The sequence below is a fragment of the Prunus mume genome, linkage group LG6, assembly GCF_029339155.1.
Source record: "Prunus mume cultivar Tortuosa linkage group LG6, ASM2933915v1, whole genome shotgun sequence".
NCBI classification, from domain to species: domain Eukaryota; kingdom Viridiplantae; phylum Streptophyta; class Magnoliopsida; order Rosales; family Rosaceae; genus Prunus; species Prunus mume.
This window is the reverse complement of record NC_142703.1, coordinates 19,656,834-19,796,191: the sequence shown is the minus strand read 5'-3', so window position 1 is coordinate 19,796,191 and position 139,358 is coordinate 19,656,834. Positions and strand designations below refer to the sequence as shown.

The 139,358-nt window shown below is 36.6% G+C and overlaps 15 protein-coding genes, 4 long non-coding RNA genes and 3 pseudogenes across 34 annotated transcripts; 13 read left to right on the top strand and 9 right to left on the bottom strand.

Moving 5' to 3' along the window:
* The first annotated feature begins 4,990 nt into the window (after positions 1-4,990).
* LOC103335801 (mitotic-spindle organizing protein 1A-like) lies at positions 4,991-7,652 on the top strand. Of its 3 annotated transcripts, none has more exons than XM_008238827.3 (3): positions 4,991-5,153; positions 5,351-5,582; positions 7,320-7,652. In XM_008238827.3, exon 2 carries the CDS (start codon positions 5,360-5,362, stop codon positions 5,576-5,578), a length of 219 nt encoding a protein of 72 aa, XP_008237049.1. In that variant the 5' UTR covers positions 4,991-5,153; positions 5,351-5,359; the 3' UTR covers positions 5,579-5,582; positions 7,320-7,652. The 3 variants fall into 3 exon arrangements, with proteins under 3 accessions (XP_008237049.1, XP_088910443.1, XP_008237048.1); XM_089054317.1 differs by lacking the exon at positions 7,320-7,652 and adding an exon at positions 5,959-6,297; XM_008238826.3 differs by having other exon boundaries at positions 5,010-5,260.
* Positions 7,653-7,851: 199 nt separating this feature from the next.
* Positions 7,852-9,252, bottom strand: LOC103335802 (uncharacterized). The gene is made up of 3 exons (XR_514353.3): positions 9,010-9,252; positions 8,273-8,363; positions 7,852-8,110 (listed from the first exon to the last, which is right to left on the bottom strand). It is a non-coding gene; the product is annotated as an uncharacterized LOC103335802 (long non-coding RNA).
* Positions 9,253-10,139: 887 nt separating this feature from the next.
* NFD3 (Ribosomal L18p/L5e family protein) lies at positions 10,140-11,596 on the top strand. Of its 2 annotated transcripts, none has more exons than XM_008238828.3 (3): positions 10,140-10,285; positions 10,403-10,526; positions 10,850-11,596. In XM_008238828.3, exons 2-3 carry the CDS (start codon positions 10,418-10,420, stop codon positions 11,368-11,370), a joined length of 630 nt encoding a protein of 209 aa, XP_008237050.1. In that variant the 5' UTR covers positions 10,140-10,285; positions 10,403-10,417; the 3' UTR covers positions 11,371-11,596. The 2 variants fall into 2 exon arrangements, with proteins under 2 accessions (XP_008237050.1, XP_008237051.1); XM_008238829.2 differs by having other exon boundaries at positions 10,178-10,285; positions 10,391-10,526.
* A 147-nt stretch (positions 11,597-11,743) lies between these two features.
* LOC103335804 (UPF0481 protein At3g47200-like) lies at positions 11,744-14,567 on the top strand (annotated as a pseudogene).
* Positions 14,568-17,610: 3,043 nt separating this feature from the next.
* Positions 17,611-19,673, top strand: LOC103335864 (UPF0481 protein At3g47200-like). Its single transcript, XM_008238898.3, has one exon. The coding sequence runs from the start codon at positions 17,937-17,939 to the stop codon at positions 19,362-19,364; it is 1,428 nt and encodes a 475-aa protein (XP_008237120.2). The 5' UTR covers positions 17,611-17,936; the 3' UTR covers positions 19,365-19,673.
* Positions 19,674-27,474: 7,801 nt separating this feature from the next.
* LOC103335863 (bidirectional sugar transporter SWEET5-like) lies at positions 27,475-29,037 on the bottom strand. Its single transcript, XM_008238897.2, has 6 exons — positions 28,995-29,037; positions 28,795-28,831; positions 28,475-28,691; positions 28,223-28,384; positions 27,872-27,991; positions 27,475-27,763 (listed from the first exon to the last, which is right to left on the bottom strand). Exons 1-6 carry the CDS (start codon positions 29,035-29,037, stop codon positions 27,635-27,637), a joined length of 708 nt encoding a protein of 235 aa, XP_008237119.1. The 3' UTR covers positions 27,475-27,634.
* Positions 29,038-31,051: 2,014 nt separating this feature from the next.
* On the bottom strand, positions 31,052-32,867 carry LOC103335862 (Octicosapeptide/Phox/Bem1p family protein). The gene has a single exon (XM_008238896.2). It carries the CDS (start codon positions 32,743-32,745, stop codon positions 31,264-31,266), a length of 1,482 nt encoding a protein of 493 aa, XP_008237118.2. The 5' UTR covers positions 32,746-32,867; the 3' UTR covers positions 31,052-31,263.
* Positions 32,868-39,717: 6,850 nt separating this feature from the next.
* Positions 39,718-49,343, top strand: FAAH (fatty acid amide hydrolase). Of its 3 annotated transcripts, XM_089053770.1 has the most exons (20): positions 39,720-40,153; positions 40,253-40,362; positions 40,500-40,560; positions 40,696-40,886; positions 40,982-41,111; positions 41,208-41,285; positions 41,364-41,511; positions 42,586-42,698; positions 42,790-42,865; positions 43,615-43,686; positions 44,761-44,812; positions 45,324-45,404; positions 45,484-45,567; positions 45,700-45,803; positions 46,512-46,604; positions 46,900-46,968; positions 47,663-47,727; positions 48,137-48,198; positions 48,953-49,048; positions 49,188-49,343. In XM_089053770.1, exons 1-20 carry the CDS (start codon positions 40,075-40,077, stop codon positions 49,248-49,250), a joined length of 1,827 nt encoding a protein of 608 aa, XP_088909896.1. In that variant the 5' UTR covers positions 39,720-40,074; the 3' UTR covers positions 49,251-49,343. The 3 variants fall into 3 exon arrangements, with proteins under 3 accessions (XP_088909897.1, XP_088909898.1, XP_088909896.1); XM_089053771.1 differs by lacking the exon at positions 45,324-45,404 and having other exon boundaries at positions 39,718-40,153; XM_089053772.1 differs by lacking the exons at positions 45,324-45,404; positions 45,484-45,567 and having other exon boundaries at positions 39,719-40,153.
* A 1,120-nt stretch (positions 49,344-50,463) lies between these two features.
* LOC103335808 (Phosphoglycerate mutase family protein) lies at positions 50,464-55,018 on the bottom strand. Its single transcript, XM_089053773.1, is given in 11 exon segments — positions 50,464-50,928; positions 50,931-50,989; positions 51,073-51,117; positions 51,279-51,398; positions 51,944-52,028; positions 52,181-52,259; positions 52,741-52,903; positions 53,879-53,958; positions 54,120-54,227; positions 54,382-54,443; positions 54,994-55,018. Coding segments are annotated over 10 exon segments (855 nt in total). The 5' UTR covers positions 54,442-54,443; positions 54,994-55,018; the 3' UTR covers positions 50,464-50,872.
* Positions 55,019-62,481: 7,463 nt separating this feature from the next.
* Positions 62,482-64,668, top strand: LOC148916373 (uncharacterized). The gene is made up of 3 exons (XR_016127952.1): positions 62,482-62,617; positions 64,248-64,503; positions 64,600-64,668. It is a non-coding gene; the product is annotated as an uncharacterized LOC148916373 (long non-coding RNA).
* A 10-nt stretch (positions 64,669-64,678) lies between these two features.
* On the top strand, positions 64,679-65,764 carry LOC107881459 (uncharacterized). Its single transcript, XR_001678087.2, has 4 exons — positions 64,679-64,766; positions 64,849-64,962; positions 65,078-65,158; positions 65,329-65,764. It is a non-coding gene; the product is annotated as an uncharacterized LOC107881459 (long non-coding RNA).
* A 2,665-nt stretch (positions 65,765-68,429) lies between these two features.
* On the bottom strand, positions 68,430-70,363 carry LOC148916372 (protein FAR1-RELATED SEQUENCE 5-like). Its single transcript, XM_089055113.1, has 2 exons — positions 70,049-70,363; positions 68,430-69,377 (listed from the first exon to the last, which is right to left on the bottom strand). The coding sequence occupies exons 1-2, from the start codon at positions 70,361-70,363 to the stop codon at positions 68,430-68,432; spliced, it is 1,263 nt and encodes a 420-aa protein (XP_088911239.1).
* Positions 70,364-75,177: 4,814 nt separating this feature from the next.
* LOC148916371 (uncharacterized) lies at positions 75,178-81,437 on the bottom strand (annotated as a pseudogene).
* Positions 81,438-81,936: 499 nt separating this feature from the next.
* On the top strand, positions 81,937-85,018 carry TBL12 (trichome birefringence-like protein (DUF828)). 2 transcript variants are annotated; one of them, XM_008238837.2, is made up of 4 exons: positions 81,937-82,555; positions 83,107-83,244; positions 83,751-84,000; positions 84,293-85,018. In XM_008238837.2, exons 1-4 carry the CDS (start codon positions 82,023-82,025, stop codon positions 84,572-84,574), a joined length of 1,203 nt encoding a protein of 400 aa, XP_008237059.2. In that variant the 5' UTR covers positions 81,937-82,022; the 3' UTR covers positions 84,575-85,018. The 2 variants fall into 2 exon arrangements, with proteins under 2 accessions (XP_008237059.2, XP_088911375.1); XM_089055249.1 differs by lacking the exon at positions 83,107-83,244 and having other exon boundaries at positions 81,946-82,555.
* Positions 85,019-86,546: 1,528 nt separating this feature from the next.
* On the bottom strand, positions 86,547-88,030 carry LOC148916370 (uncharacterized). The gene is made up of 3 exons (XR_016128093.1): positions 87,030-88,030; positions 86,852-86,938; positions 86,547-86,766 (listed from the first exon to the last, which is right to left on the bottom strand). It is a non-coding gene; the product is annotated as an uncharacterized LOC148916370 (long non-coding RNA).
* Positions 88,031-89,114: 1,084 nt separating this feature from the next.
* On the top strand, positions 89,115-89,833 carry LOC103335810 (uncharacterized). The gene has a single exon (XM_008238838.2). It carries the CDS (start codon positions 89,174-89,176, stop codon positions 89,663-89,665), a length of 492 nt encoding a protein of 163 aa, XP_008237060.1. The 5' UTR covers positions 89,115-89,173; the 3' UTR covers positions 89,666-89,833.
* A 400-nt stretch (positions 89,834-90,233) lies between these two features.
* LOC103335811 (protein RMD5 homolog pseudogene) lies at positions 90,234-93,764 on the bottom strand (annotated as a pseudogene). Of its 6 annotated transcripts, none has more exons than XR_016128079.1 (3): positions 93,660-93,764; positions 93,063-93,108; positions 90,234-91,630 (listed from the first exon to the last, which is right to left on the bottom strand). The product of XR_016128079.1 is annotated as a protein RMD5 homolog pseudogene, transcript variant X2 (transcript). The 6 variants fall into 6 exon arrangements; XR_016128078.1 differs by having other exon boundaries at positions 93,063-93,107; positions 93,648-93,763; XR_016128080.1 differs by having other exon boundaries at positions 90,234-91,652; positions 93,063-93,107; positions 93,648-93,742.
* A 3,336-nt stretch (positions 93,765-97,100) lies between these two features.
* LOC103335812 (glutamyl-tRNA reductase 2, chloroplastic-like) lies at positions 97,101-100,163 on the bottom strand. Its single transcript, XM_008238845.3, has 2 exons — positions 99,694-100,163; positions 97,101-98,989 (listed from the first exon to the last, which is right to left on the bottom strand). Exons 1-2 carry the CDS (start codon positions 99,938-99,940, stop codon positions 97,620-97,622), a joined length of 1,617 nt encoding a protein of 538 aa, XP_008237067.2. The 5' UTR covers positions 99,941-100,163; the 3' UTR covers positions 97,101-97,619.
* Positions 100,164-101,752: 1,589 nt separating this feature from the next.
* LOC103335815 (peptide methionine sulfoxide reductase B5) lies at positions 101,753-104,549 on the top strand. The gene is made up of 3 exons (XM_008238846.2): positions 101,753-102,179; positions 103,695-103,851; positions 103,962-104,549. Exons 1-3 carry the CDS (start codon positions 101,839-101,841, stop codon positions 104,124-104,126), a joined length of 663 nt encoding a protein of 220 aa, XP_008237068.2. The 5' UTR covers positions 101,753-101,838; the 3' UTR covers positions 104,127-104,549.
* A 1,654-nt stretch (positions 104,550-106,203) lies between these two features.
* On the top strand, positions 106,204-120,614 carry KEA3 (K+ efflux antiporter 3). 3 transcript variants are annotated; one of them, XM_008238848.3, is made up of 20 exons: positions 106,204-106,339; positions 106,519-106,612; positions 107,417-107,800; positions 108,111-108,212; positions 109,251-109,331; positions 110,631-110,732; positions 112,668-112,745; positions 113,486-113,554; positions 113,768-113,818; positions 114,325-114,438; positions 114,527-114,628; positions 114,716-114,850; positions 115,316-115,497; positions 115,608-115,743; positions 116,066-116,137; positions 116,232-116,333; positions 117,613-117,774; positions 119,175-119,264; positions 119,363-119,524; positions 120,118-120,614. In XM_008238848.3, the coding sequence occupies exons 2-20, from the start codon at positions 106,577-106,579 to the stop codon at positions 120,394-120,396; spliced, it is 2,439 nt and encodes an 812-aa protein (XP_008237070.2). In that variant the 5' UTR covers positions 106,204-106,339; positions 106,519-106,576; the 3' UTR covers positions 120,397-120,614. The 3 variants fall into 3 exon arrangements, with proteins under 3 accessions (XP_008237070.2, XP_088910880.1, XP_088910879.1); XM_089054753.1 differs by lacking the exon at positions 106,204-106,339 and having other exon boundaries at positions 106,506-106,612; positions 107,388-107,800; XM_089054754.1 differs by lacking the exon at positions 110,631-110,732 and having other exon boundaries at positions 106,239-106,612.
* Positions 120,615-122,374: 1,760 nt separating this feature from the next.
* On the top strand, positions 122,375-126,289 carry LOC103335857 (disease resistance protein RGA2-like). Its single transcript, XM_008238892.3, has one exon. It carries the CDS (start codon positions 122,545-122,547, stop codon positions 126,073-126,075), a length of 3,531 nt encoding a protein of 1,176 aa, XP_008237114.3. The 5' UTR covers positions 122,375-122,544; the 3' UTR covers positions 126,076-126,289.
* Positions 126,290-129,299: 3,010 nt separating this feature from the next.
* On the top strand, positions 129,300-134,756 carry LOC103335817 (putative disease resistance protein RGA1). Of its 2 annotated transcripts, XM_089054752.1 has the most exons (3): positions 129,300-129,622; positions 129,778-133,727; positions 134,438-134,756. In XM_089054752.1, the coding sequence occupies exon 2, from the start codon at positions 130,516-130,518 to the stop codon at positions 133,699-133,701; it is 3,186 nt and encodes a 1,061-aa protein (XP_088910878.1). In that variant the 5' UTR covers positions 129,300-129,622; positions 129,778-130,515; the 3' UTR covers positions 133,702-133,727; positions 134,438-134,756. The 2 variants fall into 2 exon arrangements, with proteins under 2 accessions (XP_088910878.1, XP_008237072.3); XM_008238850.3 differs by having other exon boundaries at positions 129,300-133,727.
* Positions 134,757-139,358: the final 4,602 nt, after the last annotated feature.

Sequence of the window (139,358 nt, the reverse complement as noted above, 5' to 3'; positions counted from 1 at the left end):
GCACTTAAATATATGCACCAATTGCGGTATACAAAAAAAAGTAAGTTCCAACAGATTAAATACGTTCCAGGGCAATGTCAGAGCAACTATACAGATTTATTTACAAAGGAGGTAACCACTTGTGAACCAAGGAACCCTACATCAAAATGGGGAAAAGCGGGAAGCAGGAATTTCCTGTGGTGGCTCTCGGATGCACGTCTACAGCCTAGGGGCGCAAAACATTAAAAAGGTGAGTGGACCAAAAAACAAAGTTTAGAAAATACAAATGAACATATTAACCCCACTGTAAAAGCAGTTATAAAAACTAAATCATTCTCTTATGTATATACGTACTGAAACCAATGCACTCATATATACATATATAAATATACCAATCATGCTCATGGTCAACATCAATCTCTTAAAAGCATTGAAATCAGTTTAAAACTACCACCTAGGTGTACCCCTTTTTATCCGTCAATTCCTGATATGCCGTCAATTCCCCTCGCATCACCATTGGTGATACGTCCTCGCGGTCTCGGTGACACAAAGTCAATTCGAGCCGCAACCTAGCAGGATTCAGGGAACCTTAGTCAACCTGATCCTCGTCCTCGCTCCACACGAGTCCGGGTACCATAGAACTCGTGGGGCAAGCTATCAAGCATCTTGACTAAGCAAGGCAATCGATAAAATCCAAGGCAACCTGGATATCCGTGGACATCATTATATCCGAAGGCAACATCGGTATATCTGGGTACCTAGGGTGGCTTAGAAAGTAACAATAATAATAATAAGCAATGTTTTTGAAAGATCTTATAAATAACTGAATTTCTGTTAAGGTTGGACTCTGCTGCCATTTATCTGGTGTTTAACTAAAATTCTCTTTCTCTATATCCCTAAAGGATATTCCACTCGGCAGCATGCAAATCATAATATTTAAAAGCATGTCTCATTAATAAAACACTAGTCTTTGAATAAAACTTATTCAAGATCAAATACTGAAACTAAATTGCATAAATTCATTTATGAAAACAAAAGTCCACTCACGGTTGGTCCGAGCTCTGGACTTTTGGAACGTCCCTCCTGCAGTCAACTGGTGCCCGAGTGCCTGATTCAAATACCATAATAAAATATATTAATAAAACTGCTTGGTATAAATATTTAAATAAAACCCTGACCCCCGGCTTCTAGAAGTGCGTGCATCAATTTAAAGTTATTCATATGCCCACATTACGTTCCTTTAATCCTAGGACATTCGTCCCGTGAATCTGGTTTCGATCGGATGGTTAGATTCGTCACGATCACACAATCGACGATTCTAAACCCTTAACCCTAGGGTTCACTATTTCGGAGTATCCGGGACTCCGATTCACGATCCGTCGAATCGTACACAATCCTGGCAAGGTCTAGATTAACATATCTGAAAGTGATCACGACCCAACGGTTCAAAACTAGTGAACCCGGATAACGCACACTATGTAAAAGTCCGCTTAACACTCAAAGCGACGTCCGAATTGAGATCCGCGAATTTCTACACGCTCGTGAGAATACGAGGATCATTCTGGAGAGTGGCCCCTCTAAACTGCCCACGCACCGCCACGCGCTAGCGGCAGGTGGCTTGAGAGATTTCGGTGGCGAAAAACTCCAAACCACCAGCCCAAACTCCTAACTTAGGTAAAACACCAATTTAGAATCACTTTTGTTCTTGGACCTACCCCAAAAAGTGGCCGGAAGTGGCCGGAATCCTACCCTCAAAATCGGCTGAAACTTAAGTTGAGAATCGAACAATCTACGCTTTAAATTTCTGAAATCCTACCCAACCAGGCTAAGTTCTGAAAAATAGCTGAAAAACCATACCTCACTCATCCGATTTGGTGGAGAATCGAGGGAAACGGGCGATGAGAAAATCTGTCAAAACCCGCGCGATTCTCTGCGTTTTCCGGTGGCTGTGGCGGTGGTGAAGGTGAGCTTGGTCGGACTTGGAAGAGAAGCGGCGTTGGTTCGATTGGGTCGGTGGAGTGGAGGGCGGCGGTGGTTATGGAGCTTTGAAGGAGACGGCTAGAGAAGGGACGCATGAGAGAAGAAGAAATTGGGGGAGAAGAGAGAGAAGTGAGTTTTAAAAATCGGCTTGGAAAGTTACCATTTTGCCCCTTGAAGTATTTTGACCGTAATTTCTTCGTTACAACTCCGCTTCGAGTCTACTCCGTGTCTACGGACTCGTTTCATCCCGCTCTACGCAACGGTGCAAGTGGATTGGTCAAATTCTTCTCCGGTCAAAAGTCAACTTTCCCTTAATAACTTAGTCCAAGGGCAAAATTGTCCTTTCTCCTTAATAAACTAATAGTTAAATATTATTAAGGTTTGGGTTATTACAGAAAGATAGATAGATAGATAGAAGAGGAAGAGGGAGAGAAGATGAGAGAGAGAGAGAGAGAGAGAGAGAGAGAAGAAGCTGAGATAAAGAGGAAAGAAAAAAATAGTTTTAATAACCAAAACAGTAAGGCTGAGATATGTAGACTAGTTTTTTTCTCAACCTTAGATTAGATCCAATGGTAGGTACCCACAACTTCCTTGGACTATAGGGTCCAGCAGTGGCGGAGCCAGGAGTTTATGTGTTGAGGGGCCAACATATAAATCAAATAAGACATTAAAAAAATTCAAATTTTCAACCTTAACAATGTTTGTAAAAATAAAAGGCAAAAAATAATTGTTTATTCAATTAAGTATCAAAATAACACTCGTCGTTCTTTCATATCTCGAAAACCATTAGGAACAAAAATTTAGTGAATGCTAAAACCATTTGTAATTGAGTCAATGCTAAACTTTGCTTCATATAGGAACAAAAATTTAAATCCCCATCTTTTTTTATTTGGATAAAAGTGTACTTCTTATTTGATAAAGGAGATTTTTTGAAACTTTATTCGATTGGCTACTTTTAATTTTTATTAATATATTGGTGGGCCCAAAATTACTTAGTCTTTCTATTTGAAATTACTTACTCTTTTACTTGCAAAGAGAGAGAAACGTATCTTTTCTTTTGTGAGGGGGCCACAAATAGTTTATTATTACATAGACTTCCTAAATATGTAGGAAAGCAAGAGCAAAAATTAAATTGAGTAAAAAATTTGGGGGGGGCCAAGCCCCTTTAGGCCTTAACAAGGCTCCGCCACTAGGGTCCAGGAGAACAGGATTGAATTCTTGAATCCATAAGCAATACTTTTATTATATTGACACACCCACCCACCCAACCTCTAGTATGTTCCCCCTGAAAGCAATTCCACCCATTTGCCATGGCAAATGGTAAGAGCAATAAGGGCGGTTCTTGTTCACTTGAATAGTATATGCCATAATAATTTTTTTTTGTGCTTGTCGACCCATTAGAGCACCTCCACCCCAAAGGGCAAGGGCAAAGCAAAGGCAATGCAAGGTTTGTCACTATTCACTTTAATTTATATTCTATTTTTTATACTTAAACCATTAATTTTGATAAAATTTTCGGATAAAATTTTCAATTGCCACGTGTCACTATTTATTATAAAATTCTCATATCAAATTTCATATAAAATTTTCGGATAAGATTTTTGAATAAAATGTTAGGATTAAATTTTCGAATAAGATTTTTCGGTTGCCATGTATCCATATTTATTATAAAATTCACATGAAATTTTCGGGTAAGATTTTCAATTGCCACGTGTCCATATTTATTATAAAATTCATATCTCACTCATCATACAATTGAAATACTTATTCACTCATCATACAATTGAAATACTCCCGGTCCTCATAGTCTAACACAGTTGCGTACAAGGATGACTTAATTATTAGAGGAGGCGGTTCCACCTGATCACGACGTGGGGGAGTATTTTCCTTCGAGGGACGTAATAGTACCATTATTTTCGACACGAAAATCGACTGCGAGCATTGTTCACTTAAGGAGCCATGTGTAATGGTTTTCCTCTTTTTTGTTTTGCCTTCAATAATCTATTAAAAAAATGAAATTGGAAATGCAAGAAATATATTTAAAAAAAATGACAATAAATTGAATAAAAAGGTAATTAATATTTTTTTTACCTCGTCGCCAAGATTTTGACTACTTCGAACGTTTATCCATAACTCTCCGGCTTCGATGGAAGAGGTCATTTGTATTTTTACATAAATGAAATTTTTTAATAGAAAATTTAGTGTGGAAAGTGAAAAATATTGGAAGGAGATGAATTTGTATGAAGATTTGGTGTGGAAAGTGAAAAATATTGGTAGGTATTTATAGAAAAAAATTCTAGAATTTTTTGATATTTTTTTCAATTTTTTAGCCAAAAATTGGAGAGCCGTTGGATTGAATAAGATTTTTGGATCGAAGGCTCCAAGAGAAGCCACGTTAGCATGAAATTCAAATTTTTAACGTCACCGACATCGACCTTGGGCAACAACGCAAGCAATTCTAACCCTTGGGCTTGCCTTGGCTAGTGGGTCCTACCCTTGCCGAGTTGGACTTTGCGTGTTGGAGGGGTTTTGGGCCTGCCTTTTTGCCTTTGCCCTTGCGTTGGGTGTCCTTACCATGGCAAATCAAAGGCAATTACTATTCACATGTGATTAATTTTAATTTAAGTAAATTTAGGTTTTAGCCACAAATTTTTTTTCATTTTTGGAAAAAGCCAAAGCTTTTTCAAAAAAGAAAAACTCAACTTTCAAACCAAAGGCATACAAATGTAAAGGATTTTAGAAATAAAAATAAATAATGCCAATTTTGTCAATTTTGGCTTCTTTTAAAAAATTTCTCTCTTCTTTGATTTTTTCCAAAGTCTCCCTTTTATTTATATGTATGATATGAATAAATATCCATGTATGTATAATTTTTTGGTAATTTTTCCGAATTTGTTTCGATTTTTTTCTTGGTTGACGTCAGCGCCTGTCTTGCCTTGGGCCCTGTCCGGGCTGGACGTCACCGCTGGAGCTGCTTATGCCTGGGCTGGGCTGTCTACTGGAATTGCTCTTACGCCTATCCATTTATCACCCATCCCACCTCTTGGAATCTATTCGTCCAAAAAAATCCTCTCCGAACCCAATATCTTCCAAGAGACCAAGAATCAAACGTGGGCTCAGCAGCTATAGCACTCGATTTCTCGTCTGCTATCGGCGGTCAGGTGCTGTTGTGTAGCAGCGACGTCGTCTATCAGGTAGTGTTCTCTCCCCTGGAACTGAGTCGTTAAATCTTTCGTTCCAGATCCAGATCGATACCGTACCGCGATTGGGTACGGTCGATCCAGATCGAAATTCGTAGGGGGTGAGCGGATCAGGCAACTATGGTTTGATCTATTATTTTCAGTGAGGTTTGAATGTGTATGTTTCTCATTTCTATTTGTTTTTTCTTCAGCTTCTTAATATGGACGCGGTCGCTGCAAAAACTGCCCGGGAATCTCTAGACCTAGCATTTCAGATGTCCAACATTCTTGACACAGGGCTTGATCGTCACACGCTCTCCATCCTCATTGCGCTATGTGATTTGGGTCTCAACCCTGAGGCTTTGGCTGCTGTTGTCAAGGAACTCCGAACAGAACTGGTTCCCCTTCCGCCATCAGATGCTGCTCATGCTATTCCTTAAACTGGTTTGTGTATTTGGATCCCCATTCTGCTTACTCATTTTGTTAATTTTCTTTGGAACATAAATACTTTGCTTCACTTGGAGATGAATCCCATTTTCTTAGTTCGGAAGAGTACTGGAATGATAGTAGGAAGCTAGAAATTACAAAGCACTTTTAAGCAGCCAAATTTTTTGTATTTTTTGTTTAGTTGCTAATTAGTAGAAAAACTTCCGAGAGTAATGTATTGCCACCTAACATACTGAGTGGCATGACAAAGTCGCTAACAACTTGACACTGGTTCAACTTTCATTGTAACCTCTTATTGTGATATAAGTTTTGAAGTGTCCACTCTAAGTTTCAATCTAAAATAATATCCACTAAGATTTATCAAATGGTTCAGATTTCCCGGCCAAAGCGCTGCCGCCATAAATCCCCCAGCACCACCGCTGGATTTGGAGCTGCTTTCCTTCAAGACCTCTCAATACTACACCTTTCACTCATCAATACTTTGCGTATAATCAGTTGTTGAACGAGATAGGGAACTTTGTTTTATAAGACTGAGATGTACTAAAGAGAAATGTTATCCTCTTTACTAGAATCCATTTAAGTGTACAATAGGTAAGTATTTAGGAATTCAAAATATTGATGGTCTGATTCTACAAATTCTAAGGACCCCATTAGTAAAACACAGAAAAAATTGGCTGGTTGGAAGTCCGGCTCACTTTCTAGAGCTGGTAAACTAATTTTTTCTTGGCCCAAAAATGTGGTACATAAGATCTCTAACATTTTCAGGAAGTTTTTCTAGGGACCAGATACTTCTAAGCAGCCTCCAATTGCTTGGAACTCTATTTCTAAATTAAAGAAGAATGGTGGTTTAGGACTCTGAAATCTAGAAGATTTTAATTTGGCCCCTTTAGCTAAATTAGGTTTGAAAATTTTGATTCAACTTGATAATTGGTGGGTCCATTAGTTTCTCAAAAATATTTGAGGCATGATTCTTTCTTTCAAGTGAAAGCTAGAGATACTGATTCTACTTCTTGGAAATGAATTTTACAAGCTAGGGAAATTTTACTCGAAGGCATACGATGGATTGTTGGAGATGGAAATGATATTAAATTATGGACTTGAGTTTATGCTTTTCCTTTAATTATTAGTCATTCTTCTTCTATAAGTAATCTTAAGGAATCAGTTGCAGATTATATTTCTTTTGGTAATTGGAATGTGGAAAGATTATGTACAATGCTCCCTTCAAATGTAGTTAATTCTATTAGAGGCATAAACTTTGCCTCTTGTTCCTACGTCAGATAAGTTTGTGTAGGGGATATTAACCCCATGGTACATTTTCCATAAAGTATGGTACTAGCAAGAAAGGATAGGTATGCAGATAATTTCCTTAAACATATTCGGAAACTGAGCGTGACCCTATTCAAATCTTTGTTTGGCTTCTTTTACTAAAGAGACTAACTCTAGGGAAAAACTTTTGAGACTTACTGCTATGGATTCTTCTTGTCCTCTTGGTAATAAAGATGTTGAACATTTTAATCATCTGTTTATTGATTGTACTTTTGCTAGGCAATTTTGGCATATTTATACCTTTGCTTCTGGTAATTAATATTGTGGATTGGTTGCATTTGAATTGGAACAAATTAGCTTTGCTTTATGTGGAAAAATATTATAACTATTTGTTGGCAAATTTGGTTCCAAAGGAGTAAACTTGTGTTTTTGTTATTAGAAATTCAAAGGGAAATGCTAATTTTGCAGGACCTATCCAAGTTGGTTTAACTTAAGTCGTTGAAGCGGAAGCAATAGTTCTGAAGAATGGACTTATTTGAGCTAAAAAGTCAAGATTATCTTGCTTATGGGTTAAGGGCATTCTCAAAGTTTAATCAATTTGTTAAAGGACGATCAACATTCGCCGTGACGCTTGTTTTCGCTTGTTATGGATTGACAGACTTTCAAGTCATTCAAACTCGTCATGTGTTTCGTAATGCAAATTGACTAATTTGAGTCATCAGCTTGATGATCTTTGTATCTCGTTTGGTAATCTTCCAAATATTGAGGCAATAAAGTTGTTGTATGATATATTAGGGGATCCACAGGGTGTCCTCTTTCTAATTTTACTCAAGTCATTAAAAAGGAACAAAACAAAACAAGAATGGAAGTCACTAAATAGGATTGTGAAAGTATTCCTGCACCCGAGTTCCCTAAGTTCGATTACTCGTTCCCCCAATATCGCTTGTATCCAAAATAATAATAATAATAATAATAAATTTGCACACCACATTGTGATCAATAGTCCTACAACATTGTACTGTCATTCCAATTCCATCATAGACAAATATAACTATATAGATATGCGGTGGTATATATGTGTTTTGTTGAAGTGGTATTTGGTACTTTTACAAATTTGTGTATACTTGATAACATCAAACACAAAGAACATCTCCTCCTTTAATTTGTACAAAAGGTCATGGTATTATCAGGTAACAAATAAAATGGAGGGGTCGCAGCAACACTCATCCAGGAGACAGCAGCAACATAATGCTGCAAAGCTGCACAATTAGGCAAAGAAGAAATTAATTAATAACTGTATGAGAATTTTTTTGATAAAAGAAAATACCAACAAATACCATTTAATTTGCTAAAAGTAATAATTAAGGGGAAAAGGAAAGACACTTGGGAAGAGAAAGTATGGAATAAAGAAGAACAATTACCATCCTTCAAGGAAACCTGGTTCTCTTTTTGGTGGTGGAGCAGCAGCATAATATTGAGGAGGAGCCATCACAGGAGGTCCTTGATAAGGCCCTGGTTTAAATTAAAATTAAGTTAATATTCAAATAAAACTATTTCCTCAAACTAGTTCCTAAATTACAATATAAAAAAACTCCTCAAACTTCAATCATGCGGATTTTTTTTTCTTCAGAAGTTGAGGGTGAGGGGTTTTTTTCACCCACACTGCCAAGTGTCATGGGGTTTGAACTTTAAATCACTGGTCTACAAGTCAATGTCTTTTCCACTAGGCTAGATCCCGTTGGCACAATCTTGTAGTAAATACTATTCCCACTAATTACATCAAGATCCCTCATAGTGAATTTGTAATTAAGATCATATGTGTGTATAGAAGTCTAGAGCTAGCATTCCTAGAACCAAAAGAACACACACATACATTTTTTATTATAGAAAATTAAGCCATAAAGGCACCAAAGTAATTACTTACATATATATGTATCAATAAATAAATATAATTTAAACCTATAATATTCTCTAAATTCTACACAAACACAGGAGAATTATATATGATCATGACGAGCAAGGGAAGAATCATATAATCTAACCCTACAGATTAAAGAACAGATTCAGGATTCAAAGACAAAGAAAAAACATGCATACAATTTTATACAGGTTGAAAACTAGAAAGCAAAAAAAAAAGGAGTAATATATATGTATATACCTTGAGGTGGATAAGCGTAACCATACTTGGGATCACTCATCTCCAACACAACCCAATATCTGAAAACACCAGAAGAATATGAAATGGGATTTGTGGTTTTAGGTTCTGGCACTCAGATATATATATGCATGAAAAGAAGATTGGAGAATATAATGTGTGTGAAAGAAAGAAGTCCAGAAACAATTTTAGAGCTGAAAAATTAGACTTATTTTTTAACTCTCTCTCTCTCTCTCTCTCTCTCTCTCTCTCTCTCTCTCTCTTATAGACACAAGTGGAATGATGAAGAGGGAACAATAACTTTTCCTCTTGTTTGCAACTTTCATATCTTTGCATGATTCCTTGAGAGATGGGTTAGATCAAAGCTTATGTGTTAAGCTCACAATAAGAATATTATGGAAAGTTATTTGATAGTTGGTGATGCCTATATTTGGTGCATATGTAGAAGCTTCCCCACACTACTTTTGTGTTGCTCCATATATTCCATTCCCTTCACATTGTAAAGTACCAAATTGATATTATATTTGTTAATAAGACTCTACAAAAGTAGTTAATGTTATGTACATGTTGAGCATGTACAATAATAAGACGCTTAGAGCCTTTCATTTTTTCTACAAAGGAGGACTCAAAAAGAGGATTAAAAAGTTGGGTTTATCATGACAAAAAAAAAAAAAAAAAAAAAATTTACCCTTGAGGTGGTTCAAATTTGGCATGTTGGCATGGAAAAACCTTCGAAATGAACAGTTCGTGTTAAAGAGCAACATCGAAGTGAGACGCTTAAAGCTGCACAACAATGGATATCAGTAATGAGATTATTGATTTTGTGTGGGTCCTATCTTACTATTATTTATGAAGTTTTAGTAAATATTAGAGTAAGGTGGAATGGAAATCATTCACACACACTACGCAGATCCTAACTTTCTAACTTAAATATAAAACTTGAATTGAGTCTAGTCTACTACTGATTTTGGTACGATACTCGTCAATACGTATGCAATATGGAAAATATAATGTTGTTGACCGGCGGAATACGGAACCAATACGCGTGGGATACGACTGTGGTTTAGTTTAAAAATATTTGGAAATTATGGTGGTCGTTTTCAAAATTATAAAACACATGGGGCCAAAGGTGTAAATTCGAAGACTTGATTTAATCACACACTCCCAGCCTCTAGGCTAGGTTTTCCTTCGTAAAAGAAATGGCTGCACCAATTTAAAGAACCAGAGGTCCAGATCCAGAAGGAAGAAGAAGAAGAAAGTTCTGCTCCACCTCCACCAGGTCCAGCCTCTTCTTCTCGATTTTGACAAATTTTATCAAACAATAAAGGAAGAAATTTTCCATTTATTTGTTAAATTCGTTGTTCATTTTTGACTGAGATTACAGTATATTGTACAGAAGTTAAAGTGAGCCATGTATTCGTCTCTCTCTCGGCTGTCTTCGTCTCTGGTTCATCGCCTTGCTAGATGCCAGAGCCAGCTCATTGCGTCGAGGTCTTTCTCTGTCTCTGGAACGCCACCAGGCAAGTTCTTCTTCCTGCCCTTTCTTTTTGGCCAATATTTCTGTCGTACTATTGGATATTGCACCTTTTGGTTTTGTTGGTTCTTGAGTTTATTCTGTGTTAAATGAGTTTCTTTTAACATCTCTGCAATTGGGTTCAAATCAATTTGCAATTGTTCTACTGTTTTGAGTGTACTTGAATTTCATTTTTGGTATACTGCGATGTGACTTGTGAAATTAGTTTGATAAAATATATGATGGTGAATCAAGAAGCTTTGCTGGGAAACTAATCTTTAATTGGTGTCACTTTCTTGCAAATGATTGATAATATATTGGACTTTACAGGTCCAATAGAGAATTTTCAACAAGGTTTCAATTCTTCTGAGATTGTTTCAAGGAATTCCAGGTCTATGAACTTTGTGAGGGGGATTCTAGAGGAGGATGGAAAGGACAACTTTGGTTTTTCTCAGTTTCCTCGATATAATATGGAGCAAAATGCTGATATTGTCCATCTAAAGCTGATGAAAAACAATACCTTTGTTACTGTGACGGACTCAAAGGGGAACAAGAAACTTGGGGCCTCAGCCGGGTCGTTACCAGGAATGAAAGGAGGACCAAAATTGTCTAAGTATGCTGCTGAAACAACTGCGGAACACGTTGGACGGATGGCTAGAAATTTCGGGTTAAAATCAGTTGTAGTGAAGGTGAAAGGGTTTACTTATTTTAAGAAGAAAAGGCAAGCCATTGTGAGCTGGAAAGAGGGCTTTACCAATTCCAAAGTGGGTTTGAATCCGATTGTATATATTGAAGATACAACCCGAAAACCCCATAATGGCTGTCGCCTCCCAAAGAAACGTCGCGTGTAAACACAGTGCACTGTAGGCCTAATGAGTATTATCTTTTACTTGGCTAGAGTATCTTGTCCAATAACGAGATGTAGAGTCCAAACTCAGCGGTGGCAGAACTTTTCGAAGAAGAGTGCGTTTTTTCTTTTAATCCCTTTAATTTCAATGCCGTTGTGATGCTACTGTGATCTATTTGAAGATGGTTGTTTCTTATGAGAATATATTTGCTTAGAAATTTCACTTACAATATCAGTCTGGAAAATCTGTGCTTTTTCTTAGCAGTGTTCAGCTGTAGTGATAATGGTTGGAATTGACTGTACATTGACTTCAATTCATGGAATCTTTTATGAAATAGAACCAGAGATACAGATTGTTTGAAGTAATTCCGGCAACGTTGCAACTTCAAGTAACAAAGTAATTACAGGCAACTAGGGGCATCATGCACCTTACCTAAGCAGCTTCTATGTCATGAAGACTGTTGATAATACAGAGCAATTTAGAAATAGCATTACAGAAACACAAGTGATACTAGGTGTCACAGAACTAAGATTATATTTAAGCTTTTGTTTCGATCTCCTGACGTATGCCAAGTTATTTCCTGAATTGTGAACTGTAAATTTGCGAACGGTGAGCCATCTTCTGCCATTCTCCATCTCTCTTCGGCTTCTATTTTTTTCTCCAGCGTAGGGCACGCTTGAATAGAGAGATGGCTGCACTGTACTGATATCTTGCAGTCCTGGAGGTGAAGTCAAACTAGGACAGTCGGAGATGGCCAACGATCTAACCGAAGGACAATTCTTATATGTTAAGGAAAATTCCTCAAATCTGGACAGCTACGAATTTCCAAAGTTTGGAGTGTGATAATGGTCGAATAGTTGGCCATCTTTAGAGGGATTCCGAACCTCTACATTTAGTATCCGTGCATTTATCCACATTTCGTAAAATTTAAGCCACTTAACTAATCTAATGTATTCATAAATATTTAAGTTAAAAGTGTTTATTTTTCCAGACTGATGTTAACGTAGTTAACATGCTTGGAATTTTTTTTTCCTTCATCTGATGAAAAGATATCATCATTTGCAGAGTACTGAGTGCTCTTCACAAACACCACTGCTTCCACGGTTTTCTTCACTGCTTGTTCCTCCAGCATCTTCGTCCATTCTTGAAGATGCTTCACGTACTTCACAAGTCAATCTGCAAACCTTTGAACTTCCAAAATTCACAAACATCTTTAACACCAAGAAACACTAAAATTCACAACACAATCAGAGAAAGCAAAAGAGCAAGCTTTTCTCAACTAAGAATATTTATGCCAAGGCAATCAGGCATTTTATTTTCTCTGTTGGAGATAAAAAGCTTCTTCCTCATAAAATATATACCAATCTTCAGATTCATATAAAGTCATCAAGTGTACTTCCTTCACTATATTAATCTTAATATTGTGTGACTCACTGTCATCTACATCTAAACATCAATCAAGCATCTCTCTTCCAAATTAAGCTTCTATTTTCTTTTCTTGAAGCTCAACTCAAGTAGTGAATTTTTGTGGCCTGTTGTACTAACTATATATAGATATGCATGTAAAAACTAGAATCACCATCTATAACCACAGATCATTCAGTCCAAACCCCCCTCCCAAAAAAAGAATAGCCACATATCTTCACAATTTGAAATTAAATGGCCCAAAAAGATGAAAAAGTGAGGCAAGTTACCAAAAGAGGAGGTGGACAAGGAAGCAGAGGAGACCAAGACCAACGTGCAGAAATTGAGGTGAGTATTACAATCCATGAGGAGGCAAGTCCCAGGGAGGAGAGACTCAACAAATTAAGGGAAGAAGCACCACCAATTCAGGCTGAAAAGGTGAAACCAAAGATCCAAAGAGTTCCCTTCATGCTCCGACAAGACACAAAATTCGACAAGTACTACGAGCCAATTGTTGCAGCACTTGGTCCTTTCCACCATGCTCGTAAGCCACAGTACAAGTATGCAGAGAAAATCAAGCTTAAATTAGCTGCAAACTTTGTCAAAGACAGTAAGGCAGAATGATGCAGATCTGCTCAAGAAGGTTGAGGACAATATCAATGCACTAAGGAACTGCTATGATGAGGAAGCAACAAAGGACTATGGCGACGAATTACTCGCGTGGATGTTGTTCGTTGATGGGTGCTCCACACTGGAATTCATATACAAATATGATGAATTAGAAAATTTTCAGATCAAGAGAGACCAGGTGGCCTTTGTAGAACATGACATGTTCTTGCTAGAGAACCAACTTCCTTATCAACTCCTCCAGCTGTTGATGAGCTCGAGCCAAATACACAAGGAATTGAAGAAATCAATCGATGACTTTGTTCGGGGAAACAGCCTTGCTCAGAACCAACAAAATCCAGAAGCAGAGCCAACTCACCTGCTTGAGCTTCTTCGGACAACAATGCTAGGAACTTCATCTAGTGAGAAAACAAAAGGTACTAAACTTCCCCACTCTTTTCGCAACGTGCAAGAGCTTCAGGCAGCCGGGATCCAGTTTAGGCCTAGTGATAGCAACTCATTGAGGAGCATATCTTTTAAATCTTCCCTATGCCATGGAATCCTTTATCTTCCTAAAATAAAAGTAGACGACTCGACCAGACCCAAGTTCATGAACTTGATAGCCTACGAAATGTGTCCCGATTTCCACAATGATTTCGGGGTCACCTCTTACATAAGCTTCCTCGATTCGCTCATCGATCATCCTGATGATGTAAAGCATCTGAGGAAGAAGCTGATACTTCGAAACCTCCTTGGGAATGACGAGGAGGTGGCTCAGCTCTTCAATGAGATAGGCACTGACTTGGTGCCTAACAATGACATTTACTACTCTGTTAAAGGCAAAATAGAAAAGCACTACAGTAACTGGGGTAACAGAGTGATGGCTCAATTCTTTCATGAGCATTTCAGCAGCCCATGGACTGTTGTTGCTTTCCTTGGTGCTCTCCTAGCTCTTGGGTCGAGCATCGTTCAGACTGTTTACTCAGTCCTCGGTTATCATAATAATAAATAGGATTCTATATAAGCAGAGATTCACAACTCCAATCCTCCACACCCTCTCCCTGCAATAAGAGATGAGCTATAGGCACTGAAAATGCCTAGGCTTACACCCATTTCTGTTTTCTGGTTTGCTCCAATAACTGTACGCAAGAGTGTGACTAAATAAATAAAGTTGAACATGTATTGGTTTATCTGTTTTCTTAACGTGGTTGAAGTTTTTCTCATGAGTATAACGTATTTGGTATCTTCCACTTGTTCCGAACTGGTTCGTGTGGCTGAATTCAACTTAAGAACTTGTTAGGCCATCTCCAGTAATGGGTTATACCCTCACATTTAGCTCTTTCACACCCAAAAGTCATATCTAGAAAATAGACTAAATGTGTCATGTCATTGGGCCAAACCGAGTCAGCAGGTCAAAGAGGCCGAATGGTGGGCCAAATGTTGCCTGATTGTTGGGTGGGCTATATATTTTTTTTTTCAAAAGCTAGCAATTGCTTCAATTAAGAGGCTTGAACTTCAAAAATTCACAAATATCTTAAACACCAAGAAACACTAAAATTCACAACACAATCAGAGAAAGCAAAAGAGCAAGCTTTTCTCAATTATAGAATAGAATTAATTAATTCAATATGAAGATCAGCTACGAACATAAATAACTCAACAATCCACGAATGTTATTGCATCTCCAAAGGACTGAAGCCTTGATCTATAGTGAGGAGTAACTACGGAAAAAAAAAACTCAAGCAAGTTAACTTTAACGTTAACATCAGTTCTGGGGAAAAAAAACATAAAACATAAAATTAATGATGTGTCATATGTTAAATGGTTAGATTATTTGAGTGGCTTAGATTTCACAAAATGCCGGTAAATGCACGGATCCTAAATATAGAGGCTCGGGATCCTGAGCCTCTACATTTAGGATCCGTGCATTTACCCGCATTTCACAATATCTAAACCATTCAAATAATCTAACAGTTTAAGATATGACACATGGCATGTGAGTAAACTTTTAAAATTAATTACCAAAATTAAGGTTCAATTCAAAATTAAAAGAATATAAAATCACAAAATTCAGATTGAAAACCAACTCCCCCTCCCGCCACTACCCACACACACCACACCCCCAGTGGGTGTGGTTTTTTTAGTATATGTTTTAATTTTTTTTTTTAAACAAGAAAACATTTGTTAATTTTAAACAATTTTTCTAATAATTTTTTATTATAAATAATTACATTGGTGATGTGTCATGTCTTAAACGGTTAGATTATTTAAATGGTCTAGATATTGTGAAATGTAGGTAAATGGACAAGAGAGCTAAATATAGAGGCTGGGGATCCTCCTTAGAGAAGTTAGAAAGTTTTTTTTTTTCAAAAGCTCTCTTGATACGGACACCATACTCGGAAAATTTGTGATTCTCACTTTAATCTTTAAATTTTTTAAAAAATAAATAAATTCATTTTCAACTAGCCCTTTTCAAATACTCAAATTCCCCCCTCTTTCTCTCATCACAAAATCGTCTTTGTTTCTCTCATTACTGTACCATTGAATGCATCTGATGTCTCAATTTTAAAATCCGCTTATAAGAAAATCCAGTCATCATGATGTGAGAAAAACTGTATATGATGTGAGTTAGGCCACTTGGCAAAAGTAGTGAGCTGACCCAAGTTCAAACCATCATTCCTATAAATTAGTAGTTTAGACTAATATATATATATATATATATATATCATTTCTATTGTTGGCCAGATACCCTAATTTCTATAATTTGGTTTTGATATTTTACACTGCATGTCATGAGCACATTACAATACCTTTGTCTAGTATGAATCTAAAAAGTGTAGGCATATTAAAATTCCCTTTGGATGGAGTGATTTTAAATTAGGAATTTGAATGATATTATAAGGTTAAAGTGTTTGTTTAGACTACTACTCTAGTCCATGTATGCGCATCTGTCTCTAACCCTAGCACCCCTCCCCTCCTCCCCTCCCCTCTTCCTCCTTGAATCTCACTTCTCACCTTCTCCTCCTTTTTCCAATCTGGTGGGATGAAGACCTTAGGCATGATTTCCCCTTTCATCACCATATTTACCCTGCAAGTCCTGCTCCATACTGTCCCAAAATCCATGGCTCACCTGGATTCCTTCACCTTCCCTTTGATATGGGTTGTAGCTGCAAATTTTAAATGCGTTTTGATGCGTATTTATTGGAAGGTGTGTAGAGCTCTAGCTTGGGTGCTTGCACCACCTCCTTCCAGGTTCTTGGTTCTTTTCCTCCTGGCTATGGAATGAGTTTTCTCATTCTTTTTTTGTTGGCTGTTGTCTTTTGGATGTATTGGTTGGGTTGATTCTGGATCTGTTTGTGAATCTTGGGTGTGCTATGTTCTAAGTGATTTTTGGCTTGGTTTGCTGACCTACGGGTGTTTGGGTCTTCATAGTAGTGACTGGCGGTGTGTCCATCTACAATCGGGGAGTTTCTCTTTGCTAGTGGTGGCGGCTTGGAGTTTCTTTTTGGTTGTGGCGGCTAGGTTTTATATGATTTATTTTATGTGTTCTATGTTTATTGTGGGCTTTTTGCTTAATGTGGGTGTAATGCCTCTTTGTGGGCTATATGCCTTTATGTGGACTAAATGCCTTTTTGTTGGCTTTTGACGTTTTAGGTTCGGCTCAAGAACATAATCTTTATGTTATACTGTACTGGTTTTAGCTAGATTTGTTCTTGTTTGTTTTCTAGTTTTTTGGCCAGTGTTTTTGCTCGGCTTTGTTTGTACTGTTCTCTACCTTTTGAGGGTTTGCAATGAATTGCAATTTCGACCAAAAAATAAGAAAAGTCCATGTACGCCAAGAGTTGAATAAGAAGGAAATGACTAAAATAAGTGGATTCCAAATAACTCATTGCATATATATAGTCATTTGAAATTCATTCCAAATGTTCAAGCTAATGTTTTAACTAGTAGTTTCTAGAAAATTCAACTTTGTTCTCAAATCCAAATCCTCTCTTTAAATACCTCCATCCAAACAGAGCCCTATTGAATTACGTGACTCACGTTGTTGATGATTTTATATGAAAATTTCTCTTCAAGGACTGAAATTCTACTTTAATGATTCTTACCGTACGTAGGACACTAGCCTTTAAATGCTTTTGTGTAGGAAACAATCCCAACTAGGAATATTTATGCCAAGGCAATCAGACTTTTTAATTTCTCTGTTGGAGATAAAAAGCTTCTTCCTCATATGATTAGTGTACCTTACTACTTAAATATATACCAATCTTCCGATTCATATGAAGTCGTCAAGTGTACTTGTTCCTTCACTATCAATATTCATATTAATATTGTGTGACTCACTGTCATATACATCTAAACATCAATCAAACATCATCCTTCCAAATTAAGCTTCTACTTTCTTTTCTTGAAGCTCAAGTAAGAATTTTTGTGGCCTGTTGTACTAACTATATATAGATATGCATGTGAAACCTAGAATCACCATCTATAGCCACAGATCATTCAGTCAAACCTCCCTCCCAAAAAAAGAATAGCCACATATCTTCACACTTTGAAATTAAATGGCCCAAAAAGATGAAAATGTGAGGCAAGTTACCAAAAGAGGAGGTGGACAAGGAAGCAGAGGAGACCAAGACCAACGTGCAGAAACTGAGGTGAGTATTACAATCCATGAGGAGGCAAGTACCAGGGAGGAGAGACTCAACAAATTAAGGGAAGAAGCACCTGTTCAGGCTGAAAAGGTGAAACCAAAGATCCAAAAGGTTCCCTTCATGCTCCGAGTCCGACAAGACACAAAATTCGACAAGTACTACGAGCCAATTGTTGCAGCACTTGGTCCTTTCCACCATGCTCGTAAGCCACAGTACGAGTATGCAGAGAAAATCAAGCTTAAATTAGCTGCAAACTTTGTCAAGGACAGTAAGCAGAATGATGCAGATCTGCTCAAGAAGGTTGAGGACAATATCAATGAACTAAGGAAGTGCTATGATGAGGAAGCAACAAAGGAATATGATGACGAATTCCTCGCGTGGATGTTGTTCGTTGATGGGTGCTCCACACTGGAATTCATATACAAATATGATGAATTAGAAAATTTTCAGATCAAGAGAGACCAGGTGGCCTTTGTAGAACATGACATATTCTTGCTGGAGAACCAACTTCCTTATCAACTCCTAAAGCTGTTGATGAGCACGAGCCAAATACATAAGGAATTGAAGGAATCAATCGATGAGTTCGTTGGGAGAAACAGCCCTGCAGCAGCACCAGCAGATCAGAAGCGGCAAAATTCAGAAGAAGAAGAACAGAGGTCACAACCAGGACAAGACGTAGAAGCAGAGCCAACTCATCTGCTCGAGCTTCTTCGGACAACAATGCTACGTTCACCTGACAACAAAAGTGAGATAAAAGAAGGTACTCAACGTTCCCACTCTTTTCGCAACGTGCAAGAGCTTCAGGCATCTGGGATCCATTTTAAACCTAGTGAGGGCAACTCATTGAGGAGCATATATTTTGGGTCTTATCATCGATTCCATGGAATCCTTCATCTTCCTCAAATAAAAGTCGACGACTCGACCAGACCCAAGTTCATGAACTTGATAGCCTACGAAATGTGTCCCGATTTCCACAATGATTTCGGGGTCACCTCTTACATATGCTTCCTCGATTCGCTCATCGATCAGCCCGATGATGTAAAGCATCTGAGGAAGAAGCTGATACTTCAAAACTTCCTTGGGAATGACGAGGAGGTGGCTCTGCTCTTCAATGAGATAGGCACTGACTTGGTGCCTAACAATAACATTTACTCCTCTGTTAAAGACAAAATAGAAGATCACTACGACAACTGGGGTAACAGAGTGATGGCTCAATTCTTTCACGAGCATTTCAGCAGCCCCTGGACTGGTATTGCTTTCCTTGCTGCTCTCGTAGCTCTTGGGTCGAGCATCGTTCAGACTGTTTACTCAGTCCTCGGTTATCATAATAATAAATAGGATTCTCTATGAGCAGAGATTCACAACTCCAATCCTCCACACCCTCTCTCTGCAATAAGAGATGAGCTACAGGCACTGAAAATGCCTAGGCTTACACTCATTTCTGTTTTCTGGTTTGCTCCAATAACTGTACGCAAGAGTGTGACTAAATAAGTCAAATTGAACATGTATTGGTTTATCTGTTTTCTTAAAGGGGTTGAAGTTTTTCTCATGAGTATAATGTTGTACAATTTCTTCAGTGGACAAGGGTATTTGTAGGTTCTTATTTAATAAATAAGGTTAAATTTCACTCCATTAGCCGGAAGTTTCTAGAAAGAGAGAGAAATACTTTTTTTTTTTATATTTAAGTTTGTTCTTTTTTGAATTTTTATTAATTAATAAATTATTTAAATTTATATAAATTATTTAATTTGTATGTCCACGTGGCGCGAATTTAGTGGGCCAAATTTCTAACACGTCATTAATTGCAGGCCCATTCGTTGCCACATCATGAGTTAACAGAACATTTGACGAAAGTACTAACAGAAGTATGAAATTGATAGGAAAACAAAACTTTGGGTATGAAGTTGATACGAAAAAAACTTTAAGTAGCAAAGTCAGAATTTTGAGAAACTTCCGGTAGTAAAGTGAAATTTACCCAATAAATAATGTAATTCTGTATGTTGCCTATTCATTTTATGAGTTGCTGCAGATTTACTTGCAGCTTACTCGGTGTAGGCAACTCTTCCTCAAAAAAATGCTGAAATCTTAATTTCACGAAAAGAGATTATTACAAGTCTCTAAGGATTATTCTTTCTAGAGATGCAAATGGTTTTTGGGTGCCCTCACATTTCTCTGGATGTATTCTTGACAATTTCCTTTCCCTGCAACTAGAGCCTTGAGAATTGGCAGGTGAACCTAATCTGGAAGCTTGAGGATCAAGGCATTCAAGAACTACTTTCCCACATCCAGAATCACCATCATGTCCAGGCGATGATGATGGTGTGTTGAATGAAGATGTTTGGTATCTTCCACTTGTTCTGAACTGATTCCTGTGGCTAAATTCAACTTGAGGACTTGTTAGGCCATCTCTTGCAGTGGACTAAATGTATTATGTTATTGAGCCAAACCGAGTCAGCTTGTCAAAAAGGTTGAATGTTGGGCCAAATGTGGCATGATTCTTAGGTGGGCTATATGTTTTTTCTTCTCAAAAGCCAGCAACAACTTTTTTTCTTTGGACAAAACCTACAACGATTCCTTGCAAAGTCCAATGTCTCTCTCTGGCTGTCGTTAAATATATATATATATATATATATTCAGAAATCCTAATTATTGGTTTTTTTTAATATATAAAAAACTCTAAAAAATTCATAATTTTTTTCTATAATACCAACTTCATTTTTACATAATTTCCCACATTCTTTTCCTCCTACATAAATTCCTACATTTTTTTTTCATCCTTTACATATTTTAAAAAAAATTCCCCTAATTGTTAGAAAAAAATGGCCGGCACTTCGTAGAAAACATAAATTGGACTCGAAAGGAAGATGAAGCTCTTTGCAAAGCTTTCTTTAAAGTCACCGAAGATAATGTACATGGTACTAGCCAAACCTCAGAGGGTTTTTGGACTCGTGTTTCTCACAAATATTACGAGCTTTACGAAGGCATCATTGAAGTGACCCCGAGAAACCACAAAAGTTGTGGAAGTCAGTGGAAGAAGCACATCTATCTAAGCTTGAACAAATGGAATCAAGCATTGAAAAAAGATGAGAGGAGACATGTTTTAGTTATTGTTTTTCGATTAATGTCTATTTGTCAATTTTATTACAAATTCAAAAAATAAGCCACAAAACACCATACATCAGTTGGCCAGTTGGCGTCTCCTCTCCTCCGAGCATCATCTTCTTCATGCTCCTCCATTAGTTGGCGTCTCCGCTCCTCCCATTGGTCATCTAATTCGGAATTAGAAGAGGAACCCCAATTGGTATCCATTGCAGAATTGAATTGGAATGACAAATTATACAAAATGAAAGAGAGAAACTGGAGAGGAATCAGATGAAGGTATGAGATATGAAACCCAAGACATCTCTTTCATTGACATTTGAAGTTGAAGATAAGATGTGTCATGAGAACATAAATCAAATAAGAAATATAGAGGGCTAATCATGTACAGACACGTGGCACTCGAAAATTATATATGAATTCTTTTGAGATTACATCATAATAAGATGTGTCATGTGGGCAAAAAATCTAATCATAAATATGGGGGCCTAATCACATGCCGTGTCGACACATGTATGTCACAAGTCCTATATGAAAATATTTTTCTCTTCTAAAATAAATTTTAAATAGGGTATAAAGTAGTACTTTACTAAAATTATCCAATATATTTAAAGAATATTCTAAAAATTAATATAATATTGAGGGGGCTATGATTTAGCCCCGCAATGCTGGAGATTGTAAATATATAGCCCATCACTATTCCATAAATAAAAAAACTATAAATAGTGGGCTAAATTTTATGGGTGGGGCTATGTTTAGCCCTCCAATGCTGGAGATCACCTTATATCCCCAAGACAATCCCAAAGTGTGAAGGTCCTTCTTTTCTTTTATGTTAGTATCTTTTGCTTCTTTTGCATCTATCGAACTCTCCAAGCATTTGATGTTCAACTCAGCCCTTAAGTTCAATTTCTGCAGATTAAAGAGGTTGCAGACTGTCTCCAGGAGTGCTTGAATAGAGGGTTTGGAAAGGTACCTCAAGCATACAAGTTCGCCTGCGGGATAGGTTCGATTTGGTAGAGAGCTCAACCCGTTAACCCTTAAAAGTATATGAAGTTAGTAGGCAATAGACAAGGAAGCTCAGTAGAGCTGACTTCAGATGACTTCAACAGTAAGGTTCAAAGATGTGTTCCTTGGAGTGCCAAGGCTGATGGAATCTTAAGATGACTGCAAATTGCATAGTATTGACACTTGGTCCAAATGGATGTTGCCAAACCTTAGTATATTTTCAGTGGCAGCTGCCCCTTCTAGATAAACTTGACGATGACCTTGAGTATTTGATTGTTCTCAAGTTGATTTGGACGAATCACATAAACACACGATTTTTTAGTGTGATTATAATTATGTTGATTTATTTTTAGACATCGACTGCTCTCTTATTGCATGACAAAGATAATTATTGACATTTCCAAACTTGTTTTCCTTGTGTGAAGAGGGCAATTTTGCTAAAGTGACAGGATGGGAAACTTATGTTAAAGAATTGCTTATTATATATTTTTGTTGTGCTCTGTCGATGAATTATTGGGTCCTAGATTTAACAAAAGCAAATCTGATGTGACGTGATGTTACGTTGCCTTCTTAGTTTACGTTAGGCTCAGGATATGCTGTCAATATAAATCTTCAATACTTAACGTATTAGTACTCCATGTATTACTATATATTGTACATTTATTCTGCGAATGAAATCAAGCAAAACACATTTCTCTACACATGGCCTTTCTTTTGACCTTTTTTCTTTTTTATCGTCATCAATTATGTTCATTTAAAACCCATAAATGAGGAGGAAACAAACAGAGAATATAAAGACCAAAAAGGCCAGCTAAAGAAACAAATTACCACAAATACAGAGAACATTAAACTAAAACCAGTATAATCTAGTATAATAGTCTTCCCCATCACAAAATCAAACCAAATTACAATACAAAGCCACCGTCTTCCGCAAAGGGGACGAAGACCGCACCATAATGGCCACAAAGGAGGGTATACACCACCACACAGGTCAGCATTGCTGCACATAGAGACCTACTGATCTTCCAACAAAAACATATATTCCCCAAAAATTGGAAACACATCAACCCTCGAACGTTCCTCCAAAAGTCACCTTCTCCATCACACCTAAATCTGCCAATGCACCTAAGAGAAAACAACTAATCACAACACCAAGGTATATACCAAAAGAGCGACACCAAGAGAATGGAGAGTATTGGTGCAAGCACCAGAGCAAGAACCGTAGCAAAAGCTCTAAATACAATCCTAGAAATGAGAGACAAAGCGCTTATAGATATGGTTGTTGTATCCCAAAGGAGATTCCAGATCCAGAAAGAGGATGAGAAGTTGAGGAAGAAATAAATCTGGTTGAAGGGGTTGTTTGGTGGAGAACGAAGGACACAAAATTTAATCTCAGCATAGAGCATGAGGCACAAGCAGACACCACGGAGGGAGAAGCACCTAACTCTCAAAGAGAGCCACATGCACAGCCAAACATGCTCAAACCGAAAGAAGACCAGCTCCACCAAAGCCCAAGACAGGGAAAAGGGAGGTAGACCAAGAGAAAGAAAACAAAAACCAAAAACCAAAAACCAAAAATCTGAAAATGGCTCAAAACAAGAGCAGCTCCTAAGAGGTGGAAGATGAATGAAAAGGCAGGAGAAAGGGGACAAAGCAACCCAAAAGAAAGAGAGAGGAAGAGGAAATAAAAGAAAAAAACTAGAAAAGGTGGAGGGAGAGAACAGAAAAAAAAATAGAGCGAGAGAGGGGGAGGGGAGTGGGGGAGGGTTCAATGACCACATCCCCCCTTGAGCGGCAGAAGAAAGGAGGCTAGGGTTGGGGGAAAAAATCTCTTCTGTTTAGAGAGAGAGAGCTTAGGTTCATGTGCTAGATTAACAAAGCTTATTTCAATAATGTTTTGAGCGGCCTTAAACCTTTCAGCTGGAACATGGACATGATCATTCTCTACTCCGTTTTTACCTCTCTCTCAAAACCCATACCCAAAAATTGAACACCCCATTGTCTATTCCTGCCTTTCTTTTGACTTCTTCAACCTGAAAATACCAATTCAGTTCATGTTTGACATTGCTTATTTGGAGCCATAAGTGATTATTTGACATTTTTGAAACCCCAATTCATTTGGTAAATGGTTTAAAAATCACTTTTGTGGAATAATTGATCCAAATAAACTGGAGATAGAAGAAAAGCACAATGAATCAAGGAAAGGAAAAAAAAAAAAATCTTATGACCACGGTTGAAAATTATAATTCCTTTAAAGATACAACTGAAAATTTGAAAATTTACTTGGCTTTAGTCTATAGCTCAAGTAGTCTTGATGTGGGTTGTAAAAAAGAAAAAAAGAAAAAATCTCAATAATTGAAGTAGCTCTTTCAGGTCTCTAAACATCTGAGAGTTGAACCTCAAATTTTGGTTTTTCATCATCCTCATTCTCGAGTGTCTCCTTGGGACTTGCGCTTGGCACTATTCTTGTTTGAATCGTGATCTCTCGATATGGTTGGTTGGTCGGCTTGCCTAGTAGAATTCTTTGCAGTGATTTAGTTGTCATTCCAAAGCGCGTAGCATTCCACGGTCATGAGGACCTCTGCAGTCCGCTAGGAGTGATAGTCACCTGGCAGTATAAGTCGTGCTCAACCGCCAAGCCCTTCTTGAAGGCCGAGGACGTGATTCACCATCGCACCCCACCATGTTTGCCTTTTCTACCTTGAATCCCTTAACGCAGTCTTGAAGGGATTCATCAGACTTTTTGTAGATTGAATAGGTGTTCAGGGTTCTTCTTGATCGTCCGATAAGAAGTGTATTCCTTGGTGAAGACGTAGGCTACCTCCTTGAAGCGGCTGATTAACCTAGATGGTAGGGTGTGGAACTAATCATGAGCTGCCCCTCGCAAAGTCATGACAAACACTTTGCACATCAAGTGTCGTCGACCTTGTAGAGAAGCATAACCTTTTTGAAGTGTTTCAAATGGCTCTCGGGATTGGAATCCCCTTTGAAGTAAGTGAATGAATGTATTGAGAATTGCATCGAGGAAGTAGGCTGCTCGATTTCGGTGGTGAATGGTGTGGAGTTTGCTTGGTCCACTTTTCTCCGCAAAGCATCTTTGAAATCTCTAATAATCTTTAGGTCTCGAAGTTGGTTATTCACAAGCTTTTAGACGTCCTCTACTCATATGGCATGTGGGTCAAGCTGGTGACCTTCATGATTTAGGCGGCGCTAATCGACATCCTCATTGGCTCGCAAAGGTCAACCTTCTCGATTGTCCTGCCTGTGTGGGGTGTTGGTGGACTGCGCTTGCAAGGGATTCCCTGCGGTTTGTCGACGGAATTAGTTCTTTAGGAATGAGCTGCAGAACGCCTTTCCTCACGAACCTCATTGCGAGAGTCATTAGGTTGGCCTCCCTTAGGGCCTAACCTATCATGAATATTTCCCAGGCCCAGACAGTGCGAATGTAGGGTCGCGGGCCAAGCCTTTCGTGCATGTTGGTCCTTGAACTCAATCTAGATTGGAGACTTCATCTACTTTGAGCATGGCTCGCGGATGCTTGTGATATGTTAACATGCTGGTCATGTTGTTGTCCATTACTTGTCTTCTTTCTTCTGCTCGACCTGCTAAGGACCTCTCATACTGCCTATCGGTGCTTAGCAAGGAAAATATTGGTAGTCCAAAAGCAAGGAAATTTCGATGGAAATATCGGGATATTATCAATATCGATAAAAATTGAATAAAAACCGCGAAAATTGTAAGAAAAACTTGGAAATTTTTATTAAAACTTTGGAGGAAGTTTATTTAGCAATTATCTATTAGTTTATCACAAAAAATTGGAAGAAAATGCATTGCATGATGGATTTAATTGATTTAAGTTGATTATATAGTGAGCTGACAAACACTGTGAGTGTAGGTAATATGTAGTAATTAATGAAAGAAGATTAAACGCACCATAATCATTTATATATAATGATTTACTATAATATTTTACGCTTTGTACATTGCATGGTAAAATACATGAGTGACATAAGTACGACATATAATTCCCCTTTGCGTATTATCACAAAAACATAAGTAACATGGTGGTTAAATGTGTTGAAGGAGTTGAAATGGTAGCTGTTCGAATCCCCTTTGAATGTGTGCTTTGTTTTTTTTTTTTTCATTTTTTTATTACATCGATATTTTCGATATTATAGCTATATTTTGACAAAATATTGCTGAAATGTGAGTGAAATTATCGACATCGATATTTTCCGATATTATCGATATTTATTCGATATGTGTATGGATACATTCCGAAATATCCATGACTTGAAAAAACAATAATATCCTTGATATTTCATCAATATTATCCTCTAGATATTTAGTCGATATTATCGATATTTTAAACTATAGTATGCAATAGACAAGGAAGTTTAGTAGAGCTGACTTCATCTGATTTCAACAGTAAGGTTCAAAGATGTGTTCCTTGGAGTGCAAGGCTGATGGTATCTTAAGATGACTCCAAATTGCATAGTATTGATGCTTTGTACAAATGGATGTTGCCAAATCCTAGTATATTTTCAGTTGCAGCCGCCCCTTCTAGATAGACTTGACGATGACCTTGAGTATTTGATTGGTCTCAAATTGATTTGAGTGAATCACATAAACACATGTTGATCTAATTTTAGACATTAACCACTCTCTTATTGCATGACAAAGATAATTATTGGCACTTTCAAACTTGTTTTACCTGATATAAATATGGAAATTTTGCTACAGTGATATGATATGAAACTTATGCTAAAAAATTGTTTATTATTTTTTTGATGTGCCCTGTGGATGAATTATTGGGGATTTAAAAAGGCAAATTTGATGTGACATGGTGTTAGCAAACATGTGTTGGGTCCGGCCTAACGTGTTCCCCTTACCTTCTTAGTTTACATTAGGCTCAAGATATGCAATCAATGGATGGTGAGAGTCTCATAGTGCTATATATAGACCATAAACGTAAGACCTTTATATTAAGCCACAAGTTTCATTTGAATAGTAATTTCACTTAAGTTTAAAAAAACGACATGTAGCTAATATGAAGACTCACATGAGAGTGCATATATGTCACCCTCACTATAGAATTTCACGTAAATATGCAATACTTATCATTTCTCTACACACATTTCTCTACACATGGCCTTTCTTTTGACTTCTTCAACCGGAAAATACCAACTCAGTATCGTTTAGATTTGCTTATTTTGGGCATAAGTGATTATTTTGACATTTTTGAAATCCCAACTCGTTTGGTAAAGGGTTTAAAAATCACTTTTGTGGAATAACTTATCCAAATGAACCGGAGACAAATGAAAAGCACAATGAATCGGGGAAAAAAAAAAATTTCTTATGACCACGGTTGAAAATTATAATTCCCTCAAAATTTGAGAATTTACTTGGCTTTAGTCGGTATAGCTCAAGTAGTATTGATGTGGGTTGTAAAAAGGAAAAATGAATAAATCTCAAAAATTGAAGCAAGAATCTCTTTCACGTCTCTAAACATCTAAGAGTTGAACCTCAGATTTTTGTATTTCATCATCCTCATCCCAGTTGGTGCTCTTGTAGTAGGTGGCATATAGGATGAGCTGCACCAACCCAGAAATTGATCCCAAACCATTGGGAACCTACCAAAAATTTTCAAAGAAAATGGTTATGCACTCTTCTTATTGAAAATAAATATAATTTAATAAACGTGTACGTACTTGAAACAACAAAAATGTATAGAGAATTACCAAAATGTAGGGATCAAATTTGATGAGTGCATAGATGAGCCAGACAATTCCATTGCAGAAGTTAGCAAGAGAGAGGGTAAACGGCATATATTTCACACTTTTTGTTTTTATGACCATTTTCTGCCACCCAAAAAGTAAGATATTAAAGCCGTGGTGAATGATTTTCTACCCTTAGACGATGATTCATCCAATGATTTTCAACCTTTAGACGATGATTCATCCAAAGGTTAAAAATATGTGTCAATTTATGTGGATTTTTGTGAGTCCCCTGATCCCGACTCGAAAATATTTAAGACACGTGCAATATCTATGCAACATAATGATATATGAAAATGACTTATTTCTACATACCATGATTGTCAAGGGTGAGGCGTACATAATGATATTGAAGACAATGCACAAGATGCCAATTATCATAGACCGGCCTTTAGTGGTATGGAGAAAGTGCAGGGTGACGAAAACCACAACAGCAAAGAAGATAACTTCAACCAGAAGAGCAATAAGAATCCATCGCTGCAAAGGAAATAAGGATATATAGAAGTTTTAAAAAGGAATTGGCATTCCATAGCTCATGATATTTCACTTCTTAGTAGTATTACGTACGCGTTTTGCGTTAGAAGAGTATGTTAAGAAGATGGCAATGTAGATGAGTTCGATAACGAATCCACAACCGTTGATTGTAACGACAAGAACGCTATCAGGATGGACGAAGGGCATGCCATAGAAAGACCACATAGCACAATTGAGCAATGTTGCTACATAAGGATCTGCCTTGAATTCTCCTACTGATTTTTGCTTGATTATTTTCAAAAATGTTGTGCTGCAGTATTTTCATAATTCATCACATAACATAAGATCTTTGTAAATGCATAGATTAGAGATCAGAAAAAGATAAAGACAAAGAGAAAGGAGCTAGAGCTTACAATGGGGAGGTAAACAAAAAGAAAGAGATGACATTCCCTATGAGAAAAAGGGAACAAGAAAAAACAGTATAGGTAAGATAAATGTGAGAAGAAATAACCGTATCTTTCTCACTGGTGTAGTGTCACCAAAATAGTAATGCCAGAGAGCTAGATTGAAAATAGAGGAAAATAAACGGAAGCGCGCTAAACAAATAACTGACCGATAATGCCTACAATGATTCTGATCGCTTCTAGATTCACCATTTTTACGTTTAGCGGAGAATCAAAATTTGGCGAATGTTTTCTTGATCGTTACACAAAACGAAGAGGATTTTTTATATCGTAAGAACGGAGATGATATGAACACTACTTGGGGTTTTGATGAGGTTTAGATTGAAAACTTAGAATTATTTAAAGGGCCATTCTGAATTAGAAATTTATTTTTAGCCATGTCCACAACAAAATGTGACACATATGGGTGTAAGTGACCTGCCTCAAAGTGTTGTATTGTTAGATCAGGTGCGGTTGTAAACTGCCTACACTCGCAAAAGATTGTTCACAGAGATGTAAAAGACATGGTGCTGGACAAGACACCGATTTTGGGTGAATCTCCTGATCCTTTTTGTTATAACAAATAGATAATTTTGTTTTAAAAGTCTTGCTATTTTTTTCCCACGGAGTTTTGTTTCCAATGTTAATATAATTTGTATACTTTTGCTTATATTTTCTGGCCCCCCAAACTTCAAATATTAGCTCCATCGGTGCTTTACAAATCGAGATTGATTCCTCTTTTCGTACATTAAAAGTTTAGAATATCATTTTTGACATTAAAAAAAAAAGGGTAACAACCTAATACAACATGTAGCTGCAGCCAATTGGTCACAACCATAAAAATTTCCTGCCCTTGTTAAATTATGTCAACCAACAGTGACAACTTCCTACTGTGGGGAAGATGATGAAGTTCCCTTTTTTTTTTTTTTTTTTTTTGGGCGAAAGATGATGACGAAGTTGCTAGGAAACTAAGATAAGAAAAGGACCGTCCATGCTTGTGCTTGAATTCAAAGAAAGAGGGTGGCAAGTGGGGCTGATCATTGCTGTTTGTTTCCCGGGAAAATTCACACCTGTCTGTGGAAATTCGAGCTGTTACATATTTATAGAGGGAGGTCTCTTTCAGTGTTGCCAACAGCTAACTAAACCTCCACACGTCGACACATACACAAACAGAGATAGAAAGATGCAACTCAAATGATACTAAAATTTCCTAACTTTGATGGTTACACATTTTGCTTTTGCTTTTCTTTTTGGTTGTTGTTTTCTTCTTCTTTTTTCGAGTAGGACAAATGCACATTATTGCAAATGAACGAAAGTCGTTTTGTGGTATTTGTTTTCAAGTAATTAATTTTTTTGAAGGCAAATGGAAAAAGGGTTCATTTAGCCTCTTGTTTTTCATTCAAATCCCATTTAAACAAGCTTTCAAAGATTCAGGGCTCTCATGGAATTTTTATTTATTTATACCTGAAGAAGCACTTTTACTAGAATGTCGAAATTTTTATAAAAAATTCAAGTATTTCTTGAAGAGTATTAACATTTTAAAAAATTTCGGCCAAATGCAACTACAAACGTATTTTGTGAAAAAGAGTATTGACTGACAACCTCAACGAAAAAAATAAAATCATGAGAAAAATTTGAAAATTACTAACCCCCTCCGTGTTCATGAATGCACGGAAGCACACGACAAACCAAATTTTATGTCAAAAAATGAATCCAAAAGGAGATATATGTAAGAAGATTCATTATTATACATAATATAGGAGCCCAAATTTTTTTTTAAAAAAAATCTACATAAAATAAACTTTAGAGACACACCAAAAACTCATTTACAACATAACAAAAAGAACTTCTTTTAAATTACAAAACTACCACTGATTTCTTAAAACAAACACAATCTCAAAACATCATAAAAAAAACTTAAAACACTCAATAAGACATCAAAGTAATTTAATAATCAAAATTTGATACAATAAAGTCAGCTGTCATTTTTTGGATTTTTTTGTGTTTGTTTATAAAAATGAAATATATATGATGTATTTATAGTTTTAGTGCTAAGAATGAATATATGACTAAATATCTCTTATTAAGATATGCGTTCAATATTCAAAAGATAAATCGTCCCTGTACGTAGAGAAACTCACTTAATCCCCGACAACATGACTCGATTTTTTTGGTACTGTTACTTATTCCTCTATCAATAATACTATGGCTCTTTTCTCAAAAAAGATAAATAGCAAGACACAGCACAAAAGCCATTAATATCTTTCTCTCGAACAAAGCATACAAAATGAAAAGCAAAAACTAATAATAATACTTCCACCATATGTTATCAAACACGAGACCAGCAGAAACATAACTAACTTTCAAATTTATCTCATCTATTTATATTATATAATATATATATATATTTATGTTGTAATTTTTATTAAAAATTAAATATCACACCGAAGTCTGTGGAAGCTTTGAACCCACCACCTTACCCTCTTGACTCAACCCGCTGGCCACTCGCAATTCACCACCACCTGCCGGGGGACCCACAGCTTGGTACGCCTGCTGCTGCGGTGGCTGCATAATCCCACCTCCTGGCGCAGTATAGTACACCTGCCTCCCCGTCACGCTATCGTACGCCATCTGAGTATACGGCGACGCCTCGGCGTACGTCGCCACATATTTTGGGGGCTGCGGAGGCAGAGAACTTGGCTGAGGCTGCGGAGGCAGAGAACTTGGCTGAGGCTGCGGTGGCAGATTACTTGGCTGCTGCTGCGGCGGCAGAGTACTTGGCTGCTGCTGCGGCTGTGGTACCACATTGTACACCGGCTGTTCCCGGTAAACTTCAGACCCCATCCGCTGCTGCATGTGGTAGTACCCTTGACCGGGCGGGCCGGTTACCGGTCGCACCATTGGCGGCGGCGCGTGATACATAGCGCCGCCTCCGGTGGTGGCTGTGATCATGTACATCGGCTGTTCAGGTGCGGCCGTCCCTGGAAACCCCACACTCGGGACCTGCTTCTCCGCCCAGTACCCCGCCGGCGGCCCCACCGTCACCGGAGGCGGAGGCGCCTTCTCTGGAAGTTTCTGTACGTAATAATCTCCGGCACCGCCGCCGTACCCTCCGACGAGATTCTCGTCAACCTGTCTCCGATACATGGCTTGCTGATGATCTTGCTCTGCAATTTGTAGCCTCTGCAAATGCCTCTGGAACTCCACCGGATCCGACCCGATCACCCTGTCACCGTGACCCGACCTGACCTGGAATTCTGGTGGCGGCGCCACGTGTTCCGGTACCACAGGCACCGCGGGCGGAGGAGGCGGCACGACGGCAGCGACGCCTCCCTTTTCCAAACCGAAGAGAAAGTCGACGTTATTTTGGACAGGAGGCTTGGAATTCGAGTCAGGTCCCTGGGCGGGACTGGAATTTAGAGCTTCAACGAACCGATCCCTATCGGATCTTCCACCATCCGACCCGAATCCGCCGTCGGGGCCGGCGTTAAAGAGGAACAATCTCATGCGGACGGGCCTAGCGGAAGTCCGGTAGACGCGATCGTACTCGTGCATCATGTGCTCCAAGTCGTCGTCGTTGGTGACAGAGATCAGGGCATCGAGGTCTTCGCCGGGGAGCTGGTACTTGAACGACACGTCGGTTTCGGAGAGGGAGGAGAGCTTGGAGACGAGAGCGGCGAACTTGGTGCTGCGATCGACGGCGAGGATCTTTGTCTCGCCGCCGACGTAGCAGAGCTGGTTGTCGTGCGGGCGGGGGAGGATCTTGCCGCCATAGCTGCACATGAACTTGACTTTGTAGTTCTGGGACTGCGAATTAGCTTGGTCGACGTCCCATGGCGGAGGGTTCTCGAAATCGATCTCGCGGGAGCGAGGGGACGAGTCACCGGATTCCGGGTAGGAGCTGTAGGAGTAGTTCTCCATGGCTATGACGACGAGAGCTTGAGAGAGAGAGTGGTTTACTGGATTTGTGAGTCCATGATGAGGAGGAGGAGGAGAAAGAGGGAGGGTTGGAGAAGACTTGGCCGATCTTTTATTTTTGTTTGTTTTGGCGTTCAATAGGATGACTGGGACAGGTGGCGTTGTTAGATTGGGTAGTGGATGGTGATGTGAGTGGGGGATGGACTTTTGGGGCTGGGGTGGGGGTCACCTAGCCTGCATTCAGGGGAGGGAGGGAGGAGAGAGAGAGAGGAGATAAGAGAGTGATGTGTTGACTGGGATTGGACTAATAATAAGGGGAGTCTCTCTTTGCAAGTGCCAGTGAGTGCTAATTGAATGTATTTCAAGAAAGATGAAAGTTACATATTCAACAAATGAAATAGTAAAAAGTGAAAGAGAATGGAGACATTTGATAGTTACCCTAAATTTTAAATTCTAAACTCTAAACTTTAATGCCGCGTTTGATACGGAGAGAATTAGATTGGAGTAGTTTGGATTAGGAAAATGACTTAAATCTCGTTTTAAATGAAGGAAGAATATGGATGTTGTCTTCTGACTTGAATGATTAAGATAGACTATTCATAAGAGATAAGTTTTTAGTCATCAACAACCTCTTATGAATAATCAACATTAATTCTTCAAGTAAGAAGAAAACACCTATATTCTTCTTTTACGTTAGGAATAAAGATTTATGAGTGTTTTTTTGCGGTAAATTAATAATTTAGTAATAAAATATGACAGCCATTCAATGTATGTTCATGTTTGAACTTCAATGAATGCCTTACCATGCCCCAAATTAAAGTCCTAACTGTTTCCGGAATTTGAGAAGAAAAAAAAAATCCTGAAATTCTCATTTCAAAATATGGTGTATATTAATTGACAATGGCAATGTCACATTTTCTACCCTCTCCTGCATGTTGGCTCTTCAATTGTACCTAAAAGTGGCATTCTCTTAATAAAATTATGAAAATAATTATGTGGCTAGACAATAAAGTTTGCATACTTCTCTACATACTCTCTTAGAATTGCTCTGACCAACTGCTTCTGCAAGAGAAAAAATGCTGCCATGGGTGCCTTTTCAGCACAAACACCGCGAACGTCTGCGAAAGTGACTGGGAGGAGAAGACAAGCAATTCCATCATCAACAAGAAGCAGCTTGTTGCTTGCAAGAGAGGCAATGTAGTTGCGCCAAGATTTTTAGCAAGTGTAAAGTTATCATGTAGGGACTTACACGTGAAAAGCCCTCGTATCAATCTTAGTTTATGTTTATAAAAATACGAGAAGCGTAACATTTACATTATTCTTTTTCTTCAATAGATTCTTTAAAATTAATTAAATTTAGCCAAGTGGGTTTTGATCAGATCCATAAAACAGTAGAAGATATTAGATGCAATCATGAGTTGTCTAATCCAAATTGATTAATATATCATTTTCTGGTGTCATTAGACATGAATTACGGCAAGAGCTATGATTCTTTGGGCATGGTGGAGGCATGGTGGAAGCATGGACTTCTATAATAATGAATGCTCATTTCTCGTACATTCAATTCATTAAAAATCCTGCGCTGTTCATTTCTATATTATTTGTGTCCATGTCAAAATAATCTCATCAAAATATATTGAACATGATGTGGCTTCGGGCTTTGCCCCCCTACTTAATAATAAATAAAAAATGATGTGGCTTCTAGTTTACTGGCTAAAGGGTACATTTAGTAGCAAAAATACTTTCTTGTAACGAGAATAGCATTGTTTTATTATTTTGGACCAATAATGCAGTGATATGTAGAAAAATTATCTCGCATATCATTGCGCTATGAGTCGGAAATAGCAAAAAATGTTATCCCCTTTGCATGAAAATCTCTCTCATTTAGTAAAGTAATTATAGTGTAGTAATATTATGATCATAATGTATAACTCGGGTATGTGTTGTAATAATGTAAGTGGATATTAATTGATATTATAACTTAAAAAGTGGAAAATCTTAACCCAGTCATTTATCTATATTATAACACGCGAACAAGTTATATTACGTAATCATATTTCAGTACCATAAAATAATTTATTCATTTAAATATCAGCTAGTTGATTCTTGATTTACTATTTATACACCCATACCTAGAATGTTGGCCATCAAAACCAAGAATCTGTTAGCTATATACTATTTTTGTCTATTTATGTTCATACATAGCTAGAATAGGGAGGGGTTTAATTTAATGTTTCACTAGGTAAGATTAATACAATAATGGGTTGCATGATGAGCTTAGAAAAATATTAAGAATAATATCTGTTAACAGCAGGAACAATAGTGTTATTATTTGTAATTGACAGGAAGACAACTAGATTTTGTAGTTGCATCTGCAGTTTCTTTTTTCAACTGCTTGTTTTCAAGTTTATTACTCCCAGCCCAGATTCTTAATTGTTTGACTAAGTTAACTTCAGAAGGGAGGAACCAATAATGAAATGTTTTGACTATTAATAGTGCCAGGCCTCATGGGACGTTTCCAAGTAACCCTATTCAAGTTTTAAGTTAAGTGAGTTGATTGTCAATGTGAGTTCGTTCTCTTGTACCTAAAATTATAAGAGGGATTCACTATTATACTCAATTTAAGGGCCCAAATTATAAAAATACCCTATGAAATGGACTTTAGAAATATATTCAAAGCTCATTTACAACATAACAAAGAGGCTTCGAACTTTCTATAAATTACAAAACTGTCATCGATTTCTTAAAATAAGCCCAACTCCAAAACCTCATAAAAACCTCAAAACACTCAATATGACATTAAAATAATTTAATAATCAAAATTAAATTCAATAGGGTCAGCTATCCCTTTTTGGATTTTTTTTTGTTTGTTTATAAAAATTATATGATGTTGGGTTTATCCATAGAATAATACTAGTCTCACCACATTTTTATACCATAATTTTATACCACATGATGTGGCAGCTAGTTTGTACACACCACATCATGTAAAATAATAGTTTCTGTTTTTCTAATTTTATTTATTAAACTACACTTCATTCATTTAATTGATGTGACATATGATATGGACATGCCACATCATGTGGTATAGAAATGTGGGATAAAAATGTGGTAAATATAGCATTACTCTTATCCATATCACTATTACTAAGAATATGTATATAACTAAATACATCAAATTATAATACAGCTTTTAAGATAGAAAAATGAAACGATTTCATTATATATATATATATGTGATTTTTAGTCTTAGAAAAATACAATTCTTATCCATAATCATAAGGTCATAAACTTTTTCCATAAATAATATTATCTTTTTGTTTCAAATTCAATGTGTGGAAAGTGTTTTCCAACACTTATAGAAGTATCATGCTATTCAAATTTAACTCCCCATCCCCTTCAACGACGAACTCAGAATTTTTTTTCTATGTAAAAAAGATAAAATACAACGTATAACTGCAAAAATTCCAGCCTTAAATAATTAATAATGTTGATGCTCCTTTTGGGAGGTCAACTTATATAGAAGTATAATGGTGAATGATGGGTGAAGGTGAGGACCTTCAGCATATGTATGTGAAGACTTGGGCAAACAATAAATGTAAAAAAGACAAGATATACGTGGTTCACCCTTTATGAATGGGTTACGTCCACGAAGAAGTATGTTCTCATTATAATGGTGTATGATTACATTTGTACATGGGGTTGGACCCGAATATAAAGATGACAAGTGAGATGCCCAGGCCAGGGATCTAGAAGAGAGTCCTCGGCCCTAGAGTCTAGCTCTGAGACCCGGATCCTCTTCTAGGTGGAGAGAAGTCCCCCTTTCACATGGATACTATTCCCTATTTATAGGGAGGTGAAAGTGGGAGGTTTGTGTAGATTTCGATGTGGGACTTTGTGCAAGTCGCTTTGAGGCTGGACATGCTCGGTTGATTATGGTATAAACAAATAACATGGGAAGACGAAAACCCTAGTCTTTTTCACTTTAAAAGAAGGGAGGAGGGGGGCGGGGGGAGCCACTGTTCTTCTTCCCCTTTCTCCTTCTCCCTTCCTCCCTTCTCCTATTTTCCCCAATTTTCAGAGACAGAAGGTTGTCTTCGTTTTATAATGATTTTCCTCCACTCATCACAGGTGGGTGTGTCTCGATGTCGGATCTCCACATTTGTTTTGGTTTTAGATCTCTACCATCATCCTTTTTGTGATTTTTTCATGCTTGGAATAAGTCACAGAGACTCTTTGTATTTTCTCTGTAGTTTTCACCTTTCCTTTTGTGAGAGTTTTTCACCTCTCTTTTGTGAGAGTTTTATTTGTATTGTTATATCTTGGTTTTTTCAAGATTGATCTATTTTTGGTTGTTCTGAGTTTGCACTCTTAGTTGGGATGCCTATACAAGAATTTCTTCAATCCTACGTGATTGTTAGTGGAGGAGCTCTCCAGATTGTTTTAATTTTGATGTTAGATCGCTCCGTTATTGTAATGGTCCTTTGTGGTTATTGGCTTTTTTGGCTGAATTATGAATGCAATCCCATAATTTCTATAAATAAATAAAAACAGTAAATACATTTACATTTGTCCTCTACGAGTTTTCATGTTTTGAAAAAGTTGGACTATAAAGTCATTATCAATGCCATTGAAAATGTCTTTCTCAATATATACAACTAAGCTATCATTCATCCATTGATGTCTCATTCAATTGCGCCACCGACTCTTATTAAAGTTCATACCAGAGAATGCCCTTTCTACAGGAGTTGTAGCAATTGGAAGTACTAATACTAATGTTATGAGCAAATAAACTAATGGATATACTTTTAGTTTTCCTGCCTCAACTAATTTTTTTGCCAAGATCAAAAATTCCATTTGCCTTACTTCTCATTCACTCTTCCTTCTATGTTCTAAACCTACGCCAACGGTCGGGATGCGGACGTTTCGCTTTCCTGTACCATGGATCACTGAATCCGGTCATCTTACTTCCCACGAATTAAGATCTAGTGAAACCTCGCCAATGTCGCGACTTTAATGACAAAACCGAGGGCAACTTGGTTTGGTTCAGATGTTGCGATTGTTTTTCTCCATAACTGAGCCGATCAAACCGATGGTTGGAGGTAGTTCGATCGGCAGTTGATGGATGAAGATGAGCTGAATCGAATTGTATCCACCCCAACTATTGTTTGGTTTGCTTTTGGGTTATTGGGTTAAGAGAGATGTAAAAAGGGAAATTAAAATACAAGGGGCTTATAGCTCAAGTAGTTGAAGAATTTACCCTACACCTGAGGTCTTAAATTCGATTCTCCCTCCCCCAATATTGCTTGTATTAAAAAAAAAAAGGAAATTAGAATAACAAATTACCGTTAGCAGCACTAGTGTAGTGTGTGTGAAAAAACCCTCCTTCCTCCTTCCTAACTTTGGCAACAACGAAAAAAAAAAAAAACAAATATACCATAACGAAAATAAAAAGAATATTAAAGCATATCGTACTCACAAAACACAGAAGTAAAGCCAACGACAAAGAAATTGAAGGTTTTTTTTTTATTTTTTGTGGGAAACAAAAATTGAAGTTAATCCTCTCTCACCTGAACAAAGGCACCTCCTGACTGGTCAAAGAAATATTCAAAAGAGTAACGTATTTAATTTGATTCATTCTCTCTTTCTTTCATGTGCATTTGAAAGTAAAATATTGCTGACCACGTGAGATCAAACAAGGTCCAACATTGGCAGACTGGCAGTATTCATAATAATAATTATGAATTAGAGCAACATGATCGATCAACAATTTTTATTTTCTTCCAAGAAAAATATATATATTTTTATAATACTTCTGACCCACTTAAATAATTTTCAACTGGTAAATAATTTAATTAGTGGCCACTAGAATTGGTTTCTCAGCTACAAATTAGTACTTCATTATTGGCGTTATTTGCTGAAATGAACATGCCAACCGGTGGATTTGTACCTAAAATATCAGTGGGTAGTGGCTATATTTCTAGTAGTGACTCTACCATCATGTTCTTCCCATGAGTTTGAGAGACACTTTGTTATCTGAAGATGAAACTGAGGAGATTTTATGAGATCTCTCTGGGGAAAATAAGTCTGAGGTTTGGATTAGACATCTTCAGAGGAAGTTAGATTGTCTGAGGGTTGTGGCAACTAGAAGAAGGAGCCAACCTAAGTTGGGAATATGCTGGGAAAAACTTAGCGGAAAATAAATCAAGAGCATTTTGATTTGACCGTGGCTGAGTGCATAGAGAGGTTCGTCCACTTAGGAAAATAAATCAAAATCGTGTTTGACAATGAGATAAGGACCGCGAAACACACACACACGCACACCAAAAACACGATGATATATTGTGATTCACCCTAATGGGCTCCATCTATGTTGAGTTGTATGGTTGTTTTCACTATAGTCAAATGTTGTTACATTGTACATAGGCTTAAGAGCCTTTGAGAGTAAAATGAGAGTGAAATACAACTTAGGTTGGTTACAAATGAAAGGAGTGTTCCCTTAAATAGGCACGGCTTGAGCCATCCATTGTGGACTTCCTTGGGGGCTTCATCATGTGAGCTTAGTGAGGCCCAAACCATGGTATCAATAGTAGTCCTCCAAGTCAATGGCCTCTTAGCTGGGGACGTGAAATGTAATGATTGTAATCCATACGCTTGCCGAACTGAGCAGTCTTCGTCCTATATCTTTAGGTCTTGTTGACCGGAGGGTTGTGTGGACTTGAGGGTCGTGGATTGGGTTGACTTATGAATCATGAATCGGGTTGACTGAATAATCGTGGATAAGGCCGATCAAAGAATCACAGATCAGTTCGACCGTGGGACCGTAGTAAGGGCCATTATAATATTGCTGTCACTTTTAAAAAAAAGTTGCTCGCTTTGAAAATTTCTTCTTAAAAAACCGCTTATAGCAAGAGTGCTTATTGGCAGATTCACTTCCAAACAGACCGAAATAAACGAGACTCAAAGCTTTGGAATGTTCATAAGTCGGTACATAATTTCATAATATTTCTTCTTCATATTTTGTTCACTCATATCTGTTACTGAATTCATGGAGCCACCGTCTTTAAGTTTCTTGTCAGCTTTTACGTACAATTTAACGCAGCGTTAAAAAAGAGAGAAAACATCGTCATCATTGAGATCACCGCCAAGGCTCGAAGGCATCCCAAATTGAAGTGGTCATAGCTCATCAAGGACGCCAGCGTAATTGAAAGCGACAAGTGGCTCTCTCTTTCACCCACCTCCCACCATCTCTGCGAGACTATAAACACACTGATACTGACATCCTGTTCCCAAATTTGGTCGATTTTCTGCTGAATTTTGTTGCTGGTGAAAATGGCGAAGAAGCGTGTGATGGTGGCTGCTCAGAACATCGACTTATCCGCCGTCCAATACGAGCAAGAAGAAATCAAAGGTCAGGCAGTTACAAGTTCACAAACACAAATATAACACTCGTACGAATATGGAAAGTAATTGTCATTGACTTTGATGAATTGGGTTTTTGGATTTGTAGCTCCCCATTTGACTGGCTTAGCTTTTAAGCTGTTTGTGTGGATTGTTGAAGCACCGATCATAGGTTCTTTGATAATCTCATTATTGAAGAAGCAGAACAAGATGACTCAGGTCTGCAAGCTTTTTAAAATTTGTGTTTCTTTATTTTAAATAATTCAATTCCTTATTGAAATGTATCACTATGTGTGAGAATTTAGATTGTAATTAGAAGTGATTGAAAGGGAATTATCTGTTATTACAATTTACAGTTGTTGCGGAATACTGTGATACCAGAGACACCCATGTTCAAACCTGAATATCCTCCCCAAGGTTCTCCATTTTTATTCTTTCAATTGTCTTTTTTATTTATTTTTGGGTATGAAATGTTTGTTCTTTTCTACTCTTCTTTTATATTGAAAATGGTTGTGAGGATTACTGACCCAGTGAATGTTATGTGAAAATTAGAACCAGAACCTGGTGTTGTTTCCCTTGATGAAGATGGAAAACCAGAAGACAGAGTTGAAGTGGCCTTGAAATGCCTTCCACAGTATGATCCTGCTAGCTGCTGGAATGGGGATTCAACTCCATCTTTCCGGTACTGGAAGATACGCGATTATGCTTATGCTTACCGTTCCAAGATTGCAACCCCATCTGTGGTAAGTTCATCATTTCCTGTGACTCTGCATTTTTAACTGAATTACTTTATATGAATTTATTTTCTTATTTTTTTGTTGAGCTATGAAATTCACAGGTAGCGGAGCATATAATTTCAGTTGTCGAGGAATTCAGCAATAAGAAACCCCCACAACCTTTGTTGATTTCTTTCAACCCTGAAGAAGTCAGGAGCCAAGCTGCAGCTTCAACAAAGAGGTTTGAGGAAGGTATTAAAAGAAGAATAATGGCATTTACTGATTGTGTTGACTATGGTAGACTATTCAAGTGGTCAACTGTGATGTTCGTTTGTTTTGGTTGTGTAGGGAATCCATTATCTATCTTAGATGGGATTTTTGTGGCAATCAAGGATGATATAGACTGCTTTCCCCATCCATCTAAGGGTAAATAATTATCACCATTATCTTTAGCAGATAAGTTAAAGAGATTAGCATACTTAGGTTCCCATTCTATGATGGCAGGTGGAACAACATGGATGCATGAGGTGCGCACTGTCAAGAAGGATGCAGTAAGTGTTTCGAGATTGCGTAGTTGTGGTGTGATTTTCATTGGGAAGGCAAATATGCATGAGCTTGGCATGGGTACAACCGGAAACAATTCAAACTATGGGTAAACAATTTTTTTTATAGCAACCATGTTATGGATTTGAACGTGGAGCAGTAAGCATGGACACAATGTGTCTAATATGCCAAACTTGTCTGTATACCTGTACCTTGATGGTGGACACTGGCTATGTATGCTGATGCATGCATGGAAAGCACATGCATTGTTGTGTTAGATGCAGCAGGACCTTAAATAGATTAGTGTTTAGTTGTAGCTTCATTGAAATTAAGAAGAAATGTACATCTTTGTGCTGCACTTCAGTGAACTTCAATATATTATTTGGTCAATCAAACTTATCAAAAGCCTCAAGGTACTGAATTTATAACTCTATATATCAAGAAGATGTGGTTATCCTTGTTGGGTTTACAATTCCATTTAGCACCTGTGGTTAACACATTGATCTTAGTTGACCTTAATATAAAATTTCTTCTGCTCAATATTTATGTATGTATTTATACCTACTTGTTTGTGTAAACCTTCGTACAATGATGCACATGTTGTACAGTGACTTAGCAACTCAGGCTTTTAACATCAGTATATGTTACTTCAAATGGCTTCCCAAGATACAGGGTTTGTAATGCAATTCATCTCGAACCTGGCTGGTTTAAAGTAATGATAAGTGTATTAAACGATTTTGGAGTTATTTTCTTCTTTCTGGATAAATGTAGATTTCTGACAGACTATAGGTCTTTCTATTGTATACCTGAACGGTCAATCTGTAATATCACTATTTTTTTAATCTCTTGTTTACACTTAATTCCCTAATTCTTTTCCAGTATGGACATCTTTCGATTTTGAATATGATGTATTTGTCCCGTGTGCTTATCTTTGAACTTTGAACTGTGAACTGATAAAGTTTGTTGGTTTACCACTATTCCCAAAAAGCTTAAGTTTTTACGATATGGGCCAACTATTACCGGTTTTTTCTAAGGAAAACTTTAGGCACTATTTGCTTCTGCAAAAGAGATAAATACGAATAGCTTTGTTTTTTTTTTCTTTTTTCCTGGTTTCACAATTAGCTTGATTTTCTTACTTGAGTTTTATAGTACTGATTTATTTTCCTCAATTTTGCTTCCTTAGAACTGCGAGAAATCCCCATGCACCAGAAAGGTATACAGGTGGATCTTCTTCAGGCCCTGCAGCAATTGTAGCTTCTGGGCTATGCTCTGCAGCCCTTGGAACTGACGGTGGAGGTTGTGCAAAAGGATTCCTTGAAAGGCTTAATATTGTTTCTTATTTCACTTTCTACAAATTCTGTATGCTTAACTCAATGTAAAAAGGCAGGTTCAATCCGTATTCCTTCTTCGCTGTGTGGTGTAGTGGGCTTGAAGACAACATATGGACGAACAGATATAGGAGGGTGAGTTCTTTCACTTTTAGATTGAGGTTGAACATTATTTCTGCACTTTATGCTGCAGTTTCCCCTATTATGGCCCTCCACAAGTTTAATGTTGAATGAATTCCTACTCTAGTTTATCTTTTAAGACAGCATCTTGAGCCAAAACGCATACACCAAGTAATACCATTTTGAATGGATCTACTATGCTAAGCTCATCAATTGCCAATGCAAAAAGATAGAGCTTAATGCCACCACTTGTTCTCGGACTAGCAACCGGGGCCTCATACATATATTTGGTACCATTGGCATTTTGAAAAGGGCTGTTTTCCGTTCTAGGACTTACCACATTATTCCCAAGGGAACTCTATCACAATGTCTTTATAAGTCGGACTGTATAAAGATTTGTTTTTCTCTGTTTCCCATTAACAATCTGATTAGGAAAAATAGGTTTCAGTGTAGATCTTCCTCATGTGACACCAAATTGAACCATGGGCAAGTTTGTTTCATGTTTTGATATATGCTTAATCTCTCTCTCTCTCTCTCTCTCTCTCTCTCTCTCTCTCTCTCTCTCTCTCTCCCTCTCTAACTTTTATAGTGAAGCTTATAAGTTTTATCCTATGAAATTAATATGTTAACTCATTAAAATTTCGATAATTCCAATTCAATAGACAAGAAACAAGGCATCACACTTGATGTGATTATGGGATATTGTGACATCTATGTCGTACCAAATATTGATTTATTGATTGTCCACTTCTTTTTCGGCACAGGTCATTATGTGATGCAGGGACTGTGGAAATTATTGGACCAATTGCATCTACAGTGGAGGATGTCATGCTAGTGTAAGCAACTCATCCTTGTGAACAGGTTCTCCATTACTCTGGCTGGTGTTTGATTCCAGCCTTCTCATGATGTGTGATAAACTTCCCATATTTGCATGTATTTCTTTTCATTCATAATTGCAGTAGACCAAAAGTTTGCTGAATTATTATTCAAGGTTCACAAATTTCAAATTGAAAATGGACTCCTAGAAGTTTATGTTTGTAAGCTGGACTGAAATTGCCAAAGTACTATTCAGATGTCCTGGTTATATTTAACGGTTTAGATTTCATCTGTGATCTATAGAAATGTGAATTGGATAGCAATGTTAGATTGCATAACATGTGATGATGAGCTGATTTGCGTATATAAGGTTGGAGTTCCACTGAAAAACTGAGTAAAATGTTTCGTCTTCAAATTAAGCAAGTAATTTCTGTTGCGGTCTTTAAATAAAGAGTCATATAAGGATAGCCAACAGCTGTTTGTTACAAAAACAAAGCCTACCACTATTTTATTTCCAGAAAAAATAATAGCCGCAGCTCTTCATTCCGAGCACAGTCCATCTCGTGCTTGTGCTGTACCTGGCTGTCCTACCAGCAGTCGAATGATCTTCATGTAAAAATTACTTGTTCATTTCCTCGAACTGATCTGAGAATCCACAGTAAACATGTTGTTGGTGGAGATTCAAAGTCTTTACCATGTTCTGTGCGCCAAGAATGATGAATGCTGGTCTGTGTAGGGGTCCAAATCTGTAAACATGAGGTCTTGTGATCCTTCATGAAATTAACCAATAAATTTATCCAATTTCTAGTGATCGGACTGGCAATAATTTATGTACTTGTTATTTGTTAGTAAACTTCAAGTTCCTGTTATGGATTTTCATAGTTTTCAGTTTTGACTCCTTCATGCCCTCATTTCTTTATTTCAAGCTGTGGAAGGACGTCACTTGTATTGTTTTTGGGGTGTTGGAAATCAACACATGGCATGCATTACTTAAAGACCCAATTATTGTTATTCTCATCTTTGGTGCATTAGCCAAAGGCAGTAGCCACCTTTGTATGTTACTAATTTTTCTGACTAAAACAATAACTTATCAGGTACTCGGCAATTTTGGGCACCTCTCTTGCAGATAGAATTAGTTTGAATCCGGTAACTTTTGTAAGCCTAATTATTTATTATTTGCGTAAACAATGCACCAAAATAGCTGCATAATTTCCCTTCTATTTTTGTACAATTTTGCTTCTTAAGTCACTTGAATAGAGACCTCATTCTTGACCAATAAATGAAAGTCTATTTACTGGTTGAAAGAAAGCTTGCTGCGTTTAAAAATTCAGGTTTGATAGAGGATTTAAAAGTGTATTGTCAATAATCAATCCATATTTAAATCTAGTCATGAATGGAAATTCACTGCTGAGATAATTTGTTCAATGGTTGAACTATGGTATTTGGTAAGACAGGTTTTGGCTTGTTTGATTCAATTTTTATTAGCCGTTTTACGTATTTATTTGCACGTGTGAATTCTCTTAATGTCTTTCAGTACTTGCAATCTTTACAAACTTTCATTCTTGTTCAAGAGTTGGTTAGGCTTCACTTTTCTTTCCATATCTGACACCAGTTTCCATTCACTATTTTTTTTTTTTTAATTTTTTTTTTTTTGTAGTCCCCACCTTCTGTGCCAAATTTGTCATTTAATGATAGTTTGAATAGTCTGGGATCCTTGCGACTGGGGAAGTATACAGCGGTATTACCCTTTCTATGGTCGATTCAATTGCTTTAGATATTACATGACATCTTATGAATACACAAACACTCTTCTGCAGTGGTTTAATGATGTATATTCAACTGATATCTCCGATAAGTGTGAGGATACTCTTAATCTTCTTTCAAAAACTCATGGTTGTGAAGTAAGTCATCATCATTGTCATTTACTTGATATTTCTCTTGCAATTCATTCTTGCTTCCTAATTTTGGAAATAATTTCTATGTGATCATCTTTTATTGTGATTGAGCTCAGACTGCATTTCCATTTATGATAGATGGTAGAAATTGTTGTACCCGAGCTCCATGAAATGCGTACTGCTCATGTTGTTTCAATTGGATCTGAGTGTCTCAGTTCGCTAAATCCGTATTGTGAGGATGGGTATGTTTCTTTTTGGAAGTGGCAGGGCCAAGAATTTACTTCAGGGGAGGCAAACTTAGATAATATAAAAAATAAAAGGAAATTAACTCATTATATACACAAAAGCTTTAATATTGATGGAGACATTTTCTGGTCATTATAAGTATAAATGTCAATTATGTGTTTCAAATTTTAAAGTATCACATAATAACTTTAGTCTTAATACAATCAAAATTTCTGTAAGATCTTTAATTTCTTTCATTATTAAAACGTCACTACTAACCACATATCAACAGTAGAAGTTTTAAGTTGATCAAGAATCTACTTCAAAAATTTCGTTTCGAATAAACTTGAATAAGTGAATAATCTTTATTTTTGGAAAACATGCATCAAATGAAATCATTTAAAATTAAATATGTCACATAAGAAGCAATTCAATTCTAATTCGAGTGAAAATTTGTTCAGCCTTTGAAATTGATAGAAAAATCATGTGAAAAAGTAGTATAAATATACATATAAAAGGAGGCAAAATTACATTTTTAAGAGAGAAAAATTGATGATATAAAAAATATACATTAGATATAGAAAGTATAAAAGTTCAAGAAATGGTGTGAGATTCACATACGAAATGGGTACTGGAAATGGAATGGTCCTTTTCTATCAGTATTTATTTCTGTCTGCTCTTTCTTGTATTTGTTTTTCTTTTTTCCTTACATTTTTTATCTGTAGAAATGGTGCGAGATTGTCATATGATACACGTACAAGTATGGCCCTATTCCGATCATTTTCTGCATCAGACTATGTTGCTGCCCAGTGTCTTCGGTGAGGCAAAATGATTACCTGAAAACAATTATATGGCTTGTCTTCAGTACATGTAGATGCACAAGGGAGTCTGTTTTATTTATTTATTTATTTGTGATGTTTAGTTATTTCATAAATGTAAATATACATATATTTATGTACACATGTGCAATACCAAGGTAGGGTTAGCAGCACATTGATGTTTGATAAAAATGTTTAGTGGGAAAGTGAAATATTAAAAATATATTACCCTGGTGAATCTGTGATCTTATAATTTTCCTTATCTACACTCTAATTTTCATCTAATTTATTTCAGGAGAAGGATTATGTACTATCATATGGAGATTTTCAAGAAGGTTGATGTCATAGTTACCCCCACAACTGGGTATGTAATGGTTACTGATTACAGCACTAATGCATGCACCTGTGAAAGGATTTTTCCCTGATCTACAACCAATTCATTTAATGGACCAAATTCAGATGAATTACTATATTTAAATTAAAATTTGGTCCAAATAGGTAATTGATTTATATCGAGTTATTTTGACACTTTCAGATATTACAGGTCTGGATCAGCATATCTGATCCTGTCTTGCCCTTATATTCTTATATAGAAAGCTAAAAATTGATGGTGTAGCATTCTAAATACCTAAATGATTCTCTTGTTTGTATAAACTATAAAGGCACGTTGATGAGAAAGACCTATTATTCATTACTGATATGCATTGTGGAGACAGAATACAGTGCAAAAACATATCAGAGGAATTGTCAAAATGATGTTTTCTGTACTTTTCAGTCGGAAGAAAAAAATTATTGAAAACAATAATGCATTTTCCTATTTTACTGTGAAAGGTATTCTTTTGAAAACTCTACCGAACAGGTCTTAAACTTCTACAGATATTTTAAGATAGATGTCATCACTAGTCAGTGTTTTTACTCATTTTCTGCCTCTATAGTTAGCTTAGCATTGTTTTTCCCTGAGTACAGGTAGTACTTTTTCCATGAAAAGTTTGAGCTTATGTCATGCATGTTTCCTTTATTACAACTGAAATGATATTCTTTTCTTTTGTTGTTAACAGCATGACAGCACCCATAATTCCATTGAGTGCTCTTAAAGATGGGGAGACAGACATGCGGGTTACAGGTCTGCTTTTCTACAATCTGAGTTGCAGCTTGAGAGATAATTTTAATTCTTTAATTTCTCTACATGAAGAGTTGTATGGCAATTGCCTGATGAGTATCAAAATGAATGAATTTAAATTGGTTTTCAGCCACACTGATTGGTTGTCATGGCCTCTATCTGCCTCCACGATTTTGTATCCCTGCTATTTGATGTGGTCTTGTTGACCTTTTGTCTTCTACACTCAAAAAAAGTCTTGTCATCAATTAACCAAAAATAAAAATAAAAATTGAAGTCTTGTCGCCTATGATTACTATTTTCTTTTGGTTCGTTTTCTAGGTAAGAATGACACTAGGGAAAGGAAAAAAAGAGATGTGATACACTTTTTGCAATTTTTCAAACTTGCATTGATGCACAGCTTCCTTTGTTTCAGGTTATCTCATGCGGTTTGTCATTGCGGGAAATCTTCTCGGACTTCCTGCCATTTCTATACCTGTGAGTAATTTATTTTTTCGTGTGTTTATATCTCAAGCGCCTTAATTTAGTTATGGTTACTTTGGTGTAACTCTTGGTGTACACAAGTTGAGCAAATGGGCTTCCACCTTCCTTCCGCTTTATCCTGTTGTTCTGTCATATGGGGGAGAGAGAGAGAGAGAGAGAGAGAGAGAGAGAGAGAGAGAGAGATCTTTCTTGAAATCCCCTATTGATTGAGTAGACATCAGTGCCTAAATTTTCAACTTTTACGGCCTTCTAATCAGACTCTCTAGAAGCCCTACTTCTCTAGTTGAAATTGTGGGTAATTATCACTAATTGTTATAGTATTATATGAAATCCTATCCCAGGAAGTTAACCTTTCATAACCATTTGGCCTTTGATTACTCCTACTCTTGCACACCTATATTCAATTGTCATTCCATATCGAAAAGCCATTTCATGTTAGCCAGTGTTCATTTGAAATTACCAAGATTTCACAGGCAGCATACATACACTAGGAGCATACACACTAGGATAGGATTCTTTTAACTGATCTCATTAGTTGGGACCTTCTTGGTTTTTGAGTTTATCCATAAGAGAAAGGTATCTTCGGTCCCTTGTGGTAATTTGACCTAGTCATTCATTGTGTCTTGTTGTTATACTCAAGCCTTGACGAAACAAGAATTTCAAATGTTACAATGACCTTCCTCTTTCGTCTACTGTTTTTTCTTTTGGGCTGATTTTCTACTTTTCTGTACTTGTGTGATATCTGCAGGTTGGCTATGATAAACAAGGATTTCCAATAGGTTTGCAACTGATTGGCCGCCCATGGGGTGAAGCATCAATTCTGCGTTTGGCTTTGGCAATAGAGGTATCAAATTTTCTGAAGTCTTTGAGGGAATGAAGGAAAGAAAATTCTGCAATAGACCTTCAAATGTTTAGGCATTCTGCAAACCGTCTGTAGAAGAAAAGAACAATTTTAATCTGAAGCTTCTTCTCATGTTTTTCAGGAACTCTGTGCGAAGTCCAAGAAGAGGCCTGCATCATTCTTTGATGTCCTAAAATCTAACTAAATAGATGCTTTCACTCTCAAACAGTTTCATGTTTGGAAGACTAAATTATGATATCCTATAATAATTGCCCCCTAGCAGTTTCTTTCAATATAATGCCTTGCCGGACTTTTTTATTTATTTTTATTTTTAAATATTTATTTTGGTAGAAAGGAGGGAGTTGCCTTCCCTGAAATTATGATAAAGGGGGCACACCCCCTTGGCTAGGAGAAGTTTGAAGCTAGCAATAAGGCTGAATAAAGAATGAAGAGGCTCATAACTGGTAGCTTTCAGATCAACAGCAATTACCGAACCACGAAAAATAGCAGTTCCTTAATAAAAGGTGTGTTAACCGAAAAAAAAAGGAAGAATTACCTCCACGTAGTCCCATGAGAACTGAGTGTTCATTTGTCAAGATCTTGCCATGTGAGAGGGTCCAGAAAAAGGTTCCAATCTTGGGAGACGAGCTTAAATCTTCCACCCAATTGCTTAGGTTGTCTTCAAGGCCTCGATTAGGTATTGCAAGTGCTTTGGAGCCCTCATGATACTACCAAGTTAGCTTTAGGACCATTTGTCATGAATTATCTATGAGGATTTTTATTTTTATTTTTTTTACAAGCGATATTAGGGAGGGGGGAATCAAACCTAGGATCTTTGGTGCATGGATAAATATTTTTAATTACTTGAGCTACAAGCCCCTTGCATTTACAGGAATGTTTGAGATGTCGACATAATATGCTTAAGGAGCTTCTATATATGCACCTAGTACGTGGAGAAAATCCCACTGTTATGTTGAAGCTCTATATGGTCTTGAGGTGGAGAATTACCAGGTCTGGCTGGGTGATGTAAATGGGGTTAGACAAAAGGGAGACTTTGGAAAAACACAAAGAAGAGAGAAAGTTTGTAAAATAAACAAAAATAGAAAAAATTACCCTTATTTATTTTTAGATTTCCTAAGAAATCCTTTACATTTGCATGTCTTTGATGTCTTTGATTTGATAGTTGAGAGGTTTTTCTGTCTTTTTTTAAAAAACTTTGGCTTTTTCCAAAAATGAAATTTTTTTTTGACTAAAACCTTACTAGTCCCTGCATTTCCTTGAAATAATATCATATTGAATGGTTTTCAGCTTTACTGGAAAATAATATCATATTGAATGGTTCTCAGCTTTACTGGAAAATTAAACCTAGATTCCAAAACCTCATACGCATGCTGATTTCCCAATTTGCTCCGACTGCAGAAACCAAAAATTTCACCTGTTTACTCAATACTGACCATGCATCGGCAGCCTAGAAGAGTAGCCAACAATGTCTGAAATTCAAATAGTCCATTCGCTACAGGTTATTGCTGGGCAACAAGGTTGAAAAACACAAACAAGGGAAGGACTTGCCAAATAAGCTGGTGGGAGAGGCCAAGCATAAACTGATGTGTATTTTACAAGTTATTCTCTTTAGCAAATAAAGAGGTCTCATAAAATGCAATCTTGTACTCTTCTTCATGGACAAACCGGACACCACTTTACGCCTATGAATCTCGGAGTCGTCAAAACACAACAGGATGTAGCATGTAAAGTGGGAAGAGCCTGATATTCCAAGCATGCACAATATCCAATTTGTTCGCAGCTTGTGGCAGCTTTCTTTCTTTCTTTTTAAACTAAGTTAGACTTTTCTTTCTCAAGGTTCTCACTAGCAACATCACTAGGAGATCTAGCCCATCAGGAATCTTTCCTGGATAATTAGTTGTTGATGAATCAGACCCTGTCATTCTGGAGAATGAAGAGAGGTCATAAGAATCCTAAACAAACAGATGGAATCCCTTTTGAAACTAATGAAACAATCATAAGCTCACCTTCTGTCAACAATGACCATGGAGCGAAGCTCGCAATTTGCAAAGCTGCAAGGACAGTAAAGAAGTGATAATGTGATGCTTGATGATTCAGCATTTAAGTCCCTATTTATTTTTAACTTTAGCTAATAAAGTAGGCATGATCCTTTTGAAATATTTACTAAGCTAGTGATTTTTGCATAGAGTGAAAGTCTATATATCACACTTACTGTTTGCACATTTCTTTTTTCGCCAAAGGGTCACAATCATTTAGCAATGCACTTAGTGTGTGAAACAAGAATCCACCATGGGTAACAATTGCTATCTCTTTCTCTTTCCTTGTCGACAACCTGTGAATTGATGAGAAGAAGGTACCAAACTCATATCAATTCAACTCTTATATTTATGTCTACGGATCTGTCAGAAGTCAGTAAATTTTCATACTTCTCAAAAACTAGGGCTGCTATCTTGACAGCCCATACAAGTTAAATCATACAAGAAAAAGAGCAGTGAAAAAACATTAGGATCTCATGGAGGATGAGATCTTGAAAAGACCTGATAAACTAAAAACCCAAAAGTTTGTGAAGAATAAGACCTAACTCCAACAACGGAGCATGTGATCCATATAATAAGCTTCTTGCTTCTAAAGGTTACAAGATGAGCTTGATCAAAGCACCTTGTAAACCTTGAGAAACTTGGTCTGTCATGAAGCTGATATTTATAAAGCCCATTAACACATAGCCCCTTTTACCAATCATTATTTAATCACTCATATGCAAGAAAACTGCATTATTCTAGTGCAATCTGGAGTTTCGGCTTTAGCATGTTAACTGATATTGGTTAAGGCCTAAAAGAATCAATAGAAACCCAATCCAATAATGAAACAGGAACTCACCAGTTCAGGAATTTCAATCCCCTAGCTGCAACTTCCTCTTTCAGCTCCCTGACATTTGCCTTCCACAATATATCCTCATCACTTTCTATCTGTGAAATTAATGGGCATTTTGCATGCACATACTGAAAATTAGAAATTAATAACCATCTTTATGAACTGCCACCAAAGATGACAAGTACCATAAATTAAATTATAACCACTAATTCTTCCCCCAGTTATTGTTAACCATCCAATTACTTGCCAGTGAAAAATCAACCGCAGGAAATAGAAACTGATAATCGCTGATGCTCCTCCTGTTATCACAGGGATGAACTCCCTGCAAACAGAAATTTACAAAACACATTTAAAGCCATGAGCGTCAATACAGCAAAGACTATGTATTCTTTGAACTTTTTTTCTTTTAATATGAGAGAAAGTAAAAGAAATAATGCAACAACTAATAAGCACCAAGTTCAGTATGATTTCAAACGATTTCTCATTTCATGCATAGAAATAAATGAACAAGGTTCTTTCCCATTTCTTCTAATCAAGATCAATAAGAAAATTCTGTCATTCAAAAGTACTTCGAAAACACAAGCCAAGTCAAGCAATGTTACATCACAAGAATTAAACTACCAAGGCACAAATGAAATAATTTACTCTCTTCCGTATATATTGAAGATAGCCACTAGGTTAATAATTTTCACCAACTGAGGTTTATCAATGCCCCACAATAAGTTGCAAATGATTCACTCACTTTAAGTTAAAATCATGATTAACTGCAAAGACGACAACGTTTTGGTTTCTAAAAGACATACCAAATGCTCTCGACAAAGTTCTATTGCAATGATGGGCGGGCAGTTAAGACTTGAAATTGAAGGATGCTCACTATATCCTGCATTTGCCACCATTAGTGGCAATATATCCGTTCTGTCAGTGTAGCCCTCACCTCCAAATACTCCAACAGCCGTTTGCAGAGCCCTAAAAAGTCAAAGCACTTTTAAGTAAAGCTTAACAGCATCTAAACCATAGAATGTTTCCAGGGAGGAGGCATCTTCATATATATGTAGCATTTATGTTAAGTAAAACAACTGGTTATTTATTTCGTTGTAAACATACAACTGGTTATAGCCATGTCATCATTTTTAACTTGATTGTTACATCAAAAAGAAAATTTCTAATGGACCAACCAAGTTCAATAACAATAACTCAAAAGCATAAACTATTTGGTCACTGAGACAAGTGGTTATATTTCTTTTCCTTCTAATAGCTTGGAAGACCAATAAAATATTTAAAAAAATTCATATATCAAATTAAAACAGAAGGATAATTTAAGATTGTCTCAAAATCATATCATCTATATCATCTATTTAGATGCCCAATGACACACAGATAGTTGTCAGCTTGTACCTAGAACGTTGGGAGTTTCCGTCAGTGACCACCAGTATTCAACTATTCATGCCAAGAAAGACTCTAATACCCATGTCCCGAATACACCAAATGACTCTAAAAAGAAATAGATCTTTTAAAAATTTAAAAGTTTTTCCATGTGCTTAGCAAACCTCTAACAAAGAAAGAAAAATCTATTGAGAAAATAACTAACAATTTAATTTCCAAATGACCCCTCTAGGTACCACATTTGCAACTCCAAAATAACACTTCTTTGAAGAAGATCCTTACATACAACCCAACCCTTAGTTTCATCTCCTCTCAAGCTCCTTCCTTATGTAAAGGCACCTTAGTCTAACTAACCAGAATAGGCCTTTTCTGTTGCTCAGTTTGTTTCAATGAAAAAGATTCAGAAAATGGGTCTTTCTCTATAATTCTGCATTTTGTACTGAACTTTTCAAGTGACAAATACAAAAATAAATTTAAGAATCTCTGTTCAAGAAAAGCACTATCCAGCAAACAAAAGACAGAGAGCTGGGCAAAATTCTAGAATTATGGCATGATTACCTTAGCAAAGGAGATGTAATGACTAACTCAATCCTCTTGGAAAGCCCAGATTCATGAACATGCTTACGCAAATTATCAACCTGTACCCATAGCAACCAAAATTTTCATTACCATTATTGCTCTCATGACACTGTTATTTTATCTGTAGAAGGAAAATATTTGTTACAGGCCTTTCTTCTTTTTCCTTTCTGTTTTTCTAACACAGTATCTATATAAGAACAATTTAATGCCTTCTTCCCACCTGCTGCCAGCCTAGTGGAGTAAGATGCGCATCAAAATATTCAGGTTTCATTAATTTTTTGTAGTTCTTAGCTCCCTCTACATTGTGGATTCCTTGTCCATGCCTCACCTGAATGCAAGGATTTGTAAGACCACAATGCGATGATTTGAGAGAAAAATCCAAGAAATAGGACAATCTTGAATGTCCTTCAAACCAAAGAAAAATAGCAGCTTCAAATCTATAACAAAATGTATGCAAATCCAAAATCAAAGTTGGTTCCAACCAGGTGAATAGTTTTGCATCGGTGCAGTGGAAACAAACTTGGACTTGAACCACTGTCCATATCTGCAGCTTAGCCAATAAAAGATAGATTAACATTAAAAGGAGAATAAATAAATAAAAAAGATGATCATAAGAGTACAAGAAAAACAAGGAAGCGAGTATTTGGTGAAAATTATAACTTTAAGTATATAACCACAGTTCAAGATTTAAAGCTTCACATGTTAAAGAGATATAATAATCAGCCATTAAGCAGCAATTCTAAAAACACGACATGTTAATGTTTCGAAATCATCATTTTCTGCAGAATCCAAATATTCATAAATTACTGTTTCAAATTCATAATTTTTGTTTGAAAAGCTAGCGAAGACTTGGGGAAAAATATTGTAGTCAGCAGGATGCATTCATGACTCTGACATAGTCTTCCTAGGAGAATAAATTATCTGCAATGGAAGCCGGACACAATTCAAGCTGAATCTATGGACGCTTAAATTTTAACATTTTCTATTTTGGCTCCCAGCATTCATATCCTTTTTTTTTCTTTTTTCTTTTTTCTTTTTTCTCTCCTCTTTTGGTCTGACTGCATTCACTTCTTTGTTTGTTCTTATTGGCTTACTTCTCAAATCCCTCTGTTCTGAAGCCTACCACATCCAAAGCATTGCTTCCTATCATGGATTTCAACCAACAAAAGGAAGAAAAGAACAAAAGATATTAAGAAATTCAACCCAGTTGCTTAAAATCAGAAAGAGTTCAGGGAAGGGTCACCATTCCCAAATGCGATGTTCCAAAGCCAAAATCTTTAATTCCCGTGCCAGCATTATCTTACAATTAAACCATAACACACGACATGACATGACTTTAGAAATCAAGCAAGGATTCTACCATCCAAATTCATAAATCAAAGGAATATCATGAAAATTATATCATATAAATCGGAAAAAAAATGCACCAAGTCAGTAATCTGCGAAAGTAAAACAAACCCATGTCGAATAAACTCACCAGAAACAACTACAAATTAAGAAATTGAAATATATGAAATACGAGTATGATTTGAGATGGAAGAATTTACCAGGAGTAGACAGAGAAGATAAGCAAAAGGGTGGACAGTGGGAGAAGAGAGGATGTTAAAGAAGAGTCTTGTGATGGTGATATATATAGGAGTGGCCAAATGGGATTGACAATTCTGCTAGTACTATGGCCAATGATGTGTTGTTGGCGCTACTGGAAATGAAATGAGAGCGACTGGCGGACTGTCTGTTCTGGGCTATGGACCTACAAATTGCTTGTCTGCATTTTCAGTCCATGTAATCTGTGACTACTGGTTGGAGAGCTTTGGTGATTTACTTTAGATAGACGGAATAATGCCACATGATTTATAGCCAGTGTTTGATTCACTTTAACTTGGGGAATATTTATCTGAAAAAATAATTTTATATAGGGGACATATTTCAATTGGCATAGAGTTTCTATTATTTGATGCCTTTCTTCTTCCATACCCTTTGGCACACGAGTGATTGGTTTTTCTTTTTTAATATAAATATTTTATTTTAAAATATTAGTAATTCAGTTTAAATTTAAAAAAGAGAAATTATGTGTAGTTGTGTCCTAAGAAAATAGGACTCATGATCTATTTTATTTTATTTTAAATGTTTTTGAATATACATATTGTTAATTTACCATATTATCTTCATTTAATAAATATGTTCATTTGTTAATATTTTCATTTAATAAATATGTTCATTTGTTGATAAGGCTTTGGATCCCATTGTGTCCTGGGACAATCAGTCGGTGTGGAAAATGATTAAATGGGTTAGAAAGGAAGGTGGGTTTGAGAGTCCTACCGTTCGGGTTGTTTCAAAGCATCGTCCAACGAATGAAGTGTCTAGAGTAAACCTTGAAAGAATTGTTCAAGAAGTTTCTATGAGTTTGGCGCCAGTCATACAGGCTAAGGTGAAGCGATCAATTGAAGGACTTGCTTTGGGGCCAATAATACAGGCAAAGGTCCAGCGGTCAATGTTGGAACTCACTAACAAGGTAATGAGTCAAGTGAGCTCCTTCATGAAAAACGCATGACAACATATTCATCCGGGACATGAAGATGTAAATCAAACTAAGGAGGACGGGCCATTGAAAATACGAGATGAAGGTGGTGACAATGTTGTGAAGAAGAAGGGTGAAGAATCTAGCAAATTAAAGGAGAAATGTGCAGTTGATGTAAACGATCCTTGGACACCATTACCGGATGGACAGACTTTCAGTGAGCCCGACGTATGATGAGCGATTAGGAGTTTCAAGATCGGGTTTCTTGTTATGTTTTAGATTTATTAAGTATGCATTTATTTACATAGTTGTAAAATACTGAAATGTTTTTTTTTCGTAAATGTAATATTTGAATTCCCTTTTCCACAGTTGAAAATTGGTGTGGAAAAGAAGAAGTTCACAAAATTGGCCCGTGGTGATTATAGTGGAATTCAAACACGTCGAACGGCCGAAAGGCGTCCAGGGCTTCATTGTAGAGAGCCATGGGTTGACCCATTAAGCGCAAAAGGAAAGGTCTGTGCAGAAGACAGCGTCTAAGATTAAAATTGGGCCTTTCAAGTTAAAACCCGGGACTTACAAGACTCCGATTTTGAGTTATTTAGTTACATTTTTAGGTCTAACAACCTTTCAAGGTAACTACTTACAAATGTTGAATTATGAAATTGACCAAATTCCTTATATGTTGTCGCATACGTGAATTTAATTATAACAATTGCTTTCTTCATTCGTTGTAGTAAGGAAGTTATAATTCAAATTGGAAACGAACATCATGTCACGAGAGATGAGTTCATGTGCTTGAGGCCCGAAATGTGGATTTCTGATAGAGTATTGAACATGCAAGTGTATTATCTACAAGAAAAGGGGTCAGGGAATTGGTACTTCCACACGTATATGTCGGTAAGCATTCATATTTTTCAAACTGTTATAATTTGTGATTTAGTAAATGAATTTATGCTTACACTATATGTGAATGTAGGAGCAAGTTAATAATACAAGTGATGGTAAACTTTTTGAATTGGGTGCCAAACTTAGAAGGGAAAACTCAAACCGGTTCACCGTAGGCCTTAAGAAGTGCGAGAAGGTATCAATTTAAGTTATTTTTTACAATATCTTTAGTGCGCTTTTTTTTACGTATGTTTTTCTAAGCAAGTCATTGTGGTTGTAAATTTTCATTCCCGTATTGGATCGAATCGGGAATCATTGGTATTTGCTAGTGGTGCTTATTGGTGATAAAAAGGTTGAAATATGGGATAGCCTCCCCGGTTCTCAATACAACGCAAGTCGTTATCAATTGGCGGAAAAAATTGTAAGTTTAATTTACCTAATTTTGGTTGGTATTTTTATTATCCTAACATCCCGACTAAGAATTAATTTGAATTGATTGTGTTGTAGATGAAAGCTTTGGACTACATTTACAATGATGAGATTGTCAAATATTTTCAAAAGGGATGGCAGTTTGCAAAATTCAACATTGTCCGAAGTGACAAGGCTCGCAGACAACTAAATGGATGCGATTGTGGTATCTACGTTATGAATTGGCTAGAAAACATTGAATGCAGATCACACGGTTCAAATAAAGTGAGTCGGCATATACATCGTTTCATACGTTTGTCTTCCATGTCAGATCTTTTTTGTTAATCATTTCTTTGACGGGATGTTTTTTATTTGTAGTTTCAACATGCAAGTGAGCGGGTTCGCATTGCACTATCATTGCTGAAGAACCCAAAAAACATACGTCTAAAGGAAGTAAGGGAGTCCGCTCAAAGAGTTGTTGACGAAGAACTTGACAAGTTTGCCGAACTTGGTCCCTTCATCCCTCATCATCCCATCGCAAGGAAGCCAATGATACGCTCCCAGGCAAAGTAGAAAGTTTGACAGTAGGTCATAAGGGATTATAGTTTAGAAATTAGGTGTAATTGCATGTATATATCCCTATTTGAGCACAGTTGAGGTTCGTTGTAATATAGCAAGTGCAATTGCATGTACGTATCTTTTTTTTGCATACAGGGACGTTATTTTTGCATTATATCATGTACAATTGCATTACATGACCTCCAATTGCACGTTATCTACTTCGTGTAATACATTGCACACATGAGTTTTTTTGTTGCCGCAATGGGAACATTATAGCATATTTGGGGCACATACTTCATTTACGAAACATGAGTTCCTAGATCATTGATAATAAAGGTCCCCTAACCATATTTAGGGGTTTTTTTTTTTGTTACAAAACTAAACCCTCAAACTATTCTACCATACTGATTATAACATTTAACATTCGATATTACGGTTGGAATTATAACATCTGAAATTACATCCGAAATTATGACAAACAACACAATGCAAATGATAAAATACTGGTGCTTCATGGACCTCGCTTCTCCAAAATAGCAATTGCTTCGAATACCTGGATTTTGTCTCACTTACTTGAACTAGCATCAACATGCTGAGCATATTTCCTAAACATCTCAAAGCCGATCTCAATCCCTCCATGGTAAATGTGGTACTTGGTGATTGAATCTCTTGCATGACAGACGTTGTTACTAGCCTCGGTGACATCATGGGTTCGTTTCACTTGCTGCCGGACATAATTCGAAGAATCAATATCATCATCATCACCCACCCTATTCTTCTTAGGCATGGAGAAGCCTCTTGAGCTACCAACCATTGAATGTGACATTGTTTGGGTTTTTTTTTTTCTCTCTCAGATTGTGTATGAGTAATGTTATTAGTAAAATAGTTGGAAGTCTTTGAGTTGAAATGTATAGGAAGTAACTCCTTAAATAATACTTCGTATGTAGTTGGTACCTGGTACTTGGGACTTGGTAGTTTGGACTGGGGTCCCTTTTTCGTGGGAACGTCGAAGTTTTCTAAATGAATGCACCCCCTTTCGTTCGGTTGAACACATACCCCGTTTATTTGAAAAAGTAAGTTGGTTAGGCCCATCTTTCTAACAAACAGGTGACTTTCCTCCATGAACGAACCCCTTGCGTTAGTATGAACAAAAATCACGTTCTTTTGAAAAAGTTAGTTTGTTCTGCTTATTATTTGGGGGAACAGGTATCTTTATTGAACGAACGCGATCCTTGCGTTCGCTAGAACAAACACTCTGTTTGTTTGAAAAAGTAAGTTGGTTGGGCCCAATTTTGGGGGAACGGGTAACTTTACAGAACGAACGCAACACTTGTGTTCACTAGAACAAACACTCCGTTTGTTTGAAAAAATAAGTTCATTGGATACATTTTTTCCGCGAACAGGAAACTTTCCCCAACTAACGCACATATTGCGTTTGTTTGAAAAAGTTTACCGTTTGTTTGAAAAAGTAAGGTTGTTGGGGCATTTTTTGGGCGAAAGGGTAACTTTTCTCCACGAACACACGTATTACGCTTGTGTGAACAAAAACCCTGTTGGTTTGAAAAAGTAACATTGTTGGCCATCTTTTCCGTCAGAACGTCTAATTGTTCTAAGCGAAAGCAAACCCTTGCGTTTGTTTGAACAAACTTCCCGTTTGTTTGAAAAAGTAAGTTGATTTGTTCTATTTTTCGGGAACGGGTATCTTTATCTGAATGAATGCGAACCTTGCGTTTGCTAGAACAAACACTCCGCTTGTTTGAAAAAGTAAGTTGGTTGATATATTTTTTCTGCGAACAGAAAACTTTCCTCAACTAACGTACCTCTTGCGTTCTTTTGAAGAAGTAGCTCGCTTGTTTGAAAACATAAGGTTGTTGGGGCCTTTTTTGAGCGAACGGGTAACTTTTCTCTACAAACGCACGTATTCCGTTCGTGCGTAACAAATACCCCATTTGTTTAAATTACTATGTTGGTTGGGCCCGTTTTTCGGGGAACGGGTAACTTTATTGAGCGAACGCAACTATTGTGTTCGTTAGAACAAACACTCCGTTTGTTTGAAAAAGTAAGTTGGTTGGCCCATTTTTGGGGCAACGGGTAACTTTACTTAACCAACGCAATAGTTGCGTTCTCTAGAACAAACACTCCGTTTGTTTGAAAAAGTAAGTTGGTTGGGCCCAATTTTGGGGGAACGTTTAACTTTACTGAATGAATGCAACCCTTGCGTTCGGTATAAGCCACACTCCGTTTGTTTGAAAAAGTAAGTTGGTTGGAAACATTTTTTGGGCGAACGGCTAACTTTTCTCAACGAACGCAATTAGGGGTGGGCGCGGTCCAGTTTGGTCCGGTTCTCACTTCAAACCGTAACCGGATCGACTGTACTATTTAACCATTCGACTTGCTCGTCCATTTTGAACCGGATTATTAATTTATTATTATTTTAATATTTTTTTAAAAAAAATTATAATAAATAACTTATTTTTTTGGCTTAAAAATTAACAAATAATCCAATTCATACATTTAGAAATTTTTTGAAGTTGAACTTGGAAAAATAGTGATTATCAAATTTAAAATATGGCATTAGATTTTAAAATTTTGTAAAAATAAAAATATATATATGACCGGTCTGTTCGGTCCGGCGGTGTGGTGTAAACCGAATCGAACCTGTTGGAACCGATTTGGTCCTGCTCGTCCCTGCTTGTTGACTTTTTGCTCAACAGTTTTTTTCGATTTTTTCACCACTCGATTCGTGTTCGTTTTCCATCCGGTGCCCACCCCTAAATGCAATCATTTCGTTTGTCTGAACAAAAAATGTGGTTTGTTTGAAAACATTTGTTGGTTGGGTTAATTTTTTCGAGTAACCCTTACGTGAACATTTTTCCGGGTGTCGCTACTTTTAAAAATTATATATGACAATCACATACTACTTGAATCAGTTAAAAATATTAAAACCCAAGCTTGGGGCCAGTGTATAACCTGAATCCAATACAATTTTAAACATAAAACCATACTTTGAACCCTAAAGCCCAAACCCAATTCAGTGTTAACCATAGAGCCCAACCCTAAATTTTAACCGTAAATCCTAAACCCTTGAATTTTAATCATAAAGCCCAACCCCAATTAATACGATCCTTAAAGCACAAACCCAATTCAATTTTAACTGTAAAGCCCAACCCCAATTAATACGATCCCTAAAGCACAAACCCAATTCAATTTTAACTGTAAAGCCCAACCCATTTCCATTTTAACTTTTAAGCATAAACCACAAACCCTAAACCTTAAACACTTGAATTTGAATCATATAGCCCAAAACCAATTCATACGATTCGTAAAGCCCAAACCCTTCAATTTGAACCGTAAATCATCAACCATAAACCCTAAACCCTTGAGTTTTAACCACAAAGCCGAAACGCATTTCATACGATCCCTAAAACCCAACCCAATTCAATTGTAACTACCCTAAAGCCCAACCCAATTCAATTTTAACCCTAAAGCCCAAACCCATTTCAATTTCAACCCGAAAGCCCAAACCCAATTCAATTTTAACCCTAAAGCCCAAACCCATTTCAATTTCAACCCAAAAGCCCAAACCCAATTCAATTTCACCCCTAAAGCCCAACCCAATTCAATGTTAACCGTTAAGCCTAAACAACAACGAACCATAAACCCTAAACACTTGAATTTGAACCTTAAAGCCCAAACTCAATTCATACGATTTGTAAAGCCCAAACCCTTCAATTCTAGGGGTGGGCATTAGAACCGCAAAACCGCAAAACCGAACCAAACTAAACTGAAAATATTGGAAAAAAACTGTGTTGAATAAAAAAAGTCAAAAATCGAGTCAAATCCAACCAGACCGGTTCCGATTCCGGTTTTCTACTACAAGGAACCGGTCCAATATAATTAATTAATATATAGTTAACATGTGGCTGTTTTGTATTGGGTGTCTAAAATTTTACCGTACTCACACACACACAGGATCATCACAACTAAAACAGACTTAGGTTTCTTTTCCTTCTTCGATTTGATTTCCTCTCTCTCTCTCTCTCTCTACGTGAAACTGAAACCTCATCCTTATTCTTCTTCAGCCGTCACACTGCCAAAGCTCTCTCAATTGTCGCGCCGCCACGCAAGGTTCGATTATGGCTTTCTTTTTTCTTCTTTTCTTTTGTTTCTTTTCCCCCTTCGATTCTCTATCTAACCATCTCTGTCCTCCATTAGCAGTTCGTGCAGATCATTATCCATATTCTCGAGTAGGTTGCAGCTTCCAGCAGACACACTTTTTTTCTCCCCTTGACGCAGCCGCACTCCTTCTCGTCACTTTGCCATTGAAGACTCTCTCTCTACCGAAGGTGAATTTCTCACTCTTCTGTAAATGCTTAATCTTCAATATTGTTATTTCCAATCTCTGTTTGCATTTTCATTTACTTTTATTGAGTGATTTATTTTCTAAAAATTTCAATCTCTGTTTGCTTTTTTTGCTGGATTATTTACTCAATCCAAAACTCATAAATTCATATTACTGTATGCCTGTTATTATGTTGTTTTTAGATCTTAAAAATAAGATAAGAAAAGTGTTCATGGAATTAGGGAATTATATCAAACTTTCATGCCTGTTTTATTTTTTATTTTTTTCTGTTTTCTTATGGGCCCGTGAAGAAATAGCATTGGAATGGAAATTCTGTGTCCAAATTAGAAACGTGTGAGGGATGAGACATGGTTCTTCTTTGTCATTTTCTGTTGCTGATTAGAACAATTAGAATGTGGAGGGAGCTTTCAGATTGATGATTGAACATAAGAAACTAATCAAATTATCTGTTGTGAAGTTTACGTAATAAAAGACAGAGACACAAATTATTTGTTGTGGATATATAACTTTTATGGGGATGGGGATGAGAAGGTAGAGGTACTAATACTATGAAGCAAAATTTCTGCTCATTATTTGTTTAGGGAATTACATGTGGTTGATTGCAGCTTTCCTTATGGTATCAATCAAAGTAGAGATTTATGGGGAAAAAAGAAGTTATGACTTATGTTATGTTTGTGTTCATTTTGATGTGTTGAAAGCTTGATGGAACCTAAAATTTGTTGTGGATATATAACTTTGCCGTTATCTATTAGTTATGAAAATTTCTCTTGCAAATGAGTCTTTAGTTATCAAAGTCTTTGGGTAGGAAGACCAATACTGGATGCAGTCCTATTAAAGGTGTGCTTTGATCCTTTTCTATCTTACTTGTGTTTTGATGTTATGCATAATTCAGTTTGTTAGTTCCATTGCGTTTTACACTAAAAATATGATTTTATAGGAGATAAGTGATAATTTAGAGCAATAGCAATAGCTCCGAATGGTTGGCCTTGCTTTCTTAATGTTGGCAAATCTACTATTTTATAAATTATGAAGGGAGACTGTCATCAAAAGTACAATGTGGAGACTGCATATTGATTTTCACTTTGTGGATTTTCATGTAGTGTATTACTTGTTGATATTGTTTGGTATGGTATTGATGCTTGTGGGTTTTGTTGGAGCAATGTGTGTGTGTTTATGTGTTTTTCTGTTATTTTGTCTGCATCCTTCTACTGCAATCTACTCCCATTTTGTTGTATTATTCAATACAACCAGTGACGACCTAATGTATAGTTTAGTTTCTGATATAAACAAAAGAACTGCTTTATTGAAGTGAATCCACAAATTATCCGTTCTTAACTGCATAAGAGATTCCTAATTGAAATGAAGCCTTCAGTTAACAATTCGCATGTGAGGCAATGCCTAATGGGCTAGGAATGAATGAATTTTTGTTTGTAAACAACATAGAGAAAGAAATGCAATGAGTACGGAAGCTTGTGAAATGTTTTTGAATGTATGTTAAGATTATGTCATGTTACTGTATTGTTTTATTTTTGGTCAAAATAGTTAGTATATTGTTTGATGTTGAGGTAGAGATAATCTATTTCATTGTTTGTTATTTTAAATCAATTATGAAGGATAGTCGAAGGAACAATGAGGACGAAGAACAAGTGCATTGAGGGAGGAGCATCTCATAAAGGTTCCCGGGCCCCGAAGACCACACTTGCAAAGGGTACGAAAGGTAACTCTTCAGTGGCTTCCTCAAGCTCGAAAAAACGGAAGCCAGCAAAACGAATATCGGGTCCTATGGCTACTGGGGTGTTCGAGGTACGTGTCTTCAAACCAAGGGATGAGTACATACGGTATCGCCACTATGCAGATTTACGTGAAGCGGTACGTTCTACACTGAACGCTTGTTATGTAATTACACTTGCTGCATGAGATTCATGTAATTTTTCAAAATTCTAAAATGATACCTGAATTCCAAAGGAAGAACAACATCGAACTCCGGAAGGGGCCAAGATAAGGGTAGGAAACATCTCTCCTCGGCTATGGTCACGAATACCATCTGGGCCGCCGAAAATGAAAGTAAACTTGTGCGGATACCCCGTGGGCAAGATAGCCTTGATCTACCATTACCTGATGGTGTCACGCATGTAAGTAGCTTCTATTGCATAATTTATTAATACATGAGGGCTTCCGGTGATCATTGTTGTAATTACATGTGCCTTAATGTAGGTAACTGCTGAAGCTGCAACTGAGCTTTTGGACCTAATTGCTGGGTTGAATGCTGTACTATTTTCAACTGCATGGCAAGCAAGCATAGAGATCAGGCTCCTACGGCAAGAGAATGTGAGTCAGTTCAACTTCATTTCATACTGATTTCATAAAATTAACAGACATCACGGATGTTATATTGAAATAACAAACCATGGTATTGAACATGAACGATGTTATATTGTAATAGGAGATATTGAAGAACACCTCAGGAACAACCATTGCAAGTTCGGGTCTTGTTCAACACATCTTAGATGATGATGCAGAACATGTAAGTTTGTTACTTCTAACCTCCATTGTAAAGTTTGATTTATAAGATGTTCAATTTTGCAATTTTAAATAATATGTTACATTCTGCAATGCAAACCATCATCACTCGTGTGCACAACAAAACTGAACAAAATTGATTATTTATATATGTCAATGTTTCCCTTTATGTAGGAGTGTCGCACAAAATTTAAACATGACATAGGTAGAAAAGGAAAGACCAAACTTGTGATACAAGAAGAGCATGAAGAAGATGAGGAAGAGGAAGAAGAAGACGAAGAAGACGAAGAAGACGAAGAAGACGAAGAAGAAGATGAAGATGAAGAGGAAGAGGAAGTTTGGATCGAAGACGGGGATGAGGATGAGTATGAGGATGAGGACGCTGATGAGGACGGGGCCGCAGCTAAGGGTAATCCGGATGCAGAACAACCCTCCACATACCAAAAACGCAAAGGTGAGAAAAGTCTTCATTCACGTACCCCAAAGAGAAAGAAAACCAAGTAAATTATGGATACAATGACATTTTTCGGATTATGGTATCTTTGTTTTGTAAAATAATATGTTCAGTTTATTGGCCGTTATCGTTTCTCATGTAGTATATTTCGGTTCATATTGCGGCCTTCAATTGATAGTACAAAAAATAGGTCTAATTATGCCAGTAAAAAAAAAATTGATCCATTTTCCTTTGTAGGGGTTTGCGCACAGTACTCTCGCATTGCATCAACGTCGTGCAATTGCATGTTTACAATGCAAATGCTAACCGGCTGTGTGCAAACTAAAGCTAGCTTCAAAATGCTAACCTAATTAATGGATAGTGCAAAGACAAAGAAAAGGAAGTTCCAAATTTTATTAGGACCCTATGTGTATTATTCAATATTATATTTTGGTTTACGAAATTGGGAATATTTTGGAAAGTCATTTGTGCTACATGGCAATGTGTATTAGGACGTAATTTCGATAATTGGTCAATTTGTAATAGAATATGTTCGGCTTATTGCCCCTTACCATTTATTTACATGCTCTGTATTTCAGTTGATTTCGCCTTTCGATTTATAGTTTGAAAAAACAGGTCTAATTATGCCTGTACAAAAAAATATGATCCATTTTTTGTTATTATGGGTTTTGCGACAATCCTTGCATTGCATCACTGTCATGCAATGGCATGTGTGAAATGTAAATGCAGACCGGCTGTGTGCAAACTAAACATAGCTTAAAAACGCAAACTTATTTAATGTATAGCGCAAAGACAACGAAAACCAAGCAACTACTTTATTACGACCCTATGTCTATTATTGAAATTAGGGTTAATCACATTGTGTTTTACAAAATTCGGGATCTTTTGGAAACTCATTTGTGCTACATGGCAATGTGTATTAGTACGTAATTTCGATAATTGGTCGATTTGTAATAGAATATGTTCGGCTTATTGCTCCTTACCATTTATTTACATGCTCTGTATTTCAGTTGCTTTCGCCCTTCGATTTATAGTTAAAAAAAATAGGTCTAATTATGCCTGTACAAAAAAATATGATCCATTTTTTGTTATTATGGGTTTGCGCACAGTCAGTCTTGCATTGCATCATTGTCATGCAATTGCATGTGTGAAATGCAAATGCAGACCGGCTGTGTGCAAACTAAACATAGCTTAAAAACGCAAACTTATTTAATGTATAGCGCAAAGACAACGAAAACCAAGCAACTACTTTATTACGACCCTATGTCTATTATTGAAATTAGGGTTAATCACATTGTGTTTTACGAAATTCGGGATCTTTTGGAAACTCATTTGTGCTACATGGCAATGTGTATTAGTACGTAATTTCGATAATTGGTCGATTTGTAATAGAATATGTTCGGCTTATTGCCCCTTACCATTTATTTACATGCTCTGTATTTCAGTTGATTTCGCCCTTCGATTTATAGTTAAAAAAATAAGTCTAATTATGCATGTACAAAAAAATATGATCCATTTTTGCTTATTATGGGTTTGCGCATAGTCAGTCTTGGATTGTATCACCATCATGCAATTGCATGTGTGAAATGCAAATGCAGACCGACTGTGTGCAAACTAAACATAGCTTTAAAATGCAAACTTATTTAATATATAGCGCAAAGACAACGAAAACCAAGCAAATACGTTGTTACGACCCTATTTCTATTATTGAAATTAGGGTTAATCACATTGTGTTTTACAAAATTCGGGATCTTTTGGGAAGTCATTTTTGCTAAATGACAGTGTCTATTAGTACGTAATTTCGATAATTGGTCGTTTTGTAATATAATATGTTCGGCTTATTGCCCCTTACCATTTATTTACATGCTCTGTATTTTGGTTCATTTTGCCCTTCGATTTATAGTTCAAAAAATAGGTCAAATTATGTCTGTACAAAAAAATATGATCCATTTTTCCTTATTATGGGTTTGCGCACAATACCTTGCATTGCATCACCGTCATGCAATTGCACGTGTGCAATGCAAATGCCGACCGGTTATGGGCAAACTAAACATACCTTAAAAACGCAAACCTAATTAATGTCTAGCGCAAAGACAAAGATAACCAAGAAAATACTTTTGTTCTGAACAATACATACATAAAACAATAATAGGTCATTCATATGAAAGCATCTTGTCCATCACTAAATCTACATTTAATGTTAATTGTTACATGTAAACCAAGTTCCAAAACTACAATTGTTTTGGGTTGAACTAGTACATAGGAAATTAGGTTCACCATTGTCGAATGAGAAACCATCGTCACTGTTGGGGGTAGAACCGGTTGGGTCTGCAGTAGAAAAACTATCGAACCTGACAAATCAACCACATAGTTGCCTCTGCATTCAGAAACCTTTTGACTAGGATAACTGTAGCTAATGTCCGGGGACGGCCCTTTATCATAACTATACTGATAGCTTTGACTACCTGATGGGATATTCACACATGCATTTCTACTTGGATGCAAGTTTCTTTGAGAGTAATTACGTTTTGTATGTCCATATCCGCGACACAAATGACATTGTCGACGCTTGCGCGTTCCACCCTGCCTTGCTTGAGTGCCTTTTGTCTTAACGATATTTGGATCTTTCACAATATTTGGAGGACATTGCTCAACACTCACAATTTCAGACTTGTCTCTTCTTCCTTTTGCCGTAAGCCTTCACAAATTCTCTCCCATATACTAAACTCATTCATTAACATGGCATAACCATCTGCACTCTTCGATGCATAAAAACATACTTTGTTTGACATAGCACTTAAACTTCCATACCTCACCATTTCTACAACTCGTTGGTAGTGTGTTCGCCTTTGCCGATAAATTCCCTACATGTATCAGTTTGGGCACTCTTTGTCCATCTCTTCATTATGAGTGTTGGAGGAATTTGCATAAGGTGCTCGCACTTGATTACATAAAACAGGTGGCAACACGGGATCCCTTCACTTTCATATTTCCGGCATCCACACTCTATCCGCATATTTTCCCCACCGTGGAAAACACAAGTCCAATTATTATGCGGTTCACCATATTTTGACAATACGTATACAGGACCTCCAAAATTATGCATCACATTATCATGGGTGAGTGTTGAACAAGATTCGATCTCATGACGTACCAATACAAAGCACCTATGCGTGTAAATCAGAGAAGCTTGTTGCTCAAGTTTTGTCAATATGGTTTTAAGGACTGGTGTTGAGTACTTTGCGTTTAAACCATCCTTCACCATGGTATTTCTAAGACGTAACATAGCCCTATCAATTGCTGGAATACATTCAAACAACTTCACCCCTTTCCTCAAGTAATCTTTCACATACTTGTTCATGGACTCCACACGTTGAGTGGTGCACATACCACCGAAAAACTTTCCTCTCATACATGATTCAGCCCATGAGTCTCTTTTTGCATACATCATTTTCAACCATTCTTTTTGTTTCGGAGTACTCGCTTTTTCCCTCAAAACCTTCCTTTTTTTTTTCTCAGACTCGTCCAATGCAAATGGTTCCCAAATACATGCCTGAAAATTTCTTAGCAATTCATCATCCTTCAAGTTATTCTGTGCATTCCTTGACACATGCCATGAGCACAACCGATGGTTAGACATGGGAAACACATCATCAATGGCTTTACGCATCGCCTCATCGCCATCCATCAATATTGATATTGGCTTCTTATCTTTCATGGATGCCATGAATGTTTCCAATAACCACTTGTATGTTTCAAATGTCCCGTCCTGCAATAATGCGCAACCAAACATTACAGTAGAACGATAGTTGTTTGAACCGACAAACAACACTAGGGGCTTGTCTTAAACATTTGTTTTGTACGTGCTGTCGAATATGAGGACGTCGTCATAGGCAATATAATCCAAAAGTGAAGTGGAGTCCCTCCAAAACAAATTACCAAGCCTATTTTCCTCGTCAACACTGAACTTACAAAAGAATTCTGGATCCATTGCTTCTTTCGCTTTCAAGTAAGAGAGTGCAGCTTATGTGTCACCGTCAAGCAAAATTTCCCTGCATGATGCATCCAACTTATTGTACAGATCCTTTATTTGAAAACCAACATTTAAATACCCACCACATTGGTCGACCATATACTCATATGTTTGACATGTTCTAAACAATGCTCTTCGCATTCCCACTGCTTGTGCTAAATCGAAATTTCGAACGACATGTTTATATCGGAGATATGGCAATTCAAGTGGAGTAACTAGTTGATGATTGTGATGTGGTTCAAAATTCGTAACGACGTAAACATCACGTTTTTCTCATAACCCACCCAAAAATGGGCAGAACAATTCTCTCTTGTAATTGGCTTCGGTGGTCGAATCCTATCTGATCGATCATTAAACTTCTCATTTCTCAAACCTTCTTTAGAACAACACCACTATCTCCTACATACTCTCCCTTCCGAATTTCGAACCAATTTGTCTTTTCTCACCCTAAATCCAATGCCCTTTGCATAACTCATATAATATTCTTCCGCTAATTCTATCGGTTTAAATTCTTTCCCCATAACATCTTCTTTCCTCAGTGCAATCATGTCACCACCATTATCATCACTACTTTGACTAACCATATGTTCGATTGACATATGCCCACTCTCTGTTGCCGGTGCCCTGTGACTCGACCTTTCACAACCACCCAGATACCCTAAATCACTACAACCACCCTCTGATGTCTCTACACCTCTGTCCATCTTACCAGACCTTTCCATGCCTGAGAAACATAATTTCAAACTGAAATTACATTATATTCTATGTGCTAACATACTTTCTCTTAAAAAAACACAAATGAATAATCTCATGCAATTGCACATACTCAGGTCAATAATTGCACCATGTATAATTGTTTCGCAACTAAAAACATGCAATTGCATCAACTCATTACCCAAAATACTTTCAAGTCCTAAACAGAAAAGAGGGTTCTTTGAAATCTTACTTAATGTTTCCATACTTTCAAAGCCTCCTCCTTACACTTCCTTTTGCCACAAACTCAAATATCGTACTTAACAGCCAAGGATCTTCAAAATCTTTACAACCACGTTGTTATTACAAATCCATTCCCCTGCGAAATTGAAATTCTATATCAGACAATGCCAACATATTAAACTAAATTTATTAAATACCTCCAATTTGGTGACCATTTCATCATGGAGGTTGGACCCACCATCAATTTGGTATATGCATATGAGTTTTGGGTAAGCAGAGAGAAAAGTTGAGGACCTCAAATCAGTGAGCATTACCTTGTTGCAATGCGTTTTGCCCAAGCACAGACAATAGTTGGACGTGCTTAGGATGGATTTTGGCAAGTGAGAGAGAAGAGTTCCTGGCGAACTAGCAGAGCCAATACTTCATTGGAGCAGAGCCAAGAGTTCGTCGGCAAGCAGAGACAATGGGCAAGCAGAGAGAAGAGTTCTTGGAGGCGCTAAGGATTGGAGTTGGGCAAGCAAAGAGAAGAGTTCCTGGATGCACTAAGGATTGGATGGGCTCTTAGGATTTTCGATTTGGGCAACCAGAGAGGAGAGCGCGCGTCTTCTTCATCCTCCAAACCTGCCTTTCTCTTTCCTCACATGCCACTCACGTGTTTAATAACTGGGGCTCAATAGGTTACTAAGTCATTGAATCTCAGCCTTCCTTTTTTAACATGGAAACTCAGCCATTGGATAGCCGGCTATACCGGTACAGCTGAGGCACCACAGAATTTTCGGGTTCTTAGTTATAGAAAGAGTTACCTTCTTCATTAAGTGGAAATTGGCTTTTATACAATCTATTGGTGATTGGTTTCTCGTCGTCCTGGTCTACATGGCATGTGCCTATTGAGTCTGTCGAGACCCATTATCCCGCATTCATGTCAATTATGTCTAACCTAAACGTGGAATAATTAATGGGTTTAATGTGCATGATGCTTGGGCCATTACTCTATTATGGCATGATTGGGCTTCAAATGTGTTGGGCCTATATGTGGTCCAATTTCTCCGTTGGCTTAGCAGAGGTGGCTTCCTTAGCCAAGTGCTTCAAATGATGTATTCCATTTCTAATCAATGCATCATTAGTTGTTTATTCATTTCCCACGTGTCTCAAAGGGCAATTTTTTTTCTTTCCCAAAAGTCACTTTTAGTCTCTGTAGTTTGGCACTTCAACTACTTTTGACCTTATAGTTTCAATTCCATCAATTTTACCCTTGTAGTTTCATATTTGTAGCAATTCAAGGACAAGTTAGTATTCTTGTCAATTTCTTTGACGATGCAAGGGGCAATTGCGTCAACCCAAACCCTTGAGTGTAAAACCTTGCCTGAAACTCACCCCATTTCATATTAGGGCTCGAAATTTATCCACCAATCCCAATTTTTAAAGAACCCTAAACCCAAATGGCAAATTTCAAGCCCTAATATGAAACAGGGAGATTTTCAGACTAGTTTTTACACTCAAGGGTTTTGGGTTGACGAAATTATAGCTTGCACCTTCAAAGAAATTGAAGAAAAAACTAACTTGTTCTGGAATTGTTGCAAATACAAAACCACAATGGCAAAATTGATGGAATTGAAACTACAATGTCAAAAGTGGTTGAAGTGCCCAAGCCCAAACAAGGTAAAGAAAGGCTGCCCAGGCAAAAACAAATGTTCATATTATTGTGGCCCAGCGCACCATCCCAAGCATCTCAGCCTAAGAGGGTTGTAGGAACCAAATACATCATAATCGGGGCCCACAACGTATCCCTCTAGCGCTCGTTGTTCCCAAAAAGGGTGGGGTGTTTGGGCCTAAAAATTGTGCGGAGCCCAGCCCATTTTTGAAACCCACAAGGCATAAGCACAACTTGGGCTTGATTTAAAGAAACTGAGAAAACATCCCAAAAATCGAGAAAGCCTAGCCCACGAGAGTAAACTTGGATTTTGAAAAAACAGAGAAAAGAAATCAGCCCACAGTCCCAAAACTCAACCTAGGCTTGGCGTGATCAAATGAGAAAGAGAAGAGCCCAAAATTGAAGCAAACCCACGTGACTACCTGACTTTGAAAAGTCAGCAAATTCAACTAGTCACAAGAGAGTTGATGGGGAATTAATGAAGGCAGACCTTACAGGAAGATTTATCCAGTCTTTACATACAAGAAGAAGACCAAAATCCTTTTCTATATTCAGAAAATTTTTGCTCCAAAACAGGTGCCATTTCCAAGGGATAAGCAGGCTATATATTCTAAAAAAGATAAGTTGGGAGTAGGGAGTTGTTCACCTGAAAAATCAAACTAACCATCATGGCATATTGAACTTTTACAAAAAAGAGATAAAGGTCAAAGATAGGTTTTCTTTCAAAAGGCGGAGAAGTGATCACCACAATGAACTGACTGTTGATGGTTTGTTTGCCAGAATAGATAAAAATCCCATTTTCTTTGACATTTAAAATAAAAGATCTTGTTTTTAGAAAATCTGCAGCCCATTATTAAAAGATTAGAAAACCCACTCCAGCATTTCCTATAAATATGAGAGAGGATGAATAGATCAAAGACAGCCAAAAAATGAAAATGATCACTTGATCTCAAAAAATCTTCAAAACATTGAAGTAACCAAAAGCTCATTAAGCCACAAGAAACAAGTCAGCTATAATCTAGAATCTCTAAACTTCAGTTCAGTTTCAGAGAAATAGTCATTCAAAGCGAGATTTCTCTCGTTACAAATTTGGTTCAGCATAAGCCAAATCAAGTAGAGCTTGGGTTTTACAAATATGAAAACCTCAACAAATTTATGGAGAGCCCTGATCAAGCAAAACAGGTACCATAGTGCAGTTCCAGCTCAGTAATCATCAAATTCAGCCACTTCTTCATGTGTTGTTCCATTCAGGCTATATCATGTATATCTATACACAAATTTCAACACAAACTAGTCTCGAGAGCCAAAACATAAGAAGCAAATCAATCATCGAAGTCCTCAATCTGGCAAAGGCGGAGCCTCTGCCAAGTAGCCACCTTCTGAAGATTTCACCACATCTTTGTTTTACCGTGGTGGATGGAGGAGTGGAGGTGGTTGTGGATGTGGATGGTACATTGGTGACAATAGAGGAGGTAAAAGTGGCGTCAAAGCCATACCTAACTTATTCCACAAGAAAGTCAATTACATGCCAATCTTGGACTAAAACAACTTTTTTCAAAGTAGGAATGGCTATAATATGATTATTTTCCAGAATAGGAGAAAAGTATCCAAAGAAACGTTCCCACAAATGCTTCTTTGCCTCATAAGTAGAATCCAACTCCAATTGGAATGCATGCCCTTCTTCATCTGTCCAGTTTAAGTTTTTCAATTCATCCAAGTTTTCTTCATATTCTGTCATTCTTTTTATGACATTATATAAATACTAGAGGTTTTCATTTGTTCTTAGACTTGTCACAGCCATTTGCCAATTTGGGGAAATGAGTTTTCTTTTGGTAAAAATTGGGGAAAATTGGTTTTCTTTTAGTAAAAATTGGGGAAAATGAGTTTTCTATAAATTACTTTTCTTGCATGCGGGAAGCCTTTTTTCGATCGAACGAGCTACAATTTTTTTTTTTTTTTTTTGCAATTGTATTTTTCTAGGCACGCATTTTAAAGAGAAAGATGCATGAATTCTAGAATTAGTGAAAAACATGCATCAATTAGTGAATTAGTGAATTAGTGAATTACTTTCATTTGGCAACAAAATGTGATCGAAAAAAGGCTTTTTGCACGTGTGGAAAGTAATTCATAGAACGGCGAGGTAAGTCAAATATGGAAATTCATGCATACTGTAGGGGCACGTGATGGAAAAAAGGCCAATACTTTCCCATGTTCTAATAATTGACTTGGAAAAGGCAAGAGAAAACAAATGTGGCAAAATAGTTTACTAATTCATTCATCTTTCTTTTGTTGGAAAAGAAACTAGGTATAATTGCTATATTAATGCATAGAAAATTCAAAAATAATTTATGCAAATTTTTGCTCAAAATTAATACATACTTAAACACATGTACAATACTAAGCTAACATGATACAAATTAGAAAAACCTGGAAATAATGGTCGATGTAAGTGCTATGCACTTTGTCCTTAAGATTATTTATGTCCAACTACTGTGCTCATGGTTGATCGACATTTGTCCCCCAAGATACAACGACCTTGTCCTTACGATAGTAACACTCCAAATCATAAGGCCCTAGCGAACCACGATTGTGTTGAACTCTTTCATATGGACTCACTTATGAGACTACAAAAATCTCTATAATGCATTATGTAATGAATATGTATATGTAAAAGTCATATCTTAGTCTATCTAACATGTGAAGATCTTGCCTACTTATATATGTTGAGAAGCCATTTTTCAAAATATGTGACTTTATTTGAAAGATCAAGTGATGTATTTGTTAACTTAGAAGATGCATTACTTCAAACTTGAAGAGACATATCTCTTCAATTTTAATTTCCATTTAATTTCAAAAAATTCTAATAAATTTTCTAATTCTAAGTATTGCAGTGGTTGTCTCGGCTCTATCGACGTGAAAGTATAATGTTTAATTAGAGCTATGCGCTACTTATAGTGGATATTGTTGAAGATCATAATATCCAACATAATCTTGAACGTTTATAAGTTGTCCATGATTTGTTTGCACAATGATATTTCAACCTCTGAGGTTTTCAAATTCCTCATTGCCAATTATTATTGCAGCAGCCTGGGATACATATGGCAAACCACCACTTCTTCAAGGTTCTAGAATTTCATCAACATGCACATCCATTGAAGTGAAGGCAAAGACATGATTATAAGCTCGAATGTTTTGCCTAAAATGTCTCCCGAGGGGATGGTATTAGAGGTAGCTTAATCTTTCTATTTAAGCAACACATTTGGAAGGTTTCATATTAAAACATACGGTCTTCACATTTTGGACATGTTGTTGGAGCTGGTAATTGTAATTTGGTAACTCCGATGTTCTCATAAAAATTTCTAGCACAATTATGTGTTCCTGTTATTCCCACTAGACGTTATCTTTGAAGAACATTGGTGTTATGATAAGTTCTATTCTCATTGATGAGATTAAAATATTAGTCTGTTTAGAAAGGAAACAATAGTAATAAGATGATTAGGGATTGACTTTGACTCTGAGTTCAACCCTTGACTTTGACTTTGACCGTTAACTTCAACGTCTTATCTTCTTCATTTGTTTCCCAAGTTTCTTTTATCTTCATTTGTACCTCTAATCTCATTTCTTGATGTGCGATCTATAGGTTCCTTTTAGGAAGGTAGTGGGTAGACTCAACTTCTCTGAGTTGAGTTGTGAATTAAAGTTCACTATTTAATGAAGAGAATATTGTGTGAATGGTGTTGTGTAGAGATTTCTAAAAACTCTACAACCAAACTTTGAGAGTATAAGTCATCTAGCATGCCATATTTAATATGAAATCAAAGGAAGAGCGGAAGCATTAAATAAACTAGGGGTTCATGCAAGTCTCATTTAGTCTCAATCTTTATAAGTCTATGAAAGTGTGCATCAAAGACTCTCTAAATCCTATTTGAAAAAAAGATAAGATGTTCATACCCTTGGAGCTAATCTTGAAATTAAGAATGGTGTTCAAGTAAAGGGAGTGGTCCCTTTGTTGTTGGCTCTTCCTTTGATGTTGATTCTCCACCTTGTAGCTCTCCAAATAGGTACAAAGATATGCACTTGCCCAAAGCTATTCATCAAGGATTGAATGGGATGAGAGAATGAGTAGACAACAAGTGAAGAGTAGTGCTAGTACCCTCACTTGATGTGATAGATTCAAGGGGTTAGGGAGAGAGAGCTTGATGTTTTCTCTATTCCAATTTCTCCAACTTGAAAAACCCTAGGATGATAAGACACCATAGCTACATACTTATAGGATCAAAAATGTCACAAGAGTGACAAAAATACCCCCAAGCCCTAGTGTAGCCCACCCCCCTTGTGTGTCACCTTTTTGCTATCATAGTCCAACACATTAATCCTATAATGTGTCACATATGTGCCTAAGTCCATATGGTCAAATTCCTTTTGAATTTCCAAGTCATATGGGACATTTAATTAAAGTTTCATAACTTTAATTGAATAATTAAATTAATATAATCAATTTAATTACTCTAGTGGCTTAACTAATTTAATCACTCACTTGTCTAACGAGTATTGGTCCCGGTCATCCTTAGTTGACCGTGTCAAGTGTCGGGTCAACTATTTGACCTTTGATCTTTGACTTTTGACTTCGATCTTTGACTTTCACATTGACTTTGACCAAGTCACAAAATCATTCATTCTCTTCTTAATTTCCCAATTGATTCCTTTTCGGTGTGCAATCTTATAGGTTCTAATTAGTGAGGTAGTGGGTATGAATGATTCACTCTGAATCAAGTGTGAATTGTATCCCTCCATACAATTCTCCCTATTGGTGAAGGCTAATTATAATTAGTCCTTACAGGACTTTCACAAGTCATTAGTGACACCTAGCAGTATGTCATGACTACCCAAGCTAAAAAGAATTCATTTAGAGAACCTAGTCAGTTTGTGATTACAATGCAATTCGATCATTCTCTAATTCAATACTCTATGTCATGTTCTCGGGATATGTAAACTTGTGTTAAAATCCCTAATATGACATCTCTAGATTATATGATTCAATTTGATGAAATTGTAAAAGTTCTTGTTTCAATTTTCATCCAATACTTTGGCCAAAGATTCACGAATCATATCTTTGGAGTATTCTCTCTTCTTACTAAGAGTAGAGATTCTTTGTTGTCATTCATGATTCACCTGCCTCTGCGGATATGCTAAGAATCCTGAGGAACACCTTTAAGTCACATTATTTTGATACGACCATATAGTGCTTTCAAAGAGAAACAACATATACACAAGACAACTGTGATGTCTTAGGTCCAATGATTAATTTGCATTATCATTACTTAGAATTCTTTGTTTGACACTTGTGGGTAAGACTTCCATACAAGAATTCTAAAGTTGATCACTTTCAGTGGACTCTATCTTCTACAGAGCACCTGCATATCTGTCTCAATGTCTCTACACAAATGACTTGAGACTAGTCATCCTCCCAATTAAGCAGACATAATGTGTACTAGTCTTTGCGGGTCACCATTGTCCAATTGGTGATCCTATGACTATGAACATTTTAGGATACAATATTTATACGTATGGAAAGGTCTCGTGCATCTAACTTCTTTAGACCACTTTCCATTTATATCTTAATCCATGGACTTGCTACTTTGTGTACGTTATGTATCTAAAGCAACGTTCTTGCCCATTTGATTATTATATATTATTTTCTTAGAATTATCCATTTTTATATTGGCTTCTAGGGCACATATCTAACATTTAATTCATCCTATTGGTGAAGATCGGCTAAGTCTGAACCTTTCATGACTTCCACAAACCATGGTTGACACCTAGCAGTATGTCATGGTTATCCAAGTTAAATATGTGTAGGGAAGAACCTATTTAAATTGGAATCACTATGCAATTGAATCCGTCTCTTACACAATACTCCTTATTCACATTATTAGATAATAGAATCTAATGTTGAATATCCTAATGTGAATTATTCCTTTATATGATTTGAAGACTTCTTCTTTTAAATCTTATGCGTAGAGATTTGATCAATCATATCCTTTGAGTATTCTCTCTCCTTACTGAGAGTAGAGATCCTTTGTTGTACATTGATTTGCCTTCATGACTTTATTGAGAGTCCTGATAAACACCTTCAGGTTATGTCTCCTACAACAGAATTGTATAGTGCCTTTAAAGACAAACAACACAGCCACAAGATCTATAATGTCTCAGGTCTAAGGATTAGTCTGCACCATTACAATCTATAAGTTTTAGTTTGACATATGAGTACAGACTTCCATTATAGTTTGATCACTTCAATGTACTTGTTCTCCTGCAAGCACCTACATACATATCTTGGTGTCGATACACTCAATGACTTGAGACCTCGTCATTTTCTACATATAGAGAACATATTGTGTGTACTGGTCTTGGCGGAATATTAATGCCCAATTGGTACTCTTATGACCAGGAACATGTTTAGGATTAGGGATCATGATAAGTCGCGATGCATGCAATCTCATTACATAGTTCTCATGTCCACTTACATATTCCTAGGACTATAGTTGTTTTACTGTTATGGAATATGCCAAATATCATGGTTGTAAACAACTGGTCTTGCCCATGAATAACTTAATAAGTCATTACATAAAATATCCATAACATTAATTATTGTATAATTATTTGGCTTTAAGGGCATACTACTAACATCTAAGTCCACCATAAGGCAATTGTGTCCAATTCGAACAGGCTAGTTGCCTTATATGACTTAAGTGCATTGTACTTCGAACTTGATTGCTAGGGTGATTAGCATAATTCTCAGCATTAAAAGACTGGAATGTGTGCTCTCCTGTATCTTCTGTATTAAGGAATAAGGAAGAAATGAGTTAAGGTATTGTTGTTATTTTCAAAATTGAATGAGGTTGAATTGAGTGACTACCATTGTTATTGAAATTTTGTCTAACTCCACCATAAGGCAATTGTATCATGTTCTAACAGGCTAGTTGCCTTATATGACTTAAGCACATTGTATCTGGAACTTGATTGCTAATGCCTTCATTGAATGGCACTATGTTAGGGTGGTTGCTACTGCCGTCCTTGAATGGCACTATGTTAGGTTCTTGGACTTCTACAACACCATAATTGGCTCACTGTCGTTGGCTTTCTCTCTCAAATACATGTGCATTTTGTTACTTCGCAAATATTAATCACTCTCTAAACTTTTTATTTATTTATTTTGTTATGCAAATATTATAATAAGTTTATGACTTTGTGTATATTTGTTAATCACTACAAAGAATAGTAATTGTAATTTTTTTTTTAAAAAAATAACGGAATGCTTAATCCCTCTATATTTGTTTCTTTCTTTTAGTTGTTTATTTGAAGTTGTAAAAGTATTGGTAGTGATTTATTTTATTTTATTTTTTTTTTTGGTTATGGAGGAATGATGTGGGGTGTGAGGGAAGTGGGGTCAAAACTACAAGGAACTGCACCTTTCACACGATTTGGCCTAGTTTTATGAGTTTGTATTTTTTCTTCTTCTTATTTTACTGTGTTTTTATGAAAATAATCATCCAAATTCTAAACATGAATTTCTCATGAGCTATTGGTTTTTTTTTTTCACGGATGTTTCTGTCCAATTTTTTTCATGGAGCCTGTGAGCTCAACTGTTTTGGACTGTATAATAGTAGGGATTTCATTAAATAAGTGCCTTGGTGGTATTTGGAATGTTTTGTCATTCTATGTATTTTGTTTTATATATATACTAGCCCATGCGTGTGCTAATTGGATTTCTTTTTTCTTTTTTTGTTTTTATTTTAGAATTAAGAAAATATAAAATGACTAGTTATGTTCCATAAAAATAGGATCCCTTATTTGATTTTGTTTTTAATTTTAATTTTTAAATAGAAAAAATATAAATTGACCATATTATTTTCATTTAATTAATAATTTCAATTTTTAATGTTTGCATCAACCAATGACATTTTCTGGTATTTTGAATGTTTCATAATCATTTTCTATCTTTTTTTATTGTTTTTTGATGTGGGCCTTTCGCTTTCTATATGATAGCCAATTGGTTTTATTTTTTATTATTTTTTATTTTAGAATTAAAAAAGATAATGAATGGTTGTGTTTCATAAAAATATGACGCATTATCTGATTTTATTTAAAATTTTAAAATTTTAAAATATGAAAAAGTGTGACTTTACCATATTATCCTCATTTAATTATGATAATTTTAATTCTTAATGTTTATATTAATTAAAGACACATTTTCTGATAGAGTAATGCAACACTTAATACATTTTTATCTCACATTTCCATACTTCATGATGTGACATGTTCATATCATATGTCACATCAATTAAATTAATAAAGTATATTTTAATATATAAAAAATGCATTAACCATATTAATTAGCTAATGCGGTATATACATATTAGTTGTCTGTAGAAATAAGAGAAAAAGAAGAAAACAGAACAACACAAGTTTAACGAGGTTGGGCAATTTAGAGCCTACGTCCCCGGTGGAGTTTTAGATTCTTATTCATCATATCATATCAGTACAACAGGCTGCATATATATATATATGCAAGCCTTTACGTTAGAATTAATAAAGGCTTTTACAAGACAATACAATGTTGGAAGATGAAGAGTTTCAGAATTGTAAGAAGACGAGGAGTTTCCAGCTGCAGTTAATTAGTTTACATATTCCAATACTGTCACATCATGTAGTATAAAATTGTGATATAGAAATGTAGTAAGACTAGTATTCTTCAAGGTATTTTGAATGTTTCACCATTCTTTGCCTTTTGCTCTATATATATAGACCTCATTTAATTAATAATTTTAGTTCTTAATATTTGCATTAACTAGACGCATTTGTGGTATTTTGAATGTTATATCATTCTATATATATATATGGAGAGAGAACTGTTTTTATGAGATTTTAACTAATAGATCTGAAGAGAAATTGGCATGCGGTGAAGCTTAGAGCATCCACAGTGAAGTGTATGTTAAATATACACCCCGAGTCACCGGAATCGTCTCCACTAAAGAGAGGTGTAAAAGGATGTAAATTTATATCACCACCTTAGAGGTGTAAAATAAAATGTACATTTACATCCAAATTTACATCCCTTGCAGGTAGGACCCACCCGAGAAAAGAGAAGAAAAGTCAGATAAACGGCTGGGACCCGCAGCTACAGTAATTGCTGGAAAAATTGGCATAATTATTGGAATGAAAAATTGAAAAAGGACATAATAGGAATTTACAGATTTGGCGTTCGAGCTCCGATTGGGGTCCATAATACCTTCCCAAAAAGGGAACGATGTCACAAATCATACACACTGCTTTGCAGTGATATATGGTGGATTTTTGGCTTTTGAGGTCGTTTAGGCTTCCAAAACAGCATTTAAAAGTTAGATTTTAATTTTTAGGTTTTTTGTTTATTTTCTATTCTTTAACCTATTAGGTACTTTACGATCCAACGATTCTTTTTGAATGAAACCGTATCTTCTCCGAATTTAAATATTTTTAGGTCCATTTGTTTGAAAAATTAATATTAACCTAATACAAAAAAAATTAATTTTATAAAATAAACACAAAATACAAATTTAACATAAAAACGAATTAAGACAAACAATACAATTATACATATTAGATTTACATTTTTTCTCATTAAAGCAAAAAAAATAGCTTTACACCCGAATTTACAACCCAGTGTGGATGCTATTACATTGGTTTTTCCAAAGGCTAGAAGCCTCTCTCTCTGTTTCTCAAAAATAGAAATAGATGACAAATGCTTCTTCACCATGGCACCCAAGCTACTCTCACCCCTCTTCCCATGGCTCATTCTACTGACCCTCCTGCTCCTCTTTATCTACTCTTCACTCCTCCCCTTCGACACCCCCTCTCCACTATCCCCACAACACAAGAAAATCCCCACTTTACCTTCCTGCAATCTCTTCAATGGCCATTGGGTCCAAGACCCCAACCGCAGACCCATGTACGATGAGACCTGCCCATTTCACAGAAACGCCTGGAACTGCTTAAGGAACAAGAGGGACAATATGGGTACCATCAATTCTTGGAAATGGGTCCCTCAAGATTGCGTTTTGCATCGGATCGACCCGGTTCGATTTCTGGGTCTGATGAGGGATAGGAATATTGGGTTTGTCGGCGACTCTCTGAATGAGAACTTTTTGGTGTCGTTTTTGTGCATTCTGAGAGTGGCCGATTTGGGTGCTAAGAAGTGGAAGAGGAAGGGGGCTTGGAGAGGAGCTTATTTTCCTAAGTTCAATGTTACAGTGGGGTATCATCGGGCAGTGTTACTCGCCAAATATGAGTAAGATTGTTAGTTTTCTATGCAATTCTTTCATGGGATTGTTTTGCTTCTGCTACCTAGTTTGATTTATAAGTATGCATGGATGTTTAGTGTAATCTAATGAGAAGAATAAATGTTGTTATGTGCTACCATTACGTATATTGTTACAAAAACGAACAAAGTGCACAAAAATATGAACCTTATAAGTTAAATCAAGCATCTTTGGGCATACAGATGATTTAAGGTTGTTCAAAACAGATTGGTACTGACATTGACGAGTTTGGTGGATTTAACCTTAAGCAACTTAATTTTGTATCTGGAGGAAACGGATGTTTAGATATTAATGGATATGCATAAGTGAAGTGTTTGGAAAATTTTCATTTCTTTCTTGCTTATAACATTCTGTTTTGGTGTTCCCTGAGGTTTGAGGGTAACCTGTGGCGGTCTTCATCGTTCCCCTTAACTGAAACTCAATCTAGAATCTTGTTAGTTGTCTTTATCTGAGTTTCGTATTCGTCTGAAAAAAATTCTGAGAATGGAAACCTCACATGCTCATAGCTCATTAAATCAAGGTGGCAGCCGAAACAGCCTGCACGTGGTGACCAAGATGGAGTGAAAGGAATATATCGAGTAGATGTTGATATTCCTGCTGATGATTGGGCCAACATTGCTGATTTTTATGATGTCCTTGTTTTCAATACTGGGCACTGGTAATTATCTTGTCCCTTCTCCTAATTCACCGAAGAGGTTGGTTAATGAACTGATTTATCCAGCGTTTATTTATATTTTGAAAATTTTAAATTCATGCCAATAAGGGTCTTAAATCTAGTTTTACTAACATGATGATGGTCCTCTTTCTGTGGTACTGATGAAATGACTTCTTCTATTCCTTATTATTAATGGGACTTTTATTGAAACATGAATGCGGGGAAAAAATTTATTGACATAGAGATAATCACACACACACACACACACACACACAGAGGTTGTGACTGGTTCTGAAATGAACAGAATAACTTTAAGAAATATTGAAGTCTTCAAAAAGAAAATCAGAAAGCTCCCTCTTAATAATGGATACACTAGCGCTACACTCAAATCTCTTGTTCAATTTGTTTCATTGAGCTGGCACCTCATTAGTTGGTTTGCATACTCTGTTATCCATTCATATTTCTGCAGAAAACAGCATGGAATTACTAAAGAATTTGTGCTTAACTAGGTGGAGTTCTGATAAGTTCCCAAAAGAGACTCCTCTCACTTTTTATCGTGCGGGCAAACCAATCTTACCTCCCCTTGACATATTGGATGGATTTAAAGTTGTTCTTGAGAATATGGTCTCTTACATACAAAACAAACTTCCTCAAAAGACGCTCAAGTTATGGCGGTTCCAATCACCAAGGCATTTCTATGGGGGTGAGTGGAATCAAAATGGCAGTTGCTTGTTCAATAAGCCCCTTGAAGAGCAGCAGGTATGTATTCATGATGGCTTTCCTTCGTTATGCCACTTACCATGGTTTCATATATGAGCTATAATATCAGTTTGGTTCGTTTCCATTGTGGAACAAAATCCTAGAACTTTCTTTCAAATTTTATTTATGTGCTCTGGAATATTCATGAACAATTCATAACCTAACTATGGCTTGAAATTGAAACCAAATCTCGTACTTCATTTTGTTTTTCTCTTTCCTCTAATTTTTGTTTAGACGATACCTTGCGCCCCCCCTGTTTTATTGAGAAAATCATATAGTAATACCTCGACAGCTTGACTTGTGGTTTGACCCCAGCAACAATGGACCGAATAAAGAAGAAAGACTGCTGAATCATCTGATTGAAGACACTTTGCAGCGAACCGATATTCAATTGCTTAACCTGACTTATCTGAGTGAGTTCAGAGTGGATGCCCATCCAGCAATTTGGTTGGGACAGAAGGATGCTGTTGCAATCTGGGGCCAGGACTGCATGCACTGGTGCTTACCTGGTGTACCAGATACATGGGTTGACATTTTAACAGAGCTGATCCGTATTGGATTGGAGATAGGATGATGAACACTTGGTAGAACCTATGATCTGAAATTGCATACAAGGATGACTTTCACATAAGCTGAATTGAGCCAAACCAGCGTATTCTTTTTGTACACGAAGTAGGACAAGATAAAGGTGGGCATTGGGTGCATACAATCACAGCCCAAGTCTAACTGGGAAATTTGGAGGCAGCTTATAGATGGAGGAAAGCTGCTGTTCCTTCTCTTTCGTGAAGGAGAGTGGCATGGTACAGATTGCACTCAAATTGTAACACAATCAAATCTAAGAGAAATTTTTTTGTAACAAATGAGTAATGTTCTTTCATCACTTTTCTTTAATATTATTTGGGGAGGCTCCTGGATCCTTACATCATGGCTTATGGATCCTCTAAGTCAAAAAATTGGAATAGCCCAAGTATGTAGGATTGGTTTTTAATGTATTTAATCGTGACAGTGTTGCTTAAAATAGCGTCTCCATTTTCATTTAGGCTTAAATGCTACAGTGCCTCCTGAAACATTGGTCAATTCTCACTTTATCCCCTCAAAGTTAAAGTGACCTACTTTGCCCCCTTGACCAATGTTTCGTGTTTCACTTAACCACTTTCTGTCTATGCCATTCCAAATCCCGTTAAACCAATGACGTGGCAGGGGTAGTTTGGTCCATTCAACTGACTTGGGATTTTTCCCACCAATATGAGGGAGTGACGTGTACATGTGGAGCCCACCTCTAACATCTGATATAGCTCCAACGTTCTAATTGATCTCAGTTGGCTACGGAACCAAAAAAATCTGAAATTGGCTTCCTCTAAAACCCTAGAAATCAGAGGTTGGGTTCCACGAAAATTGAAGATGAAGACTGAAATAGTTGACAGAGGAGAAGAGTTGGATGTGGCGGCATCGCGTTGCTTTTGTGGGAAGATAGCTCGCTTACAAACTTCATGGACTAAGGCGAACCCACTTCGAAGATTCCATGTTTGTCCAAACTCATCAAGGGTAAGTTATATTGTTGAAAGTGTGTAAATCCGGTTAAATTTATTTATTAATTGGTATTAATGTTTGATGCAAATGAGGAAAAAAGGATGTGGGTTTTTTGTTTGGGTGGATGTTGAATTTCCACCTAGAGAGAAGGCACTGGTGAGTTGGCTACTTAGAAGATTGAAGGAACTTGAAAAGGACGTTGGGCATCGTCAAGCAAGAGAAAGAAAGTTAATGGTTATTCTTTCATGGGGTTTAGTAATGGTTTTGTTTTGGCAATGTCTGTAACAACTTGGCACAAAATGTGGCCATTGCAATGGAGGAATTAGGACAAGTCTGATTTTGCAATTGTATGTAAAATATCATGTCTTGGTAGCTATGTAATAATGGAGGAACATGGTTTCCATTTGCAACTGGATGTAACAATGTATTGATACTTATGTAATGAATGTGGTTGTTGAACACAATGTGGGAGTTACTTATTGGATTTTGACCTCATATGTAATGGTATGAAAAGCATTACCAAATGAACAGTACCACAAACACTTGCAACAGTTTATAACACACAATCATGGGTTTTATAACACTGATCAAATCCTCACAGTTTATAACCATTTTATAACATTACTAATAAAATTCTTAATAGTTGGACTTGCAAAATAATAGTTCAATCAAAAGCCTCATTTCAAAGGTTTGTCCTTAACACTTGTCCTTAACAGTTGTACATGTAAAACAAAAGTGGAATGAAAATTTCTTCATAAGAGGCATTTTAACAAAACACAAAACACTTCCACATGATCAGAATCTCCAAGGCTGATAACCATCCACCAAATCCTTCCGATTGGTAAATTTCATCCTCTTAGCAGGAGATTTGAACTTCTTTTGCTTGGACCACTAGCAAAAGGGTGTGATAAGCTTGCACTTGGTTGAGATCCTTGCACAGATTGAGAACTTTGGGCAGTTTGAGAAACTGGACAAGCTTGCATTCAGTTCCTTGCAGATTAAGAGCCTTGCAGAGTTTGAGAACCATCCTCCTTTTTGGGGAATTTAATCCTCTTTGCAGGAGATTTAAACCTCTCTTTTTTGGGAGTGTCAAGCTTGGCTAGTTTGAGATGCTTGGGTAGGTATCTGAAGGTGGGGCAGTTTGAGATGCTAGGGTGGGGTAGTTTGGGAAGCTTGGCCTGTTTCAGAACCATGTGGAGTTTGAGAACATTGGCCAGTTTCCAACCTTCTTCTCACCTACAAATTGAAAAGGATTCCAATTTACATCAACTACATCTCATACCTCATCCTCTTAATATCAATAAAAATAAAGGAGGCTTACAGGTTGCTTGGCTGTTGATTGTCTTGTAACCCTTTTGGTTGATGTCGTATCTTAGGCAGATTTATGAACCTTTCGTTTACATGGGACCTAACATAAGTAGAGAATCACTTGAAAATAAATAAATAATAAACATCCAAAACAAAAATGCATTGCCAATGTGTTTTTGGAAGAGACAAACCTGACTGCTGCTGCCTTCTTTTGCCTTAGGGCAGCTCCTCCTATTATGGCCTCCTTGTCTACAAAGTGAACACTTGGTTTCCAAGTTATACCTTTGCAACTTGGTGGCTATAGGATTAGATTTGCTTGGTTGTTCACCTGCCGACCTCATCATCTTCTTCCTTGGTCTCCCAGGTTGTTTGTGATAAAGTGGTGGCATAAAAGGAGGCCTATCACACTTAGGCCACAAGTCTTCACTTGTCATTGGATGAACCATTGGACCATAAGCTCTCATAAAGGCCTCTTTCTTGTAACAAGTATCAACATAAGCAATATGATCCCTATTTAATTGGCCAATTGCAGCATAAGGAGGCCTATCACACTTATTCTGTTTGTTTTTCACAATTCTGCCACCATGATGCACTTCAAAAGTTACCAATTCTTTGTCCTCTATACAGAAACAAAAAGGGTTTGTTTTTAACAAAAGCTAAATAGTATTCTAAGACACTTATTAAAAGCAAGACAACAACCATGGTTCGATTAACATATTCAAACCTAACTAGAAGAAAACAAAAACGGGACCACATCAGGAAAGGTATACTGCTTTAGAACCCCCTCTGCCGACAACACATAACACAAAAAGACCTAAACCCTATCAATTTCTACACAATGTGCATCACTATCATGTCAAGATTCTTTTCCACGTCAAAGGACAAGATTCCTTTTCAGAAAACACGTCCCTTTTCAGAAGAATCACTTACCGTACACAAGTTGCCCTATTCCTGCTTCTCGCCAAACGGGCATCATCGTCGGGTCGAGTCAGTCGCATCGCTTCTTCTTGCCTTCAAGTTGTCGAAACCAATTGAGAGCGCTCTCCCTTTCTCGATCCTTATTCTCAAACCCTGGATCTATAATCCCCAAATCTCAAATTTCCCTCCCAATCTGATTTTCTGTTTTCATTTTTGAGTTCTAACACTGATTGTCGTGGCTGTTTTGTTAGATGAGTCCCCAAATTCCACATCAGCAGGCAATCAATCCGTTGGAGCTATATCAGATGTTAGAGGTGGGCTCCCATGTACACGTCACACCCTCAGATTGGTGGGAAAAATCCCAGCTCAGTTGAATGGACCAAACTACCCATGCCACGTCATTGGTTTAACGGAATTTAGAATGGCGTAGACGGAAAGTTGTTAAGTGAAACACAAAACATTGGTCAAGGGGGCAAAGTGGGTCACTTTAACTTTGAGGGGTAAAGTGAGAATTGACCAATATTCCAGGGGCACTGTAGCACTTAAGCCTTTCATTTATTTCGTTTTGTTTCAAGCCTAGAAATGTGATGAGGTAGTTAATCATTTGGCTACCTATGCTTCTCCATTGATTCAAATGATTTTTTTTTTTTTAAAGAGATATTTTAACTACTCTAATGTATGAGTAAAAGTATCAAACTTGGATGCAAGAGAACAAGTACACTACTTGTGGTCGAAATATTGTTACAAAAGTTGAAATAAGTACTCCACAAATGTGAAGTATAACTTCAGTTTAATGCTTATATAGATTTTGATACAAACAATATTTTTGTAGAGCCTGCAATCCCTTGCAGGACTCTGATACACATATTACTCGATCATTTGATAATTAATTGCTAAATGCATTTTGTTTAGAAAGGAAATGTGTCTGTTTCCAGTAATGAACAAAAGAAAAAGCATTTAATTTCAAGTTTTTCTCCTACAAAATGCGGAAGAAATAATGTAAAACATAGACATATTTGTTGTAAAAAAATTTATCTGAACATAATTTTTCATAATTTCAATGCTAAGAATATTTTTTATAATTTCAAGTTTACAACTACTCAAATAAACTTCAGGATTGACTAATGGGTTGTTAGTTGGATTGGCTCAGTCTTTTGATGTACGCAAGTGGTCATCAATTCAAGTCTCCATGGTATCCGTATATGTTATTTACCCTCTACCCTTCCTAACTGTTGCACCCAACAAAAAAAAACACACTTCTGGATTGGGCTTGAAATTATAACACAGGGCCACACTATAAACATTGCCTGTGGCCCAGCTCTCAAAAAATGGACAAAATTTTCTTTAACCTCACACTCTTTCCTTTACTTCCGCCTGAGCCTCTAACCAAACTGAAACAGAAACTAAAATCCTCAAAATGGCACTAAGAATGAATCTCCTTTCCCCAAAAATCCCCAAACAACCTCCAAAATTCCACACCAATTCCTTCCCTTCCATAACCCATTTCAACACCAGACCCAAAACCCAAACAATAATCCACTGCAACAACAAAAACATCAGTGATGCGGAGCTTGCATCAGATTTGTCAAAGATGAACACCCTTTTCATGCAGAGAGAAGAGGCCATGAAGAAGAGCAGAGAGCTTCTCTTCACAGAGCTGTGCCAGTACCTCAATTCGAAATCAGAGGAGGTGAAGAAGAAATGGAGGAAAATGGAGGAGGAGGACAAGTGGGTTTTGATAAAAGGGTTTGTTTTAGAGTGGGGGGTCAATTTTCATCCATTGTCTGCAAAGTCTGTTAAGGAATTGGTTGAAGAACATCTCCATGAAGAAAACCCACCTGCAAAATCTTCTGCTTCAGCATTTTTTCCTGGTTTGAAGAGAATGATGGGGTTCTCAGAAGACAATTAGATCACTTTTGGTCTGCAATTTGGGTGTCAAATATTAGCGGTTTTGTTGGGATGTGAAATTTGTTGAAATAACAAATTCAGATACTCTAGAGTTTAATCAATTTTTCTGTTATCATAGTCAGGTTTCCAAACATCTCATTTGGGATAACAGATGAAAATTTTACTTGAAGCTTGTTGGGGCTGCTTGATCAATTTTCCTGAGAATTTCAGAGTGAAATTTCCTAATAACTCAAAAGAAAAAAAAGAGAAGAAAAGAAAGTGTATTTTCTGAAATCATATGATATGTTCCTCAAAGCAAAATGTACAAATGTTGGTAGTGGTTGGCCTTGGCAAATTGCAGCTAGATATCCACCTGCTCCTTTTGAGAAAAAGAAAATATGCCAACACTGGTATTTATGCACTCAAGACTATATTATATTGCCTTTAAAGGGAGCCATTTTTCTAGGATCTATAATTTGTAACAAACTTACTGCTGCCTGAGTTGTTTTGTTATCAAAGTTCAAATTGTAAATCCATAAAAATTGCACTCTTTTGGAACCATGAAACATCCAAATTGGAAAATGCTCATGTTCTAGGCTGCTTCCAACAGATAACCTTTGTATTACATCACATTCCATGAAATTAACAAATGTTTGTTCCAACATTTTATGCAAATTAATGGTACTTCAAGAATCAAACGACGAGTTTGGAAGGAATGTCTATATACAAACTGATATCTCACATGGAGGCAATGTACGGTATCACCATAGATCTTGCAGAGAAAGGGTGATTACAATTCAGAAATATAGCTGGCGGCACTGAGCAGCTGAAGCCTCTGCTGGACAATACGGGCATTTAAATGTTCGTGTGCTGCTCTTGGTCAGCTTCAGGATTGATTGCTTGCAGAGAACATGCAAACATGGCATCAACATCGGCGGATTCTCTTCACTGCTTTGATCTCTACTCACAGGACAGACAAATATTGAATGGAACTGAAATTCCTTCCCCAACTCCACAGGGACTGGCAATTGTTTCATCGCCTGCCACTCCTGCTTCTTCGCAGCCATTACATTTGCCAACTTCAAGAGAGTTGGCAACCCTTCCAATCCAGCAGCTATTGTCATACTCAACGGGCTATTATAGGACTGCCCCAACAGACTGCAGAACTGCTGTGTAAGATCCTCCATCGACTTCTCCCAATGGGTTGGGGATGTAAACTCAGAATATGGGGAGCTGTCAAGCCTTCCTGGATACAACAGGCAACCCATGAGCTTCAGGACCTCTTCCTTGTGAGGGGAGGCGGGAGAAGCAAAAGGAGCAAGGCAAGTCCTGGCATATTTAAGTGCATCAGCTTGAGTTCCCTTTTTCAAAATCTCCAGAAACTGCAAACTATGAAGTTTAAGCTCGAGATTTGACCCACTCTGATTCAGTTTCTCGCGGTTAGCAGAGACCCAGTTCAGAGCAGGCTCGAGGTTCTTAACCTTCATAGCCTCAAGTATCTGATGCATTACCACGAACTGAGATTTTAGAATGGTTGACTCTGGTTCTCCAGCCTCATCTATTATGCCATCTCCCAGATCAAATGAACCTTGCCGGTAAAAATGATTTGCAATCAGCTGATTCTCAATGTGATGGTCGAAGTCAACATCTCTGTATGCCTTTGATATGTCTGGATTCAAGGACTTTTCCAGGAATTTAGTGTACTTGCTAAGGTTTCCGTTTAGTTCCTTATGTGAGCCCTCTAACAAGTGGATTGGGCCAATTCCATTGAGCTTGAGTTTAAGCTCTGCAAGGATAGATCTATAATCAACAGGAGAGGTGGGATCATGAGCTGATAGGAGTCGTGCCAGTGCCTGTTCAATTTCACGACCAACTAGGTCAATTACTTCTTGGGATCTAGAAGAACATAATTTTTGCTTCTTAACAACACGCTCAAATGCATCTTTGATGGTACTTAGCTCCATTTTCTTGTTTGTGCAGCAAGCTTCTGCAAGACCAGGCAATAGTTTCTTGGAGCACAACACCACAAAATAAGCTATGCAAATTAATCTTCTTTAATGTATTTATCAGAAAACTGGAATTTTATGTCTTTTACAACAGAATTCTACTAAAGGCAACCCACAAAAGCTAACAAGGAAATGGAAAGTTGTGTCTCATCAATGAAGGATATCAACAGATGAGCATAAAGAGGATATATGTACTAAATAGTAAACAAGAAAATGTAGGCGGGCAGCATTCAACATCATAGTAGTCTCGTTAGTTATTTGTGATTGTCCTGTACAGATAAAGAAAACAAACCAAAATGCATACGTAAAGGTTTACTGATGAAATATAACTATAAAGAGGTCAACCTGAGCTTTACCTTGCTCAGCCTTGGGCTCATCTAAAACTTCCCACAGTTAAGTTAGATTCCTACACAGCTCAACCCGAGCTAGCTAGTCATCTTTTACTACAATAATTTGGTGCTGCAGATAGAGATATAGGTCCCCAACTCCCTTAAGTTTTAAATATTGCAGCCCATAACTCAAAACCAACGAACGCACATAAACCTCAATTCAAGCCCTTGCATTAATTCCGATATGCATGTAAATTGAAAGATTGAGATTCGTATTATTTATAAGGTTAGACTAGGATCTACACTGCAAGCCGATGGAAATCCTCCTTCCTATCACTTAAAGACGACCACAAAATGCCATACGTGGCCTACCTTGCCTAAAACCACCTTATGTGGTGAATTTATTCCATTTATGGCGATTATTACTATTCGTTAATCAGTCAACTGAACATTGGACATGGGTGTACCCCGTGCACAACTGTTGCATCTTCTTGGATGCTCAATTTCCAACAGAAGTGTCCTACGAAAGGAGCACTGTAAAGAGTCAATTATTCAGAATAAAATTGGTTCCAACTAAAGTACAAACATAATAGCTCACTCAATAGTTACATTGGATTTAGGGCATCCTCTTGGCTTGCATGGAATCATACATGCAAAATAAGGCTTCTGAATTTCAATGACTTGATTACACACATAAACTGTCCCCACATCTTCCCTATCATACAAATACCATCCAAAATTGCATCACTTTATTTTATTAGAAATTTCTTTTACGTTGGTGCATAGCAAGTATGAAGGGAAAACTGTAAGGAAAAAAACTTGACAATGATGAATGAAGACTCCACTGCTAAAAGAAGAAGATTCTATGAGCCAGTGCAAAGCAGAGTAACAACTTCAAATACAAGGTAGGTATTCTCCCTAAAGTTCACAAAACCACCAACAAAAACAAGCACCCAATTGATATCACAAATGTTCGAAAAATAACAAAGTTGACAATCAAAACATAAAACTCTTTTTTATTGTTATTAAAATGAAACACAATTTGGTGGCCAAAAGAAAAATATATATATCTCTGTAGGGATACCTTTCTTGCTCCTATCTGTCGTCCCTCGAGAACGAAAAGCTGTTCCTGTAATGAAAAATAAAATAACAATAAAAATGCTACCACTCATGGTCATTATAGCATAGACCAAATTTTGTTTATACTCATTAAAAAACCAATTTTGAAATTTCTAAAAACAGTAATAGAATGCCAAGGTCAAATTATACACAGAGCAATTGCCAAGTTACAATCACAACCAAACTGAATTTCACAATTTATGAAATAAGCTAATTTTCAAGAACACTGAATACTGAAACTCATAATATACACACTTAGTGGCCTGGAAAAAAAAATAAAATAAAAAAAATCCACCCTTAATCCTGATAATTAACAACTACCTACTACTAATTTTAGAAAACCCATCCAAACTGAAATTAAAGAGAGCCAAACGAACATCCCTTCGCTCAAATAATTTTCAATTGAATCATTCCATATATAAAATATATGATTTGGAAGCTTAAGTTTACTTTTTTTCCCCCTTCGTTTTCTCAGCAACCAAACAGAATTTACAGAAATTACGAAATTGATATGTCACCAAAAAATCAGTTAAAAGGGAATAAAGATTACCGAAATTGGATCGAAATTGAGGGAGAGAGAAAATCTCGATGAGAAGCTCTGGTTCGTTGTTGGAGGATCCCTGAGAGACAGAGAAGAAGAGGAAGAAGAAGAAGAACGCAAGCGTGCGAGTTTGTGAGAAAAATGTTGGTGGCACACGTGTGATTATCTTGTCGTGCTGAAATTGCCCTTGAGCTTTTTACTCTATTACGTTTCTATCCTTAACATTTTGGGAAATTGGAGGTTTTTTTTTTTTTTTTTTTATGGTTTTGTACGTTCAGATGCGCTGCTGTTCTTTACGTGGCGTGATATTTACGTGCCACGTAGCGTTTTGTTGGACATGCGGATGCGGAACACCAAAACCGAATAGTAAGAAATACTAAGAAATACTCCATGATTAAGCGTAGAATAATACATTTTACTAGCATCATCAAACCAAATCAATTGGTACTCCCGGACCAAAAATGAGGTTACCATCACTACTACTGTTGTAAAGAATAAATATGTGGAGCCCATTTATTATTGGTTTGAAGACTTTGGTGCATAATGCTTTCATGCACATTCATGGGAATGGCTTCACATTTGCCTATAAAATGCTTCCTTCTTTTGCAAATGCTCCCTGCACCAACCATGAGAGAAGAAAATGAGAGCTCAGGTAGAGAAGAAGGGAGAAAGGAAGGAGAGTGAGAGCAGAGAATTCTCCAAGAGAGAAAAATCAATGAGTCAGAGAGATTGTAAACACTACAATTGTAACCCTATTATTTTAATATAATATGCTTTCGATATTACTTAAATACTTTATGTATATATATCCATATATGTATATCAGGTGGTGGTTTTATCCCTATATTATATTTACTGTTTATTTAAAGTATGTAGTAGTATTAGTACTCATACAAGCACATTTATTTTATCATATATGTTAAATTCAGAGAGATGGGCTGGCCCACTACTAACACATCGATATTGTCCCAACTTAACTACCTACAAAGCCTAGTAAGTGTGAGGTTTTATCACAAAAAGCATCGGTGATATTAGTAGTTGAACCATTCATTATATATTGTATTTTATTTAATCAAGTTTTTGATGTATGACTCATATTCTTCAACACGCCCCCTCACGTGGGACCACCACATAGTAGGTCATACGTAAAGTCAAGTCCACATCGTCAAACATTCAGCCCAACACGTGAGCACCATATATTGGATAATAGTAAACATTCAAGACCAACATGTGAACACCATATATTGGGTAAGGCGTAAGAGTAAAGACCCAGTAATTGGCCCAATCAATTCACTGCTCGATACCATGTTAAATTCAGAGAGATCTACTAACACACCGATATTGTCCTCAACTTAACCACCTACAAAGCCTAGTAAGTGTGAGGTTTTATCACAAAAGGCATCGGTGATATTAGTAGTTGAACCATTCATTATATATATATTATATTTTATTTAGTCAAGTTTCCAATGTGAGACTCATATTCTTCAACAGTATATTTAGTTTATATTTTAAAGTATGGTGGGAATTAACATCCATACAACAAGCAATTTCCTTTATGAAATTATTTACCGCACATTTATTTTTATTTAAAGTGTGGTGAGGGTTTATAATTCATTTATTTACAAGCAACTTATTTTTAATTTACAAGTGTGTTATGATGAGTTTTATAGCATACATAGATCAAGACCATAAGTTCCTTGATCCTCGTCATACAACTTTATCAGGACCAGAAGATCCTTGATAATGAAATAAAATGAGAGCTGGTGGTCTCTCCAGTACTATATATGTGAAAAAGTGATCGAACCTGAAGATCCTTGATCCTTTCATGACTTGAAGTTCCTTGATAAAAACAGTACAATATACAGGAATAGTGCCATACACATGAATACTAAATGTACTGGCAAATGTATTGTACACATATCATGAATAGTAACTATACACATGAATAGTGATTATACTGGCAAATGTATTGTATGCATGAATAAAACCGTATTCATTACTTGATGAATAGTATCGTATACACCAATAGTGACGTATACATGAATAGTACCATTTTGGGTGAACCATCACTATATGCAAAAGAAGGGGGCTATAGTTCCTTAAACTCATGGATGAACAATTAAATGAGATACCAGAAATTCCTCAAAAACATGGACACTTATGTAAGAGCCTGAAGTCCCGAAATATGTATAAGAAATTATAAGAATGTCTTTACCATGAGAATATGTGATTTTGGCCTAAAGTTCAAAATCTAACAATGTTAAGAACATGAAGTTTCAACAATTAAATGGACAACCCTTGAGGTATTATTGCGAGTTGTGGCATACCGCATGTTTCTTCGGCATAAGAAAATGATGAATTTATCAAAGATCGATTTTATCACAAGTGACACCTCAAGGAAGAAATATATTTTGTGAATCCGTGAAATGAATAATATTAGGATAAACCTCAAAGGATGAAATGAGGCTCCCCATATTTTGTTATATTATATGATCTGGGTCAAAAGCCCATGGATCCCAATTTATGAGAAATCTTTAAGCCGGAAGTTTTGGGTATATAATAGTTAATGATCTTCACTACTATATTACAATATTATGGTTTTTCCTCACTTTATATTTCATACCTATTTGAAAAGCTTATGTTTAACGCATAGGCCAGAAGTTCAGGACTCACATGCATTGAAATATATATAATTTGAGAGATTTAATGTGGTTATTTGAACTTATAAGGCACAAGGTTCCAAACCGTCATGCACCACTAGGTAGAGAGGAAGGGAAAAAGAAAGGGGTGAGAGGAGAGAAGAGAGCAATCAAAGAAGAAAAATCAAAATGTATATACTAAAGTTGAGCCCCATGGTAGAGAACCCTTTACATAGGAAGGGAAGAAGCCTCTAAAAAGGACTTTAAATTCATTTATATTTTTAAGGTCAAAGAGAAACTTTACAAATTTTAGGACAGAGAAGATGCAAAAGCAAAGAATTCTCATATTCGAACCTCCAGCACAGATAACAATCCCCTTGTAGTTTAGAGCCAGATTGATGTGTGACTAACACATGAGCCAATTATTGTGTAGGCCACTGCAAGTTATTTTCTACTAGATTAGTAGCTTTCGAACAAAGCTTTATTGAGTGCTTGTTCTCCGGACTATGATTCGATCCCTACTTCGTACCTTTTAAAGCCCACTCAAATGTCTAATCCCTGTGTTTGGTTGGCGGGATAAATGGAAATGTTGGATTAAAATACGATCAATTATCCATGCACTTAATGTCTTGTGTTCGAATTCACCCTTCTCAAATATCGGTAGTGTAAAAAAAAGATATACAAAGATGAGCAAAATAAATGTTGCAATTTTCAATACCATATACAAAGTCCTTATTCTAAACAACAGTCAACAACCTCAACCACCTGTGTGATGATACACAATCAACCATCCCTGATTATCCCATGACTTCTGGATTAAAAATTTGCAAGAAAAAAAAAATACATTTTTCACATGCTCAACAAAAACATGCTTACATGAATACATATGTCCAAGATTTTCCAAAGTCCAAACGGCTACAACAATTTCAGTTCCACGTTCAGATGCAATGCCGTAAACTAAAACATCTTAACTCATCCAATCTGTTGCCTTTTATTCCTTTTGATAGTAAAACAATTGAAGAAAAAAATTGGGGAGGGAAAGTAAGAGGGAACGTGGCTAAATGTACATGAACTGTTACTACAAGAATCATCAACTATCAAGACCAACCTCTGTTATATGTAATAAGCATCAAGTTCCCCCCAAAACTTTGGCTTGTTGCCTGAAAATCTGTAACTATGTATGAGTAGGACAGAATTAATTGTCCCCAAGAATGTCAATCAATAAAAACAAAGGCCTCCAAACTACTGACTTTCTGTGTATACAGTTGCGATAGCAGGGTCAGTACGTGGAATGCCAACATAATTGCAACTGGAGCAAGAAAAAAACCAGCTACGACGACCCTTACTTCTGGATTCGTTCCACCTTGGCTCGAATCTTTTCTTCCAATACAGATGTGTCTGTGTCAAGATCAAACATCCTATTTAGAGCATGCATATTCTGTAGAATCTCACTCAAACTACGATTGTCGCTTCCATCGCACCTGAGGTGCTGCATCGGACCATGAAGGAGTTTATTCACTATTCCCATGCTAAGATCATAAATAGCTTTTTGTTGCTTCTTTGAGATATCATCGCCCATCTTTGACAAACACTTGTCAACCTCGCAAGCCCTGATCCTTTCAGCATAAGCTCTAAACTTCTTGATAGTAGGAACAGTCTCAAGCGAATCCTTCCAAGCTTCAAATTTACTTAATTCCTCAGTGATAATTTTCTGAGCTTCCATAGCCTTCCGAAGCCTATCCTCCTTGTGAGCTGCCACAACCTCTTTGAGGTCATCCACGTTATAAACACATGCAGTTTCAAGATCTGAGACACATGGTTCCACATTCCTAGGTACAGAGATGTCAATAAAAAGCCGATTTCCAAGTTCCGGACTGACAGATGGAAGCATCTGTACATGTTCTTTCAAGAATAACGGGGTTTCTGATGCAGTGCTGGTGAAAACGACATCTGCTTCAGCAGCACTTGCTAGCATATCTGAGAGGGGTTTGTAGATTATTTCAACATCTTTGAACTCTTCACGTAGGGCAGCAACTCTCTCCTCACTCCTATTAACAATCACCATTTCTCTGCACCCTTTAGAAACTAAGTGCTTAATTACGAGTTTTCCCATCTTGCCTGCACCAATCACCAACACTCTGGCAGTAGCATAGGAAGGTTTAGGAAGCTTCATTAGGGCTAGCTCCACAGCAGCCGAACTCACAGAAACTGATCCTGAGGCAATGTTGGTCTCAGTTCTCACTCGCTTCCCAACAGTGATTGCATGCTTGAAAAGCCCACTGATTTTCCTGTCAAAACCAGGTACTCCTTGTCCAACTTTCACAACATGTTTGACTTGAGCAAGGATTTGACCTTCTCCTAGTACAAGAGAATCAAGCCCAGCAGCTACTTCAAATAGGTGCTGGGTGGCATCTTCATTGTACAGCAAAATTCGGTGCTTAGAAAGCTCAGAGACGGGAACACCACTTACCTTTGACATCCATTCAGTTACTTCTTTAACCCCCCGATGCTGGGAGAGAGCCACGACATATATTTCCATACGGTTACAAGTGCTAAGAACAGCAGCTTCTTCTATATGATTCAAAGCACAGAGCTCACCAATGGCTTGAGACCACTGTGCTTCAGGGATGGCAAGTTTCTCACGTAGCTCAACTGGAGCAGTGTGAACATTTAGGCCTATAACCGCTACGCTGCTCCTTTCCTTCGTATATCCTGAAAGAAATTAAAAAGATTGTTCAGAAAATTGAATCACCAAATCAACTAGTGGCATCACACAATCTTCAAACTCTGTAAGAAACATATTATTTATACAAATTTATAAATAAACCCAATCCTAGACATGTATTTATAAAAAAACCCAAATACTATTTAAACATAGAAACACACCCAAAATCAACCCCAAAGTCAACTTTTTGGGTGTGTTTATAAATGAGTTTTGAGTGTGTGTAATGATGGGTTTTGGGTGTGTTTATAAAGTGTTTTGGGTGTTGGGTTTTTTTATAATTTCAACCCAAAAAAAAAAACATACACTTCAACCTTTTCAGATTAAAGATTTTGCTTAACTGTCACATAATCACATACCCATTATACTAAATTGAAAGTAGAGGAAAATTTCAGAGATTAAACTAAAAACAAAAAAGTAAATGCTTTGCTAATTCTCAGATGAACACTTAATAGGTCACTAAACAGTCATTGTTCTTTAACTTTTAGCAACCATTTCAAGAGCCCTAAACCACAACCATCAACGATTTATGAAACTAAACTGGTTTACTGGACGAATATTACGCAAATGAAATCATTTGACCAATCAAAATTCCAAAACAAATTAAAAATTAAACACAGCGAACTACCAATTCAAAACACAATCACGGCTATCAATCGAAAAGTAAATAAATTGAATTGAGAAGAGAACTCACTGTCAGCCGAGGACGTCTTGAGGAGCTCGAGAGCCGAAGATCTCAAAGACCTGGAAGTGGCGGTCTGAACAGGTTTCTCGGCGCCGATTTCACATCTAGGGTTGAAATCAGATCTTCTGAGCGTCTGAATCTGGAAAGGCCTGTGCGGGATTCGGATTTGGGAATGCGAAGACTTGGACAAGGAGGAGGTGGCGCGCTCTGCGTTCGGCCAGGGAAGAGCGGCGACACCACTCGCAGCTGCCGCCATTTGTAGAGAGAGAGAGAAAGAATGAAGGCTGCAGAAGAAATGGAGTAAAAGGTGGATGGTGATGAGATGATATATGAAGAGAGAGAGAGAGAGAGAGAGAGAGAGAATGTGGAAGGAAAATGTCAAAGGGTTGATTGGGGAGTTTGGAATTTGGTGCGAAGGGATCAAAAAGTTTGACCGATGAGGAGGAGGAGAGGAAGCAGCCAGTGTCAAATGTTAAAAATAAAAATAATAAAAAGAAACACGTTTTTGTTGACAGACCAAAAAACCAAATCAAAACCAGGACGGTTTAGGCGTCGTGTTCGGTATGCAACCCCATTATTGACCAACGCCCAAGTTGTTTTATGTTTTCATTTTGAACAAAAAAGTCGTCGGGTTTGTTGGTAAAATAAATTTTTTTGGTCCAGCTAAAACAAATGTTCTTGGAATTTGACAACTTTTACGACTTTGTGGCTATTGTAATAAAGTCTTTCGGTTTTTATCAATGATATTTCTATCGTTTGATAAAAAAGAAATGAGAAAAACACTTGAGAAAAAAGAAATGAGAGGGGTGGTTGAGAAAATAATTGTGTGCGTTTTTTCTTCTCATTAGTAATCTCTATTTATGGAGTTAGGGTTACAAGACTCCTTATTCTACATGGATTCTGACAAGATAATCAGATAATGCATACCGAATGGATAGACTAAACCATATTTATCTATTCAGACCCCAAAAAACAAAAACCATATTTATCTATAATTCAAAACACATAAATTCTTATTGGGGAAAGTTTTTTTATTTTTATTTTTTACACGTCCAATGACAAGCTTTTTTTGTTTGTTGGAAGGGCGTCCAATGACAAGTTGAAACGTGTAAGAAGCATTTTGCCCTTCGTCCTTCTTAGCTCCACAAAACCAACTTGAAGAAGTCCGCCCTAAGTGCAACCAAATAAGAAACATTTTTAAGTACAACTAGGCCCATAATACTTTTTTATTATAATTTTTTGCTAGAGTTTCCATTTTAAAGAATTTGTTTTAGTATAAGCGATAGTCTAAACTATAATGGATAGAAATTTCTCATACATACACAACTCAGATGCTATGTGGGTTCGGACGCTAGACCCCATTGGCCATTTTAAAGTCATTTCAAGTAAATCAATAACCACAATATAATAACTTGAAAATGAGAGCTCTAGCTATAATTTAAGTTTTATTAAAAGTATTTCAAACTTTTATTTAATGCTAACCATTTTTTATTTTAAAAAAGACCAATCAAAAAAAGTGAAGATAATAATAATAATAATAAGCTTTCTTAATTCTTAGCTAGAGGTGAGCTCTTAGTTGTACTTACAAATATTTGTTCTTGAGTTGCATCGAGATTATTGTTGTAATTACAGTTGGGTTAGGTTTTTTAAAGTTGGTTTTGAAGGGCTAAAGTTAGTTAAGAATGACAAAATTGCATTGTGCTAAATCCCAAAGCAGCCTAAATAAAGTTTCGTCCATGTTCCCCACAATGAGAAATAAATGAGTTTATTAATTGCAAAAGAAAAATGCAATAAATTTGCATGAAATATTCAACGTGAAATCATGAATACCGATTGTTATGATTTTTCCACCAATACGACGTCAAGTCTTTGGGAAATTGAAGAGTCCTAAATTAGCAATTGAAGAGTCACTGGTCTTATATTCGACTCGATGATGATTATGATATATATTTGTGATGGGTTCAATACTTTAACTATAGTTTATTTGATTGTGATAGTGTATCTTTGTTGTGAGTGTATTGACTCGTTGTAAGAGTATCTTATAAATATTGAAGAAAAAGGAGAAGGCTCCCTAAATAGCGCGGTGCATATTCAATTGCAGTTGAACTAGTCCAATCTTCCAATACCATTTTCTTGCCTTTCTTTTATCTTCAAATGGGATTGCACGTTCTCAAATCCTCACCCCTTTCGTCTTCCTCCAAGACCATAATCTTCAACCCCACAATCACACCCACTGTCACGAAGCTCCTTCACCCTCCAAAACCTGCACCCACTTCTCTCTTCAGAACCCATTTCAGAGCTCTACCACCAAGACCCATCTCAAGCGTCATACCCGCTATTGGGCTTGGCGGGTCTTTGTTCCAGAGTAAGCGTAGCTTTCGCGGTGGGGTTGTCGTAGCCATGGCTGCTCCTGGGTCGGTCCAGAAATCAGAGGAGGAGTGGCGAGCCGTGCTCTCGTCTGAGCAGTTTCGGATTCTGAGGCAAAAAGGCACAGAGTAAGATGTTTGCAATTGTTTAGTTGCTTAATAATTTGATTTAGACTTCTAATCTTAATTATATTGATGCATAGATTATGAGAAATAACTAGCAATTGCAAGCATTTTAGTTTATTTACTTGGTACTTATTTCTAAATTCATGTGTTTTGTGGAAAGTTTTGAATTGGGACTATTGGGTTTTGTGTGTTGGATAAGAGTGAAATGTGGGAGATATCATTTTTTTTTGGGAGTTTGAGGCTTTGACACTGAGCATCCTTGGGTCTTGTTTCATGGTGTAAGCTTCATAGTCTAATACATTAAACAGGAAGTTCATTTTCAAGATTTTACTAACATTGGAGGAAAAAAAGATTATAGCAATTGAGGTCTTCCAGCTAGTTTGAATTGAGTAGGTTGAACTAGTTGGGTGAATCTCTTTATATTTGAACTGTGGGGATTACATACCAATTAGAGACTGAGCTAGTATTAATTCTTGTTCTTCATCTATTTATCCATGGCTTCTAATGCTGGATATTACTAGCTTGGGTAGTGGAATTTTAAATGAATACCATCATGGCTAATATAACAGCAATAGCTGTCTTTTGCTAAATGAGTGGATTTCCGGTTTCTATCTATACAAATTGGGATGAGTACAAGCATCATTAGGTGGTGATAATGGTAACTTTATCATATAGAATGTTCTGATTAACTGTTGCCATGTTCACTGCCATGACTACCACTTCCTCAAGGGAGCAACGTGTAATTGGCATAGGATGTTAAATTGTCAATATGAGAAAAAGAAGGTAGGAGGAGTAGTATCCGTAAAAAAAAGATTCTATATTGAAATTGGGCAAACTTACAGTGATTGTCCCAAAAATAGAGAGGAAGGAAAAATGATTCCATGTTCATAAGGTATGATTTTGAGATTAAAATAGATTGTCATCCTACAATGGACACTTCTTTATTTGGGAGAGGAACTGACTGGTATAGACCAAAGACCTAAAACATTAAGCATGGCATTAGTGGAGTTGAAGTAGGGCCCGATGCTAAGTTTAAATTGCAAATGGGTATATTTGTGCACTTACAGAAAGAGGGAAATTATTAGTTTGTGAACAAATAAACATTTGGTAAAACAGGAAGTGTGATATGTAGTCTCTGAGTCATGGAAAGTTACCAGTTAATTATCCTCAATTTCTATTTTAATTATCATTGTTGATTTTAAGAAGACCCTTACAGTCATTCTAATTACTGAAACTGTTGTGGGAGAAGAATCTGTGCGACTTACTTATTTCTCTAAACTCCACAATTTGTAAAACAAAATTAAAGCAGGAAATGGAAACCATGATAGGCTTCGATTGGAATGGCTGTTGCAAATCTTCAGAAATAAAATGGATAGCTAGATAACTACTGTGTAATTGATGATGGCATGCATTGTGCAATGTAACATGCTTAATGCTTCGTTATATTTCGTGATGGTATCTAATTAATATGCAAGAATGCAAACTAACTTGTGCTCGATATTATTTGATGCTATAAAGGTATCCAGGCACAGGAGAATATGACAAGTTCTTTGAGGAGGGACTCTATGGCTGTGCAGGATGTGGGACTCCTCTATACAGATCCACCACCAAATTTAATTCTGGATGTGGTTGGCCAGCTTTCTATGAGGGTCTTCCTGGGGCCATAAATTATAACGTGAGTAGGCTTCCTTCGTGCTGTATTGTTGATTGTTTTATTTATTTATTCATCTTCATTCTCTTCCAGCTATCAGTTCTATATTTAATGAAACTTCTTTATACTATCAGCCGGATCCAGATGGAATGAGGACCGAAATCACATGTGCGGCTTGTGGTGGACACCTGGGTCATGTATTCAAAGGCGAAGGCTTCCGAACACCCACGGATGAGCGCCATTGTGTGAATAGTATTTCACTAAAGTTTTCTCCTGCCAATTCTCATACTTCGCAGTGAAGCCCTTTGCATGCTACATTTCAATATCGCCAATTCTAATCCTTCGCAGTGAGCGCCATTCTGTCAATAAAGCGGTTGTCATGGTAAAGAATAAAGATTGATAGATTGATGCTAAACCTTTATGTGCTACTGCTGTCATTCTTCTTTTTGTATGCCGTAACTTACACATAATTCGCCAAATTGGTCTTCGTTTTCTCCTATTCCTCCTGCTATGCCAGCTGATGTTGTGTCTGAGTTCTGATGTATAGGAATGGACTCATGTATCTTCCTAAGTATGCCTTTTGCATTCTTGCTTTAGCGAATGGCTTACCTAGAACGCAAACTAAGGTTTTGTTCATGTTCTTGTAAGCCTTAAGGCCCCGTTTGGTTCATAGGAAATAAGACTTGGGAATGAGAAATCAATTGCTTTCTCATGTTTGGTAAGTTTAGGTATGAGAAATCGTTGTCTGGCTCACGGGAAAGTAGGAGGGAAAGTGAAGCCATCCTCCAAACTTGGGTTTTGTTTTCCTTCCTCATGAGAAAGTTTGGGAAAATGAGCTAACATTAAATACATATTTTTTATGACCATTTTATCCACATTAACAATTTAGAATTACAATATATCATTAAATGCATTTTAAAAAAAAAATTTAATATGGGGATAATTGAAAATTTATACAAACTTTATTTTTTATTCCTACTCAAAACAAACATGAGAAAGGAAATAAAGTGATATTTCCCGATTACTTTCCCAGCATTACCGAACGTGAGAAATGAATCTTCCATTTCCATTCCTTGGGAAACCTTCAAATTCATTACATGAACCAAACAGAGCCTAAATGATGCATCATATTTAGTGAAATAATTCTTGCATATGTCTGTCTCATATCCGCTTGTCAGTTTTATTACCATGACAGGGGTCGTGTAGATGTGTAGTAGTACACAGCTGTTGTATGCAGGATTTGTTATATATGCCGCGGTATACATCCAACTTCGTTTATGCCTTCATATTTGGTTATAGACCACTACATTTTTCTCTTCATTTTCATTTTCTACCGTTAACATGTTTAAAAATTAAATTGACACCAAAAAAAAAAATAAACAAAAAGGAGTAAGAAAGAAGAAAAAAGCATAGAAAGAGGGGAAAAGAAAAGAAGCTTCTAATTTGAATGAAGTAAAGTTTTTTTTGGTACAATTGATATTAGGGGTAGGGAAATCAAACTTAGGGTTTCGGGTGTATAGTTAAATGGTCTCAACTATTTAAGTTACAAATTCCTTAACTATGAATATTCATCATCCATTAAAATTGAACCGCATGTAAATTGAGAGCGGGGAAAATTGGACTGGGGCCATATCAGTTCAAATTGATTCAATTTCCTTGGATATCTTGTATGAAAATCAAACCGCATGTAATTTTTAATTTCAGTTTTGATTTGAGAGATGAACAAGACCAAATCGAACTGTGTCCACACATAATAATTCAAGTCGTGTTGCTTTGTCTTGCCAAAATTGCCACTTACTGACTGTAGTAATAACACTTTCCTATGTAGACCATAGTTAGTAAAATACGGATTGAGAAACGTACGAATAAAATATGTACATAGTTTATTCAGCAAAAATGTGAAAAACTACAATTGAAAAGTTTGGCCATTATGTAATATTTTAATATAATTTATTTAAAATTCTGTAATACATATTAATTCTATTCAATAATAAGTAAAAGATAAGCGTATAATATGTGAATTTTGTCTATATTATTGAAAATTTGTATTGAAAAAAAAGTGTATTAAATGTAAAAAATATTTAAGTACATGTATAATACGTGTAAGTTTGAATTTAAAAAACATGTATTTTATCAACTCTTTGAAATGTGTACTGAAAATAGAAGTATTTTTGAAAAAAAATACCTGTGTACGCATATAATACGGGAAAATGCTAACTAGGATGTAAACTATTAAAAAAAACATTTTCTCATGCAACATTTTTCCTCTTATCTACTAAAAATTCTTGTCCGAGATAATTACAAGTCGCACGGCCTTTGTGGCCTGTGGGCAATCGCCACGTGGAAATTATGCCAGCTTCCGAGTGAATAGGACACGTTGAAATCCATTTCGTTGCCCAACGCCTGCCTTTCCTCCACAAACTGTCAAACGCAGTCACATACAAGGCTTATTGGATTAATCTCCATCTCTCTTTCTCATACATACATAGTTTCAGACCCACAGGCCCCAAACGTGTGTACTTCTCGTCCTCATCTTTTGGTTCTCTTTCTTTTTTGGGTCTGGCTCTTTTGGGCCAATAAGTTCCTCTGAACGCTGAAAAGGACGGAGATTCAGAGGGGCCAACTGACTCAGCTCTGTGTGTTTTTCTTCAAATATATACAAAATAACTTCTGAGTTTTGTAAATTTACAGCAAAGAGTCCTTGTGATTTCTTCAATGTGGGTATTCTTGTGTCATCAGCCTCAGCACTATGTTGGAGTCGGTGACTTATTTTGAAAGCTATAAGGTACCCTCTAACATCCATTGTATAATTCGAAGTTTCAAACTTTAAGCTCCACTCATTATTTGGTATTTTTCTTAGATTAGTGTTTCCATTTCTTTGCTTTCTTGAGACTTGAGTTACCACACTAAGTCCCATCTGGTTTGTGGATAAGGCTGATTGAGTTTCTTTTCTTAAAAAAGGAAAAGAAAAAGCATTAATATAAAAACATAATTTTTTCATGTCAATGTTACTAAGTTAAGTTTCTTGATGAATTCAAGTTATTTGTAGTATATTTGGTATGTATTTGTGAGCGCATTGTTCGACTTCAGCTCATATATTTGGAGCTAAATACTTTTTTTTTGGATTGCCCAAGAAGATTTGAAAACCGTATGTAACTTTTCAGTCTTGTTACTTATCCTCTTTATTTCATGTCTACCAAATGATGAACTAAAGAATGTTTTTTTCCTTAAGGTGACCACAGGGAACAATTTATAGCAGTTTGGAAAAATTGACAGTTAGTTTGGACTTGAAATGCTGATTAATTTGTAAAATTATTCTAACTGTCATTTATTTGTTAAAACTTTTGCCAATTTTTCCAAATAATATGTCAAAGTTTTCAATCCACAACAGGAAAACAGAGTATGAAATCATCCAAAGTTTCAGAATTATTGTTTAAGATCCAAAGCCATTAAGTTTTCCATGCTTCTTTATACTTCATTTTGACGTTGGAGTCAACTAGTAATTTGAAACTGTTCTATGTTCACATTCTTATTAGAAAACTAAATGGTGGTAGCACTAGTCTATATCTTTTTGCTCTCTTCCTTGCAGGGATACAACACTATCAAACAAAAGAGCCCATTTATGGCCTGCTCTCTTCCCATATCACGGTTTTGTGGGCGTTCTTTTATTCCATATTCTAGCAACCAGCAAGTGAATCCAATATCATATGCCACTAATTACAAGATAAGGCATCCCCCCTTTGTTTCAAGAAATTTCTTAGGAAATCCTTTGTTAGCTGCTTCTGTATACAGCTGGCGAGGACTTGATTTCTCAAACCATGGACTGGCCCATTCAGAAAGATTTCGGATGTATGCAGCACTTGATGTTGCCACTGCTGTTGATGTTATTAATGATTTGGGATTTGATACTTTGACGTTCTTAGCTGTTACAGTCATTATTGTTCCTGCGTTCAAGATCATCAAAGCTAGCCCTGTAAGATTGTTGTTGTATCTTGCCTTTTGTTTTTTAAACTTTTTATTCTTCTTCGGATTATTGTCTTTTGGCATTGAGATGATTGCACATTTTGTTTTCATAAGTTGTGTGCAATATGGGCAAGCATGTGGTAATGGAGGATTATTTGTGTATATGCCATGTAATTTTTTTTTTACACATTTGTGCCCAGTGTCTACCCATGTGCGTTTTTATGTGCAAACTTGGAAACTCATGTTTGCATATAACAATGTTTTGATAATTACATGAGATGGCTTCGTAGATGACAGACAGCATATGTTATGGTTTTCAGATACTTGGTTTCTTCTTCGCCGGTATTGTACTCAATCAGTTTGGCTTGATTCGAAATCTTACAGATGTGAAAATTTTGTCTGAATGGGGGATTCTTTTCTTGGTAAGCATTCTTTCTTGTTGTGCTGTTGGAACAGTTCATAATTCTGTGGCCTTCTATTTTTATGCTGTATCTGTACCATGTTTATGAATACTGAAAGTTCATCTCTCTCTCTCTCTCTCTCTCTCTCTCTCTCTCTATTAAACTTCTGTTGTCCTTGAGATTTGAAATCAGCATCTCATACAAAGTGAGACTAAATGCCACTAGACCAAATGGTCATTTTCAATATACATTGTTGGTCTATTCCTTAACAACTTAAGCTTTTGGGGTCAAATGGTTATCTAACATATTATCAGACCCTTGATTGCATGATGTCATGGGTTTGAAACCTCCTACCGGGCATACCCCACTTTTTTGTTGGTTAGCGAAGTGCAGAGTGGGGCTGGTGCAACTATATGTTTCCCTCTCTGTAATTCTCTGCCTCTTCAGGATGGGGCTGCAGGTGAGGGATGGTGTTAGCTTGATATACATTGTTGGACCATTCCTTACCAACTTAAGCTTTTGGGTCCAATGGTTGTCTAACACTTGGGATGAACCAATAAGCAATTTTTTTTTTCCGTCTGGTCACCCCTGTGTACTTCCTGTGCAAGGGGGTGGTGTCCTTCGTTTCCTTTTTTTTTTTTTTTCTTTTACAAAGGAAAAAGAAAGAAGGAAAAGAATCTCTTGTTGTCTTTAGTTTTTGATGCTCAAACATAAGTACATCCAGGTTAAATTAGTTTCCTACTGGTTGATTATTGTATGCACCTAACTGTGACACTAAAAGTAAGAAAGATACACGTATTTAGGGATCATTAGCTGGACTTAGTGAGGATTATGGACAGGGAAATATCCGGGAAGGTTTATGGAAGATGTGTTCCTCTTCTTTGCATAATGTTTTCTTAGACGTATGTCATTTTTCTTTCTGAAATTTGGGCTTCCCCTAAAAGTTAAAGAATGTGATTTTTCAAAGAAGCTTATTGTCCTCACATGATGATATGCTGGTCCATACATACCTCTCAAATTGTACTTCTGTAATTATGACTGTTATGTTTTCCCTTTCAGCTATTTGAGATGGGCTTGGAGCTTTCGTTTTCACGTCTCAAGGCTCTTGCAAAATTTGCCTTTGGCATGGGATTAACTCAGGTATTTCGTTGACTAAAAGCAGAACTCGCTGTTTCTAGTATCTCAGTAGTTGTGTAAATGAGATGCTTCATATTTTTGTCCTTATTAAGCATAATTATGAAACTCAAACAGGAGTAGTTAGGGTATGAGTTAATAAAATCATCAGATACATGTGATATAGCTGGAAAAATGTGCTTTTAGAGGTTATTTTCAGAGTTTATGGCTACACTTGTATTCTGGCAATAAGGAAGAAATCAAATGAGTATTCATCAGGAATAGTTAAAATAGAAATTGAATTGCTATTCCTATTCATTTCTTTTGGCTCAGGAAGTGGAACAGATAGCAGGAAGAAATAGAGTTTGCATTTCAATGATTAGTTTGCTAAATAGACTAATTGATTGGAATCAAATAACTTAATTATACTTTTAGATATCTCAATTTGTGTGTGTGTGTGTGACACGCATACCACTGTCCTGTACACTAAGTCAAATTAGCTCTAAGACAAGTACGACTAATTTGGAAACATTGGGCAATTTACTTTATACCTACTATTTCGTCTGGTTTTTGGTTCCTAGGTCCCCGTTAGCATTAGTGCCAGTTAGTAGCCGCTCTTTTTGGAAGGCGAGGTACTCATGTCTGATTGCGGATTCCATGTGTGTGTGTGTGTGTGTGTGTGTGTGTGTGAAGTAAGCTCTTCTCTGTGGTGCTATTGATGAGTTGTGGTTCCCACTTTTTTTTACTGAACAAGACTTGAGAACTCCTCTCTGGTATGAACAAACAAAGCATGCTTTACTTTATGCTCAGTTGAGAGAATTGCCACTTGGATGTACTGATCAGTCTTCTATGTGTAGTCAATTAGACTGCAGAGTCATTCCCTTGGAAATTTCATTCATTTCTGCCACCATCCTACCTATCAGCATGTCATAACATTACATAGAATTTAATTTGGTTGTACTGTTAGTTGTATGATGATTGAACTAGGAACTGAATGGGGAAACTTGCATATCTTAAGGGCTAAGGGTCTTGCAATACCATTGTTTTAGTTAGTAAAGGAAATACTATGAAACATTGAGACATTGTGTCTTAATGGAAGTGTACTCAGTGCTTCTTTGTTGATTAATAATTTTAAACACCTTGTTATACAACCATTGTCATTACTTAGTCCTATAATTTCTCTTTGTTTGCATCTTATATGTTAAGCTTGTGTTTACTTTTTATGAATGCTTTTTTTAATTGCATTGAAAAAAAAAAAAACCATTTTATAGTGCTGCCGCTAGAATTTTGACCTTTTTGGTTTTTTCAACTTTCTTCCTCTTGAAGGTCGTATTGTCTACTCTTGCTTTCACAGCCTTCGAACTCCCTCCTAATGGGGCTATTGGAACCAGAATTTTGACGTTCCTCTTTAACTCAAGGCCTGATTTGGTGAGAACTCGGCTCCATAGAACATTTTTAACATTTTTACCTATGATTTCATTCTATGTAACATGATATTACCATTCTTCTGCTTTTTTATATCTACGAACCTTTTGACTTAGTTATTTCTTGGAGTCCACTTTATCATACTGTTCAGGCTTGCATCCACTTTGGGTGTAGTGTTGACAGTTTTCTTATATTTTTCTCTTCTTCTCAACTTATAGGAAATGTGCTTTTTATAACTTAATTAAGATTTTAGCTAATGGGCAAGGTCACTAAGCTAGTGGCTAGTTGCTCATACCAGGTGTTATGTTATTCTTATTCATCCCTTTAAATTCAGGATAGTATTACTTTTTATGCTCTTAGTTTCATATCTTATTTGTCTTATGCTGCTGTATTAGTTTTATTCCATAAATATGCCATGAAGATAGAGCTTCAAGCTACTGTTCATTGATTCATATGTTATATGCATAACATATGTACAGCTGCAAGCCATTACTTAAAACAGTTGAGTTACTAGACTGCCAGATAGTTTATTTTATTTATTTTTATCAAGGACTGCTAGATAGTTATGTGCCCAATCATGCTTTCTTCAATGGGCACTTGTAGACAGGTTCTTTGAGCTAATGGTATAGCATGATATTTCTAAGTTTAGCTTGAGAGGTAGGCAGATATGTTAAGTTAGAACGTGGGTGCTATTGAAAATCCTTGGAGGGATAATGCAAAAGTGTCAAAGTGATGCTTACTTTGTCCCACACCCACACTATATGATTCATGATTGGTCCCTTCTGCTCATAGTTATTTTTTTTGTTTCTGTTTCCTCAGTTCAACTTGGAAAATCCTGTAATTATATGTTCTTGAAGAATTTCCACATTTTTTTGTTTGCTGTTGTGTATTGATTAGTTTTTGGTACATAAATGTCATACTAGTACATTTAGTCATTATATTTTGAAGCACTAAATATTTTCTTTTATTTAAATAGTTAAGAAATTTATTATCTTTATACTACATCAATTTGTTTCTTTACCAGCTATACCATTTATGTTTATGTATGCTAATTTTTGGTGCTGAAGTTGTATTATGAAAGATAACATGCTAAAACCATAAAGCCAATGAAAATGTTGTGCATATTGTGTGGTGGTGTTTTGTATCATGACTTTGACTACTGAAGTGCCGTGGTGACAAAATTTTGAAACTTGATTGCATCTAATAATTTGGAATGCAGAGGGAAAAACAATCCAAAACTCAATTATGTAACATTTAGCCCAAGTGTTTTTTGTAACTTTTAGTATTTGAAATGATATCAAGCATTGAATTGATAATCTAACTAGCTAGGTGCTAGTTATGTAGTTGAGTAGACAGTACAAAACCAAATGGGAAAGTTAGATGGAGTTTCCATTAAAGGAATATGAAGGAAAGCTTGGGAATATTTCTTCAGGAATGCTCTTACTAGAGTGAAATTGCCAAATCCAATAGAAGAATAGGAAAACTAAATAGTTCTCAATATGTTTGCAATTTCTGGTTTAAGTGAAATGTTAACTGCAGAACTGTGAGTGGTGTGGCTCCAAAGAAACATATTAAATTCAATTTTTTTGATACTGAAGTTCTAAAATTAAACATCGAATTTATGTTTGTACATCAGATACCACAGCTTCTTCTTTTAGGCCTGCCCATAATTTAATTTTTTCCTTCATAAATTTTTACAACTAATTTACGTATGGTGGTATTCCAATATGAACTTCATTATCTGTATCCAAATGCTTGTCCTGGTAAAATATTCAAATACGATAAATTTGCTTTCTTAAGTTCATAAAGTTTTCTTGATGTTTAAAGTCACTGGTGGTCTGTCTTTTAGTGTTTCCAACTGCATCATGATACAGAAAGCCCTCTGTCCCAGCCATTTTTAACTTTTAATTTTTTTTGGTGTACTTCCTTTTGTAATAGGTCAACATCAGAAGCATTGATGAAGCCGTAGTGATTGGTGCTGCTCTCTCTCTGTCTTCTTCAGCTTTTGTACTTCAGGTAATTTAATTATGAAAATGCATATACTGATTTTTCAGATGAACAAGTCTATTTCAATTAGCTATTATCACTACAGATATAGTGGTGCCGTAACATGGTTAGTTATATTCAAGCCAAAGTGATCATTTGCCTTTTTTTTATTTATTTATTTTTTATTTTTTATTTTTTCTGTCTTTTGCTAAGCTAAAGTGATAGTGTCTTGTGTAAGTATTTCTTCTTTTTGTCTACTCTATGGTTGTGATAAAATACTTCCCAGTTCTATTAAGAACCATGATAGTTTACTTCTTCCCAGTTTTATGGTTGTACAATGGCATTTGTACGATAGCATTTTAGTTTTCTAAGTATGAACAATGATGCCTAGAAAAAACCTCCCATCACGACTTCTTTTCATCCCTTGATTGGGCTTAATCAATCCCATGGTGGAGAATTCAACGTCTCAGATAGTTTTGAGAGCATCCAGTGTTTCGATTTGTTTAACTTCTTGCCTTTACAAGTTCTAAAATGGACAGTAATCCCAAATGTCAGGCAGTATTTCCCAAAGGTTCTTCTTTTGTTTCCATTTTCTCATTACCTGTGTCTTCTAATTGGATTTTTCCCTTAAATCTATGGAACAAATCAATTTTAGAGGAATGGAACTAATTCTTTATTACTCATACCAATGTATTTGCTGTTAATTTATATGCAATATACTTAATGATGTTTGATATTGCTGCATAGAGCTTACACAGCATAATATATAGCTACTTGCAGAGAAAGGTGAACTCCCTACAAGATTTGGCTCAGCAACTCTAGGGATACTTCTTTTACAGGTTCCATTTTAAACCACAATTGAAGTTACATATATATTCTTTTTCCTTTTCAGGTTCAATTGTCTTGATTTGTTAAATTGAATGGAATGAGCAGTGCAATGGTGTTGCTTGTTCTTTTACTTCCCATTCTGGATTTTTCTAGGGTCGTCATGCAAAGTATACAACAAGAGTATGATGTCAATAACTAGCCCCGCCACTGCTTGATATTTGCAGGACATAGCAGTCGTACCTCTCTTAGTCATACTTCCAGTGCTGGAAAGCCAGGTATTTGAAAAATTCAGTCAACTTTATAAGCTTAATGTGGAATTTGTTAGTCAATCAGATTTGAACGTGCAATCTTGTTAATGTCATTAGCATTACTGAATACTGATGGTAGCACAAAATGTCTCTGTCTCCTATCGAAAGGAAAAGAAAAGAAAAAAGGAACAATTCCTATGGGTATGCGTCCTGAGTGGTGGCTCTTTAAGATGAGACCACTATTCATCTTATTATGCAATCTGTGCAATTTTTTCTGTGAAGAGAATGAATTTTGGAAGAGAGAAGTTCCAACACTATGAGAATCCAACTTAAAACTCAAAGTGATGTTGTCATTTTTCAGTTCTAGGTCTGGTTGGAAATGTAATGTCAGTGAAGGATACTTAGTGCTGGAAAAAATCACTACATTATGCTGTGGGAATTTTTTTTTGCATTTAAAACTTTTTGGAGTTTGTCTGCTATCAGATACAAGTCACTTTTTGACCATTCCTTAATTTTTTTATTTTTTTTGGCAGAACCTAGCAGAGGGCAGTATATGGCCAATGCTTCTGAAGGAAAGTCTAAAAGCCTTAGGTGGACTGGGTATTCTTTCTCTTGGAGGAAAATTCCTTCTTAGACGAGTGTTTGAGGTTTGCATGATAAACAGTACGGCTTAAGCTCTTTAATATTTTTTTTGTATGTTATTACTGGGCACTAAAATTTAGTTTGTAATATCAGTTTGTGGCAGAAGCAAGGAGCTCTGAGGCTTTTGTTGCGCTTTGCTTGTTGACAGTTGCAGGGACTTCACTTCTCACCCAGCAGTTGGGTTTTAGTGATACGGTTTGATATCACTTCTCAAACTTGGACCATATTTGAGATTAATACCTGCCCTTTCTATGTAATAGTTGAGCTTCATTGCATATGCAGCTTGGAGCATTTTTGGCTGGAGCACTATTAGCAGAAACAAATTTCCGGACACAGATTGAAGCTGATATAAGGCCATTTCGAGGATTACTTCTTGGGTTATTTTTTGTAACTACAGGGACTTCCATTGACATGCCGGTACTGAAGTACTCTTTAGTTACAAACATCATTTCATGTTTCTGTTTTCAAGATTTAAATTTTTTTTTCCTCTTTTCTTTTTTTTTTTTTTTTTTTTTTTTCTGAGAAACAATCTTTGAAATCGTTTTTGGCTGCCTGCATGTTTTCACACAGTGTTCTGTTTTAGGTATTTCAATGACAGAATAATGTTTGTGGACGATGGGACAAGCAATCCCTTTTTTTCTTTCCAAAAATTGTTAAGTTGGATTCATATGCTGGTGCATTTTAAACTTTCCTTTCATTATTTTAATGATCTGATAAGTGGTCCTATTGTCTTGAAAAATAAAATGAATTTATGGTGCTTATTTCTGTAGACCTATGTAACATCTTCTCATACCCAAAATTTGTGGATGCGGCAATATTAGAAAAGCAGAATAATCATTAAAAATTCAGCATGCACAAGTCATATTTTCTTTTCATATGCAGCTTCTTTTCCGAGAGTGGCCGAATGTGCTTTCACTCTTGGCAGGCTTGATTGTCATCAAGACACTGATCATAACAGCAGTAGGCCCTCGTGTTGGACTCACTATAAAAGAAAGTATAAGAATAGGATTGCTTCTATCTCAAGGAGGCGAGTTTGGATTTGTAGTTTTTTCTCTCGCAAACAGGTGAGCTATAAACTCATAACTCATAAGTTATATCATGTAGAAAATAATCTGCAACTACACATTTCAGGTTTGGTATTTGTTTTAAAACATTTCCTGCCTTGACGAAACAGGCTTGGTGTGCTACCACTTGAGCTTAACAAGTTGCTTATAATTGTTGTTGTCTTGTCAATGGCATTGACCCCATTGCTTAACGAAACTGGAAGAAGAGCTGCTGAATTTATTGGTGACAATTTAGATGCCGAGGATGTAAGTTACTACATCATAGAATGCATTTCAAGATTTCTGAAGGCCACCATAGCTGGCCATTGATGTATCTTCTGGATTGAGTTTCCATGCATCAATCCTTTAAATCATAAGTCAAGGCCATAATGTACTCATTTAAAGTTTTATCAGAAACTGAACAGAATCATTTAAGTTTCATAACTCTACTTTTCACACTAATCCACTTTTAATTTATTGTGTTCCGATAAAATCATACAACCATCCAGTTTTTCTGAATTAGTTTTAGAGTTATGATATGTCCATATCTTCAGCTTCAGTTAGTGCCTGATAAAACAAATTTGTGCAGAAACCTGCTGAGGTGGTCAACTTTGATTCTAGTGAACCTGTTGTTATTCTTGGATTTGGACAAATGGGCCAGGTAAGGTTATAACTTACATCGTTCTGCAAGACTGAAAATTTGAGTGAGGTGTAGTTCTCAGGTCCTATTGTCTCCCTCTCACTCTCATGTCCAGGTCCTTGCCAATTTCTTGTCTACTCCATTGGCTTCTGGGATAGATGGCGATAATCTGGGATGGCCATTTATAGCTTTTGATCTTGATCCTTCTGTGGTGAAGGTCAGTGAAATTTTCTATTTGTGTTGCTTCCTATGTTAGAGAGGATTTGATATGCATGAACATGATAACTCCTTTTCATTATATTTGAATGAGTAATACTTGAATAACTTGTAATAAAGCAAGTGAAATCATCTTATTAGCCATAATTATCTGGTTGAAAAAGTCAGCGTATTATAAATTTGATTAGAACTGTGATACATTGTCAGGTAGAAAATAATATATTGTTTTATACACCCTGAGAACGAAACGATTTCCAAACAAATGGAATTTTTCATAGTTTAGTATTCTTGAGTAGTGGATTCTGATATAGCCCAAAAGAATATTGTATTGCAAGCTATATATGTTGTTTCGGGAGTCTATATCCATCTTATCATCTAGATTTCAAATGTTGTTTGGGGACCCTAAGTGGGAAAATATCTGCTTTCAGCTGTAATTATTAGGTATTCTCATCTTTCAGTCTTTGAGATAAACATTTAATGAAGTTTACTAGCAAGTTTAAGTTTTTAAGAATTCAATAAAATGCAAAATATGACAAATTTTTTTTTTGGGACAAAAGGCTGTATTGAATCTATTATGTATGTATAAATGTATGGTTATCTGATCCCACACATGCACTTCCCACGTCGAACATACACGTTATCTATACTCGACCCCTATATACAACACTATGTGTAAATGGAAGGAAAAATGTATTACAAAAGATTTGAAAATAAAAGTAAAAATGAATGAAAGTAGCTCATGTTCATTGTTATGTAAGTGAATATGGAGTGGTGGGAGATACACTACTTGTAACTTAACCAAAAAACCAGTTGATTTACCAAATCACATTCACTATGTATTAAAATAACCGAAAATTTATCTTATACTGAAGCTATGTTTGCAATAATGAAGTTTAAGACAGCTACAAGCGTATCCCTACATTTGGCTATATATAGTAAGTATACATATACTTACAGACTGCTAAAATATTATTATCGACCAAATATTGCAGGGGAAACTTTTCAACTAATCTTCTTGTGAAGTATTTGGAAGAATTATATTAGATTGCTTATATGCAGATTGAAATTTTTTACCCAGAAAGAGTTTATTGTTGTCATTTATTTTTCCTTAAACCTTATTCATTTTTTGGAATGACATTTGAAGGAAGTTTGGCATCTGCTTTTAAACTGTAATGGAAAATCCATATGTTTGTTACAAATCTTTTCTTCGTTTGGTATGTTAAAGATCAACTGATACTTTGTTATGACATATTACTATTTTTTAACCATTTCATTCACAGGCGTCTAAAAAACTTGGTTTTCCAATTCTTTATGGGGATGGATCCCGTCCAGCAGTTTTGCAATCTGCTGGTATCTCTTGCCCAAAAGCTGTCATGGTCATGTACACTGCCAGGAATAAAACAACTGATGCTGTTCAAAGTCTTCGACTTGCTTTCCCTGCAGTAATGTTCTCTCTCTCTCTCTTCCATTACACGCACATAGGATGTACAAAAACACTATAGACATAAATATCCTTGTCTTATGAAAAAACAACTAGAAGACCGAAATTTTATCACGATTTCACTAGGAGCCACAACAAAGGGGAAAATTGTTCGCATGAACTTGTGGAGTTTCAATACTTGTAATTTGACAGAAACACTCTTGTATGTATCAATCATGCTCTTTAATACTTACAATCAATGTCGTCCAATATGGGGCTAAAAGGCCATGTTTCAGACTGCTATTGCAGCATAGATTATCATTGAACTGAGTTTGTCTAATTTTGGCATTTCATTTCAAAGGACATTCAGTGGTTTTGAAATCCATTTTCTAGATGAAGCCTGAAATTCTAATAGAGCAGTTATCTTTCCTCTTCTTTGGGCATCTCTTTGGGCTTCGGTTTCGGGGCAGTTCAAGGACTATCACTACTCTACCATCATGAGAGACATGATGGCAGTCTTAAGATGATTTTACTGAAGTTTTTGTGTTTTTTGTGTTTTTTAATTACAGAATTATTTTAAATCTTAGTAGGTCAGACACTCTTTTTTTTTTTGGTCTTGCTTGTTTTGATCGAGGATTTTTCCTCTTGATTATCAATACAATGTTTCTATTCAAAAAAAAAAAAAAGATTTATGGATATGGTTTCCCACCGACTTTCATACATGTCTTTGTGTGTGCGTGTGTGGGTTCTCATTATGCATTAGAATGCTCTTCTACATTCGTCTGGCTCTGGGATGGTTTGGTTATACAGCATGCTCTGTGTCCTGTGAGATTGATAGCTTGGAGCTGACAGTATCTTGGTCGGGTTTGAGTTTTTATGCAAGGGACTCAGAGTGAATAAGGGATTGAGCATATAATTTTGAGGGTTTCATTTATTTTTATTTTCTAAATTTGTTGAAACCTCAAAGCATAGAGACACCAAAACAATACAAGAAAAACATATATAACGAAATAAAGAACAAAACCTCTAACAGATACAACTAAATCAGTGCCAAACCCACAAACAGAACACATCCCTATTTTACAGCAGCTTCCCGGTCTGACCATTAAATAAACTCGGAGGTTAGAATAAGAAAATATCACTTGTGCCTCAAGGAATTTTTCAGTGAACTCTGATTTGAAGGGAATTATAGAATCAATAAATGTGAATTGACATCCAATTCAATCTGAGAGTCCCAGTCCTTTCCTGCCATACATAGTACCAGCTCAAGTGCTGTGGAGGCTAAATTCGTTCCACTTAATAATTGACTTTAATTTTTGGATCTTAGATAATTTTTATTTTATTCAGATCTTAAATCCTTTTCTATACTCTTCCTCCTTGGTTTGAAGGTCAATTTTTATGGCGAAAATTCTAAATTTGCAGGTCCCAATTTATGCCAGAGCTCTGGATCTCAAGCACCTTTTAGATCTGAAGAAAGCAGGTGCAACAGATGCTATTCTGGAAAGTGCAGAGGTATCAGATTAATTGATTGCGTTTGTTTGAATTATTGAATTTGACAAGTCTTTTTATGATGCAATTTTGTACCTGACTAAATATTTTAATTCATGCAGACAAGTTTGCAGCTGGGCTCTAAGCTTTTGAAAGGGCTTGGAGTTATGTCTGATGATGTGAACTTTCTCCGTCAGCTCTTTCGTGATTCCATGGAGCTGCAAGCTCAAGAAGGAGTGAGCAAAACTGATGATAGAGAATTTAATAGTCTGAAGCCTATGCAGGTACTTGCAAGTATATTATTAGCTGCACTGAAATCACTTTGTCAAATTTAATTGTACATATTCGCCTTCTGGATTCAGACCTGAACCTGATTGAGCACCGTACCATGCCATGCATTTTCCTTTCCCTGGTTGAAAATTTATTAGCTTTTCATTTTAAGATGTTTGTCGATAAACCGATCTTTCAAGAATGACAAGCATTTTAAATGGATATGATCATCTACTTAATGTTTGAGACCAAAGAGATCCTAAACATTATGAGAAAGCTGTGTTAAGTTTCGCTGAGGCCCAATTTTATCAAGACATCATTCATAAATTATTCACAACACTCTCTTTGAGTGATTTTTCTATTTAGAATTTGATTTCTGAACTCAAATGAACTGTCCATCTGGTTCTGCTAACATGCATTCCTTTCCCCTTAGTTCTCATTGTAATCTCTTGTATAGTCATGGTGGAGGACAGTTTGAAGACGTAAACTTCTTGCAACTTCAACTTGGATTACTATGTTATTTTTACAATTGGTTCCATGTATATATTCTGGGTTTGCATGCAGTAGGAAAGGATGATATATATAACTAATGGGTTTGCTTGACAAGGTGAGAGTTGCCGACTTGATTGATGATGCGGTACCCGTTCCATCCACGTCCTTAGAAGGCAAATCATGGGGGGCAACCAGGGAAGATAGTTCTTATATCTTGACAATTGAGGGGAATGTGGACAAAGCAAATCCCGAAAACAGTGAGCTCCAACAGTCTGAGCATACAGAAGAGGAAGGAGTTTCACATAGTGGCTTAGAAACGGAGAACAGTTTTGCAATTAAATCACAAGATGTTGACGGATCAAACTCTTGTGTAACAACTAAAGATGAAGTGTAGTGTAGTATAGGGGGGAAAATAGTGTAAAGCTTGATTTTTCACTCCAGTGAGCTCACAATTCCTTGAAGGTGTCAAAAACTAGTCTGCTAAAATTTGTTTCAGGAAAAGTAGCAGGGGGTGCTAATTCTTTTTATCATACCACAGGCTTGTATATATTTTATTCTATTTTATTTTTATATTTTCTGTCAATGCAAGAAATATAAGAAAGTTTTTGTTTCTTTTTCCTTTTGTTTCCCTCTTTCTAATTGTATGTTGTATCCTGAGTTTCAAGGTTGGTTCATTGATGGGGTCTTGTGCAGAAGTTTCAATATAACTGTCTCATTTTTCTTTGATGAGCTAATTTTACATGTTCATCACATCAACATTATCATTATGTTGGGTTGGGATATATTCACATCACCATTATCATGAAAACAAGGCAATCTCTCAGAAATCAATAGTATATATTTTTTTTTGCTCAAAGAAGTTGTCAATTTTGGATGTTGGGTTGGGATATATTCTTGAGGGATATTTGTTGAAATGTCATCTAAACTTACACCTTAGTTTTAATTTGTCACATGGAATTTTTTTTTAAGTGAAATGTCACCTGAATTTTTCAAAATCCATGATTTGTCACCTCAGTTTAACATAATCCAATTTTCCATATATTTTCAAGGGTATTTTAGTCTTTTCATTTTCAAGAATATTTTTAAAATGGAACAAATTATTATTAAAAAAAATAAAGCTTAAATGTAAAAATGGTGGGGGTTAAATGTGAAAAGATATATAATTTTTTGTAATTTCCAAAGGTCTTTACATAATTTTTTTATAATGATTTTTCCATTTTTTAAATACTCTTGAAAAGAAAAAGACTAAAATACCCTTGAAAATAGTTGAAAAATTAGAGAAGTTAAACTAAGGTGACAAATCATGGATTTTGAAAATTTCGAGTGACATTTCACTTAATTTTTTTTTTTTCAGGTGACAAATTGAAACAAAGGTATAAGTTCAAGTGACATTTCAATGAATATCCCTATTCTTGACGATGATTATTTTTTTTTAATGCGCTTGATGATGATTATTGTTATTGTTTAAGAACAATTATTTATCTAATGGACCATTAACTAACGAAAGAGTAGATGCAGTCAAGTTCGAAGATCTGGCATTGGCAGTGGCGGAGCCACTCCTAGACCTGAGTGGCCCTGGCCCCCCCATATTTTTACCACTCTTCTATTATATTATATATAATATATAGAATTTGTAATAAACAACTTAGAATTTAAGTTAAAATGTCCTCTAAAACAAATTAGATATGACTTAATTAGAAATATTTAGCTCTAAACATGTAAGTATTGAATATTTAAGTGTTTTATATACTTATATTTTCTATTTCGACCCTCCCAACTTTACAATTCTAGCTCCGCCCGCATTGGCAATTTGGCATTGTGATTTATCATGAAGTAGGGTTCATTTTGATAAAAACGCTAAACCAAAGGGTATCTGTGTAATTATGTCATGTAAATTACTAGTTTTGAAAACCCAAAGCTGAAAAGTGTTGACATGAAGTCAACTTTCTTGGCTTCTCTAAAGTCTAGGCTTCATGGGTTGATCCACCGAATTGAACTTCCACTTCTATTTCAGACAATGTCCAATGGTGCGTTTGGATGAGAACATTTAAAAGTACAAGTGAATTTATAAATGACGAAATTTAAAATGATGGAAATTAATGTTTTAAAATTTATAAACTTTCTTGTTTGGGTTGAGTGTTGAATTTGAAATACGGAATTTAACTTTTATTTATAAAATTATATTTTTTTAAAATTCAATTTCTCTTGGAATTTGAGAAATGACGATTTTAAATAGAATTTACAGTTGAAATTTATGACCTCAAAATTACATATTTTTCCTCACACTGAATTTCTAAGTTTTTATGTTTTTTTATATATCCAAACATGGAATTATTCATGTCAATTTAGAAATGATGACTTTTATCAAAATCTCAACCTCATTTCCGTTATCCATTTGCTGGCTTTTGAAAGTCCCCCTAAAGCCAACTATTGTCATCAGCCAAATTGTACTTCTTTTCGGATCCATTCCATTTCCAGATCCAGATCCAACTATTCTCATCATCTCAGCCTTGTTTTGTTTTCGCTGTTGTTGCTGCTAGAAATGGAAGCAGCAGGCATATTTTTATCCCCTGCTTTGCAAGTGATCTTTGACAGATTGGCATACCCAGCCCTACAAAAGGTTGCTGAAATCTGGGGTGTCGAGGACAACCTCGACAGCCTACGAGATGCCTTGATGAGGACTCAAGTTATTCTTCAAGATGCAGAGGAGCAACAATTAACCAACAAATCTGTTAGGCTTTGGTTGTCAAACCTCAAGAATGCTGCTTCTGATGCTGAGGACATTCTGGACTTGTTTATCGCTTCCGAAGCCGTCTTCCGCTTTAAAAACCCAGCTACATTTTTCAGTTTTCCAATTACAACAGCCTCTGTTGCTGAAAAAATTAAAAAGGCACTCCACAGATTAGAAAAGACGATAAATGAGGGACTATCGACATTTAATTTTAGAGTGCCTTGCACAGAGGAAGACTGGCTCTTGCGTCGGCGACTCAAATTCTTCACTAACAAGAGGGAGACTGGCTCTTGCGTGGTCGACTCAAAGATATATGGAAGAGATGATGAGAAAGAGAAGTTAGTCAAACTGTTACTATCTAAGGAAACTTCCCAGGATGGATATGCAACTTGTATTCCAGTAATTGGTATTGGAGGAATTGGCAAGACCACTCTTACTCAGTTGCTATATAACGATGAGAGGGTAGTTAGACACTTCGACTCTAGAATATGGATTTTTGTTTCTGAGGATTTCGATGTCAAGAAGATTATGAAGACAGCCATTGAGTGTGCAACAGAGGATGAATGCAAGTTGTCGGAGATTGAAATACTTCAGTCTCGGCTTTCGAAATTGCTACAGAAGAAAAGATACCTGATTGTGTTAGATGATGTTTGGACTGAAGACCAGGATGATTGGGACAATCTAATACCTTTGCTTACAGGGGGTCTTGATGGCTGCAAAATCATTGTCACTACCCGCAGTCAAAAAATTCCATTCATGATGGACTTCCCGAATTCACCATTTTATTTAAATGGTTTGAAGGATGATGATTGCTGGTCTTTGTTCAAGCACCGGGCATTTGGACGTGGAGAAGAAGAGAAGTATCCAAATCTTACACGGATTGGAAAGGAGATTATCAAAAAAGTAGGAGGTGTGCCGTTAGCTGCAAAAAGTTTGGGAAGCTCAATGCGCTTGAAAAGAGAAGAAAAACAGTGGTTATTTATGCGAGATTGTGAACTCTGGGAATTAGATGAAAGCCAACATAAAGTTTTCCCTGCCCTGATGTTAAGTCTACCACCACATCTTAGACAATGCTTTGCATTCTGTTCACTATTTCCCAAAAAATATGAGTTCAATAAGCACAAGTTAATTCATCTATGGATGGCAGAAGGCTTCATTCCAAAAGAGGGAAGCAAGCGACCTGAAGACATTGGTGAGGAATACTTTTCCGAATTGTTGTGGATATCTTTCTTACAAGAAGTACGGCTACATGAAGGTGGAGAAATAATTGGATACAAGATGAACGATATCATTCATGATCTTGCACAATATGTTGCAGGAAAAGAATATGTGGTACTTGAACAGGGTCGGCCACAAAATTGGTCACCAGCAGAGATTCGCCACGCATCTGTTGTTTATACATATGGTGCAATTACAATTCCAGAAACTCTATATGAGGCAAAACATTTGAGAACTCTCTTATTGATCGGTGGTTCCGGCTTCTTAAACATAGATAAAATTTATTCAAGTTTTGAATACTTGCGTGTGCTAGATCTCAACAACTGTGATCCTGTTGATGTGCCTAAATCCTTGGGTGGCTTCATGTGTTTGAGGTATCTTGACTTGTCTTACACGCTTATCTCCCAGTTACCTGAAAACATGAAGTATCTCTTTTCTTTGGAGACCTTAAACCTAGTTGGTTGCAATAATCTTGAGATTTTGCCTTCTTTGGGATTAAACCTAAGACATCTTAACTTAAGTGGATGTGTGCGTTTGACTGGTATGCCTTTTACAATTGGATTGTTAGTTCAACTTCAGACGTTGCCACTTTTTGTTGTGTCGAAGAAGGTGATGAGTATTAAGCTGAAATGTTTAAATCTTTATGGTGAGTTGAATATTACTGGCTTGGAGAATCTTAAAGATGCTTCTTTAGCAAAACTGCATATGAAGAAAAATCTTGAGTCATTGGGATTATACTGGGGTTCTATTCTGGGATTTAAAGATTCATTCGCCAAACCACCTAATGCCCCACCTGAAGTAGGTGTCTCGAGATCACATATAGCGCCGCAACTTGAACAGCTTATTGAAAGCCTGCAACCACACAAAAATCTGAAAAAGCTAGTTATAAATGGATATCCAGGAACCAAATTTCCTGATTGGGCTCTCCCAAATCTTATTGCCGCTGATTTCACCAACTGTAGAAGTTGTAAACATCTTCCAGCCCTTGGGAATCTTCCGCTACTTAAGATGCTTTCTTTGCATGGAATGCATGGCGTTGTGAGAATTGGTAGAGAGTTCTATGGTGACAGCACTGACATATGGTTTCCATCACTCGAAGAACTATCAATTAGTGATTTTGCAAAGTTGGAAGAGTGTTCAAGTGCAAATTATGGAAATGCATTCCCTAGATTGAAGAAATTAACTGTAAAGAGTTGCCCCAAGTTAGCACGTATATGGCTACCTCAGTCCCTTCAACATTTGGAGCTGCGAGATTGTAATCCTAGGATGATGCCCATGGCAGATTTAAGTTTGCTATCTGTGCTTATTCTTGACAAAATTCCAGAACTAGTGTCTCTCCCAGAAGGGCTTTTTGCGTCAGCTAGACTGTCTTCCTTGAAGATTTTGTCTTGCCCCAAGCTTCATTCAATGCCTTTGCATATGCAAAACCTTAGTTCTCTGAAATCATTGACCATTCGTTGGTGTGGAGAGTTGTTCTCTCTGCCACAAAGTTTGCAGAACCTTAAAGCTCTGGAGTCAATGGAGATTAGTGACTGTCACAGTCTAACATCCCTGCCAAATTGTGGAATTGCAGGTTTGGCTTCGCTTCGAACTTTGTCCATTGAAAACTGCAGTAAACTAACTTCTCTGTCATCGAGTTTGGAGCAGCTCACATTGCTTGAGCACTTTACCATCATGTACTGTCCAAAGCTTGGTTCCTTTCCAGCCGGTGTGCAACACCTCTCCTCCCTTCGAAGTTTGATCGTTCTGAGCTGTCCTTGGTTTGATTCTCTGCCAGAAGGGTTGGAAAATGTAAAGACCCTGCACTGCTTGGAAATTAGTAGCTGCCCCAATCTAACAGCTTTGCCAGAATGGTTTGAGGATCTTGATTCTCTTAGATCCTTGACCATATATGATTGTCCTAATTTAAAACTGTTGCCACCGGGTTTCAAGCTTCTCACTAAACTCCAGCACCTCTCTATTCAAGAATGTCCTGAGCTTGAGGAAAGATGTAGACGCGGTAGCGGCGAGGATTGGTCGAAAATAGCCCATGTCCTGCATAAGTACATTGGATCGCCTCAGGTCCGGCAGTCTGGCGATGCAAGCACATCTGGCAGCTCTTCTGTCCAAGCATCTTCTCAGTAAGACACTTCTATTTCCTTGTCATTAACAAGCTATTATATATCATTATGGTAGATCATTCCTCCTGGTGTTGTCACTGTTGTGGTGTGCTTTATTATTTTTATCTTTATAGTGGATTTCTGTATTTCTATGTACAGGGCTGTTTTGAAAATCCTCTGAGTTTGTATTGTATGGATATCAACATTAATAAAATTTCTATGTTACTTGTCTTTTTGAATTTTGATTCTGTTTATTTTTGTATTAAATAATGTTTAGTCATATTGCATTGTTGTATATTTTTGCTTGATAGTTGCCAATGCAAATTTGCAATGCAACAGCAGAGTCACCAAAAGATGTGACATGCCCTCATCAAATGCAAATTTTGAATAGTTTCTGCTTCGGAATGTGAGTTTTATATGTTTTGGAACAATTCGTTGGATCTTTGTTGCTTGAAAATCTAAGGTGGGTTCGTTTAGGTCCAGATTTATCTGTGGTTAGTTTGTTGCTTGTTTGGCTTTAGCCTTTGATGGAATGTGATGAAATCTAACAGCAGGGCGGAAATTGACTTTTAAAAATAGTTCAAATGCTGAATTTTCTAAACAAGAGGTTAACGGGCAAATTTAAAGTATCAACCAATACATCAGTTTCTTTTTAATGAATCACAAAGACAAACTTGAACAAGGAAGAATAGCATTGACTTTAGTTGCTGCTAGCTCAAGCCATAATTCACCGCAACCAAAGAGCATTGCCATTTGCTTGCCCAGTTGGCCTGCCTCAGCCTCTTTCAGGTAATTCCTAGTACACCTTGCCCTCATCGTCAAGATTAACTACTATCAGGGTTTTAATCTATTGAAAAGCTTAGTGGAATTACAAATGTAACAGTATTTTTTAAATTTTCTGTTAATAAAATGTCCAGCAAAATTGTTTTATTTTGCTCTGCTTCTTCTCCTAGCTTGATGGTACTGAGACAGGAGAAACCAGCACATCAACTTCCTTTTTTTGTGGCTTTAGGTCCCCAAGTAGTGATTTTTCTTTGCTTTCCTAGCCAAACATGGGGTCCTTAAGGCTCTAGCCAAGAACAAGGACAGATTTTGGGTTCCACTCACCTTTTGTCCACTTACACTCCTTTTTGTTTTTTTAATACTTTTTATTATAACAAAAAAGGGAGTGTTAGTGGACAAAAGAGGAGTGAGAACATACAATTGAACAAATAGAGTGTAAATAGACAGAACAGGAGTGAGAAAATCAGCTCAGAAGAAAAAAAAAGAAAAAAAGGACAAAAGAGTAGGAATGAACTAAATGCTACTGAAAAAATGGGGAAGAATCAGACAAATTTTTTCAAAAAGATGACGGTGCTTGATTTTTCCTTGTCACTGATGAAGGTGCTTGGGGGTTTCCTAGTCAATACTTGTCATCTGACAGAAACATTCTTGCAAATATCAATCATGTTCTTCAATACGTACAATCAGTGTCGTCTAATATTGGGCTAAAACAAGATATCCACCAAAACAATACAAGAAAAACATATTAACCAAATCAAGACCAAAACCTCTTAACAGATACAACTAAATCAATGCCAAACCCTCTCTAAAAAAAACACAGAAAAAATCAGTGACAAACCCGAACCAAATCAAGACCAAAATCTTCCTCCTTGGTTTGAATGTCAATTTTGTGGCGAAAATTCTAAATTTGCAGGTCCCAATTTATGCCAGAGCTCTGGATCTCAAGCACCTTTTAGATCTGAAGAAAGCAGGTGCAACAGATGCTGTTCTGGAAAGTGCAGAGGTATCAGATTAATTGATTGTGTTTGTTTGAATTATTGAATTTGACAAGTCTTTTTATGATGCAACTTGTACCTGACTAAATATTTTAATTCATGCAGACAAGTTTGCAGCTGGGCTCTAAGCTTTTGAAAGGGCTTGGAGTTATGTCTGATGATGTGAACTTTCTCCGTCAGCTCTTTCGTGATTCTATGGAGCTGCAAGCTCAAAAAGGAGTGAGCAAAACTGATGATAGAGAATTTAATAGTCTGAAGCCTATGCAGGTACTTGCAAGTTACCTATTCCTTTCCCTGGTTGAAAATTATATTAGCTTTTCATTTTGAGATGTTTGTTGATAAACCGATCTTTCAAGAATGACAAGCATTTTAAATGGATATGATCATCTATTTAATGTTTGAGACCAAAGAGATCCTAAACATTATGAGAAAGCTATGTTAAGTTAAGCTGAGGCCCGATTTTATCAAGACATCATTCATAAATTATTCACAACACTCTCTTTGAGTGATTTTTCTATCTAGAATTCGATTTCTGAACTCATATGAACTGTCCATTTGGTTCTGCTAACATGCATTCCTTTCCCCCTAGTTCTCATTGTAATCTCGTGTATAGTCATGGTGGAGGACAGTTTCAAGATGTAAACTTCTTGCAACTTCAAGTTAAGCTACTTGAATTACTATGTTATTTTTACAATTGGCTCAATGTATATATTCTGGGTTTGCATGCAGTAGGAAAGGATGATATATATAACTAATGGGTTTGCTTGACAAGGTGAGAGTTGCTGATTTATTGATGACGCGGTACCCGTTCCATCCATGTCATTAGAAGGCTAATCATGGGGGGCAACCAAGGAAGATGGTTCTTATATCTTGACAATTGAGGGGGACGCGGATGAAGCAAATCCCGAAAACAGTGAGCTCCAACGGCCTGAGAGTACAGAAGAGGAAGGAGTTTCACATAGTGGCTTGGAAACAGAGAACGGTTTTGCAATTAAATCACAAGATGTTGACGGATCAACTCTTGTTACACGACTGAAGATGAAGTGTAGTGTAGTATAGGGAGAAAAATAGTGTAAAGCTTGATTTTTCACTCCAGTGAACTCACAGTTCCTTGAAGGTGTCAAAAACTGGTCTGCTAAAATTTGTTTCAGGAAAAGTAGCAGGGGGTGCTAATTCTTTTCATCATACCAGAGTCTTGCATATTTTTAATTCTATTTTTATTCTATTTTTATATTTTCTGTCAATGCATGGAATATAAGAAAGTTTTTGTTTCTTTTTCCTTTTGTTCCCCCATTTCTAATTGTATGTTGTATCCTGAGTTTCAAGGTTGGTTCTTTGATGGGGTCTTGTGCAGAAGTCTCAATATAAATCTGTCTCATTTTTCTTTGATGGGCTAATTTTACATGTTCATCACATCACCATTATCACTATGTTCCCCATGTGTCATAAGGTTAGCCATTAAAAGTTAACTGGGTAGGAAGCTCCTTCAATGCATGTGTGCCAAAATGTGTGTTTAAAGTCAAGTTTCTGTTTTTACAGCTTCAATTAGTTACTCGTCCATGGATGAAAAACCTTTATTTAATTTTATTTTTACTTTTCTTCATATGGGTTGCAGAAAAACCTCGGCCAGTGGCCTCAAGGAACTGGATCAGTACTTTGTTACTCGCAATGGCTTTAAAAGGATGATCTCTCACCGTACATTCGGCTCTTTCAAAGCCTCCATCATCGGTTTATGTGAATGCGTCTCGGTGGTACAATCGATATGCTTCTTCTCTGAGGAAGAGGACGATGGGGGTAATTTTTAATTTTTTCTAATCTCTCAGAAATCAATAATATATTTTTTTTGCTCGAAGAGCTTATCAATTTTGGATGTCGGGTTGGGATATATTCCTGATGATTATTATTATTATTATTATTATTTTTAATGTGCTTAATTTTGTTGAGGTTAGCATCTAATGGACCATTAACTAACGAAGAGAAGATGAAATCAAGTTCAAAGCTCTGGCATTGGCATTGTGGTTTATCATGAAGTGGGGTTCATTTTGATAAAAACGCTAAACACAAGGGTATTTGTGTAATTATAGCATGTAAAGTACTAGTTTTACAAACCCATGGCTGAAAAGTGTTGACATGAAGTCAACTTTCCTGGCTTCTCTAAAGTCTAGGCTTCATGGGTTGATCAACCAAATTGAACTTCCACTTGTATTTTCAGACCAACTCCAACAATTCTCATCTCACTGTTGTCAGCCTTGTTTTAGCTGAATTGGAATTTTGTTGCTGCAAGAAATGGAAGCAGCAAACATAGTGCCATCCCCTGCTTTGCAAGTGATCTTTGACAGACTGGCATCCCCAGTCCTACAAAAGGCTGCTGATTTCTTGGGTTTTGATGACAACTTCCGCGGCCTACAACATGCCGTGGAGCGGGCTCAAGCTACTCTTGAAGATGCAGAAGATCAACAATTCACCAGCAGAGCTGTCAGACTTTGGTTGTCAAAGCTCAAGAATGCAGCTTATGATGCTGAGGACGATCTGCACTACTTGACTGCTAAAAGAACGAGAGGTGGGAGCTATTTTGAAGACATGAGCCCAGGTCTGATGAATTTTCAACTTGGAGACCTTATGCATGCTACCCAAACTGGTGCAGTGCTCCGGGGGGGCTCAGTGAGTTTAATTTTAAAGCACCTAGTATGGCAGATGGTCGAACTACCATAAGAGAGACAAGTTCTTTTGTCATTGAGTCAGAGATATGTGGAAGAGAAGATGACAAAGAGAAGTTGGTCAAACTGTTAATATCTTCTGAAGCTTGCCAGGAAGGATATGCAACATGTATTTCAATATTTGGTATTGGAGGAATTGGTAAGACCACTCTTGCTCAATTGGGATATAATGATGACAGGGTAATCCACCACTTTGATGTTAGGATGTGGATTTTTTTCTCTGATGATTTCAATGTTAAGAAGATCATGAAAGCAATTATTGAGTCTGCAACTAAGGATGAATGCAAGTTGTCCGAGATTGACCTACTTCAGTCTCAGATTTGGAATTTGTTGCACAATAAAAGATATCTCATTGTGTTAGATGATATTTGGACTGAAAACCATGATGATTGGGACAAACTACGACCTTTGTTCAGAGGGGGTGTTGATGGATGCAAAATCATTGTCACCACCCGCAATACAAAAACCGCATTCATGACAGACTCCCCAAATTCCCCATTTTATTTGAAGGGTTTAGCAGAGGATGATTGCTGGGCCTTGTTCAAGCAACGGGCTTTTGGGCGAACTGAAGAAGAGAAGTATCCCCGGCTTTTGTCAATTGGAAAGCAAATAGTTAAAAAATGTGGAGGTGTGCCATTAGCAGTAAAAAGTTTGGGAAGTTTAATGCGCTTTAAAAGAGAGGAGCAGCAGTGGTTGTTTCTGCAAAATAGTGATCTCTGGAAACTAGATGCATGCCAAAATAAAGTTTTACCTGCCCTGATGTTGAGTTATATTCATCTCCCATCACATCTTAAACAGTGCTTTGCATTCTGCTCAATCTTTCCGAGAAATTATGAATTCAAGAAGCAGAAGTTAATTTATCTATGGATGGCAGAAGGATTAATTCTACAAGGAGGAAGCAAGCGACCAGAAGACATCGGTGAAGACTACTTTGCTGATTTGTTGTGGATGTCTTTCTTTCAAGAAGTAGAGTTATGTGAGGGTGTCAGTATAACTGGATACAAAATGAATGATGTCATTCATGATCTTGCACGATATGTTGCAGGAAAGGAATATGTGATACTTGAACAGGGTGCCCCACCAAATGGACCAGCACAAATTCGCCACTCCTCTGTGGTTTATACGTATGGAGAAATTACAATTCCAGAAGCTCTATATGAGGAAAAACATTTACGAACTCTCCTATTGATTGGAGAATCCGGCTCATTAAGATCCATTGGAAAAATGTTTTCGACTTTTGTTTACTTGCGTTCGCTGGATCTGAGCAGCTGCACTGTTTACAATTTACCAGAATCGTTGGGTATTATGATATGCTTGAGGTATCTTGACGTCTCTTACACACCTATTCGTCTGTTACCTAAAAGCACAATCAATCTTTGTGCTCTGCAGACTTTAAACCTTTTTGGTTGTCATAATCTTAGGAGCTTGCCTTTCTTAGGAGGCATGACCGACCTAAGACATCTCAATATAACAGGATGCCAAAGTTTGGACGGGATGTGTACTGGTATTGTAAGGTTACACCAACTTCAGACATTGCCATTATTTGTTGTTAGCTGGGAGATCATGCATTCCTACAGTGCCATTGAGTTCAATTTGAATAGGAGTCTCGAAGCTCTGCAACATTTAAATCTTTATGGAAAGTTAAATATTATACAGTTGGGGAGAGTTAGAAATGCATCCATAGCACATTCTGCTGGATTGAAGACGAAGGAAAATCTTGAGTTGTTGGGATTATACTGGGGACTATACCAGGGATTTGAAGGTTTGGACGATTCATTCACGAAACTACATAAAGCCCAACATAAATTAGACATCTCAGGATCAAACATAGGTCCAAAACAGCATGAACCTGATGCTAGAGTGGCCGAAGAAATTCTTGAAGGCCTGCAGCCACACAATAATCTGAAAATTCTAGTTATACATGAGTATCCAGGAATCAAATTTCCTCGTTGGGCTCTACCTAATGTAGTTTCATTTCATTTGGCCTATTGTAGAAATTGTGAACATCTTCCTGCCCTTGGAAGTTTGCTGCTACTTAAGACTGTTTCTCTGCATCGAATGGATGCTGTGAGATGCATTGGTACAGAGTTCTATGGTGATGGGGCAGACATACGGTTTCCATCACTTGAAGAACTATCAATCAGTGATTTTGCGAACTTAGAGGAGTGGTCAAGTGCAAATGATGGAAATGCATTCCCTAGATTGAAGAAATTAACTGTCAAAAGTTGTCCCAAGTTAGCACATATACCCTTATGTCAGTCACTTCAACATTTGGAGCTGCGGGATTGTAATCCAACATCAATGTCCACAGCAAATTTAACTCTCCTTTCTGTGCTTGTTATAGAAAAAATTCCAGAGCTGTCCTGTCTCCCAGAAGGGTTTTTTGCATCAGCTCATCTGTCTTCTCTGGAGATCTTGTGTTGCCCCAAGCTTCATTTACTTCCTTCAGAGATGGGAAACCTTGCTTCTCTGAAATCATTAACCATTCGTTGTTGTGAACAGCTGTCCTCTCTTCCACAGACTTTGCAAAACCTCAAATCTCTGCACTCACTAGAGATTAGTGGTTGTCACAGTATTATGTCCATGCCAGATGGTGGAATTGGAAGTTTATGTTCCCTTCGGACTTTGTTCATTGAGAGCTGCAGTAATCTGATTTCTCTGTCATCAAGTTTGGAGCATCTCACATTCCTTGAACACTTGAGCATTATGAATTGTCAAAATCTTGGTTCTTTCCCAGAGGGTGTGCAACACCTCTCCTCTCTTCGGAGTTTGACTATCTTGAGCTGTCCTTGGTTTGATGCTCTGCCAAATGGGTTACAAAATGTCCCGACGCTGCACTGCTTGGAAATTATTAGCTGCCCTAATCTAACAGCTTTGCCAGAATGGTTTGGGAATCTTGCTTCACTTCGATCTTTGACCATATCTGATTGTCCTAATTTAAAAGTACTGCCACCAGGTCAAAAGCTTCTCACAAAACTCCAACACCTCTCTATTCAAGAATGTCCTGAGCTCGAGCAAAGATGTAGACCAGGAAGTGGTGAGGATTGGTTGAAAATAGCACATGTCCCACATAAGTACGTTGGATCACCTCAGGTCAGCCAGTCCAGTGAAGCAAGCACATCGGGCAGCTCTTCTGTTCAAACAGCTTCTCAATAAGCAACTTCTGTTTCATTGTCATCATGGTAACTCCTTTCTCCTGGTGTTTGTGTGCCTTTTTTTTCCTTTCCTTCATATTGTTTGTTTAGATGGATAGAGTGACCACAAAATTTTAATATTCCTTCAGTTGTAGAATTTCATATGTTTGCATACAAAGCTGCTTTGAGAATCCTCTGATTTTCTGTTGATATCATGTTAATAAAATCTCTGTAGAGGACACTTTTTCTGAAAGTTATTAGTGGACACTTTTGTTTTGATGGGAAGAGGTGAACAAAGTATAGTTTTCTGAGTTACGAAACGGGATGAGAACAAGTAGTAATATGGCTCTTTCAATATTAGTTAAGAACACATCAAAGCAGCCATATACAATTAGTTTAAAAGCAAGGTTATATGTCATTTTATTTTACTGTCCATATATGAACACATTGCCCAGGTTTGAAGTCTTAAGAACAAGAAATAATTTGTTTCTAAAATAAACTAAAGGGATAAAACCCAGATGAAGAACTGAAATTTAGATTAGAAAATTTTCGGTGGAAAGAAAAAAAAAAGGAACTTGGGTTCTCAAAGACACAAAATCTTCTCCTCGGCCTCTGTTCTTTAATAAATTGGCAGACTTGGATACAAAACCTTTTTGATTTGTTTACTTGTACAGTCACTGCAATATATCTTTGCAACTTTTCCAGAATGGCTTGAGGAACAAATCCTGCTTGTCCTAATTTAGATATATTGCCACCAGGTTTGAAGCTTCTCATTGAACTCCAGTACCTCCCTGTTCAAGAATGTCCCAGCTTGAGTGATGCAAGTGCAAAATTATTAAGAAGCAGGTAGTTGACAAGATACGCTCAAGCCATGTGTTTGGTGTTGGAAAAGCCAAGCAATCTTTTATGTTTCGTTTATTTTATTTGTAATTAAGCAGTTGTTCGTTGTGATTCTATATTTTTAAGAATAATTTGTAATAGTTAGATTTTCTAGGGTTTTTATGTTTATTATTTTAGAGAGTTGAGTGTAGTCGTCATTTTTATCATATTATCCAAAAAATTCAAGACCTTTCCCTAGTTTTTTGGTGGATTCCCTACATCCTTAATTCTATATTTGATTTCCTATATGTAGTATGTATAAGTATGTATACAATCTCATTCTTTTGAGAGATGGCTCAAATAATTATATATAACATAGCTTCAATTGATGGATCCCATCCTTGTAGGCTCCATCACGCATTGTATGTCTATTTTTCAGGCATTCGTCAAAGATTATGGCTCAAATTGCCAAAATTTTTGCAAGAATGATAACTTTTATTTTTAGTTTTCACTTTTTTGTTACAAAGGCGAATTTACATGTTTCATACAAAATTGAACTTACTTAAAATTGTTTTCAGTTCTTAGTTTTCATTTTGTATGTTATCCATGTACATTTCTTCCATATCTTTCCCGCCACCCTCTCTTTTCACCATTCCTTCCCTCATTTCTCCCTTTTCTTCAACAAAAATCAAAACTGAAAACTAAAAGAGGCGCGCAGTTTTTGAAACAATGACGATGAGGGCATGGTGTTCTGCGAATTACCTGAAAGAGGCTGAGGATGAGGCAGGCCAACTAGGCAAGCAAAACGAGCAGGTGTACGGCCTTCAGTGGGTGCTGATAAGTGATGGTATGGGAAACCAAATGACAATGCTATTGCTGCAGTGCATTTTGGCTTCAGCTAGCTCCAATCAAAGTTGACGCTATTCTTGGTGGGTGTTCTTCACTGACGCTCTACATGTTCCTCTTTTGTCATTCAATAAAAAGAGAACTGTGTTATATTGGATTATTACATTGTCTAAGGAACTGGAGGGGCTCTGATTTTCCCAAAAAAAAAAAAAAAAAGGAAAGATAATAAAATGAAAGATACATTCAAGCTACCATCGACAGTAATTCATCTTCAAGGGTCTCATCAACCAAATTGAAGTTTTCCACTTGTTCAGATCCATCCATTTCCAAATCCAACCATTCTCATCATCTCAGTCTCAGGCTTGTTTTGTTTTTCTGTTGTTTGTTGCTGCTAGAAATGGAAGCAGCAAACATAGTTTTATCTCCTCTTTTGCAAGTGATCTTTGACAGATTGGCATCCCCAGCCCCACAAAAGCTTTCTGATATCTGGGGTGTCAAGGACAACCACCACAGCCTACAACGTGACTTAATGAGGGTTCAAGCTATTCTTCAAGATGCAGAGGAGAAACAATTAACGAACAAATCTGTCAGGCTGTGGTTGTCAAATCTCAAGAATGCTGCTTCTGATGCTGAGGACCTTCTGGACTCGTTTATCACTCAAGAAACTATAAAAGGCTATGATGCTGAGGAACTTCTGTCAGTCGTGAAGAGTGCTTATAGAGCTTTCACTAGTATCAGTTTTCAAATTACAAAAGGCACTCCACATGCTGAAAGAATTAGAAAGACACTCCACATACATGACGGGCTCTTCGAATTTAATTTTAGAGAGCCTAGTATAGTAGATCGACGATCTACCATAAGGGAGACTGGCTCTTGTGTCCTCGACTCAAAGATATATGGAAGAGATGATGACAAAGAGAAGTTAGTCAAACTGTTAATATCTTCGGAATCTTCCCAGGATGGATATGCAACTTTGTATTCCAATAATTGGTATTGGAGGAATTGGCAAGACCACTCTTACTCAGTTGGCATATAACGATGAGAGGGTAGTCCTACACTTCGACTCTAGAATATGGATTTTTGTTTCTTAAGATTTCAATGTCAAGAAGATTATGCAAGAAGCCATTGAGCGTGCAACAGAGGATGAATGCACGTTGTCGGAGATTGAACTACTTCAGTCTCAGGTTTTGAAATTGCTACAGAAGAAAAGACACCTGATTGTATTAGATGATGTTTGGACTGAAGACCAGGATGATTGGGACAATCTAAGACCTTTGTGTTTACCCGTTTTGATGTAGTTCTTGTGGTGGTAAGGTAAAGTTCCTCATTGACCCGAAAACCATTAATGGTCAACAAGTCAACTTTCTTTTGTGTATGAGCATGCCACTACTAGCGGTTAAAAACCCTAACAGACTTATGAAAAATAATAACTTGCGCCATAAACTACTGAATTTGATCAAGTGATTGTGAATTTGGGTGAAAAATATCTCCCAAGTAAGTTCTTTTTTTGGCTCGGACGGTTGAGGACTTTATAATTTCCCACAGTAACACTGGTAATTCTAACAAAAAATGAATCAAACTAGTTCAAAAAGAACTGTCTATTACACAATTTAAACAAAAGAAAACCGTCAAGTCCGGAAGAACATTAGAACATTGAGCCTCGATTTCTGCTTAGATTGTTGTCTGTGACTCAGGCTGGACTGGATATATCTGTGTTGGAATTGCATGTCAACACCTTTAACTAATGAGGATCAGTTAGAAATCGATACCAATGTTGAGATTGGTAGAGCTTTGATTAGATTTAGCCTCGGAGAGGCTTGTCGAGTGGGCAGAACTGCGATCTCTCTGGCTGGATTGGTGAATGATGGCCTGGAATTGCACTTCAGCACTGCTCTGCTTAACTGTGGATCACCTAAGAGCTATTCTAGTGATTCTGAGACATCAAGGCATCTCTGTAAATTTGTTGAGGTTTTCATATTATAAAAAACCTTGAACTTCACTTGATTCACCTGCTCTGAACCAAATTTGTAACGAGAGAAAATCTCATTTCCTTTGTGAACTGCTTCTTTGAACTAAATTGAAGTCAGAAGTCGAGTTCTACCTGTTTTGTTAGAAGCTGAATGGCTTTTTCAAACCGAATGGCTTGATTGCTTCAGGGTATGAAAACTTTTGGGATTGTGTGATCTTTGTTTGATTTTTGTCAGTGTGACTGAGAGTTTTTGTTTTGATTGGATTTTTTGCTGTCCTTGATCCAGTTCACATCTTCCTATATTTATAGGAAATCTGCATGAGTGATTATTCCTTAATATCTGGAAAACACTTGTTGAGGGATTTCTCTACTTCAGCACAAAAAAAAGGTATTAGTTAATCTAACAAGAAAAGCCCCCATCAAGAGTCAGTTTTCATGATGATCAGTTTTAGACTTTTTGACTACCAACTCTCTTATTTCTTGTTTGTCTCTTGTAAACCAAGTCGAGACCTTCACGAGTATGGGAAGGAAACTTGGCCCTCTTGTCTGGCATTTAATGGTTATGTGGAGTGGTTTCCGATTTCACCTTTCTACCAACTCTCCTGCATGTCCTCTACCCCTTTATCTTGTTGACGTCTTGTCTTTGGGATCATGTGGGTATTATGGACAGAAAATCCTCCCATTTATCTGCTGATCTAATCTTTGAATTAGTAATCAACGGTGATGATCAAACCTTGATTCTTTAGAATAAATCTAGAAGTTGGGAGCTAATTAAACCAATTAAATCTGGCTTTTTCAGATTAAATCACCATTAATGGTAATTAACCTTTAACCTGCTAAAATTTATTTTACAATTGGTTCGAAATGATCCGGGCTTCTAAAACATCTTGGGCTAACTTCCAATTTTAGTAAAACGAAGCCCAAACCCATGTCATTGATATGGCCTAGTACCCAGATGGGCTGGCGCGTGGAAATTAGGCCCAAGCAATGCCCCCTAAGTCTGAATCGTTTTGAAACGGTTTCAGACTTAATGATTGGCCCCCTAATGATGTGCGCCATTTTGTTATGTTGCTCTAGCCCACGTCTACCTATTAATTCGGACTTCGTGGGGAAGTTGGCATTTAACGGCTAGTTAATCATGCGCAACCTCTCTTCTTCCTTTCTCTCACCCCTTAGATATACCTCAAACGACACACATACCCCAAATACCACTGTACTTATGATGCATATGTAATGCAGCGCAAACATCATTTATATGTGCGGAATAATAATACAAATATTAACAATAATATTCCAAGCTTCATCACATGAATAATAATATTCATCCAACGTCAAAAATAATATCCATGGAGAAATATTAATAATAATATTTACATAACATCAAAAAATATTCAAAAGAAACAATAATATTCATATTTATAATATTATATATAAGCATCAAGATTAAAAGTAACATAGCCCTATTATTGGGAAATCAGGAAACCCTACCTCATGTCCAGCTAGCTTAACCTTGTGCAGTTCGGCCTCGAAAGTACGCAAAGTAGAACACCTAATTAAGATAATTTACTGATTAAAAATTCACTGGAAAAAAAGAAACACGTTTGAGTGTCCTACTGGCACACGTAGACTTAAAGCCCCCATAATACACTTGACAAGTTGTTCGACCTGATCATTACTCCCTTAACCTCACGTCCAAGCAAGCATAGAACCAAGCGTCAAGGAAAAACCAATCTATTCCTCTCCTATAATATTTCTACTCTTTGGGATGTTTAAAATTAGGTGGTTCGGCTCTAGACTCATAAAGAAAATTTAAAACAAAAACTTTAGTTTTGCTCTAAACATTTAGGTTGGAATACGTTAACTTTGAAAATTCACTAAATATTGAGTTTATATCAAAATAATGTAAAAAGATCACAACTAGACATAGAAAAATTAAAAATGTCAAAATTTGATGGAAATTAGGGTTAAGGAAGCATGTCAAAATAGAAATCAAAACAGACTAGGCTGCAGAATGTTCTTTTTTCCAGGTTTGTACACTTTATTTT

What these genes read in the sequence shown, in the direction of transcription:
- LOC103335801 (XM_008238827.3), top strand. Translation starts at nt 5,360, where the DNA reads ATGGACGCGGTCGCTGCAAAAACTGCCCGGGAATCTCTAGACCTAGCA.
- NFD3 (XM_008238828.3), top strand. Translation starts at nt 10,418, where the DNA reads ATGTATTCGTCTCTCTCTCGGCTGTCTTCGTCTCTGGTTCATCGCCTT. An exon ending in TGTCTCTGGAACGCCACCAG is followed by an intron (nt 10,527 to 10,849) that starts GCAAGTTCTTCT and finishes TGGACTTTACAG; the next exon opens with GTCCAATAGAGAATTTTCAA.
- LOC103335864 (XM_008238898.3), top strand. Translation starts at nt 17,937, where the DNA reads ATGGCCCAAAAAGATGAAAATGTGAGGCAAGTTACCAAAAGAGGAGGT.
- LOC103335863 (XM_008238897.2), bottom strand. Translation starts at nt 29,037, where the DNA reads ATGGTGAATCTAGAAGCGATCAGAATCATTGTAGGCATTATCG. An exon ending in AATCATTGTAGGCATTATCG is followed by an intron (nt 28,832 to 28,994) that starts GTCAGTTATTTG and finishes TTTTTCTCATAG; the next exon opens with GGAATGTCATCTCTTTCTTT. An exon ending in ACTCTTCTAACGCAAAACGC is followed by an intron (nt 28,385 to 28,474) that starts GTACGTAATACT and finishes TTTCCTTTGCAG; the next exon opens with CGATGGATTCTTATTGCTCT.
- LOC103335862 (XM_008238896.2), bottom strand. Translation starts at nt 32,745, where the DNA reads ATGGAGAACTACTCCTACAGCTCCTACCCGGAATCCGGTGACTCGTCC.
- FAAH (XM_089053770.1), top strand. Translation starts at nt 40,075, where the DNA reads ATGGCGAAGAAGCGTGTGATGGTGGCTGCTCAGAACATCGACTTATCC. An exon ending in CTTTCCCCATCCATCTAAGG is followed by an intron (nt 41,286 to 41,363) that starts GTAAATAATTAT and finishes CTATGATGGCAG; the next exon opens with GTGGAACAACATGGATGCAT. An exon ending in CAAAAACTCATGGTTGTGAA is followed by an intron (nt 45,568 to 45,699) that starts GTAAGTCATCAT and finishes CATTTATGATAG; the next exon opens with ATGGTAGAAATTGTTGTACC.
- LOC148916372 (XM_089055113.1), bottom strand. Translation starts at nt 70,363, where the DNA reads ATGGAAAGGTCTGGTAAGATGGACAGAGGTGTAGAGACATCAGAGGGT. An exon ending in TTCGAAATTCGGAAGGGAGA is followed by an intron (nt 69,378 to 70,048) that starts GTATGTAGGAGA and finishes GCATTATTGCAG; the next exon opens with GACGGGACATTTGAAACATA.
- TBL12 (XM_008238837.2), top strand. Translation starts at nt 82,023, where the DNA reads ATGGCACCCAAGCTACTCTCACCCCTCTTCCCATGGCTCATTCTACTG. An exon ending in GTGTTACTCGCCAAATATGA is followed by an intron (nt 82,556 to 83,106) that starts GTAAGATTGTTA and finishes CATTAAATCAAG; the next exon opens with GTGGCAGCCGAAACAGCCTG. An exon ending in GTTTTCAATACTGGGCACTG is followed by an intron (nt 83,245 to 83,750) that starts GTAATTATCTTG and finishes GTGCTTAACTAG; the next exon opens with GTGGAGTTCTGATAAGTTCC.
- LOC103335810 (XM_008238838.2), top strand. Translation starts at nt 89,174, where the DNA reads ATGGCACTAAGAATGAATCTCCTTTCCCCAAAAATCCCCAAACAACCT.
- LOC103335812 (XM_008238845.3), bottom strand. Translation starts at nt 99,940, where the DNA reads ATGGCGGCAGCTGCGAGTGGTGTCGCCGCTCTTCCCTGGCCGAACGCA. An exon ending in CAAGACGTCCTCGGCTGACA is followed by an intron (nt 98,990 to 99,693) that starts GTGAGTTCTCTT and finishes AATTTCTTTCAG; the next exon opens with GATATACGAAGGAAAGGAGC.
- LOC103335815 (XM_008238846.2), top strand. Translation starts at nt 101,839, where the DNA reads ATGGGATTGCACGTTCTCAAATCCTCACCCCTTTCGTCTTCCTCCAAG. An exon ending in CTGAGGCAAAAAGGCACAGA is followed by an intron (nt 102,180 to 103,694) that starts GTAAGATGTTTG and finishes GATGCTATAAAG; the next exon opens with GTATCCAGGCACAGGAGAAT. An exon ending in CTGGGGCCATAAATTATAAC is followed by an intron (nt 103,852 to 103,961) that starts GTGAGTAGGCTT and finishes TTATACTATCAG; the next exon opens with CCGGATCCAGATGGAATGAG.
- KEA3 (XM_008238848.3), top strand. Translation starts at nt 106,577, where the DNA reads ATGTTGGAGTCGGTGACTTATTTTGAAAGCTATAAG. An exon ending in CTTCAGCTTTTGTACTTCAG is followed by an intron (nt 112,746 to 113,485) that starts GTAATTTAATTA and finishes CATAATATATAG; the next exon opens with CTACTTGCAGAGAAAGGTGA. An exon ending in CTATTCTGGAAAGTGCAGAG is followed by an intron (nt 119,265 to 119,362) that starts GTATCAGATTAA and finishes TAATTCATGCAG; the next exon opens with ACAAGTTTGCAGCTGGGCTC.
- LOC103335857 (XM_008238892.3), top strand. Translation starts at nt 122,545, where the DNA reads ATGGAAGCAGCAGGCATATTTTTATCCCCTGCTTTGCAAGTGATCTTT.
- LOC103335817 (XM_089054752.1), top strand. Translation starts at nt 130,516, where the DNA reads ATGGCAGATGGTCGAACTACCATAAGAGAGACAAGTTCTTTTGTCATT.